At 39.1% G+C, this 115,160-nt stretch overlaps 1 protein-coding gene across 1 annotated transcript; it reads left to right on the forward strand.

Annotated features, from left to right (window-relative positions):
* Window positions 1-46,719: 46,719 nt before the first annotated feature.
* Sms (spermine synthase) lies at window positions 46,720-101,590 on the forward strand. Its single transcript, XM_077106756.1, has 11 exons — window positions 46,720-46,969; window positions 72,395-72,515; window positions 75,341-75,434; window positions 77,277-77,341; window positions 84,312-84,487; window positions 85,419-85,573; window positions 86,413-86,502; window positions 92,789-92,903; window positions 93,922-94,001; window positions 99,645-99,760; window positions 101,462-101,590. The coding sequence occupies exons 1-11, from the start codon at window positions 46,921-46,923 to the stop codon at window positions 101,499-101,501; spliced, it is 1,101 nt and encodes a 366-aa protein (XP_076962871.1). The 5' UTR covers window positions 46,720-46,920; the 3' UTR covers window positions 101,502-101,590.
* The last annotated feature ends 13,570 nt before the right edge of the window (window positions 101,591-115,160 follow it).

Genomic DNA, 115,160 nt, shown 5'->3' on the forward strand with positions numbered 1-115,160 from the left:
CTAAGTATCAGCACCAAAATGAAAGGAAAATGAGAAAGCAAGAGATGGGCGAGTGAGAAATGAAGGATGGAGACCAGGCAGAGATACACACAAAGGTTTATTTGTCAAAGGCCCCAAAATGTTCAGGTGTTCAGCTTTTGTGGGATAGGGGTTTGGAGTTGTAGCGGTGGCATTATGGGATAGGCTCAGGGGTGCTTGTGTCAGAGCTAGGGAAGTGGGGAATAGCATGGGATTGGCCTAGGTCGATGGCACATGGGCCATTCCAGAGTTAAGGGGTTGTGTCCTTTTGGGATTGGATTAGGATTATGCTTCCATAGGGGTAGGTCACTAATGGGGGTGGGGGGAGTTTGGGCAAGAGGAAGTACAGGAAAGCAATGCTTATAAGATGGTGGTTAACATTTAAGTTGGGTGCTCAGATGTTAAATCAAGACCCTATAAGATGAGGCTAGGGCTGGGGCTCAGTGTTAGAGTGCTTGCCTAGCATGCGTGAGGCACTGGGTTCGATCCTCAGCACCACATAAAAATAAACAAAGATAGTGTATCCACCTATAACTAAAAAATAAAGTAAAAAAAGACCCTATAAGAGCTTTATCAAATGTTTCAGAAATATTGCTTTTTCTATGAGTACCTACTTTTCCCTGTCCCTTCTAAGAATGCATTTGTTCTCCCAGAAGTGTCCTCTGCCCCTCCTCATTCCCTATTAAGATGGCATATAAGCCCCAAATTCTAACCACCTCCTTGAGTCACATTTTTTATGAACTCCCATCCCTACCTACATAATAAAAAACCGTTTTTTATATTACTACTCTATATTTTATCAGCTTAATTTGCAGGTCTCCAAGAACATAGGAACATAAGTTTTTCCTCCTTGACAATATAAAACAGGTATGATATTTGAAGTTTACTCTCAAATGATTCAAGGAGAGATAATAAAGCATATAGAGCAAAACATCAATAATTGTTAAAGCTGGGTCAATGATACAGAATTCTTTTTTTTTTTCAGAATTCTTTGTACTCTTGAAATTTTGCTTGAAATTCTTTCAAAATAAAATTATTTTTTAAAAGAACAAGTGTCTGCATTTATTAATCAATTCTCCTTTTTTACTTTCTATTTCATTCTATTTCCAATGTCAATACCTTTTTATTTCACAACTTTCCAAGGGTGCAAAGGGTAAGGTATTTGAAAGATAGCTGCTTTTGAGGTTTAGACAAATTTTGTATCTTCATTTCTTGCTCTTTAGAACAGGGATAATATCTTCTAACTTTTGCCATGTAAACTGAAATGGATGCACAGTAGCTCTCAAGAAGTACTATTATTACTCTTCCCAAACAAATTCAAGTTACATTTCCTTTATGAATCTGACCCTCATTGCTCCCATGATACCCACTTAATTTGTATCACACCACACATTGAGCTAAATTGCTTTATCATATATCTTTGAATTCTTTCAATAACCCTCCAAGTTATAACTTTCTCTACCTTACTGGTGAGGACATTTAATGAAGTTAAATGACATGGCTAAGGTCACACTGCTGATGTAAATACAGGATGTGAACTCAAGTTCTTTTAGCCCCTAGTCATATTCTTTATGTTATAATTCAATTTGATATTTCTCCTTCTCAAATGTTTTTGGGGGCTGGGGATGTGGCTGCTCAAGTGGTAGCGCGCTTGCCTGGCATGCATGTGGCCCAGGTTCAATCCTTAGCACTACATACAAACAAAGACCACATACAAACAAAGATGTTGTGTCAGCTGAAAAACTAAAAGAATAAATATTTAAAAAAAATGTTTTTGCGTTTTTTGTTTTATTATTTGTTTTGTTACTTTTGTTTTGTTATCTGGTTTTTTGTTTGTTATGTGTTATTTGTTATTACTTGCTATGTTGCTCAGGCTGGCCTCAAACTGGGCTCAATCAGTCCCCATGCCTCTGCCACATGAGTAGCTGGGACTACAGGCACACACCACTGTGCCTAGCTTCTTCTTCTTTTTTTTTTTTGTCTTGATTCTGGGGATTGAACCTAGAAGCACTTTACCACTGAACATCATACTTAGCCCCCCCCCCTTTTTTTTTTAGACAGAGTCTCACTAGGTTGCTGAGACTGGCCTCAAACTTGTGATTCTCCTATCTCAGCCTCCCCAGTCACTGAGATTACAGGCATGCACCACTGCACCCAGCTTATGCCCAGTTTAACGTTATTTATAAGTGTGGTAAAATACATATATAAGTTACCATTTTGAAGTGTACAGTACAGTAGCATTAAGTGCATTCACATTGTTGTGCAACCATCATCACCATCTATCTTCAGAACTCTTTCATATTGCAAAACTGAAACTCCATACCATTAAAAAGTAATTCCCCATTTTCCCCACTTCTCCCACTTCCTCAGCCCGTGGCAACCCCCTTCTACTTTGTTTCCCCGTGAAACTGACTATACTATATACCTCCTATAAGTGGGATCAAACAACATTTTCCCTTTAGTGATTGGCATATTTCACTTAACATAATGTTTTCAATGTTCATCTGTACTGTAATGTTAAAGTTTGTATCTGAAATGTCCCCCAAAAGCTTATGTGTAAAAACATGGTCCCCAACAATGGCACTATTGGATGGTAGTGTGACCTTTAAGAGGTGGGTCCTAGTTGGACAAGGTCAGGTCATTGGTGGTGTGCCCTTAAAGGCAATATGGATACTCTGGTCTCTTCCTCTCCCCGCCACCCTCTCTTTGTCTCCCAGGTGCCATGAGGTGTCCACCACATGTTCCCCACCATGATGTATTGCCTTGCCACAAGCTCAAAAGCAATGGAGCCAACTGATGTGGACTGAAGCCTCGGAAACTGTGAGCCAAAATAAACCTTTCCTCTTAATAAATTTATCTCTGAAACCATGAGCCAAAATAAACCTTTTATCCTTATAAGTTTATTTTGTGATGATGACAGAGAGCTGATAAGAAAATGTAGCAAATGTCTTAAGTTTTATAAACACATGTTCATGACACTCAGGTATAACCTCATGTGTCCTATTTACTTTCCTGATTTATAAACTCCTTGAAGGCTGAGATCTCATGCTTTCTCTTAGTATCTATACTCCACCACTGAGTTGCATCCCCAGCTCTCCAACCATTTTTTTTTTTTTTCTGTCTTGAGACAGGGTCTTCCTAAGTTGTCCAGGCTGGCCTTGAGTTTGTGATTCTCCTACATCAGCCTTCCCAATCACTGGGATTGCAAACATGCTATTACTCAGCTATAGTCTTTCTTTTTGTTTTGTTTTGTGGGTTTTTTTGTTTTGTTTTGTTTTGTTTGATTTTTTTTTATTCTAAGGATTGAACCCAGGGGTGCTTTACCATTGAGCTACATCCCCAGCCCTTCTTATTTTTTTTTTTAATTTTGAGACAGGGTCTCACTTAGTTGCTTAGGGTCTCACTAAATTGCTGAGGCTGACCTCACTTGCAGTCCTCCTGCTTCAGCCTCTGGAGTCACTGGGATTACAAGTATATGCGACTGTGCCAGGCTCTGGCTATAGGCTTTTAAATTAAGGAATAGTCTCAAAAATATGTATTGGCACTCACTTTCTGTTGCGTACCCCCAAAGACATTCCTGTCTCTCCTTCCCCTCCTGCAGAGTCTACTTCCTATGATAGCAGCTAAAAATGCCAGATCCTCTCTTTGCCACCTTGCAGGTAGAGCTAGCCATGTGACTCATCTAGTCAAATGAACTTTTCAGCAGCACTTTCCCAAGAAGTTTCTGGAAAGATTTTCCATCCTGACAAAAACAAGAGCTATTCAGGGAGGGCTTTCTTTCCCTGCTCTTCCTTCCTGTCATTTCATAGGCATTTTATTTCATGGGAACTATGGAAATAATATTGTGGCTATTAAGCAGTAGATAAGAGCTAATGTACTTAGGATGGTAACATGCAGGGATGAAAAAAGCCTGGGTCACTGTTTACACTGGCCTGGGACCATTACCCTCTAATGTCTTTTTTTTTAATATTTATTTCTTAGTTATCAGCGGACACAACATCTTTTGTTTGTATGTGGTGCTAAGGATTGAACCCGGGCCGCACGCATGCCAGGCGAGCACGCTACCGCTTGAGCCACATCCCCACCCTCTAATGTCTTTTTACATAAGGCAAACACAATTTCCCACTGGATTTGCCACTTTTAGTTGGATATTGTTACTCAGAGCTGAAGGCATCTTTTTTTAACTGCATCAGATTTTAAATATAGTGCAGGAAAAAAATATTTTGCACCAAGTATTTAACTAATTTTTCCTCAGATACTATAAGGGTGTGCTACTGAACATAAGCATATGAAAAAATCCTTGACATTATGAGAGTCTATCAGCTTAGATCCCCAAAAAATGTGGTCCTGGCAAGTCTCGGGAATTATAGAAAGACTTGTTCATATGCGTTGAGGAAAAACACACTACAAGAGTGAAAATATACAATCATTTTTGGCTAAATTTATTGGCACAATGATAAGAATACAATCTAGACATAATTGCTTTAAATTTGGGAGGCAAAGACAACACCACTGATCTTAATTGGTCAAAGGTTTTCTTAAGGATTCCTATTCAAATGAACACTTTATTCTGATTATTGGAAGTGTTAAATTTGGCTATTTGAGGGGTTGGGGTTGTGGCTCAGTGGTGGAATATTCACCTAGCATGTGCTAGGCCCTGGGTTTGATCCTTAGCACCACGTACAAATAAAGGTATTGTGTGCAACTACAACTAAAAAATAAATAAATATTTTTTTAAAAAAATTCTGCTATTTGAAATGCCATGTAAATTTTCCAGGTTAAAGGTAGAATTCATACACAAGTAGTTTTGAAATGGTTTCTATAATGCCTGAATAATAATCTGACTTTGTGTTTTACTTAATAAATCTGAAAAGGCTACTACTGATAAAATTTTGTTATTCACAATTATATAATGAATAAATTCCTTGTTTCTATCTAATATTTGGCAAGAAAACTATCTTCATTAGAATTTTAGATTCTTGCAGTTTATATAGAACCCACACATTCAATTTACAGATTTGGAATAATCTATACTTATCAAACACTGTCCATTTTTATTTTTCCATTTATTTGCTAAGACATCAGTTTCTCTCAAAATGTATTAAGGCAAATTTTAAAAGTGAAATTGGAGGTTGAGGATATAGCTTTGTCAGTGGTAGAGTGCTTGCTTAGCATGTGTGAGGCCCTGGGTTTAATCTCAGCACCACAAAAAGAAATTGATATTGATATGGTAATATCCATTAAAGGAAATTAGATTCCAAGCTTTCTATCCTGTCCATTTATTATTCATCAGGCTATAACAAGGGCTTATTCAATAGGATTAAATATACCATATGTACCACACCAGGAGTTCTCAAACAGGATCATATTGTTCCCTAAGGAATACTTGGCAGTGCCTGGACATACTTTGAGTTGTGTTGGGGCTCAGAAAATGATAACCCTAGAGTAAAAGGCTCAGATGCAAAGTTTCTCTATGACCTTCTCCTGCCCTCATTCTTCCCCAAAGCAAACATAGAAACTAGAAATCCTCTTCCCCACAGTGGCTTAGAAACCAGACCCCCTTTTCCCCATGCCAGCCATAAAACCTAAAATTATTACTCTAACTTTTCCCTTCTTTTCTGTGTAAGAGCTGGCCATAAAGAAATTCTCTGAACTACCTCATTTGATTGTAGGTTATATGGCCCCCCATTCCAGAAAGGGTCCAAACAGAAGGAATTCTACAAGTGAGGAACCAAGAATCTGAACAAACAGGACTTGATAGATTTTATTCCCTATCCTCCATAGTCTATTAACATTCTCTCATACTCTTTTTGTCCAATCATACTTTTATACCACTATTCCTGCATCGTGGAAACCTAAACATAAGAATGGATAGTTCGGGCTGGGGATGTGGCTCAAGCGGTAGTGCGCTCGCCTGGCATGTGTGCGGCCCAGGTTCGATCCTCAGCACCACATACAAACAAAGATGTTGTGTCCGCCGAAAACTGAAAAATAAATATTAAAAAAAAAATTAAAAAAAAAAAGAACGGATAGTTCACCCTGAATCATTGGTTCTTCAATCTGAAGGCACGGGTGTCATCAAATTATGATAAAATAAAATTGTTATGCTGTTCTCTTGTTAACTTATCTTATTATAGGAGTGATATCTGTGATTTTTTTATGATGAGCAGGAAAGCAGTCACCCCCTTTTCTATTTCTATAATTGTGATGACTTATGGTGGTAGTGCCACAGGCATTTATGGATAGAGATGTGGGATACTGTTAAACATCCTGCATTGCACAGGACAGCCATCCTCAGCAAAGATTGTTCTGACCCAAATGTCAATGGTGCCATGGTTGAGAAACTCTATTTTACACCAAGCTCCTTGATATTTAAAATACTTCAAAAGTTGGTTATTTGGGGCTGGGACTGTAGCTCAGTGGTAAAGTGCTTGCCTCTCAGGTGTGAGGCACTAGGTTTCATCCTCATCACCACATAAAAATTAAAAAAAAGATACTGTGTGTTCATCTACAACTAAATAAATATTTTTTAAAAGTTGGTTATTTATTCACTAAAATTCCTAAAGAGGAAAAAATAGATTATTGTTTTTTAAAAGTCATCTCAACAGTTGAAGTCAGGATATGCTATGATTCATATAAACTGCAAAATAGTAGGTTGAAATCTAGCTAATATGTACTGTTTGTTCTACATGAGACATTTCTTCTTTAATATTACAATATTTTCTTTCCCACATAGACCTTAGATGTGGATTTCTTTTCTAAGGTTCCTTCTTTCAAAAATCATTTTATATTTAGTCAGTTTGAGGTGAACTTGAACTTTATGAACATTGCAAGAGTCTTCCCTAAACTTGAACTATAGATGTGAGTTAAGTAGAAATTATATGGCTAGCTGGGAACAGTGACACAGGCCTGTAATCCCAGCGGCTCAGGAGACTGAGGCAGGAGGATTGTGAGTTCAAAGTCAGCCCCAGCAACTTAACGAGGCCCTAAGCAACTCAGTGAGATCCTGTCTCTAAATAAAATACAAAATAGAGCTGGGGATGTGGCTCAGTGGTTGAGTACCTCTGAATTCAATCCCTAGTACCAAAAAAAAAAAAAAAGAAAGAAAGAAAGAAAGAAATTAAATGGTAAAAGAAAGTCACTTAGGGCTGGGGATGTGGCTCAAGCACGCTCTCCTGGCATGCGTGAGGCCTGGGTTCGATCCTCAGTACCACATACAAACAATTGTGACCACCGAAAACTAAAAAAAATAAATATTAAAAAAAATTCTCTCTCTCTCTCTCTCTCTCTCTCTCTCTCTTTCTCTCTCTCTCTCTAAAAAAAGATATTAAAAATTATTTATGGAAAACACATAACATGTAGAAATATTTTCATTAAAAAAATAATAAGCCAGGTGTGGTGGCACATGCCTCTAATCCCAATAGCTCAGGAGGCTGAGGTAGTAGAATCACAAATTCAAAACCAGCCTCAGCAATTTAGCGAGGCACTTAGCAATTCATTGAGACACTCTCTCTAAAATATAAAAAGGGCAGGTGATGTACTTGGTGGTTAAACACCCCTAAATTCAATTCCCAATACCAATAATGATAATAAATAAAAAGGGCACATGCTAGGCAAGCACCCTACCACTGAGTTACACACCCCAACGCATGTTTGTGCCTTTTTATATTTCTATACTAAGCATGAATTGCCTGCAATAAAAAAGAAAATATCAAAATGGTAACAATGCCTTCAGAATAGAACTACAGAGCTTACTCTTTTCGCATTTAGTTTCCTGTATTTCATAATTGGGTTAAATCCCCAGTACTAAAAAAAGAAAAAAAAGAAGAGGATGTATGTGTATGTGTGTGTGTGTGTGTGTTTATATATGAATATATATGTGTTCAAACTCATATATATTCATATATATACATATATGGGTTTGAACAGATACTCTCCCCAAAGATGCCTGATCTGGTCTACTTGAAAAAAGATGAGCCATTAAAAGGAATCACCATTCAGTGTCCTCTTTAGAAGAAATATCTTGGGGTTCATCACTTTCCTTCTTTAAAATACCCATTTCAGCATAGATTAGGTTATGTTGTTGCAACAAACAAGTACAAACAACAGGATGTATTTCCACTCACAGTAGTGACCATTAAAAGTTTTACCTGGCAGCTTTGCCCACCATAGTAACTCAGAAATAGTTCATGGATCAGCTACCCTGTCACACTGTGCCAGCTACCTAACTAGGAGGAAAATGAGCTCTGGAAGGATGCACATCAGCAACAAAATGCTCTAGCCCAGAAGTTACATTTATGACACAATGGCCACAATTCATCACTTGCCCCTATCCAACAAGAAGGGGAACAGGAAGTGGGCAGAATAGGCTATATTTGGTGAATGATACCAAATAACACAGCTTAGAATAGAGTAAGTAAATATTGGAAGAACACAGTGGTCATATTCCTGGCACCTGCTACTTTAATCTGTGGCCAGATTTATCTTGTTAGATGTAAGAATTATATAAAGTGCATGGATGTGTCAGATGGGGAGATCAGAAGCCACAAGTAAAATAGGACATGTTTGTTATGAATTCAAAAATTAGCAATGCTTTTGTTGATTATTTATGGCAATAAGAGAATAGAGGAGCATGCAATGTATCTGTAATGTACACAAGTAGAAGTCTTTTCACGTGTACTCAGTATATACTCAACTGGGCAAAGAAAATGTTATTTTATTCCTGTCTACTCTGGTTCACCTTATAAACCCCTACTCTCTGGGTAGGAGAGGGAAGGGAGGGGACAAGACTGAGTCCAGTTTATTAACCTCAACTTGACCCCATAATTTAAAATGTCTTTGTAGGTAAATAATCTCTACTTGGGTGAATGAGTTAAGTGCTCTACCCAATAGGAATCCCACTCCTTCTGCTCCTCTCCAAGATAGGGTCTGCTATTCCAGAGAGAGGGTGTGACTTCCATGACATCCTAGTAGCTAAGAGCAGATAGATATTAATCCTCCCCTCCAAAAAAAGTAAGATCCAGACCTTCCCTCTTTTGGTCCTCTACCTTTTCAGCAACCTAGCTGCTATACTTCCTGCCCTAGGACTTCAACCTGGAAGGAGGACATTAGGACAATTGAGTCTTGTGATCTGGTCTCCAGAATTTACTCTCCCTTAAAACTTTACAACTGAGTCCAGAAGAGAGATAGGGATGCCTTTTCCTCTCCTTTTTACTGCTGGTGGGGGTGGGGGGGTCTTCAGTATTGCACACAAATCCTGCACACAAATCAGAGGAATCTTCATTACTTAGAAATGGCTTCTTCCAAAAAGCCTAGGTTTTAATGTACATTGTCTCACTAAAAAGAGGTCAAGAAAAATAACCTTTGAATTTCAAAGCTGGTGAACAGTACTCCCTGTTCTAGGCAGCAACTGTCTGTCCTTTCCTTCCTAGGACAATAAGCTGGATGACCCTGTCAGGAGGCTACCAGGAAATGAGATTTAAAGGGAGAAATCTAAATGAATTAGCTAACTTTTTGTAAATGTGTTAGCCATAGAGAAGACACTGAATAAACTAAAGCAATGAACAGGTGTCTTTTCAGATCTTGCTGTATCTTGTGAGATCCATCTCTTTGTAAAGACAAAGTATAGTTTTCAAAAATATGACCCAGGGGACTGGGAATATAGCTCAGTTGGTAGAGTGCTTGCCTTGCATGTACAAGGCCTTGGGTTCAGATCCCCAGCACCACAAGAGAGAAAGAGACAGACACACACACACACACACACACACACACACACAGAGAGAGAGAGAGAGAGAGAGAGAGAGAGAGAGAATATATGACCACATGAAGATACAGAATGAACATGTCATAGGCTTTATGCATTAATGAGGGAAACCGCAGTATGGTAAAATCTGGCACGAAGAATTCAAAAGACAAATTTATATGTTCAAAAAGAAAAGACATGCTGAAATATGTTTGATAAATTAGAGGCAAAACAGGGTAATAAAAACATAACCTTGGGGTATATCACTTTTGCAGAGATCATTTGCATCTCTAACTTCTAAGTAAACATGTCTGATCCTTAGTCAAGCAACAGTTCATTCCTTTAGAAAACAGCGTAATCCTTGGGTGGGCCTTGTAGATAAAGGCCTTTCAATATAGCATCACTCAGAACTTTAAAAGGATAAGCATTCATCCTTTTGCAATGTTTCCAAGTATTAGGTAATTTTTCTTAACATAGTCAAACATTGCATGTATCCCACCCACCTAAACAGATACAAATCCCTCCTGGTGAGAGCTGATGGAATAAAGAGCCACAAATGGAGTTAGAAAGAGACTACAGAAATAAAATATGGGAATTTAAAACAAGTCCAGGTTTCTGCCTTAGAGACAAGTAAATGCATATCTATAAAAGCCTAAAATTGTGCTGGGCACGATGGTGCATGCGTATAATCCCAGCAGCTCAGGAGGCTGAGGCAGGAGGATCACAAGTTCAAAGCCAGCCTCAGCAACGGTGAGGCCCTAAGCAACTCGGTGAGACCCTGTCTCTAAATAAAATACAAAAAAGGCTTGGGATGTGGCTTAGCACTTGAGTGCCCTGAGTTCAATCCCTGGAACCAAAATATATATATTCAAATTAATTTTTCTTGATAATCATCTAAATAGACCTAACTGAGCCTGAACAATTATATTACAAAAGCAGATTAATTTGGTCAAGTGAAACCATAATGTCATGTGATAATTATTTTTCAATCATCCACAGCCCATGAAATGGATGGTAGCTTATTAGGTTACTGAAGTTAGTAACAGTATTGTATTGATAAAACATATTCATAGTTGGCTTAATTTTAAGGAATTCAGCAGTTTACACTCTACAACTGATAGCAGTTTCCAAAATAGATCTGATTTTAAAAAATCTCCTAGCAGTTCATCTGAAATACCATAGATGATTTTTCCAAAAGTGTCCTCTTGGTTAGAGAGAAATAAAAGAAAAGAATATTATAATAGAACAAAGCCTGCTCTGAATAACAGGTTCCCCATGGAATTTCGTTTTCATAGCAGAAAGCAAGTTCATCTGATTAAAAAGCTCAAATTCTCTGAAACTTTCTGTGGAAGGCTATGGTGTGTAACATGAGCACATTTCCATAGTAAGGTTATTTGGTTGCAGAAAACACAAGAACTTACACAAAGCTTTCTCTTTGAAGCTTTAAAATCTAAGACACTGCATGTTGATACAGAAATAAGAAATCTAAGGTTTCTCACTGACTGCTCGGCTATGTGTTTTTTTTTTTTTTTTCTTTTTTTTCCCCCCTGCAAAAGAAGCAAAAACAAACATTTCAGAAAGCATTGTAACTCAGAAGCACCACTAAAGCTAAGAAATGTAAGTAACCATGTCACAGAAACACAGGAACATAGATTCTGTTGGCTAATCTAAACAGATAATTAATCATGTTCCTGACAGTGTGGAATGCAGATTTGCCTGCTGTTTGCAGAGCTTTAGCAAACAGGCAGAAAGCTTTCTGGAATATTGGAATGTGGAGTGGCTTGAGGAGCTGTAAGTCCATAACTCTAAACTCCGCGGAATTTCTTGGTCCAGTAAAATTTCAAAATAATGTTGAAAACCAGCATGGTATTAGCAACTTATTTTGATGAACAATAATATTGGGATCTAGGCATGGTACACATTCCTGTAATCACAGCTACTTTGGAGGCTGATGCAGGAGTATTGAAAGTTCAAGGCCAGCCTCAGGAACTTCACCAGACCTTGTCTAAAAAATTTAAAAAGGAATGGGAATGTAATTCAGAGGAAGAATTCTTGCCTAGCATGTACGAGGTCCTGAGTTCCATCCCCAGGACCTCAAAAATAATAACAATAATGTTGGGAAAATGCTATTACTAAATTGTCAATATATGACTTCACAGATTCTATTTTGGGGGGATACTTTATTATTGGATTCACCATAGAATTTGGGGTCAAGATAATTTTGGATAACTTCTTTCTCAAACTTTCATTAGTATCATTGAAAGTGCTTACGATAACCTATCAAAATGTATGTGACTCTTTAGATGGGTGAATGTGACGGGATGTTTTAGTCAGCTTTTTCACCACTGTGACTAAAAGACCTGACAAGAGCAGTTTTAGAGGAGGAAAAGTTCATTTGGGATTCATGGCTTCAGAGGTCTGGGTCCATAGACAGCCATATCCTTGCCTTCAGGGACCACAGCTGTAGCAGACTCTGAGTGCCTGGGCACCTGAGCATGGTGAAATGACTTCCCAGGCCTCCTGTGCAAGCAGGGTGCCCCACAGTTCTCTGCTCAAAGCCATTTTTATTTTTCTCCCTTGAGCCTGAGGTAGGTGTGGTCTTGCCAATTCCCAAGATGCCATGAAGTCATCTTTCTTATTATCTCTGGGGGAAAGTCTTTTGCATTTCTTTAGTGGCAATGATGTCTTTATCAACTACAACCTTAGCCCCAGTTTTATTCTCACCTTTCAAGTCAAAGTTTTGCAAATCTTTACTCTGTTTTCTGCTCCTGAATATCACAATAAACTTGGCTAAGAGCCACCAGCAATATTCATGCCACTGCCTGAATGCTTCCGCCACTTTAAAAAGTCCATCTCTTTTAAAATCAGCCTCACAGAAAGTCTCAAGGCACAGTCAAAATACAGACAACTTCTCAGCCAGAACATAACACATATGGCCAATTTCCAATAGTGTCCTCCTTTTTCTCTGAAACCTCTTGAGCCCTGTCTTTACCATCTACAGTTATGTCAGCATTCTGGTCTTCTGAGTTCCCACCAGAATCGCCTATTAAGCTCCACTTACAGCAATCTAAAGCTTTTCCAGCTTTCATCTTTAAACTTTCCAAAATTCCAAAAAGCTTCAAAAGCTTGTAAACCATATAGTCAGGTTAGTCACAGCAACAACCTCACTTCTCAGTACCAATTTCTGGTTTTTGGAGGGGCTCACAGTTTCAGAGATCTCAGTCCATAGACATTCAACTTCATTCCTGGGGACTCTGGGTGAGGCAGAACATCATGGCAGAAGAGTGTGGAGGAAAGTGGCTCAGGACATGGCCAGGAAGCAGACAGAGACTCCACTTGCCAGATACAAAATATATACCCCAAACCACACCCCCAATAACAACCTCCTCTTGCCATACCCTACCTGCTTTTAGTTACCACTTGTTAATCTCTAGTAGGGGATTAATTCACTAATTGGGTTAAGGCATTCATAACTCATTTCTCCTGTAAACCTTCTTGCATTGTCTCACAGGTGAGCTTTTGGGGTACACATTACATCCAAACTACAACATAGGGCCAGAGTTCAGTTGCAGATAGGAGCTTGGTTCCTGAGTACTTTTCTTTGACATGATCTAGTCTGATAGAGGATTTTTTTCAAATAGGATATTTAAACATTGACCAAATTCTAACTGGGGCATGTTTTCAGTTTCCTTTTGCCCTGACTGACCTAAATAAGAATAAAATCAAATAGCATTGTCTAAATGCCTATTACTAAAAATAATGGATTGTGGGACATTAGATCTAGACCTGTTGGAGAGGACTGCACACTACCCAGAGGTGCTAGACTTTGTTCTATAACCAGTAAATGGATTGTACTTTGAATTATATATCAAGGGGTGGGATCAGTGTATTCTGTATGTGGAAATAAGGGAGTGCATGAATATTTAGATGACCAGGGGTTTAGAAGTGTCAGAGTTTGCTAATTGCTCCCTATGTCCATTTCCCCATTCTACTTTTTTAGTAACAGAGTCTCCTGAATGTGAACTCATCACATGGCTTCCCAGCAAGATGCTACATTTCCCAGTAGCCCTGAAGGTAGGTGTGGTCCTCTAACCATGTTTGGGACCATGGGATGTGAGAAGAAATGATGTTTGTTCATCTCGACGAAGATAAAACGTTACCTTCAGTTATCTTTCCACTAGTTGGTAAATGACAATAATTGGAACAATCCCTTGGTCCCCATTATGGATGCTAAGGATGGCAAAGCTACACACCAGACTAGGTTCTTATATGTCCTCATGAAATATAACTGCCCTCCAGAGCCCAGACTGTCATATAAGTAAGAAACAAATCTTATATAAACTATTGTCCTTTGGGATTTCTTTGCTATAGCAATTTTGCCTATACCCTAACTATTACACAGATATGGAACAACAAAGATCAGTTAGAATGATGAGAATGAAAAGGAAGCAGTTGTTGCCTTAATAGGAAACTCAGGAGTCAGGATTTGGCATGCTTGGTAATGTGAAGCACTGTAGAAGGACCAAGTAGGTGACGTTGACATTGATGGTGATGAGGAAGGTGATAAAATGGCTTCAGATACTTCTTGTAATATTTATAATTCTATATTTCTGGATGTTCCTTATTGGCTTAGATGTTTCCGAGGGTTGGCTAGAATTTCTTTCTGGAGACCAAACAGACTCCTCAAAGTCAATATTTCAAGGCTTAGCATCTTCCCCCAAACCTTTCCTTCCTCCTGTAATCCCTATTCTGGGAAATGGCTGTACCCTTCATATGGGTGTTGGTAGAAACTAGAATCACCCTTGATTCCTCCCTTATTATCATGCAGTTTTTCCTAAAGATCACCTACTTCTTTGTTTCATCCTCTGACTCATCTCTAATCCCTTGATACATGTCTTTTATTTTTATTATTATTATTATTATTAGTAGTAGTAGTAGTAGTAGTAGTAGTAGTCATCCTTTTGTGGGGCGGGTAACCAGGGACTGAACTCAGGGGACCACTGAGTCACCTCCCCATCCCTATTTTGTAATTTATTTAGAAACAGAGTCTCACTGAGTTGCTTAGCACCTTGCTTTTGCTGAGGCTGGCTTTGAACTTGTGATTCTCCTGCCTCAGATTCCCAAACCACTGGGATTACAGGCATGCACCACTGTACCATGCTCAAACCTTTTTTTTTTTTTTTAGAATTTTTTTTAATATTTATTTTTTAGTTTTCGGCGGACACAACATCTTTGTTTGTATGTGGTGCTGAGGATCGAACCTGGGCCACACGCATGCCAGGTGAGCGCGCTACCACTTGAGCCACATCCCCAGCCCTCAAATCTTTTTGATTACAACCCACAACAAATTATTTCTTACTTAATATGTTACAGTATTATTATTATTATTATTATTATTATTATTATTATTATTATTATTATTATTTGCTGGGGATTGAACCCAGGGCCTTGTGCATGCAAGGCAAGCACTTTACCAACTGAGTTGTATCCCCAGCCCCAGTATTCTCCCTTCTAGCTGATCTCTCTGATATCAATCTCCTCCATGCCTCATGCTGCTCTCCAAGCCTTTTTTCCAAAACAAACAAAATCACATCACTTCCCTTGTTTATACATCTTTTCCAATTTCTTTTAAGTTAAGGATCCTAGAGTCATTATAAATCTGGCCCCCTTTGTACACCTATCAAACCTCTCAGTGCACGTGGTCCCTAGGCACAATGGGCCTTTATAGGCAGTGTCCCCTCTGCCTAGAACATCCTTGTCCTCTTCATTAATGGACTTCTACTCAGCCTATAAAAACTCAGCTTAGACCCGGGGAGATAGCTCAGTTGGTAGAGTACTTGCCTTGCATGCACAAGGCCATAGGTTTAATCCCCAGCACCAAACACACACACACACACACACACAAAAAAAAAAAAAAAAAAAAAAAAAAAAAAAAAACCAGCTTAAATATAACTCAAATGTATTAGCTTCCTAGAATCCTGTGTAGAATTTTACAAGTAAAGAGAGTTTGTAGATTTAAAGATCATCTAAATGTGTTTATAGATGAGGACAAGTCACATTAAACGACTATCCCAGGATCAGACAGCAGAACTAGAAGTAAGATATGGGTTTTCTGATTCAGTTTCTACTGCTATTTTTCCTTAAATTCATTAGAAAATAATTTTAATTAAAGCATATGTTGGAAAAGTTGAGTTTAAAGGTTTGGATGCTTTGGCTTGCCAACAAGTCTACGCTTCAAGTCAGATATGAAATGATCAAAACTGTCAGTGTGACTATATGCAGTGGTGAAGACCTGTAACTCCTGTGACTCAGGAGGCTGAAGCAGGAGGATTGCAAGTTCCAGGCCAGCTTTGGCAACTTAGTGAGAAACACCCCCACCCCCCCACCCCCACCCCACCCCCGCAAAAAAAAAAAAAAAAAAAAAATTAAGGGCTGGGGTTGTAGCTCAGTGGTAGAGCACCCTTGCATTCAATTTACCATACTGCAGAAAAAAAAATGTTAATGTGACCTTATCACAAGAGATAATTATCTAAGTTATGAGCCATTCTCTCAGAGACTGATAGTGATCTTGTGTATAGGGGCTGGGGAATATAGATCAGCAATAGAGCACATATCTAGCAAGCAGAAGGCCCTGGGTTCCATTCTCAGTACAAAAAAGAAAAAGGAGAAGGAGAAGGAAAGAAAAGTCCTGTTTATATGTCAGTGTGGGCATTGAAAAGCAGAAATCACCTAGTCCAAGGATTTTAAACTAATTTTTTTTTCGTTTTTGGTACCGGGGACTGAACCAGGGGTGCTTAACCACTTAGCTACATCCCCAGCCCATTATTTAAAATATTTTATTTAGAGACATAATGTCACTGAGTTGCTTAGGGCCCCGCTGAGTTGCCAAGGCTGGCTTTGAACTGGAGATCCTACTGCCTCAGCCTCCCAAACAGCTAAGATTACACAGGTGTGGGTGTGCCTGGAAACATTGTGTTTTAACTTGGACACTTTGTCTATCTAGTTTCTCAGAATAATGTTTTTGGATACACACAAATAAAAATTCATACATAGTAACACAAAGGTATCCAGGTGTGGTGCACACTCCTGTAATCCCAACTATTTCTAGGTACTAGGGAGGATGAGGCAGGAAGATCACGAGTTTGAGGCCAGCCTGGGCAAGTTAGCAAGACCCTGTTTCAAAATAAACTGTTTTTGGAAAATTGTTGGGAATATAGCTCAGGAGTGGAGTGTCTGCCTAGCATGTGTGAGGCCCTGAGTCTAATCTCTAGTAATTAAGGGGAAAAAGGATACATGAAAAACAAAAGATACATAGTAACACAAAGGAAGTCAATTATGTTGAAAATACAGTTATTGCCTGGCATAGTGATGCACACTTGTAATCCCAGCAACTCAGGAGATTGAAGTAGGAGGATTGAAAGTTCAAGGCCAGCTCGGGCAATTTAGTGAGACTCTCAGCAATTTAGCAAGACCATAAAATTGCTCTGTTAAAGATCAAAATGCCCAGACTTGAATTGAACTGATATAATATGGAGGTATGGAGCAGATGAAACTTTCGAATCTTTTTAAAAAATTATTATTATTATTATTATTATTATTATTATTATTATTATTATTTGGTACCAGGGATTGAACTCAGGGGCACTCAACCACTGAGCCACATCCCCAGCCCTATTTTGTATTTTATTTAGAGACAGGGTCTCACTGAGTTGAGATCCATCATATATATATAAAATTCAAACAAAAGATTCCCCAAACAGGCTTATCTTAATAAGTGATAGGGCCCACTGATATTTCTTGTTTGATTCTATTCCGTTCTATTAAAAAAATTTTGATCAGTGACTCACTATTCATGACAATGGATTGAATTGCAACCCACAGTTAACATTGAACTGGATGAACTTTAAGGACTCTCAAATTCTAAGATTTTGTGTTACATGAATGGGTTAAGTACAATGTTGGCAATGTTGGGGGGTTAATAGTTTCAAAAAAATTCTATTACTTTTATCTCTAAGTCTTCACTTTTGTGTGTGGGGGGGCACTGATAATTGAACTCAGGATCATGAGCATGCTAGGCACAGAGCTATACCCCGAATATCTCTCTTCTTTCTTTCTCTCTCTCTCTCTCTCTCTCTCCCTCTCTCACAATGTTTATTTAACAATTAAGGAGAAACAAAAAAACTTAAGAATAGTAATATATTGACTGAATATAATTTATCATATTTGACCTGAAATCTTGAAAAAGATACTCTAACTGCTAACCTGAGATAGATTTAGGTTGAGCTGGGTGCAGTGGCACACACCTGTAATCCCAGTGGCTGGGGAGGATCTCGAGTTCAAAGCCAGCCTCAGCGATGGAGAGGCACTAAGCAACTCAGTGAGGCTCTGTCTCTAAATAAAATAGAAAATAGGGCTGGGGATGTGGCTCAGTGGTTGAGTGCCTCTGAGTTCAATCCCTAGTATCAAAAAAAAAAAAAAAAAAAAAAAAGATTTAGGTTGGTACCCTTCAAGGGAACTTCCATCCAACCCAGAAATTACCTTCTAGTTTTGGTTACAGGCTCCGAAGGGTACTCTCCAACCTCAAGTTATGCTATATAAATAATACTAATGTCTTTCCCCCACAATTGAAAGCCCTCAAACCCATTTCACAATCTCAAAGTTCAAGACTGTAGACTATTGCCAGTAAAATTAATTGAGAGAAAGGGCAAGACACTGCCTGCTAATGATACCAACTTTTTCCCCTTCTTCAAGGTCTAATTACTAATAAGCAGCCATAAGGACTCATTTTCATCACTGCCATGCAATACACCCAATACTATTAAGTATGACTACTGTATACTAGTGGTAAGCATGCTTTCATTAAAGAGAAAGAAAAAAAATACATCTTGTGTGTTTTATCACACTGGGAAACATCATGATATAAGAATTATTTATAAAAATTCCTGAAACATGTCAAAACAAATAAAATTTACAGTATGTTTTCTTTTTTTTTGGGGGGGGGTATCAGGGATTGAACTCAGGGACACTTGACCACTGAGTCACATCCCCAGACTTATTTTTATTTTACTTAGAGACAGGATCTCACTGATGTGCTTAGCACCTCGCTCTTGCTGAGGCTGGCTTTGAATCACAATCCTTCTGTCTCAGCCTCCCAAGCTGCTGTGATTCAGATGTGTCCCCACTTTGCCTGGTTTACAGGATATTTTCTATAAGAAAAAAAAAATCCTAGAATCAGATTATTTGTTATCATTAAAAGTTATATCCACTGGCCCTAAGATTATCATGATCATCAGCCAGACATTAGGATCAAAGCTTACAGTCACATCCAAGACAGCAGTTGGCCAACTCCATGAATTCAAATGGCAATACCCTCTGGAGTTCAGGGGTCTGCTCTGATAAGTCAAACCAAAAACAAAGGACTCTGAGCAGCAATGGCACATTTACTCACCTGTCTGCAGAGTCCCAAATAGTGTAGGAATTTGAAGTATTTGTATTAAATGTCTTTTAATCTGGTGGGAGAGAAAAAACCTGAGAAGTGACCAGTTTTGGATCCTTAGATAACAGTATTTCTGAAGAATGTTAAAGAAAACAACTACCCTATTAAATTGGAACCAAACATTTATTCTTAAACTTTCAGTGCATCCACCAACTACTTATTCCCCTCTAGCATTTAGAATCCTGCATTCCAAGTATGTGTGTGTATGTGTGTGTGTTTGTGTGTGTGTCTTATATTTACACCCCAATCTCTCCTTCTATTTTGAAAAAAATCCTGAAATACAGAAAAGTTAAAAGAATAGTAGAATAAATGCCCTATACCATTAACCAAAATTGATAATTATTTAACCACATTTGCATTTGCTTCCTCCCTCTCTCTGTCTCTCTGTCTCTCTGTCTCTCTCTCTCTCTCTCTCTCTCCCCTCTTCATACACACACACACACAAACACACACACACACAGAGACAGACTTATTTTTATTTTTTCCAAGCCATTTGAAAATAAGTTGTAGGGGCTGGGGATGTGGCTCAAGCGGTAGCGCGCTAGCCTGGCATGCATGTGGCCCGGGTTCGATCCTCAGCACCACATACAAACAAAGATGTTGTGTACGCCAAAAACTAAAAAATAAATATTAAAAAAAAGAAAATAAGTTGTAGACATTATGATCCTGTACCTTGAAAGATCATACTTCAACCCATATTTCTTTAGAGAAAGAATTGTCTCCTACAAGTCACAATACTATTATCATATCCAAGAAATTCAGCATTAATGAAACAATATTATCTAATGTGTAGATCACATTCAAATTTTCCCAATTGACCCCAACTGTATTTTTATAGCTGTTTATCTATCCAATCAAGGACCATACAGTAAATTTGTTAGTTAATTCTCTCTAGTATCTTTTTTTAAATTTTGGGAATCAAAATTAAATAAAAATTCATACATAGTAACACAAAGGTATCCAGGTGTGGTGGTACACTCCAGTAATCCCATCTACTTCCAGGTACTAGGGAGGCTGAGGCAGGAAGATCACAAGTTTGAGGCCAGCCTGGGCAAGTTAGCAAGACCTTGTCTCAAAATCAATTGTTTTTGGAAAACACATGCTAGGCAACCACTTTACCACTGAACTATACCCCCGAGCCTCTTTAGTATCCTTTTTTTTTTTTTTTTTTTTTAAAGAGAGAGTGAGAGAGGGAGAGAGAGAGAAAAAGAATTTTTTTAATATTTATTTTTTAATTATCAGCGGACACAACATCCTTGTTTGTATGTGATGCTGAGGATCGAACCCGGGTCGCACGCACGCCAGGCAAGCACACTACCGCTTGAGCATCCCCAGCCCCCTTTTAGTATCCTTTAATCTTAGTATTTTATGACATTGAAAGTTTTAAGAATCTAGATCAGTTTCCCTCTGGAATTTCACCATTCTATACTTTGATGAATAGAATGAGATCCAAGTAATATGTGCTAGTTCTAAAGGGGTCCAATAGATTCTGATTCCTGCTCCTTGGAACCCTGAGCCACCATGAGAGTTCCAGGCCACCCCTGTGGAAAGAAAAGCTGTGTGAAGTCCACCCATGCACCTGCCATGAGAGTGATTGTGCTAATGTTGGATGTTCAGTCCAGTTGAGCCTTCAGCTGTCTCTGGCCCCAGCTGTCATTTGACTATGCCCCCCAAAAAAAATGCTTGGTGGAACCCAGTCAACTCACAGAACAACAAGGGATAAAATAACCTATTCTCTTTTTTTGTACCAGGGATTGAACTCAGAGGAACTCAACCACTAAGCCCCATCCCCAGCCCTATTTTTGTATTTTATTTAGAGTCAGAGTCTTACTGAGTTTCTTAGTACCTTGCCCTTGCTGAGGCTGGCTTTGAATTACCATCCTCTTGTCTCAGCCTCCCAAGCAGCTGGGATTATAGGTGTGCACCACCATGCCTAGAAGGGATAAAATAAGCTTTTAAAAAACTATTGACATAATTTTAGACTAATAGAAAAGATGCAAGAATAGTACAATGAATTTCCAGATATCCTGAATCCCCAAATGTTAATACTTGACTGCGTTTGCTTTATTACCATCTCTCAATCTCTGACCATCTATCATCTATCTGTATCTTTCTCTCTTATCAAACATGGTTAATTAACATTAATAAAATGCAGTAGTACAACCTGTATACCTGATTGAGATTTTACCAGTTGTCTCAATAATGTCATTTATAACAAAACAGAACAAAAAAGAAAGTCTCAAGATACATGTTGCCTTCAGGCATCATGTTTCTAAGTCTCCTTTCATCTGGAATAACTCTCTAGAGTTATTCTGGGGAGTTATTCTAGTCTAGAAAGTATTTCATGATATTTTTTGAAGAATGCAAGCCAGTTATTTTGTAGATTAGCCTCCACTCTCAGTTTGTCTGTTGTTCCTCATGATTAGGTTCATATTAGGCAGTTTGGGTAGGAATTCCACAGAAGTAATGCTGAGTTATTCTGTGTCTCCTATCAGGAAGCAGGTGCATACAATCAATTTGATACATAATTAACAATGTTGACTTTGTTCATTTGCTTAATGCTGTCTCTGCTGTCAATTTCCTTTCCCTTTATAATTGTTTTTTGTTTGTTTGTTTTTGGTGCTGGGGGAATTGAACCCAGGGCCTTGTGCATATAAGGCAAGCACTCTAACAGCTAAGCTATATTCCCAGCCCTTCCCTTTGTAATTAACAAATGTCTTTTAGAAAGATTTTTTTTTTTTTTTACTACTCAGACTTCCAACTACTGTTTTTAGCATCTGTGGATGATTCTTGCCTGAATCGATTATTTTTTTAAATTTATTTATTTGTTTGTTTTGGTACTGGAGATTGAACCCAAGGTCACTTTTTTTGTTGTTTATTTGTTTGTTTGTTTGTTTGGTTTTTGGTAGCAGGGATTGAACTCAGGGGCATTCAACAACTGAGCCACATCCTCAGCCCTTTTTTTTTTCTTTTGTATTTTTTTTAGAGACAGGGTCTCACTGAGTTGCTTAGCACCTCACTTTTGCTAAGATTGGCTTTGAACTCAAAATCCTCCTGCCTCAGCCTCCCAAGCTGCTGGAATTATAGGCATGCACTACTGTGCCCAGGCACCCAGTGGCACTTTAACACTGAGCTACATTGCCAGCCCTTTTTAATGTTTATTCTGAGATGGGGTCTCTTTCTTTCTTTCTTTCTTTCTTTCTTTCTTTCTTTCTTTCTTTCTTTCTTTCTTTCTTTCTTCCTTTCTTTCTTTCTTCTCCTCCTCCTCCTCCTCCTCCTCCTCCCTCCTCCTCCTCCTCTTCTTCTTCTTCTTCTTCTTCTTCTTCTTCTTCTTCTTCTTCTTCTTCTTTTTGTTGTTGTTAATATTTTTTTTTAGTTGTCAATGGACATTTATTTTTTATTTATTTACTTGTGGTGCTGCGATTCAAAGCCAGTACCTCACACATGCTAGGCAAGTGCTCAAGCCCATCAAGGGTCTTTTTCAATTGTCCAGACGGGCCTCAAACTTGCAGTCCTCCTGCCTCAGCTTCCTAAATCAGGATTACAGGCATGAACCACCATACCTGGCCTGTATCAATTATTATTTATGGTGGCCACCAAATGGTGGTTTTTCTATTTCCATTATTCTTCCTACATTTATTATTTGGCTTTTTACTATAAGGAAAGCCTTTCCCTTCTTATTTATTTATTTGTTTGTTCTTAATTGTGGACTCATGGATTCTTACTTTATTTAATAAATTATAACCCTTAATATTATTATTTTATGCTCAGATCATTTCAGAGTTAGCCAATGGGAGTTAATCAAAGTGGCTTCTGTGATCTTCTAACTTGTATCTATCATTTTCTGAGAACTCCCTTACAGTTTAGCACAACAAGATGCTCCAGACTCATATTTTCTTTGCCCCAGCCCTGAAATCAGTCATTTCTCTAAGGATACCTCCTTCCTTTTAGTGGACAATGTTCTTTAGAAACCAGGGTCTGGGTGCACATCTGTAATCCCTATGACTCGGGAGGCTGAGGCAGATGGATCACAAGTTTGTGAACAGCTTAGGCGTCTGGTCTGAATAGGAAGGAAGGGAGGGAGGGAGGAAGGAAGGAAGAAAGGAAGGAAAGAAACCAAGGTCTGGGTGTGTTCATTGCTAATAAGGTATCTTTGCTTCTATACCCTCTTAGCAGACAGAGCTGGTAAACAGATGTATATGTGTGTATACACACACATATTAAATATATTTGCACACTTACACATGTGTATATCAATTTCTGTATCTAGTTATCTCTCTACATATGTATTAAAACTCATGACTTCCAATACTGGGGTTATAGCTCAGTGGTAGAGCACTTGCTTCCCACATGTGTGGCCCTGGGTTCAATCCTCAGCACCACATAAAAAATAAATAAAATAAATAAAGATATTGTGTCCATCTTAAAAAAAATAAGTGCATGACTTCCTACTAATACAAACAATTCCAATCCAAGGTAGTGTTATTTGGTCTATCCTTCCCCTTTTCTGTAATTGTAACTGTTTTCTCCAACAATGAAAAACTTGAATCCCCTTATCCACAATATATTTACTTATTTGCTTAATCCTAGAATGCATAGCAAGTAGTTTCACAATTGACAACTCATGCCTACACAAAAAAATGAAGTTTTCTCACTAGAGTTCAATATTTGTTTAGTGTTGTTTTTCTCTTTGACCTACAGGCATGTAGTCCAAATTCCATGATTCAAAGTTACTTGGATTAAATCTCATTCTCCAATGTGATTACGTTATTTATTTGAAAAGTGGTTCAGCTCATTTGTGTTTGTTTGTATTCAATTTTAAGATTCCCCCATTATTATTTTAAGCTACAAAGTGATGGCTTATAATGCAGCAATGGATAACCCAGGTGCCACTGTGTCACAGAGGGAAGCTTATGATGTCCATTATTAGTGATGCAAGTTGGATCATTGGATAAGATCTTATCTACTAGACTTCTCCATTAAGTTAATAAGACATCGGTGGATGTCTCATCTTATTTTTTTGGTTTGGTGAGGTTTTTGGGTTTTTTTTTTGTTTTAAGATGAGGGTCTTTTTTTTTTTTTTTTTTTTTTTAGTTGTAGATGGACACACACTTTTATTTATTTATTTATTTATTTATTTTTATGTGGTGCTGAGGATCGAACCCAGGGCCTCACACATGCCAGGCAAGTGCTCTACTGCTGAGCCACAACCCCAGCCCAAGATGAGGGTCTTATATTGCCTAGGTTGGGTCTTGAATTCCTGGGCTTAAGTGATGGTCCTGCCTCAACCTCCTGAGTGGTTGGGACTACAGGTGCATGCCACTGCACCAAACTCATTTTTAATAACTCCTTCTACATCAACTTAAGACCACCATAACTACCAAGATTGAGGTACTCTACTTTAGAATTACATTTTTACCCTGTGGAAATGTCTGCCTCCATGCCATAGGAATACAGAAACAAGACAACCCTGTACTAACAGATAATTCAAAGAAAGGACTCCACAGTTCCACAGAAGTTAAAAATCCAGCTTTGATGAAAACAGTTGATTCTATTTGTAGGTCAACAGAGTCTGTACTTAAAACAGAACGCTACAAATTCTATGTAGGTTTGTAATTCTAATCCCAATTGCAAAGTTTGGAGAAAGAAAAAAATGAAAGAGCAGATTTTAAGTTTTTCACATGAAGTTAAGATTGGGTGCATGCTAAGAAAGTCTCTTTGGTAAGGACTCTGCTTCTCACCTGAGCAGTAATGCAATGCTTTCCTCCTTAGGATGAGCACCCTACATTATAAAACTAGTTGGGTCTATACTGCCTTCTTGGTTCTGTCTTTTAATTTCTGCTTTTTAATATATCATTTTACGATATTCAAGCAGTTAAATCATGGTCTTCTTATATTCCAAACTCACAGATGTTCATGGCTGTATCCACAGTGTCAAAATGGCACATATTAAGAGGCTGAATGGGAATTCCTATTCTTTCATTTATTCCTCACAAACTCATAGAATGTCTACTCCCTTTTAGATATGAGGAATTATCATAGGCATTGAGCAGACTAGTCAGTGTCATTAAATTGACTCAATTCAAATGATTTTTTTCCTGTGCACAGATGCAACATTGAAATGTGTTTATTTGAATATTTTATACATACATGATGATTTACAGTAAAGCCAATGTGAATCACAGTTGGTATCTAAATTGAAATACTTATGCATTGAATTATAATATAATTAAATATTTTTTGAATAAAATAAATATGAACTAATTATTAAATGCAAAATGAAGAATAATAATGATGCACAATTGAGTGGAGATATAGATACTACTACTACTATGCCAGAAAACACAGACTGGAAGAAAGTATGTTGTAATTTTCATGCAATTTCCTGTGGCAGAGCAAAACAAGAAAAGCTGTTTGTTATGTAAAAATTGCTTACAGATAATAAAGTAGACAATATTAACAGACATTTTCAGCAAACACAGAGTGAATTTGATAAGTCAAAAACTCAATAAAATCAGTAGCCTGAATTCAAGATTGAATAGCCAATAAAACTGTGTTAGAAAGGATAATAGACTTTGAGGGCTTTTCTTTTTTCTTTCTTTTTTTTTTTTTTTTTTTACACAGGAGCACTTAACCACTGAGCCACATTTCCAGCCCTAGCCCCTTGTCTTGCTGAGTTGCTCAGGGCCTCACTAACTTGCTGAAACTGGCTTTGAACTTGAAATCCTCATGCCTTAGCCTCCCCACCTGCTGGGACTGGGATTATAGGCATGTGCCACCACACCCAGCAACTCTGGTCTTGTAACTTTGGCCAGTTTCATAATGGCTCAGATTCATACTTTCTCTCTCTCTCCCCCCCCCATTATATTTATTGTTTGTTTGTTTGTTTGTCTTTATGGTACTGGGATCAAATCCTGGGGTCAAACTGAGCTACATACCCAGCCCTTTTTATGCTTTATTTTGAGACAGAACCTCACTAAGTTGCCCAGACTGGCCTCAAACTTGTGATCCTTCTATTTTAGCCTCCCAAGTAGCTGGGATTGCAAGTGTGCATCACCATGCCCAGGTATAAAAATTAAACTTCTTGCACAAAAAGGGAAAACCAGTTTTAGATGGAAATAGTAGAATAAATTATTTCAGTTATTGGAAATTTTGGAAAAATTTAAGGAAATACTAAAAGAATTTATTAAAAATGAAATATCTTCAATTTAACTACAAAATAATTCCCTATAAACATAAGACTAGTATCCAAAATCAACTGATTCGGGCTGGGGATGTGGCTCAAGCGGTAGCTCGCTCGCCTGGCATGCGTGCGGCCCAGGTTCTATCCTCAGCACCACATACAAACAAAGATGTTGTGTACGCCGAGACTAAAAAATAAATATTAAAAAATTCTCTCTCTCTCTCTCTCTCTCTCTCTCTCTCTCTCTCTCTCTCTCACTCTCTCTTTAAAAAAAATCAACTGATTCAAAATTTGAAAATTTACAAATACTTTTTCTTTAGCTTTGGATAATTAATGTGATATATGACTCTATGTAACAAATAATTAGAGTGTATTTCCATATTATAAAGAAATGTCAGCTTATGTAGCCTTTAAAAATATATGGCATGGGTGTTTTTAACCTTTTACATCCATCAATGAAGAATTTCAGTTAAATGTGATAAAAAAATATCACAATGAATGGTAATTCAGCTGTGTTGAGTCAAAATTCTAGTTGTCATAGCATTTTAAAACAAGAGAGTGATGTTTTTCTGGTGATTTCATATCATTGTATGATACATACCAAAAATATTTGAACTCAGTTCTTTGAAACAGACCATGAAAAATCTCATGCGTACTATTGTTAAAATTGTTTGGCATATATGTGCAAATGATGTGACTCATCACCAGTGTATGGAACTGTCAAAAGGAAACAATGAATTTAATCTTGTGTTCATTGCCAATGCTTGTTGATTGAGCCACAAAGAGTTTTACAAAGTTTTACTGTGCTGTTAACTCCAATTCAAGATTTTCTTGAAACACAACAAATGCTTGCCAAATACCAGAAATCAAAGGGGGGAAAAGGCAATGTGATTTATGTGTTTTCTCAAGGATGTCTCATTGTATATGAACAAGATACATTTGAAACTCTAGGGAAAGAAAAAGCTTGTCTGTGACTTAACTAGATAGATGTAAGGATTTATATTGAAATTGAAACTTTTATGATACAAATCAATACTAATGATTTGATATATTTTTCTAATATGGGTCAAATATATAGAAGTTTTGAATTAATATATAGCCTTATGTAAATTGGCTACAAAAACAATAAGAGCTGAAGAATGCCTCACTTATATAGATAAACTTATAACTGCTTCTCAAATCATATAATACCTCTTTGAATACAATATGAACAATTTACTTAACTTGGATAGACATGATTTTGACAATATCAGGTGTCAGAAAACCGTACTCCAAAGTGAAGGTCTCAAAAGTAATGTTAGGCTGGGCATGGTGGTACACACCTATAATCCCAGCAGCTTGAGAAGCTAAGGCAGGAGGATCACAAGTTCAAAGCCAGCCTCAGCAACAGCAAGGCACTAAGCAACTCAGTGAGACCCTGTCTCTAAATAAAATACAAAAAAGGGCTGAGGATGTGGCTCAGTGGTTGAGTGCCCCTGAGTTCAATCCCTAGTACCCCTTGAAAAAAGGAAGTAATGTTAGAAGCAAAATTTCTCTCTGCCCTCCTCCTTTTCTTTTCTCACCCCTTGTTCTCCCCAGAGGCAAGCTATAGAAATTAGAAATCCTCTTCCCCATGGTGGATCATAGAAACAGATTCCCTTTTCCCAATGCCAGCCATAAAATCTAAAAATATTACTCTAACTTTTCCCTGCTTTTCTGTATAAGAGCTGGCCATAATGAAATTCTCTGACCTACCTTTTTGATTGTAGGTCATATGACCCTCCATTCCAGAAAGGATCCTGCTTTATACCCAAAGGGAAGGAATGCTACAAGTGAGGGGCCTAGAAGAATCTGAACAAACAGGACTTGCTAGATTTTATGCCCCCTCACAATAGTCCATTATCATTTGCTCATACTGTTTTTGTCCAATCACAGTTCTACATTGCTATCCATGTTTCAAAGAACCTAAACATAAGAATGGATGGTTCACCATGGGTCCTTGGTTCTTCAATCTGAAGGCTCCAATGTCTTGTAATTTGTTACAAAATAAATTTATGTTTTTCTCTTGTTCACCTGTCTTTTGTTATAGTGATATCAGCCATGACCCTTCATGATGTGCAGGAAAGAGCTCACTCTCTTTTCTACCACACATAAGTGGCAACTTTTTGCTTTAAAGTAAAATCAATTCTTCCACAAAAAAATTAGTTTTGTCAATAAGAATGTTAAAGGAAATGATTTTTGCTACTGAATTCAGTTATTGAAAAACTTTTAGATATATTAAATATAATCGAGTATTCAAATCTGTCTTTTCTTTCACTAAAAATTTTATGAAAAATAAACATCTATGAAGCATTACCCATGAATATGTAGCATCCAAACATGTGCTTGGTGAAGACTGTATTTCAAAGGCATAGGTTAAATGGAAAAACTAAAATATCTCATTTATATTTTTTACATATTGAAAAGATAATATTTTGGATATACCAGGTAAAAATAACATGCATTATTAACATGAATCTCACCAGTTTATTTTTACTTCTTTTTGTACAATTGATCTTAGCCAAATGACCAAGAATCAATTTTACTTCTTTTTAAGCCTGACTACTGGCTGTATGTGGTAGCACATGCCTGTAATCCTAGTGAAGCAGGAAGATCACAAGTTCAAGGCCAGCCATAGCAACATCCTAAGTAACTTAGTGAGACCTTGTCTCAAAATAAAAAAATAAAAAGGGATGGGGATGGGGATGTGGTTGTGGTTTAGCAGTTAACCTCTGTTGGATTCAATCCCTGCTACTGTGGGGGTGGGGGTGGGGGGGAATACCTCCTAGAAAATTTTAAAGTATGTGTGGCTCTATTTGGATATCACTACTCTGGGATCAGTCAACAAAGATGTACTTAGTTGATAAATACTTCAGTACAACATTGAAAGTTCAGGGAGTTATCTTTTTATGACCTAGTAACTATTCTTATTTCTAAATTTTAGATTATTTTCTTGCCATTATTAGCTTATGAAAGATCATGCTATATCTGAGATTGCAGTAACTTAACGTTACAGTCCTGTATCTTTGGAGGAATAATAGGAGTTGAGTAAGGAATAGCAAACTAAAGCCACATCATGAAAATTCTTTAAGTCATATGTACTATTTGGTCTTCTTTTGTAGGTAATTCACAGCCAATAGAGAGTTCTAGAAAGGGGGTTGTTGAATAATTAGATTTTTGTTCTGGAAAGGTAACTATTGAAGTAAGCAGGTGGGCCATGAATTCCAGGGAGGCGGTTATTCCTATAAAGGATAGAAAAAATAAAGGCCTGGGGCTGGGATTGTGTCTCAGAGGTAGAGTGCTCACCTAGCATGTGTGAAGTTCGATTCTCTGGGTTCGATTCTCAGCATCACATAAAAATAAAAATATTGTGTCCACCTATAACTAAAAAATAAATATAAAAAAGAAGAAAAAAATAAAGGCCTTAATATAGATTTTGGAAAGAGGGGGTCGGGAAAATAATAAGATGGACTTAAGGAAGATTTGGTGATTAGTAGGTTGTGGGAAGTAAAGGGAAGGATAAAGAATGAAATCAAAGCATTTGATGTGATCAACTCCATGGGCAGTCTATTTTTATTCATTATTTATAAGCAAGTAAGTGTCTCAAATTTGAGATTACACAAGAAAAGTTGAGGCTAGGGATGTAGCTCAATACTAGAACACTTGCCTAGAATGCATAGGGCCTTGGATATGGCAAAAACAAACAAAAGCCTAGAAAGGTAAATAAGGATTACTGAGAGCTGGGCACAGTGGCACATGCCTGTAATCCCAGAGGCTTGGGAGGCTGAGACAGGAGGATCATGAGTTCAAAGCCAGCCTCAGCAACAGCCAGGCACTAAGCAACTCAGTGAGACCCTGTCTCTAAATAAAATACAAAATAGGGCTGGGGAGGTGGCCCAGTGGTGAGTGCCTCTGAGTTCAATCCCTAGTACAAAAAAATAAGGATTACTAAATGAAGTGAAAGCCCAGTCATTAATGAAAGCACACACACATGTACACATGAGCATGTGCTTATGTGTGTGTGTGTGTGTGTGTGTGTACCAATCAGCACCAGTGCCGATGTCCCCCCCCCTTATCCTGATCAAAGAATGGGCATGGCATACATATTCTGAGTGGCCCCAGGCTTTTACCACTTTTGCTACTGTGCCCCTTTACTCCTTTTGTTTCACATATGTACCCAGAATTCCTGGAGCTGAGGAAGTCAAGAAACTGAGATGGGGCAGTAGCTGCTTCATCCACAGAGAAGCTTAACTCCACCCAGGCTGGAGGCAAGCATTGAGGTCATGGTGGTATCACAGTTGTCAATAAGGTAAGTGACATGGAGGCCTAGTAGAGAATGACGGAGCTGAATGAGGCTTGAAACTCCCAAGAGAGAAGTATGATACGTTTTTTAAATTAAGTCTGTGAACGATGAACTGAAAGTATCAAAGGTTACTTTTTTTGGGTACCAGGAATTGAACTCAGGGGCACTCAACCACTGAGCCACATCCCCAACCCTATTTTGTATTTAGGGACAGGGTCTCCCTGAGTTGCTTAGTGCCTGGCTGTTGCTGAGGCTGGCTTTGAACTCACAGTCCTCCTGCCTCAGCCATCCTTCCTGTCTCAGCCTCTCGAACTGCTGGGATTAAAGGCATGCATCACTATGTGGGCTCAAAGGTTACATTTTTATTTCCCACAATTTTGCGCTTTAAAAGGAAGACTGTTTTCCCTAAATCAGTTTTGCTTGTACTAAGAGATTTCAATATGTTATTGGTTCTCCTGTGTCATGTACACTTTAGAGGATTCCTTTTTTTGTTTTTGCAATATTCTTACATTTTCTATACATTCACTATTTTTGATAACCTTTCATTTTATTACACATAGTTTCAAATGAATGCACAGAAGAGTTTCAAAAACAGTAATAGGAGTTCTTGTATTTTCTTTACCTAGATTCAACAATTGTTTATATTTCACTCCATTTGCTTGATCAGTCTCTCTCTAGATTTTTATTTACACATGCATATTATTTTCTCCCATACCATATGAGTGTATATTAGAGATATTATGCTCCTTTACCCAATATGCTTCAGTGTGTCATTCCTAAGAACAAGGACATTTTCTTATGTAACCACAGTATAATGATCAAAGTCAGGAAATTTGACATTGACACAATGCTATTATCTAATCCAGTCTTTGTTTCACTTTGGTCATTTGTCCCAATAATGTCTTATATGGCTCATTTTCTTTCATGGTCTAGGTAGGATCCAATTCAGAATCACACATTGTGGTTTAGTTGTCATCTCTTTTTAATCTCTTCATCTGGAACAGTTCCTTAATCTTTATTGACCTTGACATGTTTTGAAGACCGTTCATTTTTTGGAAGGTCGCCTAGATTACATTTATCTGATGTTTCATCATTATAAGATTCAAGTTGTATGTGTTTGGCAAGAAGAGCACAGAAAGAGTGTTGGGTTCTTCTCAGTAAATCATAGCAGGAAGCACATGATATTGATTTAGTCTAATTGGTGATCATACCATTGCTTTATTATAGCAAAAGAAAGTTCTTTTGACCTTAATTTTCTATTTGGCAGGCATCTTGCATTGTAGTAAAATATTCTTTTATGCACAAGCATGATAATCTGAATCTTCTAAATTATTTCTGAGATAGGGTCTCACTACTTTGCCCAGGCTGACTTCCAAGTCGCTGGAATTATAGGTACATGTTGTTATGCCTGGCTTGAAATTCTTTTAGACTAGTTGAAAAAAACAAACAACAATAACAACAACAAAAAACAAAACAAAACAAAACAAAAAAAACCAATGAGCATTAACCTAGTTTCTTTTTAAGGAAACAAGTTTAAAACAAAATACACTCATTTTTACTCATGGAATTTCAATGTCAACAGGAATATTTTGACTAAAAGAAAATCTATTTTCAAACAAAAATGAGACAATTACACATTTGTAAATAAGTTTAAAAATGTGAATTTACATTTTTAATGGACAAAGTTCTGGACACAATGAGAATAGTTTTAAAATGTTGATATCAATATACTTTAAAGTGCAAGATTTTTTGATTAACATTGTAATATGCCTGGCAATATACAATATAAATAAAGAGACATATGGCTTAGTAGAGAAGAATGAATTATCCTTTGTGGTGCAAATCCTAGCAGTAACTGCTGCATAAAGGTTTGGAATAGATCCTTAGAACCTGACAGAGGGGAATCTTGGGTCTGTTCTTGCCAAGGGGAAAAAGTGGAAAAGGGAGCCAAGGAAGGTTTTTAAATAAGGGTTGTGTCAACACTCATAAATTTCCTTTCTTTGAAGAAACTGCAATGGGATCCAGGAACAGGAAAAAGGAATATTTATCGTTTTGCCTTTGCAAACCAAAATATAATCTCTCTTTTCCTTCTGCCCCTTCCTTAGAATAACAATTGTTTGCATGTAAAATGAGTTTGTTTAAAATAAGTCATTCAGTGCTACTTTTTTTTTTTTGCACTTGTTTTCAGTTCTGAATACCAACATGTCAGACTAGAAATTCTACTGACTTTGAGACAAGACAGACCTATATACCTCACTCTGCTATGGAATGGAATGTGGCCTTGAGCAAGTCACTTAGTTTCATTGTCTATACATTAAAGTGAGGGGAATAAACCTTGCTGATTTGGGATATATATATAACAAAGTACTTTATAAATATATATTTATGACAATTTTGTGGCCCAGCTGGGGCATAGTGGTGCATGCCTATAATCCAAGCAGCTCTTAAGGCTGAGGCAGAGGCAGGAGGATCACAAGTTCAAAGCTACAAAGCTAGACTCAGCAACTTAGCCAGGCCTTAAGCAACTTAGTGAGACCTTGTCACTAAATAAAATATAAAAAAGGACTGGGGATGTGGCTCAGTGATTAAGCGCCCCTGGATTTAATCCCTGGTACAAAAGCAGCAACAATGACAACAAAAAACAAATTCTGTGGCCTGTTGTAGCCCTTTAATTATGAAAGTTAGACATAAAAACAATGTTACACAAAGTTTAGCTTAATGAAAAGAGCCCTGGCCTGGGAACTAGGATGCCACAGTTCTGGTCCTTGATCCTTTATTTAAAGTAACAAGCTCCTTACATTGGGCTTGTCCCTCAAACTTTGTTGACTGGAGTTTCATCACAGAAGGAGTGTTGGCAAGAAACATGTCAAGTTCTTGGGGAGCTAGCATGCTGTCACTAATACAAGGTGAAGTATTCTTTATAGGCTGAATCCTGGGCTGTGGGAACCCAGAGGTAATCAAGGGAGCAAACAAGTGGCTCTGCCTGTGCTAGCAGTTGGCACTTGAGCTGTACCTTGAATGTTTGGGAATGCAATTTTGCCACCAGATAAAATAGAAATTTGGGGCTGGGGATGTGGCTCAAGTGGTAGCGCGCTCGCCTGGCATGCGTGCGGCCCGGGTTCGATCCTCAGCACCACGTACAAACAAAGATGATGTGTCCGCCAAGTACTAAAAAATAAATATTAAAAAATTCTCTCTCTCTCTCTCTCTCTCTCTCTCTCACTCTTTCTTTAAAAAAAATAAATAAAATAGAAATGAAATAGGCTTTTGAGGCTAAAGAGAGAGATATGCTGAGTCTCAAAGGAAGCATCCATGAACCTCTGAAATGCAAAACAAACAAACAAACAAAAACCCATAAGCCATCAAAATGCAGAAAACTCCCAGGAACCTCTGCAACTCCTGAACAACCCAGCTTGCCCCTAGGCCTGTACTCTTGACCCATGCCCTTGCTTGCAAAAAGTAACATGAGGGTAATGCACAAGTGCAGAAAAAAACTGGCATGAAATTGCTTTACTTCACCCTGGCTCTATCTTCAGTCCAGCTACTAACTACTACCCTTATATAAATATTGGAGCCCCCAAACCAAGAGGGGGCTTCTTACTCTTGAGATAACCTACATTCTTCCGTAAGTGTACATCTGCTTCCTAAATAAACCTGCCTCTGTCTCTGATTGGCAAGTGCTGGAATTCTTTTTCAACACATATGCAAGAACTTACCAATCTTGAGTTAAGTTTCTCCTTCTCTCTGGGAATGCCTCGGACCCTTTGGAGATGCTGCTTCTCCTGTGATATTACAGTCTGGGTAAAAAAGCAGCATGCTTTAGAAATGTTTTACCTCTTCCATAGAAAAAGATAACTGATATGAGAGTTAACTTGTAACCCGCCATGTACTCACCATTTAGACTTAGGCAAAGGAAACTAAAAGTTGAACATCAGTCTTAGATCATGAATAATATTACCTAATATTTCCATGGGAATTTCTATGTATGTGTCAGGCGCTGTTCTAAATGCCATACTTCTATTAATTTATTTAATCGTCAGATGAAGAGATGCTGGCTCAGAAAGATGAGATCACTTGCTGAAGGTCACCATCAAGACGTGGAAGAATCAGGATTAGATGACAGACTGTATGACAAATGACCCTGATCCTAACTACACTGCTATACCGCCTCTCTGGAGACTGAGGTAGTAAGAAAAAATATATGTTTAATTATCATTAACAACAAAGAATTTAGTCACATCTTCAAGTACAGCTGTAGTGAATGCTGCATTCAGAGGAAATTTTAAAAAACATGATCTATTTGCTTTGGTAACAATTTTGATTACATCATTACTTGGGCATAAGTGTTCAGGTGACACATTGCAATGATTAAGCCTCCCTTCCCCCTAGTGTGCCATTCTTTGCTTGAAGTGAGAGGAAAGGGGGAAGTAGGGTGGATCGGGACATCATGAGGACTTAGTAGAGTCTCAAGTGGAGGCTATTTTAAGAAAGGCTGACTTTTTTTTTCCCTCTCTCTCTAAGTTATGTCCTCTCCTCAGGACTGAGTGGTGTATAGGTCTCAAAGGAGCTTCAGCCTGCAGTTTTCACCCTAAGCCAGGTTTTCTCATGCTGGGAGAAACTTCTGGGAGTGTACATACATAGCTGAAGGGCTGAGCTGTGGCCACAGGTTAAGAGCAGAAACTGATTCCTCATCCTTCTGTGTTCCCTATTTGATACCGGAGATAAAAATGAAGATTAAAACTGGCATTCAGGGTGTTGGCTTAAAATGTCTCAAGGAAAATCAACTTTATCATTTACTTTTCTTAATTCTCCAAAAATTCTACCAGTGGATTCCTTGGGGCTTCTAAGTGGGCTGTGGGACTGTCCAGAAGCCTTGGGGGCCAGGAATATGACTCAAATATGAATATGAGCCTGCTTCTGTTGGCGAATGTGAGTTGGCTTTTGTACGTATCTCCCTAAATGCTCAGATCCCAGAGAACCTGGTCTTTGCTTAGGGTTCTTTGGGATGTTGAACATGTCATTCTATTCCTCAGTTAATTTCAAATGACAGAGATATTGAGGGCCTGCTATGTGGGAGGCACTGTGCTAAGTACTGGGAACACAAGGGTGAAAAGTAAGTCTTGAAGGTGGTTGGCATCTTAATAATACCAACATTTCTTTTTTTATTAGCACATTTTAATTATGCAAAATAATGGATTTCATTGAGGCATATTCATACATGTATATAATATCCCACATTACCCTCAATTCATGGTATCTGCCTTCTATTACCATTTATTGAATACTTGTTACATGTCAGACATTGCCCACAGTACTTGTCATATATTTAGTCATTTAATCCTCACATCAACTCTATGCGGTATGTACTTTTATTAGCTCTATTTTACAGAGTGGGGAAGAAGGCACAGAGAGGTTGGTGAACCTGTCCACTATCACACAGCTAGCTAGATGTGGGGTAGAACTTCACCCCAGACCTTGTTAACTAGATGTAGGCAATAGCTGCAGAGAGAAAGGAGGGAGGACACTTCTTCCAAGGATATGCACCCTTATGAGGTTGCCCTCTGGTGGGAGGGAAGCAGACTCATACACTTGGGGGTTGAGGTATCATAAGTGGGGAGACTTTGGGATCACTGAAGCTGAGCAATTAGAGGTAGCACCATGAAGGTGTTGAAGAGCCTTACCCTGGAGTCACCTGCCTGGGTTTGTGTCCTGGCTCTACCACTTTCTAGCTACCTAATCTCTTTGTGCCTCAGTTAACCTACATTTCAAGTTTTTTGTTTTGTTTTGTTTTGGAGCTATGGATTGAACTCAAAGGCCTTATGCATGCTAAGCATGTGGTGTACCACTCCACTACATGCCCAGCCCCTTTATATAATCTAGAATTTGAAGCTGAAGAAGCTACCAAAAAAAAGTTTTAGGGGAAGCTCACCCCCCAGTCCCAGTGGCCCAAGGAAAATGTTTACCCCAAGATATTCTATAGACTGTACTCTTAAGAGGCCTTTCCTCTTGGGTCCTAAAATATTTAGAATTTTTTGACTTAAGATACTTTGTAGGGGCTGGGGGTATAGCTCAGTTGGTCTTGTCTCCCAAGCACAAGGCCCTGGGTTCAATCCCCAGCACCAAAAAAAAAAAAAAAAAAAAAAAAAAAAAAAAAAAAAAAGATACTTTGTAGCTAATGTAAAGGAAGAGTTGAAGTTAGAGGTGGTTTTGGAGCCCAAGGCAGAGAAAAACCTTTTTTTCTAGCCTCTGTAAGCACTTGTAAAGCAACTGACAGCACTGCCTCTGGGGTTCTAGGGCTGTTCCCCCTAAATGACTATAGGGTCTCCTGTCTTCTTATCTCTGAGAAAACCACAACCACAAGGCTAGTTTCTCAGCGGCATTCATTTTTGCTAACCCCTCATTTCAACTTCATCCCATCAGGCATTTACTGTTTGGAATTTGCTTCAGGTAATGAGACCCCCTCCCTGAAAATTTCTGTACAGTTTTACCTTACAAACATGGAGTAACTATGCTGCAGTTTCAATGTAGTTTGTCCCTGCCAAAACTCATGTGGAATCTTGGTCCCCAAGGTAACATTGTTAAGGGGTGGTGGGACCTTTAAGAGGTAGTTTCACCATGGGGACCCCACCCTCATGAAGGGATTAATGCAGTTCCTGTGAGAGTGGCCTGTTATAAAGCAAGTTCCGCTTCCTCAGTTTGCTATCTTGCTTCCTCTCTTGTCCTATGATCTGTGCTCTTGTGCCTGCTTGCTCTTCTGCATTTCAATTATGCATGGAATAGCATGTGGCCCTAACCATAAGCCAGCCAGATATGGCTGCATGACCTCAAATAGAACTAAAACCAAGAGAAAAACTAAAAAAAAAAAAAAAAAACAACTTGAGCTTCACCTGCTTTTAGTTGATCTTAAAAATCATAAATTTTAAGGTCAGATATTGAAGCAGCTGAGCAATATATTAGTCTCCCACTAGCTTTGCCGTAGATAATACCTCTGACATGTGGGTCATGATGATTACAGTTGCCTAGGTTACTTTTGAGGGATTTGAAGGCCACTTTTGTTAAAACCACTGACTTCATTTGGGCCTGCACAAGCATCCAAATGGGTGGTGACCTTTTGATATCAGAGGAGGGCGGAAAACTGTACCCTCAGAGGGCTGGGGATGTGGCTCAAGAGGTAGCGCGCTCGCCTGGCATGCGTGCGGCCCGGGTTCTACCAACTAAGCCCAGTCCCTGGACTTCTTGATGAATTCATTTTCTCACATAATGAATCAGCATTTATCTGACTCCCCAGACTAGTTCGTAGAAGCTCCCAGAAACAGTCCCCTTGCCCTTGCAGGTTATGCTATAATTAAAGGAAAGGCTACAGCAGATTCCCCTTTTGCTCTCACCCAGATATTAGAGTTATTTCCTTTGCCCACAGGCACCACATCTCAGTAAGCTGAGTTAGTAGCCTTCACCCAAGCTTTCTCATTAGCCAGGGATAAATCAGTCAATATTTTTACTGATTCCAAATACACATACAATATTACTCATCCTAACATCTTAATATTGAGGGAAAGGGGCCTTCTAACTCAGACAGAAATCCCAATTCTTAATGCTAGCTACATAAAAGATTTGCTTAAAGCTGCACTTTTGCCCCATAAGGTAGCAATCTTAAAGGGCATCAGTCTAATAAAAATTACATTTCCTCAGGGAACCAGGAAGCAGACAGTCTAGTCACCAACCCCAAACTGGTTTATATTCCATGCCTACAAAACTCTAGCTTCCCCCTGATGAAAGCAAGGCCCTCTTGTCTTATCTCCATAATTTATTCCATCCGAACACTAGTTCTCTCCAAGTATTCCTAAAGAATTCACTAAACCTGGCCCCCTCAGATTTACAATTTCCCCCACAAATTCTCAATCATGAACAACTCATCTCAAGGCTAACCCTAACTCTAATGTGAGACCATCTCCATTTCCCACACACCAAGCTAGAGGAGTCCTTCCAGACATGGGCTGGCAACTTGACTTCACACACATGCCACTAAGACCAAATATCTCCTGGTTTTGGTAGACACCTTTACTCATGGGTTGAAGCCTCTCTAACTAGCAACAAGCAGGCTTCCACGGTAGCAACATTACTTTTCTGGAAAATAATTCCACACTTTGGTTTACCTGCTCCCTCCAGTCAGATAATGGTCCTGAGTTTACTTCCTCCAGTGGCTAAAACTTTAAATATAAAATGGAACTTCTACATTCCCTATCATCCACAGTCCTCAGGAAAAGTTAAAGGACAAATATGACCCTGAAGGCAACCTTCAGCAAATTATGTATAGACACCAGGATTGGTTAAGCTCCTTCCTTTAGCTTTCCTTGGGATCTGAGCATTGCCCAAGGAGCCCTTAATTATCAGCCTCTTTGAACTTCTCTAGAGGTGACCCCTCATCCCACCCACCATTCAACCTCAGGCACCTAGCATTCCCCAAGATGTCCTGAAACCCTTCCTAGCTCGCCTCAGGGCTACCCTCTGGAAGTACACCCATACCCATCTTCTTTAGCCCCAATCTTCAGGGGCACCCCTTCCTATTATCATAGGAGATTTAGTTTACCTCTCCCCTTCTCAACCTGTATCCCCCTTACAAGAAAAGTGGATGAGCCCCTTCAAGGTCATTTTAACCACTCCAACTGCAGCCAACTTAGAAGGTCATGCCTCCAGAGTCCATCTAAACAATTTAAAACTCATTCCTGCTAATGCTTGGTATCACTCAGTTCCCACAGGCCCCACCCGCCTTCCTGTCATTCCTGAGGAAGCTGCTGAGCCTCACATGTGAAATTCCCTAATGTCTCTTTCCCAGGCTTCCTTTCAACTTTTCTTAACAGTCCTCAGAAAGGGATTAAATTTTTTATATTCACTCCCCCTTCATCTCTCTCCTTCTCAAGCATTAGACTTCATTTGGGATCTTTGGCTTCAAGGGACATTCACTGACTTAACCCCCACCCAAATCTCTTTCTTCTCTGTGTTTTCTGCATATTGTCATTTTGTGTGTGTGTGTGTGTGTGTGTGTGTGTTTTGCTGGAGATGGAACCCAGCCCTTGTGCATGCAAGGCAAGCACACTACCAACTGAGCTATATCTCCATCCCTTTGCATATTATCTTTAACTTCACAAACAGCAACATCAGACCAGAAACAGTGGAAACAAAGACAGCTGAATGAAGAAGTTTGGGGCATTTTAGCTGAAGTAATTTCTTCTCTGAACCCTTTTTAAAAAATATGTATTTATTTATTCTAATTTATTATACATGACACTAGGATGCATCTCAATTCATAGTACACATATAGAGCACAATTTGTCATGTCTCTGGTTGTACACAAGGTAGAGTCACACTGTTCTTCATACATATGCTTAGGGCAATGATGTCCACCATTTTTCTTTACCTCATGCCCCCTCTCTTCTCCTCCCTCCTCTTTCTCTGAACCCTTTTAAATATTTTTCTACATGTGTTACTGGATTACTAACTATAACTAGTTAATTTTATTTGTTTTTACTTTGCATAATTTGTCGAGCAGGGTGGAGAAGATTAAAACACCAGGAAACTATGATTCCATGGTTAATCATGCTTGCTGTGCTCTGAAGAACCTACACGCCTGGAATCATGGAGAGTATACCCTAAATCTGAGTAGGGCACATTGCCCTTACTAAGGACAATAGGGTTCCAACTGTATTATCTGCTGAAATTATTTTCTTAGTGATATCAAATCAACTAATCTTCGCCTTTCTTATAATCACCTGATTTCATCATGTAATGAAAGCTCCATCCTCACCCTGGAAGCCAATCCAATAACAAAGACAAGGTCTTAAGAAAAAAAAGGCTTATTTCTTCACTAGCAAAGGAGAAACACAGGAGACTCCTGTCCCAAAGGTTCTGATTCTGCCCATCCACAGAAGGGGGGGGGGCGGTTATAGAGGTGATTCAGAGAAAATGAGATTAGAGAGGAGAAATCAGGAAGGAGAGAAGTATAGGGAAAAGAAGATTAGGGAGGAGAAGTTTAGGGAAAGAAGATGAGGGAGAAGATTAGGGAGGAGAAGTTTAGGGAAAGAAAATGAGGGAGAAGATTAGGGAGGAGAAGTTTAGGGAAAGAAGATGAGGGAGAAGTTTAGGGAAAAGAAGATTAGGGAAGAGAAGTTTAGGGAAAAGAAGATTGGGAAAAAGAAAAACATGTAGTCACAGTATCAAGTGAACCCCTGTTACAACTGTACTTACACTAACCTTTCCTCTGCATATTATTAATTTTATATAGGAATGATTTTTTGGGGATACCAGGGATCAAACTCAGGGGCACTCGACCACTGAGGCACACCCCCAACCCTATTTTGTATTTTATTTAGAGACAGGGTCTCACTGAGTTGCTTAGCGCCCGGCTGTTGCAAAGGCTAGGATTGAACTCAGGATCCTCCTACCTCTGCCTTCTGAGCCTCTGGGATTACAGATGTGTGCCACCATGCCCGGTTTAAGAACAATTTCTTAATAAGTTTACCTGCCAGGCTCCAGCTGCCTCCCAGAACACATGGACAGATGCCATTCTCCTGTTCACCTTCTGATTTACTGAGACCACAAAGGGAAACTCCACTTGGATGACCTCAAGGTCCCCTCCCCTACACCTCTCCTTAATGGGGTCTCTGTGCTCTATTCCAGAACTCCAAAAGGAGTTCTCCCACTTCACCCCTTCTAAGCTCGAAGCAGCTAGATCCAGATCTGGTGCCCCAATTCCTTTATCCTTCCAATGTCTGAAATTAAAAGTTATAGAAAATAATAATCATACAAAACAACCCCCCCAAAAAAGTGGATAGACAGTGCAGCTCAGGAGGAGAGAGGGGGAAACTAGCCAAGCATTAACTTTCCAGTAAATCCTTTCCTGATAACAATGGGCCCTGAAGGAAGGAGATGAATACTCAAACTCTGGGAGACAATAAGCTCCAGAAAAAGAAATACCCATCCCTCACAATCTGGACTCCTGTTACTCCAGTAACTGAGTTTCAACCTTTCACAGAGGCCCTCCTGAAGTAAAAGTTTTAACCTACATAACTGGCCCTGTCTGAATAGCACACCCACAAGTTCCAATGATAGAACCACCCTAATTGTACCCTATAAAACCAAAATCCCCTCTGTAACTGGTAGCCATTTTTGCATTCAGAAAATGAGTCCCCAAGGTGCCCAAATCCGTGAAGAAAAATAAACAGCTTCCCTGAATCTGTGACCCATGCTTGCTTGCTTTCTTTTTATTTTTTTGTCGTGCTAGGGATTGAACCTTGAGCCCAGGGCCTTGTACATGCGAGGTAAGTACTGTACTAACTGAGCTATAACCCCAGCCCCAGGGCCCATATTTCTAAAACATGAACTTTCTGGGGGACGTTCCAAATCCAAACTATAACATACCCCTAACATCATATTCGCAGGGAGGAGGATTTGGGACTTGGATCTCCTGTCTCCATGCTTGGCTGCCTTATGAATGAACTCTTTCTCCAACAAAACTTGTTTGAGTGATTGGCTTACTGTGAGGAGCACAAGAGAGGCCTTATAGTTTGGTAACAGAAACTTGAGCCAAAACAAACCTTTTTGCTTTGCAAATTATCTAGCCCTTAGGTATTTAGTTACAACAACACAGAATGGAGCAAGATGGGCTGGCTACAAGTATTTTTTTTTAATTGAGTTAAAGTTCACAAAACAGAATTAGTGAAAAATTTAGAAGCATTTAACATATTTAGAATATTGTGCAACCATAAACTCTATTTAATAGTTTCTTTCTTTCTTTTTTTTAATGGTGCTGGGGATTGAACCCAGGACCTTATGCATTCAAGGCAGGCACTCTTCCAACTGAGCTATATCCCCAGTCCTATGTTTAGTTTCATGATATCTCAAAAGGAAAGTGATATTCATAATGCACTTACCTTCCCTTGCTCCCCATCACTTTCTATCTCTATGGCTTTACCTATTCTGAACATTTCATCTAAATGGAACCATATAATAGGTGGTCTTTTGTGTCTGGCTTCTTTTACTTAATGTAATGTTTTAGAGGTTCATTCATATTGTAGCATATATTGGGACTTCATTTGTTTTTATGGCTGAACAATATTCTATGATGTGACTGTGCCATTTTGTTTATCTGTTCATCTACTGATATCTACTGATGCACATTTGGGGTTGTTTACACCTTTTGGCTATTGTGAATAATGCTACTACTATAAATGTTCATATTTTTTGAACATCTATTTTCTTTCTTTCTTTTTTTTTCTTTTTTTGGTACTGTGGGTTGAACTCAGGGGTGCTTAACCACTGAGACACATCCCTAGCCCCTTTTTTATGTTTTATTTTGAGACAAGATCTGGCTAAATTGTTCAGGGCCTCTCTAAGTTGCTGAGGCTGGTTCTGAATTTGTGATCCTCCTGCATCAGTCTCCTAGGCACTGGGATTATGGGCATGAGCCACTGTACCTGGCTTGAACATCTATTTTTGATCACTTTGTGTCAATATACTCAAGAGTGGAATTATTGGATCACATGGTAATTTTGTCATTCCTTTTTTCCTCTTCTCTCTCTTTTTAAAAAATATTTATTTATTTTTAGTTGAACACAATACTTCACTCATTTATTTCTATGTGGTGCTGAGGAACGAACCCAGGGTCTCACACATGTGAGGCAAGTGCTCTACCACTGAGCCACAACCCCAGCCCCTCCTCTTCTCTCTCTCTCTCTCTTTTTTTTCCAGCACAATATTGGAAATTAAACCTGGGGCCTCAGGTTTGCTGGGGGAACTACATTCCTAGTCCATTCATATGGTAATCACATTTTACCTTGGGGCAAGACCAAACTGTTTTTCAATATTTATTTATATATTTTTTTTTAGTTTTTGGCAGACACAACATCTTTGTTTGTATGTGGTGCTGAGGATTGAACCCGGGCTGCACGCATGCCAGCGAGTGCGCTACCGCTTGAGCCACATCCCCAGCCCCGACCAAACTGTTTTTCATAGTTGGGGCGCCATTTTGTATTCCTGGCAGTGGTATAGAAGGATTATAATTTCTTGGGGCTGGGGATGTGGCTCAAGTGGTAGCGCGCTCACCGCCCAGCTTCGATCCTCAGCACCGCATACAAACAAAGATGTTGTGTCCACCGAAAACTACAAAATAAATATCCTTACGTTCTCGTCAATGTGGAGTGTTATCTACTATGGTATAAACTGCTTTCTGATTTGGCAGTGGCACTGTTGGATTTACATGGAGATCTCCTGGTTTTTTATTTATTTACTTTTGTAACAATTCCAATGCCCAGATTGTACCTGGGGCCAATTCCATGAGATGATAGGACTGGGACCCAAGCAACTGCAGTGTGTTTTAAAAGTCCCCCAGTGGTTCCAGTGTGCAGCTGAAATTGTGAGTTGTTTTGTAAAAAATCCAAGCCCTCCTTTCAGTTACACACTCCTTTTAATCAAAATTTTAAATACTGTAGTGTTTAAAGAGCTGGGTGAGTCCCACATCCATCTGGAAAAATGGCGGGGGAGTGATCCAGACTTTTGTGGGCCATTCTAACCCTAATAGCTAATGCCAAGTTTTTAAGAGGGGAAGTGATTTCATCACAGCTGCACTGGAGGCTGGGAGGTGGAATGTCTCCTAGGGTCCCAAGTGAAATGGTGAAAAAGCAAAAAAGAAAACAGTAAAACAAAAGGTTACTAGCTTTGATGGCGGGGCAGCTGCTAAGAGCTGCTAACCCTCCCCCATTCCCATCCCCTCCTTCACAAGGAAGGTTTGGGACAGAAGCATAATGGACAATCTCCTAGTGGTTCAGTGGATGTTTCTTGTAAGTAAAGCAGCTCCTCTACTGCTACCACCATCACCATCACCTCCTTTCTTTTTCTTAAAATTTTTTTTAGTTGTAATGGACACGATACCTTTTTTTGTTTGTTTGTTTGTTTATTTAATTTGTTTATGTGGTGCTGTGGATCGAACCCAGTGCCTCATGCATGCTAGTCAAAGCGCTCTGCCACTGAGCCACAACCCCAGCCCCATCACCTCCTTTTTAACAAAGGGCACTTTTTTGTTTTTTAACTTCTCCCCAGTTGGTAGTCACTGTGGCTAACAGCTCAGGGCAGTAAGGACACATTTGAAAACAAGTTTTAGGATAGGAGTAATGCCTGACACTAAGTAGCATTTTGCTAAGCAAGTTGCTTATGGTTTTTCACTCTAAGCTTTTTGGGGGGGGAGGGAGGGTGGCGGTTACCAGGGATTGAACTCCGGGGCACTTGGTCACTGAGCTACATCCCCAACTCTATTTTTAGAGACACAGTCTCACTGAGTTGCTTGGGGCCTCACTAAATTGCTGAGGGTGGCTTTGAACTCCTGATCCTCCTGCCTCAGCTTCTGAGCTGCTGGGATTACAGGCGTGCACCACCTTGCCAGGCCTGAATGGTTTTTAAAAACTCTACTTTTTTATGGCTGATTAGTTAATGGCAAAGCATCTCGGGATTTTTCATCTGTTTATTTTATACCTTGCAGGAAACAAAGTGAGGTATAGGTGATGGGCATAGGGTTTCAAGCCTGAGTTGAGGTAGCAGTTCCAGTCTGAGGGCTGCCTACACTGCCCCAACATGAGCTGATGAGCTGGACCAGCTACTTAATTTTCAGGCCCATTACAAAAGGAAAACACTGGGTTCCAGGTTCAAAAGTTCTTGAGAATTTCAAGATGGCTACAGCACATAATTAAACCAAGGGCAGGCTCCTTCTGAGAACTTGGCCCACCCTGATGCGGTGTGGGGAGAGGCACATCTGAGGCCTGTGGGGCCTACTGCCCCTGCAACATACAGAAGGGGGACAGCTACATTCCAATGACCTGACTCCAGAGGAATGGTAAGAATTGGAGAACATCCCAGAAAGAAATAGGAGTTGCAGGCTCACATAGAGATACTGAAGGGTGAGAAAGCCAAATATATTGCTAACAAAATTGAGGATTTGTGCTCCACAGAAGTAGAGCAGAGTAACATACAGTTGGCCATGGGTAGGAAAAAAATTAACATGGTTGCTGAAAAAGGATTCAGCTCTCATTAGAGAATGGTCTGTTGAAGAACACTCCTGAAGACATTGCCTGTTTGCTGTAGGACCCTGAAGGACTCAGCAAAACAGCCCTTAGGAACTGACTCCAGGACAGAGGAGTTTCAAATCCAGGTTCTTGGTGCTTTTGTGGAAGCATATGAGTTTAGTGATCTAAATTTTGTTTAGCTGTTCACAGCAATTCCCTGTGGTCCAGAAAGGCACCTGAGCCTGCTGGATGGTAGAGGCATATTTGCCCAGGGATATTTGTCAGTCATATCAAGGAGGGTTTTAGTCCACAGACAATTCTGTTCTCTGTGATCTCATTTTGTTGAGTACTAGCTGTAACCTCAATGTAAAAAAATAAGCCCACCACAGAAAGCCCATTGCCATGAATAGAGGCATTAGCAATGGAAAAGTCTTGCTGGAGAAGGAGCTCCCAAATCTGCAATTGCCCACCCCAAACTTAGCAACAATGTTATCTTGTTACTTTCTTCTCTTAGCTCCCCATTCTGACCTCAAATGTAAAGCAGACCTTGGATAAAAATAATGATAATAATAATCCTAGTGAGTTTAACTGTCGCGTTTTAAGAAAAAGGCAAGATGTACTTAAGACTTCAGAGGTGGATCCTAGCATTTTATTTTTTTTTTTGATTGGCTGAGAAATAAAAGGGGCCTTGGCTTGGAGGGAGGTATATGGGGAAGTGTATGGGGTGGGGTGGGCCCCCCCGGAAGTCGTGCTGCGCTGTTTAAACTTAAGGTGACCTAACGGATGGCGGGAGCGCCGGCCTGAGCCTTGGCGCAGGGCGCGGCCATTGGTGACGCACGCTGGGGAGCCAGGCGCCCACGTTTCCACCATTAGTGAGGCCTCACACCCCGCGCTGCAAGTTCGGGGCTGGAGGCGTCCCGGCTCCCTCCCTCCTGGAGGCGGGCCCGGCCCCGCCCCCGCGCTCGGGGTCGCTCCCAGCGGCCCCGCCCACCTCCTACTCCTGGCCTCCCCCGGCGCAGCTCACTCCCCGCCGCCCGCTGCCTGACACGCCGCGCGGCCCCCCAGTCTTCTGCGGCCGCCTCCCCCAGGCATGGCACAGGGCCTCCCCTCACTATGGCAGCAGCAAGGCACAGCACCCTGGACTTCATGCTCGGCGCCAAAGGTGAGGGCACCAGGCGCCACCTGCCCGGCCCTGGCGCTGCTGCTCCCGCCGCCCTCGCCACCCTTTGGGCTGGGGCTGGGGCTGGAGCTGGGGCTGGGGCCCCGGTCGGGGCCAGGCGGGGCGCGCGCGGCGGGCTGAACAATGCGGGCGGCCCGCGAGGCGCCGGCGTCTCCCAGGCTGCCGCGCCAGGCGCGCTGCGGGGCCTCGTGCACTGGCGACCGGGCAGAGGCCGCACTCTTGCTAGCGCCGCGCCCCTGTTTGCTCCGTGCTCTGTCCCGGCCGCAGTGCGGGGCCTGAAGGGGCCGCGTCGGGTGTCCGCCTGCCTTACCGCCCTTCCGGGCCCTGACCGTTCACCCGCTCCCTAAGAGGGCTCCTTTCCCCTGCGCTTCACCGGGAGATCCCTTTCAGGCTGCAGGGTGCTGTCTGATCCCCCCTGGGGCGGGGGTACTGGAGCGCGTTGGAGCCTTAGCGAGGCATGACCTGTACCGCAGGCCTGGGCTGGGGGCGTGCGCGGCGCGAGGCTGCCCGCGCCACCTTTTCCTGTGCTTGCCGGCGGGTAAATTTCCCTCTTGGGGGCGGGGGTTTCCCCTCTTGGGGTGCTCTGGCTGGAGAAGGACCGCAGCCACGCAGCGCTTGAAGGATTCTTAGCCGACTGCGTAGAAGACAGATCCCCCGGAAAGGGACAGGGGGGATGGGAAAAGGAAGCGGTTATTATTATTGGGGGTGGGGAGGGATGAGGTCCGGGCGCGGGAATTATAACTCCCCTAATCAGAGAGGCTCAGAAGGCAGCCGGCAATACCGGAGAGGGCTGGGAAAGTCGGAACTGTGTGCAGGAATTTTGAAGGGGAGGGGTGCTTTGCTGGCTTCTTTTCTTTGGGCTCCTCCAACATGGGGGTGGGGGCAGGAGGGATGGGACTGCCTGTTCTTTTTCTGGTGGCCTTTAAGCCTGTAACTGCTGCGGACTTGCATCTGCACTTTCCGTGTGCCCTCCTCGGAGTGTATCTCCGTACCTTGCGTTTTCACTAATTAAATGGAGCAACCTTTTCTGTTACTATTTCTTTTCTTTTTTTTTTTTTTTTAACACAGAACTTACTTTCTGAACTTCTGGGGATCCACTTTGCATTTTCTTCAAATCTAAAGGACCTCAGATGACACAAGATTTAATAAAACTGAGGATTCAGAGCAACACCTAGATTTGAGTCCTGCTTTTTCTGATTGGCTCTGCCTGTGAACTTGGGTTTATTTCTCAACCTTTCTAAGCCTCATCTTCCCTGTGTGTGTGGGTGGGGTGGGGGGTGTACAGAAGGGACCGTGCACAACTCATAGAACTCTCCTAGGGCTTTTATTGTTAAGGATCTAGCTGTAAACTAGAATTGTTAAGCAATACCAATAAGTGTGTTTGGGTGGTCAGAAGTGACTTGGAGAAAATAAAGCATCTTAATTCCCACATTTCTTAGGTGAGGACAGGGATGGGAGACTGCTGGGGAGAATCTGAAGATGAAATAGTGCTTGGGTGGTGGAGATGGAGGAGATATGAGATCGCTAAGGTTTTGCTGAGAATTACCCTGTCAGCTTTTGGGTTAAGTCATTAATGGAAGTTCTAGTATACTCAGTTGAGTGGTGAGGAGGAAGAAGCTTTATGGAGAAATGTGGTTGAAAGGATCACAGTCACCCACCAGTAAGGGCTGAGTCTGGGAAGTGTTCCTGATGTAAGCACCTTGGGAACACTCGCCTATATTTGTGTAGCATGGTTCCCCCCACACTGCTGGCTGTAAGGAGAGTGGTCTCAGTATGGCCTGTGGATTTTACATTTCCTCAGTCCTTGCTAGAGTCTTAAACCTCCTTCAGCTTAATCCAGGTATTGCTTCCTGAAATGCTGACACAACAGGCTACTTCTGTCTGTTGTGGTGTCCTGCAAGTGGGGAAAAGCCTTCCCATGACTGCAGGAAGAAAAAGGGAGAAAAAATTCAGTGCTTTGAGCTGACACTGGTTAGAGAGGGAGAGAAAACCATGGGTGCACAGTTTGGAGGGGAGGAGAGAAACTGGCAGGTTCTAAGTTGTTGAGGTGGTGTGGATGTGACATTTAAATGTAGTTGTGCAAAGAAAGTAAAATGATGGGTGATAAAAGGGTGTGTGTGTACACATGTAAAGCAGGATAGAAGGCTCTTACGACAGAAAGATCAAACATTAGCTATTAATATTTTAATTCCCAGTCTGTTGTTAATCAGAGATAAGAAAACTTTTATGGCAAAGTGAAGAACATTCTAGAATAAATAACTGTGTGTGGGGGGAATATATGTATATGCATCTATGTCAGATCTTGAGTTCTTACATAAATGTTCTGGGAGGAAATTGATTCTTACTGTATTTCTGCCCCAGTCACTTCATTTGGTGTGAAGCATTTCAGCCTTTCTGTCCAAATCTACATTTGGAAAATGAAGAGATCTGGCTAGATCAGGATCTTCTAAATTCTTTTCTCTTTCAATGAGGGGTACTTGGTGAGAAATCCACGTGTGAGGTCTCCATAAACATTTATTTTAATTGATGATAATGAGTCAAAAGGCATTACTCTTGGCATGTGAATATTGGATGTGACTCAAGGGTGAGTCAAATGTCTGTGGAGCCTGGATTCATGTTCTTTTTTTCCCATTTGTCAGTAATCCTTCCTAATGCTGTAGTTCCATGATGTGATTTTAGTGGAATTAAACTTGAACCACTTAGGTATGTTATTATGTTGCGATTCTGTATAGCTTAGTTAAGGATGCAAGCCAGTTAGTACCCAGCTACTCAGACCACCAAGAGAAATGGTAGGTAGGGCCCAGTGGTGGTGTTTAGTGTTCTGGCTGATGAGATAACTCAGAAAATTATTTTTGCTAAAAAGAACAAAATAAAAATAAAATTGAAAAAACCCCTCATATTTGATCATTTTATAAGTAAAGTATTGGATTATGAGGACTCTTGAGCCCAGAAAACATTTTGAGATTTTTTTCATCCTGAGGTTAACAAGAATAAACTCATTACCATGTCTCTATAGTTTAGGCATATCTAAGTTAGTAGAGGACACATGCTTTGTTCCTGGTCCTTTATACCCCATAGGGTGCTGGGTATACAGAAGTGAGTGAGGTGCCCTTTGGAGAGAAGTCTCTAGGTAGCTAGACAGCCCTGGAAAGTTTTCTAATTGTACTTTTATCCCCATTTCGTTCCCTGGGCTGGCCATATCTTCACAAAGACAGATGTCTGGGGTTTGTATCCTGGACACAGTTCTAATACATGATAGATGTTTGGTAAATTATGATTAAATGGATTAAATTTATTTTACAATAATGGTGGAATGATGATTCACATCCATCAGGGGACAGCCAGCACACATTTCCCTTTTAGAATTTTTTTGGGGGTATGGGGGACTGAACTCAGGCACATGACCACCGAGCCAGATCCCCAGCCCTTTTGGGTCTCAGTTGTTTAGCACCTCACCTCACTTTTGCTGAGGCTGGCTTTGAACTCCATCCTCCTGCCTCAGTCTCCCAAGCCACTGGGATTACAGGCATGCCCACTGTGCCTAGCTAAAATATAATTTTCAAAATACAAAATCTCCAAATGTGATATATAACATGCTGCTTTACTAACACAAAACAACAAGGTGTTATCAGCAGGGCTAATAATTTATATAATTTTGAAGTAGAACTGTACAAAATCAGCATTTTAGCTATACTGTATGTGATATGAAAAATCTGTCATTTAATTGGCAATAATGGCCAGGAATAGTTCATGTATAGTTTTTGGCCTCCAAGTGCAAGTGAAAAAAATGTTGAATTTTAGCTAGTGAAAATAAGAAAGTGAGCTGGGCGTGCTGGGGCACACCTGTAATTCCAGCAGCTCAGGATGCTGAGACAGGAGGATTTTAGGTTCAAAGCCAGCCTCTGCAAGAGTGAGGCGCTGGGCAACTCAGTGAGACCCTGTCTCTAAATAAAATACAGAATAGTTCTGGGAATGTGGCTCAGTGGTTGAGTGCCCCCCCCCAAAAAAAAAGATATGTATTTTTTCCCACCCAGATTTACACATTCCCATAATTGGATCTCCTGGTCCCTTGGGAGTCTTTGAACTCAGGTTTAGATCCCAGACCCAAATGAGAGAACTGGGACTGCCCTTTCATAGCCTGTGATCATATTGTAATTTTCTTACGTGGAGTAGGTTTCTACCCAGGTTAGCACTAAAAGCAGATATGTCTGATTCTCCTTCAAAGCATGTGTTTAGGAGTAAAACACACATTAATTGCCACTGGGACCAGGCTTTGCCCTAATTGTATTACACATGAATTTAGGTTAATTATCCCAACTGTACGGTAGGTCAATTTGTCCCCATTTTAAAGATGAACAGATAGTTCCATTGAGATTTTTCAACTTTTAAGTGATATGGAATTCAAGGCCATGACTACTTGATTACAAGGCCTTTGCCACTTATATAACTGGGAAGCCTCTTAGTTTAAAAACATTCACCTTCAATGGAGGTGTTCCATCAACCCCTACCCCCTGGGGGGACATTTGACTGTTTGAGGAGACATTTTTGGTTGGCTAAACTGAGGAGTAGCGATGGTATTCCACTCTAGTAGGTGAAAGCCAGGGATCCTGCTCAACATTTTAACAATGTCCAGTAGGTCCCCCCACAGCATTGACAGCCCAAAATGTTAATACTGCTCAGATGGTGTAACCCTGCTTTATGTTCTGATTAGGCATTTCAGTAATCTGGTTGACAAATCATCAAAATTAACCTGGTCCTTTTTGGAAGTCTCCAGTACACAGTAAGTTGTTAAGGAGGGAGGATGGCTCCTACTTCCTCCACAGGTATTAGGAACCCATGGCTTGGCCAGCACTTACTACCCAGCCCGGCCTGTGGCTTGAGGTCACCTGTCTACCCTGATTTCCTGAACCATTAGCTCATCCAGCAAGCTCCCCTTCTCTATATTTGGTGAGCTGCTTTCTGGTGGAAGCATACTTTCTTTGTGTGTTTTAAGTAGCTATAACTGTTTTAACTATAAAACCTAAACAATCCATTTTAATTGCATTTAGCTTTTTCTCTTGTTCAAGAGTAGAAAGAGCTTGCCCCCCCCAACCTTTTCATTATCCCCTTCCATTACACTTTATCCCCTATTGTCATAAATAATACGTGCACCTGCCTGTGGCTTTGACAGTGAAGTCTTGGGTGTGGGGAATGTAAGCTTGGGCCCTGTTGTAGATTGACTCTAATCACAATGTGGTGTGTGTGTGTGTGTGTGTGTGTGGGGGGGGGTGATGAGTTCCTGAAATTTGCATTTTTAAGCATCTTCCAGTAATTTTGATGTTGATTAAAGTATGAGGACCACTCTAGTAGGTTCCTCATTAAAAACACAAAAATTTATGCTAGAAACCTTTGGCACACCCACCTTACCCCAGCCACCAGTTAGCTTTTTCCTTAAGTCCTGTTGGTTCTACCTGTTGAATGCTCTCAAATTCATTACTCACTCATCTGATTCCTGACGTCAGTTTCTTGGCCACAGCCTCCCATTTGTCTGTGTTTTGAAGAGGGATTAGTCATCAGGGACTCAATAGGACCTGTCCCTTTTCTCATTTTAAAACCCTCCCAAGGGTCCCATTGCCCCTGGATAAAGACTAAATTCCACATCCACCCAGAAGATTCATTTCTACCTGATTATTCCTCCTCTCCCAACAGACACCCAAATTCCTTGCTCTGAGTCTTTTGCTCTGCTTCCAAGTGGCTGAAAGAATGGAATAACTTTAGTGCAAGAAATTTCTTTCTGTGCCATGCATGGATTTTCTCTCATATATTAATTATATTTGAAAATGTTTTATGGACGGCTTGGGTGAGATCCCTGGTTGGAGTCTGTCTTCCTTGGTGTGCACTTTTGTGTTATTGTGACTTTTTCTTTATTAAACTTTCCTTCTCTCAACTATGCAAAAGATCCTTAATTGTACTCATCATACTCCAAATGACTCCAAGCTGAATTATCTCCCAGTGCTGGGAATTCATTTTGTGAACTTGCCATTAAAAAATTGTATAAACCATAATGATTCTATTCATAGTATAGTTCCTATGTTATACCCATTTCTTTAAACCAATAGAGATAGCATATGGTAAAATTAGTTTTTAATTTATGTCAGGCAGCCTCTAGGGCTCATTGGGTAGTTTTCTCTTGTTTTAAGTGCTTTCGGAGGAATATTGACAGTTGACAAAAATGACTCCATTAGCAAGACTCTGGCAGTGCCCCTTCACCCCCTTACTATTGGGGCAGAGATGCTTTTTCAAGTAATCTGAGGTTCTGTCTGAGCCATTATGGAGACCATTTTCCAATTGAGTAACTGGTAGACGATTTGTCTTGTGCTTTTTTGAGGAGAGAAAGATGGTTTGCAGTGGAAGAGTTAACAGTTTGGAATCTTTTCATCCCCTTAGTACATAATTAAATCGACTGTATTTGAACTGACAGTCACAGGCCCAAGTCATCTTCTTATGAACTGAAGACTGAAGTGCTGTGGCCTTTATTTCATAGCTTTTTTTTTAATTACTGGGGATGGAACCCAGGGCCTTATGCATGCTAGGGTAGCTCTCTACCACTTCCCCTACTGAGTCACATCCCCAGCCTTATTTAATAGCTTTGAAAAGTTAGAGCTTTTGGTTTTGAACTTGCTATCTGGACGATTTGGAATTAATGTTCTTTAGAATTTAAATTGCAACCAAGGTTATATATATCTGGTCATACTAACCCTTTGCAGGTAAGGATTAGTTATAAAATTATTGGACTGTTGAGCTGGGCGCACTCCAATCCCAGTCACTCAGGAGGATAGGGCAGTAGGATCACAAGTTTGAGACCAGCCTTGGTAAGAAAAAAAAAATTACTGGATTGTGATTGGGTATCTGTTTAAAAAGTGTTCAATAAAGCTATTATTGAGTTTAGTTTTTGAAGTCAGTGCATATTCTAGGCATTTTAATCTACCATTTCACTGCAATTGTAACCCAAAGCCTTTGGTGTGCACTCCAACCACCATTTCTTTGTAGTTTAATTATAGGGTTCTGTTCTTTTGAAAAGTTGGGAAACCTCCTCAATTGAGTCTGCAAACCAAGTATGTAAACCATCACAAATGCTCTTTTAAATCCTTACAACCAGGCACTTTTGCAGACACCAGGAAAAACAACTCTGCAGCCCTGAGGTGTAATGGGCCTGGATTTCATTAAATTGATACTGTTATCTGTATTCAGGTGGGAGTCAGTGAGGTACTGACAATACTGTGACCAGGCAGCACAAGGTCTCACCTGGAGAGGAATGATACTTGCTGTTCCAGAAAATGAATTCACAGTGAAATTGGTAGGAAAAGAGGTTTCATTCAAAGCCAGGTTTGAAGGAAGATGGAAGAAACATAATTGTTTCAAAAAGTCTATCTCTGAAATCCCTGAAAATTGGCAGAGTGTTTAAAGGAGAAGAGGCAAGGAAGTGACAAAAAGGTAGGAAAATGTAGCTATGTAAATTTAGTTAGCATGCAGCTAGACAGGCTAAGTCGGCAATTTCCATCTCTGCTCCCATCTTCTTTAGTACCTGTCAGGGTGAGGGGTTGCAGCCCCTTTAGCTTCCTTGTTTCAACAGAAGTTGTTCTTAGGAAGTGGGGGTAGCGAATTCAGTCTGTTTTATATCCCCCCTGCTTATTTCATACCCTCAGTCTTGAGAGAATTGGGGCTTCTGTGTCACCTGCCTTGATAGTCCATTGTTGGATCAGTGTGTAGAACTTGAACATAAGAGGTCAGATGCTTATTCCTAAAGGAGGCAGATTTTGAATTTTTTTGGTCCTGGGGATTGAACTCAGGGACACTCAACCACTGAGCCACATCCCCAGCCCTATTTTATATAGAGACAGGGTCTCACTGAGTTGCTTAACCCCTCGCTGTTGCTGAGGCTGGCTTTGAACTCTTGATTCTTCTGCCTCAGCCTCCTGAGCCACTGGCATACAGGTGTCTGGGCTGAAATGTTTAACATTAGTTTGCCAGAACTTGCTTTTCATGACCTCCTAGCTGTTTATTTTTTGGTGGGTATTGACAAGTGACTCTACATGATTTTCCACTTTTGGTTTTGAGTGATTTTCTCTGAAGACTGTGTGGATCATTTGTCAAGCATCTTGGCTCCCATGTTGCAGGAGCTTTTCCCACTCCTCCCTCCCTCTTTCTTTCTTTTTCTTTTTGCAGTTCTGGGGATTGAACCCAGGGGTGCTCTACCACTGAGTTATATCCCTAACACTTTTCATTTTCAATTTTGAGCCAGGGTCTCAATTGCCCAGTCTGACCTTGAACTTGAGATCCTTCTGCCTTGGCCTCCCAAGTAGCTTGGATTGTAGATATTCACCATTATATACCCTGCTTGTTTATCCTCCCCCTCCAACTCCCACCTGTGGTGCGTGGTAGGCAAGCACTCTACCAACTAACCTATATCCCCAGCCCATGGTTCTTTTATCTGAATGTTTCTACATTGGAGAGGAAGTGACAAGACAGTCTTGAGTCAGCATCAGAAGATATCCCCCCCCACACACTTTTAGCCAATTTTAAGCAACAGAAATTTTTTTTTAAGATTAGCTCTTAGTCCAGAAAAATGCAAATCACTAATAAGAGCAAGGCAATCTAGTCTGTATAATAGATTTGAATAAACACAACCTCTTTAGTTTTATAATCTTTATCTTCCTTCCTCCCCCAAAAGCAAAGCTTCTGCACAACTCAATCCTGTCTGGTCTGAGTTTGAGTGCCTGTCACTCAGAGTCATTCTTATGTAAATTAAGGTTAATTACCATCCAGTAGAAAGCATCTTTAGAATTTAGGTACATTTTATAGAACTATAAAAACTTTGAACACAAGTTACAAGAATTAATATCACTTTTCAATTAGGAGCATACATATGTACTGAAGTGTACTTTGTAAACTAAGTCTTAACACAATGTAAATAGTTTGAGAAGACCTTTCTTTAAAATAGCCAGTCTTACACATATTAAAATCTTGGTCTTGAGATGCAGGACGAACAAAGCAAAAGTGCCTCTTGTTAACTACAGAGACATAGCTCACATTATATAAAAAAATGACTACAAGCAATATAGAAGGCATTATCATCACTTTTAGAGTTTGTAAATTAGGCAATTTAGTTACATCTACAGCAATCACAACATTATATTCTGGCTCAGATTTTTAAAAACTTTATTGTAAACTTTACTAAGAGTGGTTTAGTAGTTGCCAGACTTTTGGGTCCTACTTATGAATGCATTTTAATCTCATCAATATATACAATTATAAAGCACCAGTAAAAAAATGTGGGAAAAATGCATTTTACAAATTGTTTAAGGGCTGGGGTTGTAGCTCAGTGGTAGAGCACTTGGCTCATGTGTGAGGCACTGGGTTCAATCCTCAGCACCACAGAAAAATAATTCAAAGAATTGTGTCCATCTACAAGTAAAAATATTTTAAAAATTAAGTTTTTCTAGAATTTAAGCATTGCTAGGCATTTGACATCAGACAAACACAAAATTTTTTTTAACATTTTAAAAATGGAGTGAAGTACCTTGTTGACTGATAGTTATTTTTTGAAAGTACTGTTAGAGCAGGTGTGGTGGTGCACACCTGTAAACCCAGTAACTTGGGAGGCTAAGGCAGGAGCATCACAAGTTTGGCCAGATCCAGCAACTTGGTGAGATCCTGTCTCAAAATAAAAAATAAAAAAAGACTGGGGATATAGCTCAGTAGTAAAGTGCTCCTGGGCTCAGTCCCGAATAAATTGAAAGTACTGTTAGGATTTATAGTCAATTCACAAACTTCAATTTTTAGCTCATTTTACAATGAAGTCACTCCAGAAATCAGAAACATAAACTGTACCTAGGTCATTATCATTTTAAATCATGTATTTCCTTGGCTTATTTCAGGACTGGAACAAGGAAAGAACAGGCTCACCTGTGAATTTCCAAATCTATTAAATAATTACTATTTTAGATAAACCAAGAGTGGCATATATAGCTATAAGCATTACATACTTACTAAAAGAAAACAGAACTGTTTAGTTCTGGATTAAGGTTTCCTTGTAAAAACAAAACAATTTTAAGAGCTACATTTTTTATATTTTATTTGGAAATATAAAAATTATATTTTATTTTCATATTTTATTTGGAAACAGGGTCTCTCTAAGTTGCTTAGGGCCTCACTAAGTTGCTGAGGCTGGCTTTGAACTAGCAGTCCTCCTGCCTCAGCCTACTGAGCCACTGGGATTACAGATGTGTGCCATCACACCCATCTGACCACTGTATCTTAAATATCTGGAGACAAATATCCTAATTGCCAGAAAAATTAGCTGCTAGATTTTTAAAGACATTCTTCAGTTTAAATTGCTTATTACAGATTTGCTAAAGTCATATGAATAGAGGCATTTGGGCAAATTTTCTATAAGTCAGTTTGGTTCTATGCAAATAGAAAACATGCATATAAACATATAGGTGCATACAAGAAAATTTTAAAACTTAGATTTAAAATTTGCTAGTTTTAAAAGTCAGACTTTTGACCTGATATTGAAAGCACTCTGTTAAATCAAATTTGCATTTCCAACCTTGAGACCAGGTAGAAAATTTACATCTTAAAGACCATGGGCAGCAAAACTTGTAGAACAAGTTTCTTTTTCAGAGATGGGAAATAACCTCAGATAGAGAAAATGAAAAGCCTCAGACAAACAAAAACATATTTAATTTAAGGGCATAAAATTAAAAGTGAATTCACCAGAAAGAAAAAAAAAATCTTGAAGCCCAAAGAGATTGCAGATAAATTTTGTCCATTTTTTGTTTTGATAGAGGCCCATCTGATGACTGAAGCAAGGGCTATGCCCTAGAAATGTTTTCGGTCAGTAAAATGTGTCGCTTTTAGAATTTCTTCCACTGTTTCAATGGTGGGCTGGAGAAATCCATCTTACATGTCATGGAAAAAAAAACTCACACGCGGAGGGGCGAATGGGGTTAGATGTAGGTTGACCAAACCCTTACTTTTACCTTCTGGATGAACTTCTCACAGTTTCTTCCAACCCAGTAATGGGGCATGTTCTTCTGAAATGGAATTCCCCATGCTAGTAGATAAATATGATGATACAGCCATCAGAATATAGCCTGTTGAAGCCACTTGTCAAGTTAACAAACAATATAAAACAGTTGTACTAAGTTAGCATGCACTTTTAGGTTTTTAGGCCATGATGTAATCTTTTTTCCAAACAAAACTGAACAAATGAACAAAGAAACACTCATCAAACCAGTTGGAACATTTTTTTGTCCTCTGAATTTCATCTTATTGACCAGTTCCCAAAAAGCAAATGGCTTAGAACAGCTCACTCAAGCTCCAAGTAGCTTAAATTCCAAATACCTAAACAGCCCAGGCTGTTTATAGCTGATACTTCAAAATGATCCCTACTGAAAGTCCAAAAACCTCAATGGTAGAGATAAAAATCCTTGCTGTGCACCCTGATGGGGTCTACCAACAGTGGCCCAATCAGTCATCTCTATTAACCTCATTTTCCTCACCAATTAAGCAAATTTTAAGCAGCCAAAGTTACATCAGGAATGAAAAAGACATGTCTCCCCAGGATTTAATATCTCCAGGCAGCCATGGTGGGACCCTTCCTAGGTCGTTCCAAGTGCAAATTAGGCTAGTTGTGAGAGGTTTCAGCCCAAAGTTCTTTCCTCCTCAGAGATTGCTGCTGGCCTGAGCTCTCTTGCTCAAGGCAGGATTTTTCTGCTGTCTGGCTTGCCAAAACTGTTACCGGATAGTATAAAATCTCCCCAGGGGAAGAAAGGCGCTAGACCATGATGCTAGGCCATGACACTTGCTGTTTCAGAAATATTTGGAATCAAATTGGTGGGAAAAGAGATTTTATTCAAAGCCAGCTCTGAAGGAAGGTTAAAGAGATGTACTTGTTTTAAAAAAACTTCCATCTCTGGGCTGGGGATGTAGCTCAGTGGTTAAGTAACTCTGAGTTCAATCCCTGGTACCAAAACAAAATAGTCATCTCTGAACTTCCTGAAAATTAGTAGAACTTTTAAAGGAGAAGAGGCAGGGAAGGTACATAAGGGCAGGAAGATGTAGATAATGTAGATTTTCTTAGCCTGCACCTAGACAGGCCTGAGAGGGCAATCTTCATCTCTGCTCCCATCTTCTTTAGTGCCTGTCAAGAGTGGCCAGTTGTGGCCCTTTAGCTTCCTTCTCTCAGCAGAACTTCCTCTTAGGAAGTGGAGCTGGTGACAAATTCAGTCCGTTTCAGTACTGGTGATTAAATGCATTTATGTGTTAAATCAAACTCATAAGGGGTTGGTAAGAGCCAGTAGCATGTTCTAGATTCTGAGCTGACTTGAATCTTGACTTTGGGTAGTTTAATGTGCACCTAAATTCTTCTCTCTCCATGAAGGTGCTAATGATAACAAAAATCCCACACACGGCATTGTTGGGTGGGATGGCCAATAAAATGTTTGGAAGACTGTCAAATAATACATAAAATACTTAACACTAATTGCAATATTTAGGTCCTAGTACTTTGAAATTGTGCCAAAGTGGATAAAGATGCTCAGTTATAAAGAGGTGTGAATTTAACTTACCGAAAGATTTGGAAAGTTCTTCTGGCAAGAGAAGAGGTAGAAAATAATAGTTGGCCTGTTATTCGAAGACTTGTCTACTTTAGATAAAGCACTTTCCTAAGTAATTAAAGCAGAATTTTTAAAGGATATTTTGATTTTTTTAAAGGTATTGCTTAGGTGTTTGTATTACTTGTACATTTTCTCTAGAATGGAAATCTCTCCAGAAAGAGTCCCAGGCAATTTTTTAGGACATTATAATGTTTAGTATTGAAGTCTTTTAGAAACACTGCAGATAATAGTGGCCAAATAAGACTGGAATGAGCATTCCAGATTTCTCTCCTGACCTTAGGGCATAGAGATGAATATAGAATGTTTCTGAAACTTGGTTCAATGAAGAACCCTTTTTCTTGAAGTATTTTTAGGACTCGTGCCTTAAAACAGTAGTGGGGTTTAACATCGGAATAGTATAATACTGAAGTATAATGCTGAAGTTGTCCAGTTCTGGAATTTTAAGAAAGAGGGTCATGAGTCTTTCTGTGCATATGTTTGGTATTCCTAATTAGGGTTTTTATAGTCTAGGGCAGGTAGTCTTGGTGTTGGAGGAAGGAAAGACCATATACCATTACCTTAACTCTCTTTGGTACAAGACTCAAGAACATGATAGGGCTTTTTTAAAAAAAAGCATCTTGGGAATAGTAAGTTGTTAGTGGAGTTCCTTTGTTTAGAAGCATTGGGGCTTGGAGCCCAGCTGCTTGGATTTGAATCCTAACTTCATCACTTACCAGCTGTGACCTTGAGTTGTTAACTTCTCTGTGCCCTTACTGAGCTGGTTACACTTTGTTTACTGTGTTGAACAGCCACCATGAAAACAGACATACTTGCCTTGTTAACCATCTTAGGGGAAAATCATTCAGTCTTTATCATTGAGTATTATGCTAGCTATAGCATTTTTGTAGATGATCTTTATCAAGTTCCTATTTTTTTATTTTCTGTGTTCTTTGTTTTTGATTTTTTGTTTGTTTGTTTTTTGGCTAGAATGGGTGTTGAATTTTGCCAAATACATTTTCTGCTTCAATTAATGTGATGCATGTGATTTATTTTTTCCTTTTAGGTTTTTTTTTTTTTTTAATCCTGGAGATTGAACCTATGACCCCTCTACCACTGAACTACATCCCTAGCCCCTTTCATTTCCTTTTCTTTTGAGACAGGGTCTCACTAGGTTGCCTAGGCTGTCCTTGAATTTGCGATCCTCCTGCTTTAGCCTCCCGAGCTGCTGGGATTACAGGTGTGTGCTACAATGCCCTGCTGCAAGTTTCCTTTTTGGTACTGGCTTTGTCTGGTTTTTATATTAGGAAAATACTGGCTTCATAAAATTGGGAGGCCTTCTGCTATTTTCTATGGAAGAGACTGAAGAATGGCCGTTAATTCTTCTTAAAATGTTTGGTAGAATTATCCAGCAAAACCCTCTGAACCTCAAGATTTCTTTCTTTTATTTGAAGCTTTTAAGTCATATATTTAATTTCCTTAATAGTTTTAGGGCTGTTCAGATTGCCTATTTTTGTGTTGTTAAGAGGAATTGGCCCATTTAATAAATTGTCAAGTTTGAGTGTGTACAGTTGTTTGTGCCTGTTGGTGCCTATGGGTTTGTAATGATAACCAGTTATTCTTAATATTGTCAGTCTATGTCTTCTCTTTTTTTGTCAGTCTTGCTAATTTGCCATTTTATTGATCTTTTGAAAGAAACAGCCTTTTGCTTGATTTTATATATATATTTTCTTTCCTATAGCTTTTCTGTTTTTAATTTCATTGATTTCTGTTATTAATCCCTTCATTCCTTTTACTCTGGGTTTAGTTTTCTCTTTTTCTGGTTTCTTGAAATGGAAGCATACATTAGCCATTTGAGGTTAAAATGGATACTGGCATTCTCATTCTCTAGTGTGAGTTGTTTCCATTAATTGTCAATGTTACTTATGTATACTTCAAAAGCAGGAGTCCCAATTATAAGTTATCAGCTGTTGTGTTTTTTTTTTAACATTTAGTAAGTTGTTAACTTAAATCCAGGAAATATTTCTCAAATTATTCTAGTCTTAAATTCTAAGAAGTCACTTATGGAAATTTAGCTTAATATCTTTGTTGCTTAGGAAAAAGACCTTAGACACAGGGATCAGCAAACTGAAGCCCTTGGGCCAAATTCTGCTCAACTGGCCTATTCTTGTCTGACCTTCCAGCTAAGCATTTTTAAAGGGTTGTAAAACACAGGCACAAACACACAGAGAAGAACCTGTGGTAGTGACCTGCATGGCCAGCACAGCCTGAATATTTTCTTAAGTGGCTCTTTATGGAAAGTTGCCACCCACCTTTAGACCATGGAGACTCAGTGATGTTGGTTGTCTATTTCAAAGCCATCTGGAAAAGCTCCAAAGTACAGATTCCCAGGCCCCCCACACGGCCTTGTTTCTCATCTGGAATCCATCATAGCACATGAGCCTCTCCATGTTTGGGTAGTTTTGACAAGTGTCCTTAGCCTTTCTTTGTACTCTACTCCTGTGGCATTTATTTTTCTTGTGCCTTCTAGGTTCTGAGAAATCTCCTTGGAAGTCCATTCTGAAAAGGCCTCTTTGCTGGTAGTGCCACAGCAAAGCCATACGAAGGGAAGGTTGAGGTGCCACCTCAGGGACAGCTCTGATAGAAATGTGATTTTTGCTACCACAAAGTTCATAAAGTCCAAACTATGTAATATTTGCAAATTCTTTGTCATTGTTGATTCATAGTCTGGCACATGCACTCAGGCAGAAACCCTTGAATTGTTCATAGAAACACAAATAGTAGTAGATAGGACCTTCCCACTTAAAATTAGTGGGAAGAAAGCTGGATATTCATGATGTGCGAAGTGCTCAGAAAGCAGATTTTATCTTCCTGGGTAATAAAAGTGGCAATACCACACTTTCTACTTTGGGAATGAAATCCTGCTCTCCTTCTGGACAAAGCTGAAAGAAACGGTTACCATCTGTTTGTGGGCCAGCATGGAACAGGGCCTGCTGCTCTGCATGAAGGCAGGAAGGAAGGTGGCAGCTGGGGACCCTCTCCACACCTCACCCGATAATGTGGATGCCAGTGTTGAACTGAAGAGAAGGGCTGGCCTTCTTAAAAGCCTTTGGTCCTCTGACCTCAAGCACTGAAAGTCCCCCCCACCCCACTTCTTCCTGGTCTTCTTTATGGTGCTGTTGTGCTGAGGCTTGCTCACTTTTCTTTGATTTTTGCAGTACTGGTGATTGAACCCAGAAGCTTTCTGGCTGTGAGCTACACCCCTAGCCCTTTTTAAAAATTTTATTTTGAATCAGGGTGTACTCAGACTGGCCTTGAACTTGTGACTCTCCTGCCTCAGTCTCCTGCATAACTGGTATTACAGGCATGTGCCACCATACAAAGCCCCTCTCTTATTTCTTTAACTTCTCCTTCCTGTTGGTCATAGTGTTGCCTTCCTTCCTGGTTGCTTTGTGGGCCTGATCCCTTTTCTTGTCCTCTGCCTTGGAATTTATTCCTTCCTCTTCTCTGAAAACTTATTCCTTAAGTTGATGAAGCCCACATTGCATCCCTTGTTACTTTGTGTTGCTCAAATGAATCCTTCCTGGAGATGTCAAGTGGCCTAGTCATTTAGTATCTCATAAATGCACTAGTTTACCTTGCCAGCAAATGAAAGGCAGGCTTTAGTATAGTCTTGTGTTTCTGTGCCTTATTTTCTTAAATCTTGGTTAAATTCTCACATGGGTTAAGTCGAAAGGGTAAGGACAGGGGAGAGGTTGGGTCAATTGACAACTCCATCCAGCCAGCTGCCTTCCTTAGTGCTGGATGAAGTAGTTAAAGGTGAATCACAGCCTGGGGCTTGTTTCTCTACTTTTAAGACTTCTAGTCTTCTCAGGGAAATGGGCTTAATTGGTGTTCTGTTTCTAAACCAAAGGGGGTTTAGGATGGTGTGTCATAAATTACGTTTTTATAAGCCCTACTTTAATTTTGTAAGGAGATTGGCTAATGGAGGATCTAAATTGGTTGTTATTTTAAAGTAGAAAAAGAGAGGTTCTGCCCACTTTCCAATAGGTAGTAGGGGAGGGTAACAGGAGCTGCCCCCACATGTCCATGGGAAATGCCCCTGTAACTGCTTTCCCTTGTGGGATATGGAAGGCAGGGCAGTGAAATAATTAGCAACACATTCCCATTATGCTGTAACTTAGTGTAGTTTTAAGAAATAGTCATTGTGGCTGGTACACTAAACATTCCCATCTGGCATTCCTTAATGCATGTTTTCATGAAAAGAGCTTGGGTGTTATTTCTTTGTTGATGTTGCATGACTGTTACTCCAATTTCAGTAGGCCTTCTTTTTTTTTTTCTTCAGCTAATTTTTTCCTGTTTTGGTTGCTCTTTATAAACATCAGAAACCATGCTCTTAAAGGGGAAAAAAAAAAAACTCTCCAAATTGTTTATTCTGTTGTCCTGTTCTGCATCTGCAGCCATACCTCTCTGCTGTGAGTGAACAGAGAAGCTCAAGACACTGGTTGCAGGTGCTTTAGTGGCAGGAAAGCTGTGAAGGAGCTTGTCAGTGTTTATTTCTAGTGCCTGGGACACAGCAGCTACATGGATACTTGCCATACAGTGATAGGTGGGGTTGGCAAAGACAGCTATCCCTTGCAGTCCCTTTACTTGGTGTACATTGCATCTGAGCTTGTGCCTAAAAAGGGCTTGTGGTGGACGAAGGGGAGCAACCAAATTTCTGGGGCTTTCTTGTCTTGCCTTTGTTAACCTCTGAATGAGTAGAAATCTGAAGGCTCAGCTTGTTTGACTTTTTTTTTGGGGGGGAGGCACTTTACTGAGTTATGATTCACATGCCATGTAATTCCATTATTTCACATGTACAATTTGGTGTTTTTCAGTATGTTCAGAGTTGCATGACTGTCAATTTTATAGTATTTTTATTGCCTCAAAAAGAAACCCTATGCTCAGCCATCACCCCCATTCCTCTTGGCTTCCCTTATCCATTCATTCCTTCAAGCCTCTGGCAACTACCAATCTACTTTCTGTCTCTTAGATTTGCCTTTTCTGGCCATTTCATATAAATGGCATCTTACACTCTGTGGTCCTTTGTGCTTGGCTTCTTTCTCTTAGCATTATGTTTTCAAGGTCCATCCATGTTGAATGCAGCATGTATGTTTATGTTGTTCGTTTATGGCTGAATAACAGCCATGGTGAGGATAGACCACATTTTGCTTATCCATTTATAAGTTGATGGACATTTGGGTTGTTTCTGCTTTTTGGCTATTATGAGTCATGCTGCTCTGAACATTCATGTTGGCTTGGGTTCTGTGCAGTGAGATTAATCATCATGCAGCTGTTGTAAAAAGGACTGAATTTGAGAATATGAAACCAAGCTGTTGAAGTAAGGCACGCCCAGAAACCACATGCTTGACCTTCACTTTAATCCCTGGAAATTCATCAGGCTTCTGAATGTATGAGGAGTCTCCTTATGGTCAGACCCTTTTTTAAGGAAAAACAAAAATTCAGTCAAGTCTTTGTGTTTCTTATGACACTTAGAATCTTTTGAGTGAATTCAAAAGGTATTCTTAAACTGATCAGGGTGGTGTGCACCTATAGTCTCAGCCAATCAGCTACCCAGGAGGCTGAGACAGGAGGATTGCTCGAACCCCGGAATTCTGGGCCAGCCTGGGCAACATAACAAGACCGCATCTCAAAATATATTCTCAAACCTTGGCTGTACTGAGCTACCAGTTTGGGTGAGAAGGTGCCCACAAGGGATGCTATAGTCTTTTGTATTTTACAGGGGGATTATGCCAGTGATGTTGGTAGCTTTTTAACACACATTTCTTTTTAAACTGTAGATATAGTTTACATGGAATAAATTTTAGTATGCAGTTCTGAGTTTTGGATGATGCCTGCTATCACGTGACCACAACACCATCAAGATTAAAACATACAAATGGATTTTTTCTTTGGTAGTACTGGGGATAGAACACAGGGTTACTCTACTACTGAGCTGTGTCCCCAGCCTTCCCACCTTTTTTTTTTTGAGACAGGGTCTTGCTGAGTTGTCTAGGCTGGCCTTGAACTTGTGATCTTCCTGCCTCAGCCTCCTGGATTACAGGTGTGATCTTCCACACTTGTCTCCAAATGGATTTTTAAGACAGTTGTCTTAATGACTTCAGACTGAAAGGTCTCTGTTAAGAAAAAACAGAAAGCTGGTTTATGTATGAAGGAAAATGCCGTATAACCCAAGCCTGGCTCTTGGGTTCTCTGAGCCTGGGGTTTGGGGGAAAAGATGCTTGTTTTTTCTGCTTCCTCTTGAAGGGAGCTGCAGAGTGCCTCTAAGTGAAAGGACTTGGAGCTTTGGAAATACCACAGTGAGTCTGTGACATGCCCAGGTCTGAGGAGTGGCCAGTTCCTGTAGTTGCTTAAGAAGGTGGGTTGGAAATAGAGCTTCTGCCATGGACCTTATCACTTCCAGTGTGACATGGTGATAGAATAACAATCACCCCTTGGAGCTTAGATAGCTTGGGCTCCTTGTTGGGGAGAGACCTAGGTGGCAAAGAAGTTTAGGGAGGTGTCAATGATGAGGTGTGGAATTTCTAGCCTTCATAATTTAGAAACAAGTATGGTTGACCAGAATGGGAATTCATTCCCTAATATTTAGAAGCCAAGGTCTGCTTGAATAGGTGAGAATTGAAAAAAATGGGAATGAAAATTTTCTGTTTATCCCCCTTCTTTTGTTTGAGGAGATTGTTCAGGAAGATTCTGGCTGATGGAAGGGTAGACTGAATTCTCCATAGAGTCTGATAAGCTCTGGATTAAGGGTGGTGTCTGCACATGAAACTTGACATTGGATAGCCCTCAAAAAGTTCACATATTGCCTAGCGTGCCCATGACTGGAATTTTCCTACCTGAAAATTTTGAGATTGAAAAAGGTTAAAGCTACACTCCAAGGATACAAATGGAGAATTAAGTTTTTTTGTGGAAGTGTGAACATCTCTTATTTCCTTAGTGTAGCCTCTAATAGTAAAGGCAGACCAGGACTACAACTGAAGCTTCTTTTTCTGCTTTTTATCAAGGGTGGTGCATGGCCTCTTGAATTTCTAGTCAACATGCCTCCCTGAACTTCCTGGGCTAGTAAAGTTGAGTTACTATAGCTAATCTACTTATACATACAGGGGTGCTCACCATATGGATCAGCAGTTAAATAGTGGTGCAAGATTAGGAGTGGATTGTTGGAACTAACATTATTTCTGGGTTCTGTACAGGAATCCTACAAAGAGTTGTCTCCATTATATGGAAGTTAGGTCTGTGAGTTTGCGGGGAGCAGGGAGGTTTTGGTGGGAGATTTGGAAGACCTTTTGGGTTTTTTTTTTTGTACTGGGGATTGAACTGAGGGACACTTAACCACTGAGCCACATCCCCAGCACTTTTTTATATTAGAGACAGGGTCTCACTGAGTTGCTTAGTGCCATGCTAAATTCATGAGGTTGGCTTTGAACTCCTGCTTCAGTCTCGTGAGCCATTGGTATTACAGCCTTGCACTTCCATGCCCAGCCATTTTTGTATATCTTAAGTGGCTGGTGGTACAGGTGGAGTATCCGTTATCTGAATGTTTTTGAGAGAAGTGATTCAGATTTTGTAGTATTTTCTCACATATATGAAAATATATATACAGAGACAGACTTAGGGATGGGACCTGAATTTCAATGTAAAATTTATTTATGTTTCCCATATATCTTACTCACATAGCCTGAAGGTAATTTTTAGTGCAGCTGCATTTTGACTGACCCATCTCTTGGGGTGGGTCAGGTGTGGAATTTTCAGCTTATGGTATCATATTGTTGGTGCTCAGGAAGTTTCATATTTTTAAAGCATTTTGAATTTTGGATTTTTCAGGTTATGAAGGCTCATCCTGTAACCATTGAAGGGAGCAGAGAAGTCATGAGCCTGATTGTGATTTCAGACTTGTGATTGGAACAGAGCCTTGAGCAGGCAGCTGTGTAATATACAGATTTGGACTTCAGCCATCTGGGGCTGATACTCAAGAGTCAGAGGACAGAGGTACTCCAGGAGGGAACTATAAATAGATCCCCAGGATAAAATGAGGCAGGGAGATGAAACTTAGGCCTTCATACTTTTTTCCCTCCCTCCCTCTTTCTGTCATCCCTTCTCTTCTTTTGTTAGGGGTGTATTTAATTTGGACCAGTTGATCTATTCTAAGTTATTGTTGAACAAACAAAGCAGGCAGTGGTCTGGAAATGGGGACATTGCTTTGTTCAGTGGACAAAGGATACATTTTGCCCTGGGAGAGGTCACTGTGTTTCAGAGTACTTTGAAAATCTCGGAGTGATGCACTAGTTATAATACATCATTCTTGCCTGGCCATAGAAGCAAGATTTCTAAGAACTCTGTCAAACATTTTATTAGCCTAGTTCAGATTACCATGTCTACTTGAAAGTGGTATATTTATCTCTTTTATAGCATTTGGAGCTGCTTTTACATTTTCTTTTGATTCATAGACATTTATGACTTTTCTGTCCTGTGTTCCCAAATTTGGGTATACTCTGATCGTAGGCTCATTTTCATCATGTATAGAGTACCTACTAGTTCTCAAGGGATTGAATCGGCCCCCCTTCTGTCCTTAGACCAACTTGAGTATTGTTTTTTTTAATTTCCTTTGACAAGGGGGCATCACTGACATCTAGTGGGTATGGGTGAAGTTGTCCAAGTCTTAGGTCAGTCCTTTATATCATGTTGTCAGTTTCACCCCCAGTACTGAGGAACACAGATAGAACAAGTCTGATTGGTATGATCATGTTCCATGTTCCATACCAAACCTGAACAAAAGTTGAAGTTTTCAATAATTGCGAAGCACTTTCCGGGTTACTTCATGGGTTACCTTTGACTTTGATTAATAAAGAGTTCGGACTTTTTCAGAGCTTTTGTTGAACATTTTCTATAACTTTTTGGTGACTTGAGTCTATTTAGTATGGAGATGGTAGGGGGTTTCTTTCTTTCTTTTTTTTCTTCGTGTGGTAGGTATTGAACCCAAGGCTTCATACTTGCTAACCATGCACTCACTGTACCATGGAGGTACACTCCTAGCTTTTTTTTTTTTCTTTTTTTGTATAGGATGGTTTAGATTAGCTATTCTCAGTCATGGCTACATATTGGGATTTTCCAGGGAGCTTTGAAAAATACTGGTGTTGGGCTGGGGTTGTGGCTCAGTGGAAGAGTGCTTGCCTATCATGTACAAGGTACTGGGTTCAATCCTCAGCACCGCATAAATGTAACATAAGATATTGTGTCCACCTAAAACTTAAGAATAAATATTAAAAAAAATACTGGTGTGACTGGGTTTTATTCAGTTGTTCTAGTGTGTGATATTGAAATTTTAATCCCCCAGGTGGTTGTAATGCACAGGTAGGATTGAAAATTACTAGTCTAGATATTCTAGAAATTCTGCAAAGATAGAGTGATATGGATGTAGATGATGAATTGATCAAAATGAAATAACTTTTCATTTATGCACAAAACATTGAGTGCCTAGGATTAAAATGATTAAGCAAACCCACTCCGAGCCTAGTGGAACTCATACCTTTGGCTTTCAGTTTTCACTTTAAAGCCGTGCTGGAGAGTTGGTTCAGCCATAATACCTCTTTCTAGAGTCTTCCCCAAGGTCTGGGAACATCTGGTTGACAGGGCATGACCCAAGTTGGAAGGAAGTTGAATCTGAAATGAGGTAGACATTGAACAAAATGGCAAGTTCCCCATAGTGCCCTTCAGACACCTTCCTGGAGGACGCAACACTAAGACACCAATAGGGACCAGGCATCTTCAAAAATGCACTGGGTATGTGGTGAATGAAGAACTTTTTGTCAGAAATACATTGAGGTTTGACCAGTTTTTACTGAACTGAGAATGAGGAGTATAAGTGTAGAAACAAGTAACTCTTTAATTAGCTTTCTTTTGTACCACTTTGTCTTCAGTTTGAAACCTGGCTGGAAGACTTCCTTTAGCTCGCTCAATGGTCCCTTTCTAGTAATTGTGCCAGTGAGAAAAAGGGGATGGCTGCCATGCTGGGCTTGGCCAGCATTCAAGGCCTTTGCATGGATCAAAGGCATCCCCTTTCTCTGGCCTAAGGGATGGAATCCTCTCCCCAAGTCTACCCCTAGGACAGGCTCCTTGTCAACTTCATAGCCTGATAAGTCCTGTGCAGGGTGGTCTTGCCTGGATTTCCCCTTTCACCAGTAGGGGGATTTGTGTTCCGTTTGGTAATTCCTAATGTGCCAACACAACCCAGTCTTGAGGCCATTTACCAGGAGGGATGATTTGTTTTATACACTTCCAAAACAGAAAACATCTGGTTTAGCTGGGGAATGATCACATAATTACACAGTGGCTTTCACATTTAGGGTAATTCTACTGGGCTAGGTGTACTTTTTCTTGCTGCCCTATACTCAGCTCAGATACCCGTATGGTAGGTAGGTTGGCTTACCAGGCTTCAGTGACAATACAAACCAAAATGAACATGTTTATTTCATTTTATCAAGTTTGAAAGAGGTTTTTTAAAAAAAAATTTATTTTATTTTTTTAGGAAAGTGAAATTCAGTCTTAAATGCTGCATTCTGGAGATATAATTCAAACCTTCCCTTTTAATTTCCTGAAACCAATTTCAGAAGAGCTAAGTGAGCTAGATTATTTTCTGCCAAATGAGTTTCCCAAAGGCACAGTTTTGCTAGAAATGAATGAGAATTCAATGATTCATTGGACCACCACTCATGTGTAGATGCTTAAGTTGTGATGGGTAGGAGATATGAATTCTGTGCTGACAGTCTATCCCTGATGTGGGGCCTTTTTCCTGGAAGTGGCCTCAGTTCGTTTGTTTTGACTATTATACCATTTGCTCCTCTTTCTTCCTGTGTCTTCTCCTTTTCTGTCTCTCATAAAGACATTCGTCACCCACCATCCTGACACTATCTGGCCCTACCCCAGGCTGCTCCTCTCTATGGTTTCAGCTATGTTTTGGCTTTGGTACTACATTCTGAGAGGAGGAAACTCCTAGATCTCAGGGTGTGTAAAGTTCCTCTGCATTCTCTCTCCTTCCTGTCAAACAATTGCTGGTGCTGCACAGTCTCAGGGTTGTGAGCCGGTTACCCACTCCTGTTTTGGGGAGCTTGGGAGGCATATTCTGTCATCTAGTTTTGTTTTAAATGTTTGTGATTTTTGGTTTTGCTATCCTAATTGCTATCTTTGGCAATTCAGAAGATTTAATAATTATGGTTTCACTACGATTTTTGCTATTGTTTGTTGAACAAAGTTGAAAATACAGATTTTTGAGCTGGGTGTGGTGGTGCACTCCTGTAAACCCAGCTACTTGGGAGGCTGAGATGGGAGGAATGTGAATTTGAGGCCAGTCCAGGCAATATAGTGAGACCCTGTCTATATGTACTCTATATGTACAAACAATTTTTAGTACATATAGAGTTTGCTTAGAGCTGCTATAACAAAGTACTGTAAATTCAATGGCTTAAAACAACAGAAATTTTTTTCTTTCAGTTCTGGAGGCCAGAAATTGGAGATCAAGGTGTGGGGCAGGGCCATGCTTTTCCTGAAGGTCCTAGGGGAGAATCCTTTTTAGCATCTTCTAATTTCTTATGGCTTTTGGCTTTCCTGGACTGTAGCCTTTATCACTGCAATCTCTGCTTCCTCTTCATATCACCTGCCTTCCTTTTCCCCTGTGTCTTCTCTTCTGTCTCTTTTGGCACAGAGCTCTACTTTGGGGGACAGGGTGTGAAATGGGGCAGGGTTGGAGGGAGGGAATACCTACAACCCAGCAGTCTATACCATATAGAATTGTTCAGTGTTTACTGTTCAGAACTATATTAGTGAGCATAACAGTTTCATTTCTGTTTTTCAATTATATAAGCAACACCTGGGAAATAAAATTGGAAAATTTCAAGTCATTGATAATCCCTACCAACAGCAGATGGGCATCCTCTTTCTGGCTATGTTTCCTTATTAATTCATTTAACCTGAAGTGGGATCTCCTCTCTATATTTGATTTCTGGTTATGCTGAATATTTTGTTATGCTATCTCTAGTTAGGTTGAATATCTTTCTGTATCCTTGACAAAGTTCTTGGTGGTCATCTTTTGTGATCATCTTAGGTAACCAGGCATTCCGTGTAGCCTTTCCTCACAGGGTGGAGAAGATTTCTAGCTCTTAACACAGGGGTTAAGAGATGCTGACAGTTCTCTTTTCTTTCTTTTCACTATCTCTCTTTTTTGTGGTACTGAGATTTGAATCTAGGGCCTTACACACTGAACTATATCCTCAACCCTTTTTTTAACCTTTATTTTATTTTATTTATTTTTATGTGGTGCTGAGAATATAACCCAGTGCCTCATATCTGCTAGGCAAGTGCTCTACCACTGAGCAACCCCAGCCCCATACCCTTTTTATTATTTTGTTTTATTTTTTTGGTACTAAGGATTGAACCCAGAGGTGCTTAACCACTGAGCTACATTCCCAGCCCATTTTTAATTTTTCCTTTTGAGACAGGGTCTTGCCAAGTTGCTTAGGGCCTCACTGAATTACTGAGGCTGGCCTCCAACTTGCAATCCTTCTGCCTTGTATCCTGAGTAGCTGAGATTACAGGTGTGTGCTACCATACCTGACTGTTCAGATTTCTTGTCAGGTTCAGTCATCAAACCATGTATCATTAGCTTTTCTTCTGAATGTTTCGTTCTTACCATTTTCTTTTCTCTGTCTTACAGCTGATGGTGAGACCATTTTAAAAGGCCTCCAGTCCATTTTCCAGGAGCAGGGGATGGCAGAATCGGTGCACACCTGGCAGGATCATGGCTATTTAGCAACCTATACAAACAAAAATGGCAGGTGAGCAGCCTCAAGGGCTCTTATTTCAGATTGGAACTTTTAAGGAAGAATAAAGATAGGAACAAAGTGGGGGCTGGGGGTGGTATCCCTTGACATCTTGTAGAGGGACTAGAATTCATTGCTTCTCAACCCATGCCTGTATATCAGAATCTCCTGGGAGAGTCTTCACAAAATACCCCTGCCCAAGCATTTCCTGCAGAGATTGAGGCCACTGGGCCTGGACATATTTGTTTCTTTAAATCCCCAGTGATTCTTCTTTTTAAAAAATATTTTTAGGGCTGGGGATGTGGCTCAAGCGGTAGCGCGCTCGCCTGGCGTGCGTGCAGCCCGGGTTCGATCCTCAGCACCACATACAAACAAAGATGTTGTGTCCGCCGATAACTAAAAAATAAATATTAAAAATTCTCTCTCTCTCTCTGTCTCTCCCTCTCTCACTCTCTCTTTAAAAAAAATATTTTTAGTTGTAGATGGACATAGTACTTTTATTTATTTTTATGCAGTGCTAAGGATCAACCCAGTGCCTCACATGTACTAGGCAAATGCTCTACCATTGAGCCATAAACCCAGCCCATTTCCAGTGATTCTATACTGTGTTAGGACCAATAACCCCTAGCAGCATAAGCAGAGTGAAGTGGCAGGCAGTGATCTGGAGTTGGTTAAAACATATTCTTGGGTCCCCTCTGCAAAACTTTGTCTATAAGTTGCTTGACAGGAAGCTGAGATGATCCAAGAGTTCATATCTTTGGTGGTGGTATAGATTTTTAGATTTTATATACTGTATAGATTAGTAATAACCTATTTTTCCAATAGTACAAAGTACTGAAATTCTATATGATTTCCTTAATGCTCCACTTTCTCTCCCTTCTTTGTTTTTCTATTAAAGGAAAGTAACCACCTCCAGAGGTCCAGAAGAAAAATGGTCGTTGAGAGGAGAAAAAAACTATTTTTTGAGCCCTTCTGCTCTTTAGTTATTCTCTGTCTGTCTGGTCTACCTCTGGTTCATTAACTGGTGTTCTTTATCCTGATGCCTCTCAAAGACTAGCATGCCAAACCTAGACTTGCATTCTAACAATGTGGCCAGCCTCCCTATGTGTGTTTAGCAGATGCCTCAAATGTTTCTGAAATGAATATTTCTTCCTTAAGCGTGGTCCAAAGTCAACACCACCACCAATCCTTTCTCTATCCCTCATCCTTCTCCTCCATGCTTTGGTCCAGTTAATGGAGAGGCTCCCAGAAGAAAAGGGGCTCTGCAACTATCCTCCAGCTCCTGCAGACTTGCACTCAGCTCCTCCCAATTGCTGCCACCTCACACTGTTTTTACTGTGCTCATCCTTTGGAGACCATAGCAAGTCTCTGCTACTTTGGTGGGCACTTCCTCCACTCCCAGGTGAAAACTTCTCTCCTATCATGTCCTATAGACCTTTGTAGCCAAGTCCTCTTGCCATGGTTTTAAAATCTTCTACTATAGGCACAAATTTCAGTTGTGCAGAGGACTTAGAGTCCTTCCCAGAAGGAAGTTTTTATTTTTTATTTTTATTTTTTTTTATTGGTTGTTCAAAACATTACAAAGCTCTTGACATATCATATTTCATACATTAGATTCAAGTGGGTTATGAATCAGAAGGAAGTTTTTAAATGACAAGAGCTATTTTCATTTTTAGGAGTACCCAACTTTGGCTTTGGTACTGGATCCTACCTTCCAGCATTCTCTGTATTCATGCTGGAACCACCTATGTGGTTAAGGGACATATTTCTCTATCTTGATTCAACCCCCACTCCTCTGCTCCTTAGTGCTGTTGCAGCTGCTGGAAAGGAAAGATGATCAGCTCGCTTGTGGTGTCTGGGCCTGAACTTGATTTTGGGGCCATTTTAAGGACTGAAGGTGAAAATGAATTAGTTTTATTTATTTTTTAATCCAAGCCCACTGCCTGTATTCTCTGAACAGAATTTCTTTTAATTTAGCATTTTTCAAACATTTCTTAAACCACAACTTATAGTAAGAAGCAATTTATTTGATAACCTGGAAATGCACATCTGTGTATATTTCATACAAATATATGCATATAATCAAAAGTTTCATCAGACACATCTTACTGCATGTGTTATACTCAAATTTATTTCATTAATAAAGGACTGATCAGCTCCACTAAATCAGGTGTAAGAGAACTTTATTACCCCTGAATTGCATAAGGTTGCTTTCATATATTTTCAGATATTCTTTCTTAAACAACCATTTTTTTTTTCATCTTTTGTACTGGGTGGGGATTGAACCCAGGAGTGCTCTACCAGTGAGCTGCATTCCCAGCCTTTTTTACATTTTCTCTTGAGACAGTGCCTCACATAGTTGCTGAGTCTGCCCTTGAACTTGGAATCCTTTTTTCTTAGCCTCCCAAGTTAGGGGCAATCATAGGTGTGTGCCACCACACCCAGCTTCAACAACTCTTTAAAAATATAAATCATTCTAAGCCTGTAGTCAGGACAAGGAACTCTAAGGGTTTACTGGGAGAACCCCATTTGCCCTTCCCTTTACTTCCTTACTGTACAGCTGTACTCTATGGAATCACCCGGGGAACTACTGAATCACTTTTGGGGCCCAAGAACCAGTTTGGAAAGCCTTAGTATTTGGTGACATCCTCTAAATTTTCTACAAGTGCTTGATAGCTTGCTCTTCAAGGAGAGGCCCTGAAAAAGAAAGCCACAGAGTTAACTGTATAATTCAAGGAGAAAAAAAAAGAACAGTGGTCCTTTTTTCTAGTTGAGGTGGCCTCTTTTTTCCTTTGGTTTGCCATGATATGATTCCTAACATTTCTAACTTTCTTTTGTAGCTTTGCCAATTTGAGAATTTATCCACATGGACTGGTATTGCTGGACCTTCAGAGTTACGACAGTGATGCACAGGGCAAAGAAGAAATTGACAGTGTTGGTTTTTTACTTTTATTTATCTTAAAATTTTTTTTTCTAAAAATTTATTTAAGGATCATAATCCACTTAGCTTAATTTAATTAAACTCCCCTCCCTACAGAAAGTGGTTTTGGTAGAGAAAATAGTTGTTTCTTAGTTGGTTTCACTTCCTGAGTTGGTGAAGGCATTCCTGCACTGCCTGTCTGACAGGGTCACAGCATGGGGAATGCTGTGGCAAGGCCTCACCATCTGGAAACTTGAACCATTAGGAATGTTAAGTGTTTTGTTTATGATACTCATGATATGGATAACAGGGCATACGTAAATCAATAATAAGAGTATGTATTGCCTGAGATTGCAGGAAAATTCCCAGAATGAGACCAAGGATACAATGGAGGCATGCCATTAGGTACGTTTCAGTGTCTCTCAGGTTACAAACAATGGTGTTATTCCTCAAGCCTCAGCAACAAGAAATATTTATCCCATGGTTAACAATTTACACTAGCCACGCCCCCCAACCCCATCCTAAAGCCACAACCTGTACTACAGCATAGCTGCAGAAAAACAATTGCTGTGCCAATAGTATAAGGACCACCGTGTGTAGCTTATGGTATCCCCTTGAGGACAAGTGGCTAATAAAAATACATTCCTTAACCAATAGACCCTCCTTTGCTTTACGCAGAAACTTATGATGAAAATGGAAAACACATAGTTAATATAAATGACAAATGAGTTGAGGTGTAAAGCCTGCCCTTTAGTTGAAGATTACAAAGACATAAGAATTGGTGTGCTTTGACCAAGGATCAAGGAAGTTCTTTAAGAAGGCAGTTGAATAGCTCACATGAAAAAAAGAAAATTACTTTGGAAATTAAAAATAGAATAATGTAAAATTAACATAGATATATTTTAGAGGCACTTCAGAGTAGTAGGATTTTAAATAAACTAAAATCTACTCTGGGATTTTAGTTTAGAAGTAAGAAAGCTTACCAATAATCATAAGTGTGCTTTAAAGTTAAAGGTTAATGAAATAATTATAGGTATGCTTTAAAGTTAGAAGTGAATAATAGGTCAGGAGTCATGTAGTCTTGTTGCATTGCCTAGCACCTAGTGATTGAGGTGAAAATGTAAAGCTTAATCATGATGGTCTAAGGTTACAGAAAAATATTTGAACAATGTACCAATATCTTTGGTAATCAATGTGTGTCAGAAAAGATTGTAATTCTTATAAATTATGTAAATCAAAAAAGTTTCGGGCTTGCTTTGAAGCTATCCATTAACTACCTGAAAAAACACCTATAAAGCAGGTATAAAAATAAAGGTCCCTCCAGGGGCAAAGAGATGTCTTCTGGAGGTTGCTCGTGACTTGCAACCTGTCCTCTCAACTCTTCTTCTTTTGCCAATGTCACTCGTCCTTCTGGACCACCCTGGACCCTTACCTCTCCCCCCCGCCGGGGCTGGACCTCAGCACTGAGTATGAGTAATGATTTTACTTTCCACTGGAGAAATTATAGAATTTTTTTTTTTTTGTGGTGCTGGGGCCTTGTTGTGTGTTCTAGGTAAGCACTCTACCAAATGAGCTATGTCCCCAGCCTGAAAATATAGATCTTTTAACCAGGATTTTATACCTATAATATCCTTTAGTCTTCTCCTTCCCAGTTATTTTGTTGTTAACTAAGTTAAAGTCAGTGCCATGAGTTAGTTGGAGTGGAAGTATGGTATTGGGCCATAGCTAGAGGGGGCAGGTGTATATGCCAGTAGGACATATTTCTGTCAACCTGGCCTCAATCCTTTTCTCTGTCATTAAGTTGTTATCTACAGCTTATTCTGTATACCCATTGATTTCTTTGCTTTTAATTGTAGCTTTTGAACAAAGTAGAAGAAAGAATGAAAGAATTGAGTCAGGACAGTACTGGGCGAGTGAAGCGGTAAGTCCACTCTTCAATGTTCTTTCATATTTGCTTAAATCAAAATGGCATTGTTGTTCCCAGCAGTGTCTGCTAAAGATGTGGAAGAGACCAAAGTTAATGCTGGCTTTTGGTAGCACTATGAATTAAGCTTCTGGGCCCCCACACTAAAATAGGACAACATGTATATTTAATACACAGTAATGGTGGGTAGTTTTGGTATATATAGTGAAACTAAAATCTAGGAACTGTATAAAGCAGAAACTCAGGTAGAGCTGTCACCTAAGTCAAAGGGGGAGCTAGAACCTCCAAAAGAGAAAAGGGTATGTCTCTGCTCAGGGTTCTGGAGTCCAGAGTAGAATTAAACAGTTTTAAGACATTTCTGATAGGATAGAGTGATAAAAAAAAATTTACTGGAAGCTTTCAAGTTAGGAAACTTTCCAAGATACTAAGAATTGAGAGGCCATCCATCATCAGCTACCACAGGTAGGCTGTTGTCTAATAGTGATGAAGAAAAAGAAGCTTTTCCCGTCTAGTCAGTTAGCTAACAGATTTTTTTTTCCATGCTGGGGATCAAACTCAGGGCCTTTAGTATGCTAGGCAAATGTTGTACCATTGAACCACACGCTCAGCCCTGCATGTGGTGATTTAAAGTTAAATAAACAGTTCAGTTCCTCAGTTGTGTTAGCATCATGTCAATAGCAAGTGGCTACCACACTGGACAGCACAGATACAGAACATTTTCATCATTACAGAAATTTCTGTTGGCTATCTCTGAAGTGTCTGCCAGTGGTGCCTGATTTTGAAAAGCTTTTTGGCAGACATAGCAATTTTAACATTTGTTGGAAGGGATAGGGTCTGGTGAGTCATCTGAATTAAGTGCTTTGAATACTCAGCATCTGTTTCTCAGCAATTTGTTCTTGCCTTACCTTGGTGGTTCCTCCTCAGGCCACAAGTCATAGAAGACCTGTGCCTTTGCTCATTAAGTTAATTTCATAGATGTGGAGACAGACAAGGAGGGATTTTTGTCAAGGTCACTTCATCATTGATGGGAGCAACCAGAATACTGGTTTTGCTAGTTCATAGCAGTTTCCAGAAGAGGGAATCCTTATTGGCAAGGGCTAGGATGTTTAAGTACATAATGACTCACCCTTTTCTGTTTGATCAGCCCATAGGAAAGCTCCAGGGCAGATTCAAGATAACTAGGTAATTATTTAACTTCCAGTAGGTAGAAAGGGAAAAAGGAAACTAAGTGAAAAGAACAGACTGGGTGTGAAACTCGGCCACTTTTTAAAACATATTTGAATACTCAGTCTTTTTTGTTACCCAACCCAAGTTCAGTTTAGGGGCCCTTGGTTATGTCTTGTCCCCTTCTCCATTCTTTTTCTTTTTTTGATGGTGCTGGGGATGTAACCCAGCGCCTCATGCCTGCTAGGCATGTGTTACTGATCTACATCCCCAGATCAGGTTAACAAGTGTTTAGATCAATGAGTTTTATACATTCATAAGTCAATGAGCAGACAAGTCAGTTACTGGTCTCTTCAGCGACCAGGCCTGCTTGTTATATAATATTCTGAGGGATAGAGGATATGAGAAAGCAATGCCTAGGTCTGGACCAGATATCCCACTAGCCCAGCTGAACTTTCTCTTCTTTCATAGGGAGTGGCCCTGGGGGTCTTCTGAGCCTACAGTGTAGAGTGTCTACAACACCTTATACCTCCATTCCAGGTCATCTCCTTACTACTCCATTCAGGCTTCTTTTCACATACACAGACCAAAAAATCTTGTTACTGCTGATCTGTACCTTTCTGGAGGGAGTATTAGGGATGAGTTCCCCATAGTCTGCCTTCTGAGTCTCAGACTTGTCTTCCTTAGCACAGAGCCTTTCTGAAATAATAAATTAAGATTCTTCCTCTTCAATCTGATCCATAAACCAAGTCCTCGTCTTGCCCATATCTTCTAATACCATGAAAGCTCCATACTAGCTACCTTCCTTATCTAACCTCTGGAACTTGGGTCCACCAACCCATGTCTTTACCTTATGACATTTTCGAATGGGCACATCCAAAATCCAGCCCATGATCTTCTCTTTGAAACCTGTTTCTTGTGCTGACTTCCCCAACACCATTCTTTCAGACTTGGGCTGGGGATATAGCTCAGTTGGTAGAGTGCTTGCCTAGCATGCACAAAGCCCTGGGTTCAATCCTAGCACCACACACACACACACACACACACACACACACACACACACACAACAAAAAACAAACAAACAAACAAAAAACAAAAAAAAAACAGACTTTCAGGCAAAAATCATGGGATGAACCTTTACCCCTACTTTTCTTCACAGTTCTAGCTAATGCAGCTGGAAATCCTGTCACTTCTATTTTTCAGATTTGTCTGATATCTAATCACATATCCTCTCTGCTGCCACCCCTCTGTCTAGCCTCCACTTAGAGTTCACCCAGGGTCAAGAACAAATAATCTGAAGGCAGGTTACTTATGAATATAATAATTAATAGGTTTCTGAAAATCAACCCCCTCCATTTCTGATTCTGGGTATTTGTGGTCCAGAATGAGGCCAGATCCCCACCTGAGATCCTGATGAGTCAAAGTGACTTTTTCTTATTTTCCTTTCATTCAGGGAAACCTGATTATAGCCTGTGACTCAGTGGTGGCTATGATCCAATGGTATATCCCAGGCAGGTTCAGCCATTGCAACATCCATATTATATAATTCCTGCCTTTGCCACTAGGGGGCTTCTCATTGCTATATCCAGGAATACCTCAGAGAAGACAGAGGAGAGACAGTAGAATTCATGCCTGGTGGGATCACAGGCCTCTGAGTGCATGAGCCATAGACCAGAGTGTCCACTGGATCATCCTTCAGGTTGGAGAAACCCAGGGCCAGCTTGACCTCTTCCTCCTTAAGGGTCCTGGTTTTCATCAGTGCTGTTTGGGGTCTTCTGCAGATGGCCTTCCTCATCTTTTTCTTCTTTCTACCAGGCATTCATTTCTGTGAATAAAGGGAGGTTGTCATATTTTTAATGTATTTCTCATCTAAACTTTGCATCATTATGGGCTTTTTCCCCATAAGATCTAAACCAGTGGCTTCCCCCTCAGTATTCCTGTTTTTATTCCCTGTCCTCTTTCCCCTCCCAACTTTAACTACTAACACAGGGCAGAATAATCCTACAACTAATCGTCCTTCATGGCACCATCTAAGATTTCCATTATAGCAGAGCCTTCACTTTACCTCTGTTCCTGCAGACACAGTCAATCCTGGGTTTCCCCAATGCTGCCAACTTAGTAGTACCTACAGGCCTTTGCACATGCCACTTCTGCATAGGAACTCTCTGATAGTCCCCATGATAATGGCTGAAATGGTGATTCCTGCCCCCTATCCCACCCAGTACCTCTCTTCTAGACACAGGAGCCTTATCTGCAGTGAGCTATTTAGATTTCTCTGTCTGGCTTCAGTATTTGAAGGTGTGGGGGTTGTGCTAGGGGAGGGCCTGGGAACACATTACACATCTGAGTAGAGCTTATGGGCACAGCCTTTGCCAACTGAGCCAGGGAATATGAGAGCAGTGGATATGATCTGGATGGGGGCCAGAGCACTGGAGTCCGAAAAGCAGCCAAAAGGAGTCCCTTCCCCATTTCAGGTGAAGAATCCTGCTCCCTGGTTGACAGCTAGCTAGCTATAGGCAGTACTGAACTAGGCACAAACCCACTGAAAATGGACAGTGCCTATCCAGAAGCAGTCAAAAGAAGTCTCTTCCCCATTCTTAAAAACATATCCACACCCACACCACTTTCTGGACACTTCATCTTTTCCTTCTTGAACAGTTTTGCTTATCTGCATCCATTGAATTGAATCTGTTCTCATTATGTGGGAAAATGAGTCGGTCCACATCAAAATACACCCTGATCTTTATCAGGGTTACTTCTAGGAGTGAGCAAATAGAATACATTTCTGTGCTTCAGCATTCATGAGAAATCTGGTTCTTTTTTTTTTTTTGTATAGGAATTTTCTAAGTGTAACTGGAGCCAAGCTTTAGATCTTCAAATCAAAATGCAGATCCTGGGGCTGGGGATGTGGCTCAAGCGGTAGCGCGCTCGCCTGGCATGCGTGCGGCCTAGGTTCCATCCTCAACACCACATACAAACAAAGATGTTGTGTCCGCCGAAAACTAAAAAATAAATATTAAAAATTTTCTCTCTCTCTCTCTCTCTCTCTCCCTCTCTCTTTAAAAAAAAATGCAGATCCTGTTTTTGCTTGTCACAGTTTTTACATCTTCTTTTTATAAAATAAGGGTCAAAAGAGCAATAACTTGGGAATACCTTGTTGTAGACCCTTTGTTAATGGCCCAAAAGGACAAGGATTGTTTTACTTTTTGTCTGGGGAATGACATTGTTACAGATGAAATTATGAACAGACATCTCTGTAACATTATTTGAAATTGTTACTATTCCCCTTTGGCTAAAGAATTAAACCTGAATTTTTTTTTTTTTTTACTAAGGAGCCCCATAGGATTTATCTGAACATTTATTTCTATATTTTCAAATGAAAAGGAGCAAGAAAACAAGCTTACATGTTTCTTGTTTCTCCCCAGTGCTGGGGATTGAACCCAGGGCTTTCCACATGCTGAGCGAATCTTCTGTAACTGAGCTTCATTCCCAGCCATTTCATTTTTAAAATCTTGCAATTTACACAGCACACCTGAGGCCCAGGACATATTCCACCTGCTGTTCTGCCGTCGATTTTTTTATTTTCAGCAGTGAAGGTTGAAATGAGTTTTCTAGAGCTCCACAGCATCTTCTGGTAGCCCATTACAGGATGATGTGTTCTATGCTGGGTTGAGTACTCTCAGGGTAATGGCTTCCACATCCGGTTTGAGATCCTTGTTGCTTTTTTGCCTGGCTTTAAAAACCATTGTGTTGCAATGGAGAAGAGAGCTCTTCATCTTAACCCAAGGCACTGTTGACATAAATGAGGCTAGGCACTGTTTATTTTCAGTGGATTTGTGCCTAGTTCAATATTGCCTAGAGCTGGCTGGCTGTCAACCAGGGGGCAGGATTCTTCCCCTGAAAGCTGTGACTTTTTTTATCTTCATTCAGTGCCACCTCACAATATACCCTATCATCTATCTGGTGGAAGAAGCTTCCTCCAACTCCTCTTTGCTTGGTCTTGGGGGCCTGTCCTGATTAGGGTTTCATTTTTTTTTTTTAATCTTTTTTTAAGTATATGGGGATGAAGTGTGATACATGCAGTGACCATTTTCTCCTTCAGCTTTTTATTAGGAAAAATGTAAAGCATGTCAGAAAGTTTGTGAAAAACTAAACTCGTATGTATAATAGTTGTTGATATGTGGTTGTGGATGTATAAAGGTAAATGCTCCAAATCTGGATTTGTTTTTGTTCTTTTAAAGAAATACCTCTCTGGTCTGCCTAACATTTTGAAAGCTGGATTTGTTCACTGGAAAGATGAAGTGGTTAAATCTGGAGTTTTTAGGATTAAATGAGAGTTTATGGAAATTTTCTTTGTCAGCCTTAGTGCTCTTTATGATGTTAGTATTTTCTCAGAGAAAACCTTGTTAATTTGTAACAGGCTCAAACTGTTACTCTTGGAAGCCAATGATTGGGGAGTGGGAAGAGACTCAGCAGTAAGGCAGAGGTAGTTATGTTCTAGTGTTGTGGGTGTCTGTGGCTATACTTCATGCCATTTTACTATTGAACACTACTATGTTTGAGAACACAACTTGCATGCTCTTGTGTTGTATGTGCAATGTGTTCTCAGTTTCTTTGTGTTTGAGTTAGGTTTGCCAAGCCCCCTTTCCAGGTCCCTTTTCTCCTGTCATTTAGTGCCCTCTACTGGTATTTTCTAGTATATTCATCCTATGTAAACCACTGAGTATTTATAAAAGCATGGACCAAGAAACTCATCGTTTTGTAGCTTCTCCAATAATAATTATTTCAGGCAAGAATCTTCTAGATAACATAGCCACTGGTAAAGATATATTGGCAGATCAGGACAGTCACCCAGCTTCAGAGGCCCCACCACAGCCTGCTTAGTAATTTCTGTGGGTGAAAGGGACCTTTGCAAATGAGAGATCCAGCAAGCATTACTGTAACCAAATGCCCACCCACTTTGCACACCAGTGGTGGGACAGGAACACCTCTTGTGTTCTTTATGAGGTGCCTGTGTAATATGTCAACTTGACTGATCATGAAAAGACCAGGCAAACTCACGGAAGGGATTTTTCTTTAGAATACCTGATCTGAACTTTGTAGAGAAATCATAAAACATACCAGAATAGAAAAAGAATATTCTAAGTAAAATAAGGGTTAAGAAAATAAAAGAATAATAGAAAAATGCATTGTATAAACCTTTATTCAAAAGCAGAACTGCAATAAAGGACATAATTGGGACATTTAAGGAATCTTGAAGGTGAACTCTGTACTAGATAATGGTTGACACTGGTAACGGCCATATGGCTATGTAAAAGGTCTTAAGCAAAAGTATATGGGGAGGGGCTGGGGTTGTGGCTCAGCGGTAGCGTGCTTGCCTAGCATGTGAGGCACTGGGTTAGATTCTCAGCACTGCATAAAAATAAATAAAATAAAGGTCCATTGCCAACTAAAATAATATTTAAAAAAGTATATGGGGATGAAGTGTGCTACCTGCAGTGACCATTTTCTCCTTCAGCTATTTATTAGGAAAAATGTAAAGCATGTCAGAAAGTTTGTGAAAAACTTTAAGCTCATGTGTAATAGTTGTTGATACGTTGATCTTGTGTTGTATGTATAATGTGTTCTCAGTTTCTTTGTGTTTGAGGATGTATAAAAGTAAATGCCCAATCTCTGGATTTGTTTTTGTTCTTTTAAAGAATCCACCTGTGGCATGTGGCTTTCTGTTGTGCACTCTTCATCCCTTATCCCATTTTAAGGCTGCATTGAAGAAAGGCTCATTTCTGTTTCCTTTTTTTTCCAGATTACCTCCCATAGTTCGAGGAGGGGCCATTGACAGATATTGGCCTACTGCTGATGGACGCCTGGTTGAGTATGACATAGATGAAGTAGTATATGATGAAGATTCACCTTTTCAGAACATTAAAATTCTACACTCGAAGCAGTTTGGAAATATTCTTATCCTCAGCGGGGATGTTAGTAAGTATTCTGTCCCTGCCTTGATTAAGTGATAAGGTCATGGTATGTTGAATGGTTGTGTTTTCTTGACAAGTACCACAGATATGGATTTGTCCCCCAAGTTTGTCTCTAACACTGCTATCTTTTAAGACAAACATTTACAATCTATTAACCTGTAGATTGCCTGAATTTTCATGTAAATTTTGTCTTGACTTTTTTCTTGTGATGAATAGTTTGATTATATTGCAAAAGAAAGTGCAATTGCTTATTTTAAATACTTTGTTAGGGAAATATTCAAACCTTAAGTAGTGTTACTCACCATTTGAACATAAACAATTATGAACTCTTGGCTAGTCTTGTTTCACCTAAGCCCCAGTGTGTGCATTTTGTTCCTGTCATATTATTTTGAAATAGCTCCCAGACATCATATCATTTCATCCCTAAAGATGTCATTGCTTTAATTATTCAGCATATAAGCACATTCCCAAGGCTGGATTTTCTTTACACTGACTACTAACTGTTCATTTCTGTATGGTGTTAGATGAGACCTACTTGATGTTTGCATTTTTCTCTAACAAAGTATTTTTAAATAAGCAATTGCACTTTCTTTTGAAATATAATCCACGTACTCATCACAAGAAAAAAATAATGTCAACACATAGTTTACATGAAAATCCAGGCAATCTACAGGTTAATTAATATGTTGTGAATGTATATCTTAAAAGACAGTAGTGTCAGAGACAAAGGGTTGATTAAAAACTCCTCAATCTAAATAAATAAATAAGTAAGTAAGCAAGCAAGTAATTAAGTAAGTAAATAAATGCTACTGATAGTTTTCAAAGATTGAAAATTCTATATTACAGGCTAGATTCCAGCACTTTCTAGGATAGTGAGATCAGGTGGTTTGTGTATTTGTGTAGTCATCATTTGGCTCTTTGTTTCTTCTCTCTAGATCTGGCAGAGAGTGATCTGGCGTATACCAGGGCTATCATGGGCAGTGGCAAAGAAGATTACACTGGCAAAGATGTGCTGATTCTAGGAGGCGGAGATGGGGGTATATTATGTGAAATAGTCAAACTGAAACCAAAGATGGTCACTATGGTAGAGATATCCTTTGTCATATAAAAGAACAAGTTCACTGGGCTTCTTTTTTTCTTCCCTTTTTGTGTTTTAAGACTCAAGTTAATATTACCACAGACTAAAGGCAGACGTGTTAAATAGACTGCCTTCAACAAATGCTTCAGTTTAGTACTAGTAGCTTTTTATGTGGCTACCAACAAAGAAGCAGAGATAGCATAGTTGAGGATTAAAGAGGAAGTGGCTTTGGTACCCTGTCTGCTGTTTAGCAGTTACCAAAATGGCTTCCCTAAGCCATTTCATTTAAAAAAAAAAAAAAAGAAAAGAAAATTCAGGGGGCTGGGGATGTTGCTCAGTGGTAGAGTGCTTGCCTGGCATACATGAGGCCCTGGGCTTAATTCCCAGTGTTATGAACAAAAATTAAAGATAAAAGAAAAAAATTCATTTCTTTTTTAGTATTCCTAGTGTGAAAATAAAACCATTATGTCATCAACTTTCTTTAGCCTATGATACTCAAAGTCCTGTAAGACCTTTATGTTTGTCAGACTCTATGGTGCCCACCTATAATCCCAGTGTCTCAGGAGGCTAAGTCAGAAGGATTTCAAATTCAAGGCCAACCTCAGCAACTTAGTGAGGCCTTAAGCAACTCAGCTAGACTCTGTCTCAAAATGAAAAGGGCTGGGGATGTGGCTCAGTGGTAAAGTGCCCCTGGGTTCAATCCCCAGTACCAAACAAGACAAAACAAAACAAGTAAACAGTAATAACAACAACAAAAAACCCCTTCATTTTTGTCTTGACCTTCTTTAAAAATAGTGTTACTATTTCAGAATTCTTTGATACATTTAAATTCTCCTTAACCTGTTTCGGACATTGACCAAATGGTGATTGATGGATGTAAGAAATATATGCGAAAAACATGTGGTGACGTCTTAGACAATCTTAAAGGAGACTGCTATCAGGTAATTATGTTTTCCTGGTAATGTATTTTAGGACAACTGGTATGAATTATTGATTGGAATTGTATCTTAAAACAGCTTTTAGATAATTGGTTAAGAAGATAAATAGATTGTCTCTCTATGTGAGTGTCTCTCTATGTGAGTTCAGTGTACACTTACATTTAGGGTGGATATGTACAGATAAGGAGAAGTAAACCACCAATTCCAGGTTTGAATCAGTTTGAATTGAATCACATTACTTTTTTATTTTTGGTGCTGGGGATCACATTCAGGCACACACTTTACCACTGAGCAATACCCCCAACCTACATTAATTCTTGTAGAAAAGATGTCATGTACCTTTTTATGAATTGGCAATCATCACCTTCTGTTTTATCCTGAATCATTTCTTTGAGTTTTGATCTTTCAGTAGGAATTCAGGTATATTTAATTGGTAGGTATACATGATTAAAATGCATGAGATAGGAGCAATGTCTTGTTAATAAACAATTAATTTCTGTTCTAAATTCCACTATGCTTGTGATGTGTAGTATATATTTTGTATTGTATTTTGGAGATGCATATGTTTGGTACACATACCTACAGGTTTGTTGAAGCAAGGCATCTAAGAAAATACATGTTTTAACAGAATTTTTAATGTGTTTCTTAAGAAATTTTGATGAGTGCTTTAATTTAATATGTAAATCATTTAATACCTCCTTCCCTAATGTATGTGCATCTAAATTTGATTTCATGGTACATGCATGTTAGTCTTTTGAGAGGAATTTTGTGCACCTTAAAATTCAGTTGTGATTGTTTTATGGGAAATAGGGGAGAAAGACATAAATTCAGCTTCACTATATGAAAGCTTAAAGGTGGGGTGTGTGTGGTGATAATTCCAGTTACTTCAGAGGCTGAGGCAGGAGGATTGCAAGTTTAAGGCCAGTCTGGACAACCAAGCAAGACCCTGTCTCAAAATAATATTTTTAAAAAGGAGTGGGATTTAGCTGAGCTGTAGAGCACTTGCCTAACAAATGTGAAGCACTGGATTCAATCCTTACAGTTGGGGGAGGGTACATTAGGTTTTCAGAGTGTGTTTGCAGCTATTTAACATATTTAATCAAATTGTTTCATGAGTTTAAAGTTACCACTGTTTGCAAACAATGAACCAGACCCTCTGCCCATGGTATTTAACTTTTATACTTGTAACTGGAGGTACTATTTCAACTCCAGGATGACAATGAAGCTTAGAGAATTTAAAGGGAATTTCTTTAAGGTTATAGGAGCGTGGCATAGACTCCTATCTCCCTTCCTCCTTATGTGGCTTTCTTACCTGGATTAAGACCACAAGCAAAAACCCAAACAGTTGAGTTGTCGACTGGGGTTTTGTTTGTTTGTTGGTGCTCAGTAAATATGCGTTGATCAAATTATACTATATGAATATATCACAATCAATTCCACTTTTATGTATAACTATAATGTTAAATAGAAGGAAGATTAATATAGAAGTAGATTGGGGGAGGGAGGTGGGAAGAGAAGGATGTCTTAATGAGGATTGAAATGGGGCAAAATAAATTATGCAATTGTGAATATGTCAAAATGAGCACAATTATGTGAAACTATAATGTACTAATAAAAATATAAATTAAAAAAGAATAAGTGAATGAATATTGTTAAATTCACCTGTTAAAAGAACTCATAGTATCAAATCACATCTTGCTTTTAGTTAAGGCATCATTGGAGAGAGTTGGTTTTGGAGTGCATCCTCATCCTCCTCTTTTCTGGAACATCACCATTACCAGGGGGAGCCTGGAAAATTCTTCTGTGACTGACTGAGTTCTCTCTCTCTCTCTGAGCCACATCCCCAGCCCTGTTTTGTATTTTATTTAGAGACAGGGTCTCGCTGAGTTGCTAAATGCCTCACCATTGTGGAGGCTGTCTCAGCCTCCTGAGCTGCTGGGATTACTCTCAAAAGTTGATAGGCTTGGGGGCTGAGTGCATGGCCCCCTCTGTGGGGGAAGAAAGACCTACCTGACCACTTTCCCTCAGGGGCATGCAAGTCCCTTGTCCATTAAAGTGCTGCCATTGATGAGAAGCCAAGGCTTTGCAGCTATTTCACATTTGTTTAGAAAACAGAAAACATTCCAAAGCCCTCCTGGATTTATAACTGTGGAATAACTTTAATACTGAAGTACAGGTAGTATACCAAGAAAACTGAAGACTGATCATACATTTGCATGTACACACACACACACACACACACACACACACAAGGTTTCCAAGTAAAATGTACAAACTTATTTAAGAATTCTACATTGTGCCTAAGTAGGATTTCATTCAGATATGTAAAGACGTGAATTTTGAGAAATACAGTTAACTAATTCATTATATGAACAAAGAGTGATATATTAACAAATTACAAGAATTTGAGAATACTTAGGCAGTCATTTTTTTTTTAAATGTTTTTTGGTGGTGCTGGGGATTGAACCCAGGGCCTTGGGCATGTGAGGCAAATACTCTAACAACTGAGCTACTAAGCTATATCCCCAGCCCCCAGTCATTTTTTTTTAAAAAATATTTTTAGTTGTAGATGGATATAATACCTTTATTTTATTTATTTTTATGTGGTACTGAGGATTGAACCCAGTGCCTCATGTGTGCTAGGTGGAGCATTCTACCACTGAGTCACAACTGCAGTCCCCATTCTTTTTTTTTTGGTCGATGGACACATTACCTTTATTTATTTATTTTTATACATTAATTCATTTATGTGGTGCTGAGGATCAAACCGTGTGCCTCACATGTGCTAGGCAACTGCTCTACCACCGAGCCACAACTGCAGCCTAGCAATCATTCTTTATAAAAATAAAGTAAAATAAGTAAAATAAAATTGCACTAGAGGGAATCATCAAAACATAATAGAAAACTAATTATCAGAAACTTAATAGTAGGGGCTAGGATTGTGGTTCAGCGGTAAAGTGCTCGCCTAGCATGCGTGGGGCCCTGGGTTCAATCCTCAGCACCACATAAAAAAATAAATGAATGGAATAAAGGTATTGTGTCCAACTACAACTAAAAAAATAAATATTAAAAAAAGAGACAATAGTAAAATTATAGTAATATAAGTGGTAAAAGCTATTTCACCTGAAAACTAGGAACAAAAAGAGGATGCTTATTATTTGTCTTCATGGTTGTTTTTGAGGCAGGTAATATAGTCAGGTAGGAAGATGAACACTGTAAAAAATCTAGGAACCATAGAAAATCAGTTGGATTCATGAGAATTTGGTAAAGTGATAGATAGGGACAGATGAAAAATATTTTCCCTGCTGAAATGCTGAATAGTTTGAAAAAAAGGAGGAGTGAGTGAGCAGGAAATCCTATTCAAAGTACTAACCAACTGTTAAACACGTAGGAAAAACTGAACACGAATGGTGTTCTGAGAGTTATCTGAATTATGTTAAGTTCTTATTGAAAGATATCACATAAAGTCTGAATATGTGGAGGAGAGGCATGCTTATTTCCTTCACAGATAAGAGAAAAAAATACCTGTTTTTGTTTTTTTGTAGTTATAAGCAATTCCAAGGAGTAGATTTAGACTTAGACCTACTGATTTTAAAGTTCATTTTAAAAGATAAATAGATATCTAAGAATAGTCAAGAAGATTTTGGAAAATAATCATAGTGAAGGGAGACTTGTCCTATTGATTGCTAATTTTTTTTATATCTTTATTTAATTTATTTATATGTGGTGCTGAGGATCGAACCCAGAGCCTCCACATGCTAGGTGAGCGCTCTACCACTGAGTCAAACCCCAGCCCCTATTGATTGCTAATTTAAGTCACAGTATTCAAATAGGAAATATATCATAGGATTAGACATAGTTTAGAGGAATGAAACAGGAACTTGCATATTTAGGTGTGTATCCCTACACACAGTGTTAGTACATGATCTTTAGTGCATGACCTAAGATATTTGATAAGTTTCAGTTCACTTGGGAAAAGGAGGTTTAATTGATTTAATAAGCCATAGTGGGATAACCATCTGCATGAGAACAAAGTTAGCTAACCCTAGAAACCATGGAAAGAGGAATTTCAGATCAATAGATTTATGAAAATTTAGAATTGGGAAACATTTTAAGAAAAGACATTCAGAAACTGCGGATGCTGTTTTGTTGGCATTACCAAGCCAAAAGACAGACTAGAGTAGTACTAGTAACAAATATGTTAGGGTTTTGATCCCATGACTAATAAAAAGAGTCCTTACCACTTAAAATTTAAAAATGAAGTTAGCTAAATTTAAAAAGAATAAAGAATATGAACTGGTACTTTTTAGAAGAGGAGAAAGTCAAATGACTTTTCAAAGTACTTCAAGATGCTTACCCCTGTTGATGACCCAGGAAGTTTATTTGGAAACATTAGCAAGCAACTTGGCAAAATTTAGGACAGTACTCCATGCTAGGGAGGATGCAAGGAAATTGTGGCTTGCAGGCATTGTTGGTTGGAACATGAGTTGTTTCCAAAACTGAAAACTTAAAACACATGTGGCTGATTACCTTACTAACCCAGTGTTTGAGCACCCAGCTCATAGATGAAGGCATCAGGAGAAGGAAGTTTGTTATTTTCATAGAGGCCAAGGCTTGGTGATCACAAGAGTAGAACATTTTTAGTGAAATGGCATAATCTTAAAATTCATTATATAGAAATGCAATTATTATAATAAAGATATAAAAACAATGTTAGACAAAAATGTTCAAGTTGAGAATGATGTATGTGATTCAGGTTTTACAAAACAGAACACATTTGTGTTTAGGTGTGTGTGAGTATAAGAATATATATGACTGGGAAAATCATGACAAATGAGATTAATATGTAGATTATTAGATGCTGTTAGTACGTCACCTTTGCCTACTTGAACTATTCTGATGCATTGAGACAAGTCATAAAAACAATAGGACAGTAAAATTCTTTTAAAATTAGGACTGATCGAAAACTACAGGATGTCATCATAGGGAATTGTGGCACAATTTTGATTTCTGACTTGGTACATGCAATTTTTTTTTTTTTTTTTTTGTAATTAGGAAAACAACAGATGAGGAGAATAACTCCTGTCTTGTTCAGGGTTTTACTTAGACCCAGGTGTGTCCTCGGCATATAGCTTCAGTATTTCAAAGATGAGGCAAACCCAAAATTTATTAGTCCTCTCTTATTCTGGAGGAATATGATCCCATATCCCTAGTGGATGCTTGAAATTGTAGGTAGTACAGATTTCTATATATACCATGTCTATATATATACTTATGATGAGATTGAATTTATAAGCTATGTAGAGTAAGATTAATAATAGCTATTATTAATAAAGTAGAACAGCAGTAATAACATACTGTAACAAAATTCCAGCACCATTGGTTTTGTGCTTTGGGGCCATATTAAGCAAAATAAGGGTTACTTTAATACAAGCTCTGCGATATTATAATAGTCTGATAACTGAGGTGGCTACTAAGTGGCTATTAAATGACTAGTAGTAATATATACTCTGGACGAATGGATGATTTATGTCCTGCACAGGGTGATGTGAAATTTCATCATGAGAACATCACACAATTTAAAACTTTCAAATTGTTTATTTCTGGAATTTTCCATTTAATACATTCAGACTGAGGTTGGCCAAGGGTAATTAAAACCATGCCGAGTGAAACTACATATAAAGGGGAGTCTACTATATTTACTATACAGGATCTGTCTGAAAATTTCAGCCTTTAACTACTATTCTCCACTCTTGATGACTTTTCTATGGTGAAAGTTGATATTTATGAAATGACTTAATTATCTGTAGTACTCAATATTTCAGAAACCATAGGTTAATAGTTTAAGATGCAAAAATTAATAAGCCTTGAAGTCATTTAATGTTTAGTATAAATTACAAAAACTAGAAGAAAATTCAGATAGTATTAGGAGAGGGAGTCAGGATCAGAGTTAAAAATATGAACTTGGCTTTCAGATAGTTCTTGGGGTACTTTTTGTCTGTTTATTGGGTGGCTTTGGATGTAACCTTTCTTAAGTCACTTTCTCCATTGGTAAAATGGTGATGATAACAGGCCTTGTAGAATTGTTGTTTAGTTGAAATGAGAAGGCATATGAGGCATATACTGAACACTTATTTTTGCCATTACAAACATGGGTGAAGGTCTATTTTTGTGTGGCACGTGCTGTGGATCTAATCTCCAGCTTGCATTTTCCCCCTTCCTCTATAAGTGTTGTTTAATTATATCCACATGTATTGGCTCACTTGTATAATCCTATTATCTCTGGAAGGTTCTAATAGAAGACTGTATTCCAGTACTGAAGAGGTACGCCAAAGAAGGGAGAGAGTTTGATTATGTGATTAATGATTTGACAGCTGTTCCAATCTCCACATCTCCAGAAGAAGGTAGATTGTGTTTTGTTTTTAACCAAGATAACTATTAATGGAAATGTTTTCTCCTGGCACTTTGTGAAGGTGAAAGGATTTTAGAGATTGTCTAGTTCTTTCATTTTTTAAAAAAATGTCTTTTAGTTGTTTATGGACTTTTATTTTTTATTTATTTATATGTGGTGCTGAGAATCGAACCCAGTGCCTCATGCATGCTAGACTAGCGCGCTACCACTGAGCTAGGGCCCCAGCCCCTATTTCATTTTTTTAAAGGGAGTTAAACTGAGGGCCATGGTGGAAAGATGGCTGGATTCGGATTTGGCTTTAATTCCTGTTCTGCCTTTAAATGAATTAATTCAGTCATTTGAAACAAACATTAAGTGAAATGGCCCAAAATCACAATACGGAGACATTAAATTATTTGATATTTTATTTAAATAATGTGTTTTTACCTACAATGGAACAAACTGATAATCTTTCTAAGCAACACAAGAGACAATTCTCCTCAAACCACATGCCCCCAATTGCTGCTAGTTTGTGTTTTCTATTAATGTTTTTTTTTTTTTTCTGTAACCTTGATTTACTGGCTGAGTTTGCAGAATGGGGTCCCAATCTGATGTCCCTTGCATTTCTCTCCCAATGTTGCTACTTCCCCCTTTGAAGAAGTTTTAGATTTCAACAATTACCTTTGTGTGGAATTTTTTTCTTACTTGGGTGCATTGTGGAGGTTATTGGCAGTGGAACCCAGGGCTCTTGCAGGTTACATAAGCACTTTACCACTGATCAATAGTCTTGACGTCCTATGTCAAATCTTTTTTGGTGGTTTGAGAACAATGCTAAGTAGATACAAATTTGATTTTGACCTTGGAATTTATGTGTGTGTGCATGTAAGAATAACTATATGGCTGTTCCATTATTGTTCATGAACAAACCCTCTAATAGTGGGTCTCAAGCTCATGGATAGAGTGAATATTTGATGATAGATGTTTTTGATGCAAACCCGTACTTATAAAATTTAATTTTTTTTAACATTTAGATTCCACATGGGAGTTTCTCAGATTGATTCTTGACCTCTCAATGAAAGTATTGAAACAGGATGGGAAATATTTTACACAGGTAGGCTACTCAAGTTTTTTTTTTTTTTTTGTCCTTCTAAGACTCCGAATAAGAATTTTATATTTTGAAGGTTGATTGTGTATTATCAAAATTTATGTCTTTTAATGATAGAACAATGTCACTGGGTGATATTTTTTCAAGTAGTAAGTTTCTAAATTCTTGACCTGTCATCTCTTGAGAATTAATCAGTTCATAGCAACACTCAAGATTTATCCTTATTTGTCAACCCTAGTCTTTGGCTGTAGTATGAACTGTTGCCACCAGATGGAGACACAGATTGTGGTTCTTTTTTTCCCTCTCCCCTCATCCTGTAGGACAGTTTTGGTTGAAAAGCCCATTTAGCAACATACACTTAATAATAGCTTTGCCTGTAGTATGAGCTGCTGCCACCAGATGGAAGCAAACTGTGGTGTTTTTCTCATTCTCTAGTGAATTTTTAATTCTCAATGAACGTTTGAAGGTATATTTATTCATCTCTATAAATAAATAAAATACACACACACACACACACACACACACACACACACACACACACACACAGAACCTATTAAAATCCTTAATAAAATACTGAAAGTGACAGCAAAGACAACTAGTTGATAATTCAGTCTCTTGGTAAAAAAATTCCTTGAGCCAGAAGCTTAGGTAGTATTGCACTCTTGTCTCTGGCTTCTTCTGGGTTTACAGGAAAATATCCCCATTGCTCTGACTTTTGTTTATACTGACATAAGAGGTTTACTATTTAAATCATAAACACTATCATAAACAGTATTTCATATTCTACCATATATCCACAGTCCTAATCACATGACTCTGTATATGTAAACAACTTTACAAAGTAATAATATATTGTATTTAGATCTTGGGAACTCATTTCACTAAAAAATATGTACTTTATTTGTTAAGTAATATGTGCTTCTTTTTAATTAAAATTTTTAAATTGTTTAAAAGACATAAACCTATAAAAATTGTTATATTAATGAGGTACCAGGTGATGTTTCAGTACATGAATATAGATGGTATAATGTTTCAATCAGTAAGTATTTTTGTGTCCTCAAATATTTCTTATTTCTTTATGGTAAAGACCATTCTGAATCCTTTACTTCTAGCTTTTTAGAATGTGTAGTATATTTTTGTTATCCATAGTCACCATTCTATGCAGTAGCATACCAGAATTTCTTGCTCCAATCTTACTGTTAACTTTATACCCATTGATCAATGGCTTAAAAAAAAAGGTTAATATGGTTCACCATCGATAACAGATAGAGGTATATATTTTCCTGGGAAGGTTCCTACCTCCAGAGCCTACCCAACCCTGGTCTTTTTATGGGATCTGAGATGAATAATATAACTTTGAAACACCTCAACTCAGACTCTAGCCTATTCTGTTTTCTCCCACTTCCCACTGAGTGCAATGCCTACAGGCATGTAGTGATTCATCCTGTCTCTGCACTTGGTGAAAGAGTTGCAAAACTTTGAGGCCAGTATATAACTACTTATAAGTGGATAATTTATCTCCTGATATTTAGAAGTGATTTTTTAACACATTCTAAATTTGATTCTATTTAGAGTAAGGGTCTGCAAACTTTGGCCTTCTGCTGCTCTTGTAGTTTTCTTGGCACACAGTCATGCCCATTCATTACATAGTGTCTATGGCTGCTTCCGTGCTTCAATGGCAACAAGGAGTAGTTGTGGGGATGGCCTTATGGTCTGCATAGCCTAAAATATTTTCTGTCTGGCTATTTACAGAGGAAGTTTGCTGACCTCTGTTTTATAGGATATCTACAGTGAAAGCTGCCCAAAGACTTCTTATTATAAAAGCAACCCAGATTCAGTGAATTGGGCATTTTTGTGAGTGGAATTTCTTAAGCAGGGCATATTTATACCATTTTTTCTTTCATGGTTCTGCAAATAGAATGCTCATGCAGGTTTAAGTTAAAGAAAGATGTTTAACTAAAAACAGACCCCCCCCCCCAAAAAAAAAACAAGCCAGGTGGCATGGCATACATCAGTAATGGCTGAGGCAAGAGGATTGCAAATTTAAGGCCTGTGATCATAGCAACTTGGGAGGCTGAGGCAGGAGGATCACAAGTCTGAGGCACCTTAGTGAACTCCTGTCTCAAAATGGCAAAAAGAAAATTTTTTTATGGAGATTGAGGAAAAAATGTGGATCCCCACAGTCAGTTTATAATAGATAACAGGTGGTATTGGAAAGGAAATGTGACTGTTTTCTTCATCCTGAACATTTGACTGGTAGACTGACTCCTATAGAGAACTGGTATCTTAGTATGGGAAACTAATAGAAATGCTTAATTAGAATACCAGTCCAGTCATAAATATTTATTATCCAGGCTTTGATAACTTGCCTTGGCCAATTGACTTATTTCAAAAATCACAGGTATTATGTGCTCAGGGGTTTGCTGTTTTGCAAGAATTTTCCAGAAGATATATTACAATATGTTTTCTGCCTCTATGTTCATTATAGTTGGAAATACAAAGTGATCTCGTTTTGTGATATCCATTTTGTGATATTCATTTTGGGGAACATGGAGTAAATCCAGTAGTGAAATGTACCATATCCTGAGATTCATATGGAATGAAGTGTGCAGGCCTTTCAGGAAGCTGAAGACTAGTCAAGAAGCAGGGTAGCCTAATTGAGGATATATTGATATACTTACCAGTGAAGGCTTTTGTTTGTTTATTTGTTTTGGTGCTGGGAATGGAACCCAGGGCTTCATGCCTCACGCACGTTAGGTAAGCCTATACCCTCAGCCCTTGATTTTTCTTTAAACTACAGAGTGATATGCTTGGGCAATACCCTTAATTTATTGCTATGCTTACTCTGCTTGCTGAAGTGTGCAGCTTAGAACTGGAGTGAAGGTTAAGGATGGGATAAAAGTGCTGTATAGGTTGTATAGTGATTCACAAAAGCTAAATGTTCCTGCCCAGAATGGCTTGTATCACATTGAAAGTTTGTGATGTCACCTTACTGCTTGAAGGCAGCCTTAGTAGCATGCCATGAAGCTGGGGAATGTATTGTGGGAATTGAGCTGGTCCAGGTGTGACTGTCAGAAGTAATATTGGAGAGGAATTGTTCTCATGGGATTAGGAGGAAGGTTCTGGGATTTGAACACATGCCTTCTTTCCCCAACCCTATTTTTAAAATGATAGGCTATTTGATGCATAAAAAATAAGTGTAAAATTATGCTGTGAAATAATAGCAGACACCTGACCACTCTACCCAACTTGAACTGGGCATTACCAGTACTCTTTATGCAAACTGTATTCCTGCCTAATACTTGCTGCTTTTGGAAGTAATCCATCCTTAGTATCATTTAAAAAAATTTCTTATATTTTCTTTATAGATGGTTCACATACTTGTGATTTCTTATATAACTTAGTTTTGCTTGCTTTTGAACCTGATTTTAAAAGGCATGTCAAGGATGTGTTCTTCAGTTTTCTTTTTATACATTACAGAAATAATATATACTAGGGCTGGGAATATGGCTCAAGCGGTAGTGCGCTCTCCTGGTATGCACAGAGCGCTGGGTTCGATCCTCAACACCACATAAAAGTAAAATAAAGATATTGTGTCCACATAAAACTAAAAAAACAAATGTTAAAAAAAGAAATAATATATTAATTAACTTACCTTTAAAAGGTACAAACAATACAGAAATCTATAAAATAAAAAAATAAATTGTCATACGTAACATGGGACAAGCAGCCGAAGCTGTTGAGTTGAAGTTTAACCCCTAGTTATGTTCCTACCTATTGTCCCATCTCTTTCTCTCATCCTTAAGGGGCATTTGTTTTTTTGCTATTTTTGGTTTCCATTCTGCATGCCCTATGTGTCTTAAAAATAAAAGAAAAAAGTGTTCTATTTAAGTAGACAGCAAAGTAAAATGTGTATCATGTTATTTTGGGGGGTAGGTTTCTATTTGTGGAGAGTTTCTTTTTCTTCTTAAAAATTGCTTCTTGGCAGTGTTGGGAAAGAACAAATTGAAGCTTTCCCATTTCCTTTCCACATTCTCTATAAGGAGGTCCTCCCATGTGTCCTCTCTAAAGCGAGAGTGTGGTGTCAGTTTTAAGATGGAAAAGAAAACCCTTCAGCTGTGCACCTTGGTGGCATTTCCATTCTATAGCAGCTTCCCCAGTGGTGATGTGTTCTAAAAACAACTGGTAGCATTTTCTATTTATGAGTCGTAAATTACACGTGTGGTGTTTATACGCTCTCATGGTGAACTTGATGTTGAAACCAAATTATATGCTGGTGAAGGACACTTTGGCCAAATCCCACTGCATGACCCTAGATGATGTGTTATTAAACAGGCTGGCACTGAATGGCAACGTCATGCTGAGCGAATGTGCTAAGTTAAAACCACCAAGGCCAGCTCTTGGAATAGTTCTAACTTGTCCACGGCTGACTGGCTGGCTGGCTGGTTGGTTTGAAATGCCATTCTCAGAAATTCTCATATTATGGGTGCCTTTGTTTGTATATTATTTTGCCTTACATCGTACTTGGCTATTTTGAGGCAAATCAATAGTATAATTCTTGTGAAGAAGAAATGAAGTTAATATACAGAATCAGTGGTATTCTGAATGTTAAGAACTTCAATGGTTAAAAAATTGTAGGTGATATTAAGTATACCCATTTTGTTTTCTAAATCCAAAGTGAAAATCACTGGGTGGAGGGTGGTAGTGATTGTGCTGTAATGATGATAAACCATATCCCAGAAGCAGTGAATCAAAATCTGCATTTTAACAGAATCCCCTTTGGTTTATATGCACATTAAAGATTGCAAAGTACTGCTCTTGAGGTAGGCAGATTTAATCACTGATTCTCTTTACCCTTTTTCCTTTGTGAACATAGGATGGCTACTGCAGCCCCAAATATCACCTCCAGGTTATAGACTGGAAGAGAGTTGAAGGGGCAGATCACTCCCTCTATTCTTGATTGTTTAGAATCAAAAGTTTTCCTAGCAGACTTCCACTGTATCTCATTGACCATCCCTAGCTGCTAGGGAGACTGAAAAAGTGGTGACCAAAAAAGGGAGAAAAGTTATGACAATGAAGAAAGTTTTTGATAAAGAGTGCAATCAAGGGGGCAGATATCCTTAGCATATATCCTGAATAAACTTTTGTTGTCATATGCCTTATGGTAAATCACAGATTTGGGGAAAGAAGCGTGAACTGTGAATGTAGTTCCTTGTCAACATTTTGGATTCTTAGTGTTGTAGTTTAAACCATTTGGAAAGCAAGAACACTGTCTTTTTTAATACTTCATTTTCTACACAATGGTGACCATTATTGAAAAAATTTACTTTGAATGAGTTATTTGTATGAATCTTTGCTAAATTGCATGGTGCAGATACAGTGAACTGTGTCACTAATGAGAAATTGGTCTCACTGCTTTCTATTACTTCATACTCTAATAATTTGAAATAGCTTGGTAAATGAAGTAGAAGGAGAATGAGCTAATAAGTCTATAAATAGAATCCTGTGCAATTTGTGAAAGTACAGAGGCCTTATCTCATTTTTAAAGATGAACTTTTATCTCAGGCTAGAATTCTTCTCTTTTATTAGAGACATTCTAATGTCTAGGACTCAAGAATCCCATTGTTTGCTTTTCTTTCTTTGATTTAGGGGAACTGTGTTAATTTGACTGAAGCCTTGTCACTCTATGAAGAACAGCTCGGGCGCCTCTATTGTCCTGTGGAATTCTCAAAGGAGATCGTCTGTGTTCCTTCATACTTGGAATTGTATCCTTTGATTGTGACATTGTGTTGTCAGATCAGAACCCCCAAATCAATCCTGGGCTAGTTTAATATTTTAAATCCTAGTAATAAACAGATAGATCTGTGGTATATAAACTAAGCTGAGAGCTTTAAAAAAACTGATTTCTGGGTTATTCTTTTAGAGACTCTTGGGTGTGGCTTTCCACAGTTTGCCAGGTGCTTATCAAGTACCACTGGTCCAAAAAAGAGGTTCTCAAAGGTGGTCCCAGACCTGCCAGGTCACTTGGGAACTTGTTATATATACAGATTATCATACCCCACCCTGACCAGGTGCCCCATCAGAAGTGCTGGAGCTGGGGCCAGTGAGCTGTTTCACCAGTCCTCCAGGGAACTTGTGTGCACTCATAATGCTCTAGTGTAAAATGCTGCCCCACCTGTGGCAGATAAAAATCCTAGAGACACTCACTTTACTCATATTAAAATCATCAGTCTTTAATGTTAGTTTCTACACTTGCTGCTAATTGCAGTAGAAATCGAGAGCTGAAATAATGCTGGGAGTGCAGAATTAATGCTGGTGTTCTCCATGAGTTCCACTTAAGTTAGTCCCAATCACAAAGGAAAGAACATGGAGAGAAACCAAAATTAGAGCATTATTGTTGGAAATTTGCACTGTATTTCCTTCTTCTAAAAAGTAGGCAGACTATGGCTGAACCTAGGTTCCTGTGACAGCAGTTTTTTTAATATGATTAAAAAATTAAGTGATTAAGGATTCACTCTTTTTAAAATTCTTTTTATTTATACATGACAGTAGAGTCCACTTTGATATAATTATACAAGCATGGACTATATGTTATTCTAATTAGGACCCCATTCTGTAGAGGTACACGATGGTGGGATTCACTATGGTGTATTCATATATGTACATAGGAAAATTATGTCATTCATTCAGGGATTCCCGCTGTCAGCCTGTGGTAAGGCTGGAAGTGACAGAACCTGGCAGAGCACAGGCAGCCTGCTGAGGCCAGATGCTGGGCAAGAGGCAAGAATTCCCTAAGTCCTCCATGAGAGGAGGGGGATCCTCTCATTTATGAGGCAGCCATGTCCTTGCATGGCCTGTAGAAAGATTCAGTGTCTCCTACCATTCAGCTTGATTCAGGGTTTCCCTTCAGGAACATTTTTCATTCATTCTTTTTAGTTGTACATAACATTAGGATTCATTTTTTACATAATTATAAGGGTATGGAATATAATTTGCTACAGGAGCATTTTTGTTCATTCAGGTGAGTGTTCACATGCTTAAGACGTTTGAGATGTCAGTTGGTAACATTTGGGGAAAGGTTTCAGTCCTATGGTTCCCCTTCTTCCCTCTTTCTACCCTTTTTCCCCTCTCCCCCTGCTCACTCTCTCTCTGCTTTCCTCACTTCCTCACTTATTCCTCCTTTCCTTCTCATACCAATCCCCCAAACCTTTTGTGAGACCTGGTAAGCAGTAGTGATACCCAGGAGCATCTGTGCATTTCTTTAGTCTTTTGTCTACTTAGTGCTCCCTTCAGAAATCTCACACTTTAGAGTGGCCTTGTTCAAAGGCTTTCATTCTCATTATCACAATGCTCTAAGCCATGAAGTGTTTTCATCCATCTTCCAGTTTGTAGGCCAACACACAAATGTTAAGTGATGCCTGTTCCTCCTTGAATTACCTGCTTGCATTCCTTGACTCTCCGTCCAGGTGGGTATTTTACACTGTTTGGAAGAAAGCTAAACCTTGAAGATGAATATCCCCTAATCATGTGTGCTGCAAACAGCTTTCCTGACCTCTGAATGCTGTACATGACATTAAAAAGAGTCGGGCAATTGATTGTGAACTCCTTAAAGTTTCTCTTCTTTTAATTATTATTTTTAATTTAAAAAAGCAAATGGAAAATGTATATTTTGATGAGCTAGGGTGTTATTTTTGGAAAGTCAGCTGAAGGGCAATTAGATAGTACAGCAAAGACTGCGAAGTGCACTGACCCCTTAGAATGTGATTTTTGTTACTTTTTAGTTCTGTGTGGGTTTTTTTTTTCTTTTTGTTTTGGTTTTGGTAGACCTAAATTTGGATGTTTGGAGGAATGAACATCATTTTTTTTGTTCTGGAGGGAAGTTCTTGGTTTGATTTCTTTCCCCCAAAATGGATTTAGATATCAAAATTTGGTGCTTATAAGAGAGTTAAAAAATGAATAGCAATGCTTCAATTAAAATAACAAAGGAGACATTTCATGTGTTGTTTTGTTTTGTTTTGTTTTTCCAGCCCAGTCCCCTCTTCCTCCCTCTGGCTTAGAACAAAGGTATCTCCTGGACTGTTTTTACTTCTGTTATAGCACTTGGTACCATTTATCTCTTTATAATGGGATAGCCTTGGGGCCTTTCTTGAACAGTAATAATGATTTCATTTAGCACTGTGGTAAATGATACACAGCCCATTACATTCACCACTTCCTTCTTATAAAGTTGACCTTAGGATAGCAAGAAATTTTGCTTGACTGTAAAGTTGAAAGTCAAAAGCCTGTTTCTATCCCCACTCTTACTGGTATATTAAGTATAGAAATGAGATTATTTAGGATAGCTGCTATGAAACTTTGAGAAGATTCTTAGATGCACAGCTACATGATAGAGTTTATGGAGAGGCCTGTGGCAAAAAGAATGACTTAAAACTACTAAGAAAGTGCACATAACTTAGAGCTTGCTTTTGTATTCTGGGTAACAGTCCAATATCAAAGGGGAATTTATAGTGACTTGGATTATTAGATGGCACTTGGTAATCCTTTTCTTTTATAAAGATTTATACTACTCAGTGGAATCATTTCATTTACAGTGAATTTATAGTAAGCAAAACATTAAAAATGAAATATCCAGTTGATATAATTAGTGTCACCATAGAACATTCTCCTCAAGGTATGACTAAATGGTATAGTATATTAAAAATGTTCTTTTTTTATTGGATTGATGAGGAACAATAAGGTAGAATAAAAGGAGTTAGAGAGTCACATTGAAACTTGATAAGCTGAACACATACTTTTCTTGTACACATATAGGTTAAAAATGGAACTGGTGGACGTCTTCCTGTGCCTTTAAATTCCTCTATAGTGCTATGCAAAGGCTCTGTATGTTGGGTAGGATTTTAAAATGATGCTACTGCTACTGTTAGAATACTGTTTGAGGTCAATAGAATGGAGGTGTTTTTTCTTTCCATTTTAGAAAAGAAACCAAATGTATCTGCTGTTTGATATGATATGATTAGTGTGTGCATTACCTTGTACCTGAGGACTAACTTGATTCCAAGGCAGCAGATCCACTAATAAGTCTGGTGATACAGGTCCTGTTAAGAACTGAGACAGGTAGAAATTAAGTGGATCAGGTTGTGCCAGATCATGGGAAGATGCATTTGGGAGAAAATAAGGGAAGTGGTATGAGGGGGAAGAAAGAAATGGAAAGATAGATATTTTTATCTTTGGTGATAATATTGAATTCTGATCCAACCCATTTCTTTGTGTTGGAGAAAGGATGATGTCTGATTATTTTGAACGTCTTTGTTGCTATTTTAAAACAAGCATGCAAACTGAATAATGACAACTAAATTCACCTTGGCTTTTGCTGCCTTTTAAGGAAATCTTAAATGTTCTAACACTGTTATCTTATTTTAATGGCTGCAGTGTTATATAGTGTTAAGGTCTCCTTTAGAATATACTGTTGTATCCTGTAGCTGCTTTTTTAATGAAAGACAAGACTAACATGGCTATAGTTTAAATTCTATTCAACACATCACCAGATATCAAGTATTGATTTATTTAAAAAATGAAATGCTGCTTTCTCTTGGAAATGTGATTGAATATTTATAAAACTTGATTAATGATCATCCAATTGGGCTGGTAGAAGGCTGGTTTAAAGGTGTTTTTATTGCGCTGAAGCACTGTTGATGTCAAAATAAAATGTTCTGTTCCTTTCTGTGCAGTTTGAGTAAGTCACGTCCTTGCTTGCATTAACTGTTGCTGACACAAGAGTTTGCATTTCTCTCTACCAACTGTCAATAAATTAATCAGTTGCATTTTGTTCCCTTGACTCTTTAAAGAGGGCAGGGAGTTGTGTGTGGGGGTGTTGTGTCCTATGTCATTGGCCTTTGTTTGAGGCATCAGAGCATTGCTACCCAAAGTCTGGTCCATCAACCAACTCTTTGATTTCTAAGTGCTTTATTTCAGCTGATCTTCTTTTCCTTATGGTAAGACTTTCTCAGAGAGGGCAACACTAGTGTACTGATTTTCATAGTGGCACAAGTTCCTTTTTGTGGTGTTGGAAATTGAACCTGGGACCTTGTATATACTAGGCAAGTGCTCTACCACTGGGCTACATCCCCAGCCTTTTTTATTTTGTATTTTTAGACAGGGTCTCACTAAGTTGCCCAGGTTGGTCTGGAACTTGGCATCCTTCTACTTCAACCTCCCAAGCAGATAGGATTATAGAGGGATACCACCATGACTGGCATGTTACCATATATTCTTGAAACAACATTTTAAGTGTGCACTGTTTCAGAGGCTGGTTGGGCTGTATTATTTGATAGGTGTGTATCAGATAGGAACTGTTATGTGACCTTGAAGAAACACTTGACCCCCTTCAATCACCCTGTCGCCCACCCTATTGCTAAGTGTCTTTGTACCAAATAATCTCTAACATCGTTGTGCCTTTGATTAATGAACCAATTCATTTATGTTGTCTTGCCCAGTCATTGAGTAGGCTAGCAGTCCAAGTGTGGAATGTGCCTGAGGGTCCCATGGTAGTCACAATTTAAATCTAGGTTGTAGCATTCTCAGTTTCTAACATGGAAGCTTCCATCAAGGGTTCTTAACCTTTTTTTGTACCTTGGGCTCCTTCTGGAGCTGCCTGGCAAAACCTGAGAGTTCCTTCTTAGAAACATGTTTTAAAATATATTAAATAGGATTACAAGAAAATGAGTTATTAGTTTTAAAAAACTTATGGCTTAATATTTGGGCTGCTTTATTAACTTGTTACATAGTTGAATTGAGTGGTGGGTCAAGTTCCATAATTTTGAAATTGTAATAAGCATAAATATTTATAAAATCCGTAGGAACTAAAATGTGATAAGGCATCTGATTCTTCTTGTTGACAAAGTCATGGTTATTACCTGTGTTCATGCTTAAGATAAATGCTAAATTTCAGTGAGAGGTTAACGAAGAGAAAGATAAAAATGTTGTCCCCTCTAAGTTTTTGGATGTACAGAATTCTGTCTATACCCCAGGTTAAGAACCCTTGACCTTTATGCTTCCACTGTTTGATTGGATTTGGGTGGTGAGGAAAGTAGTTGAGTCCCTTCTCCCCTCTGTCAGAACCTCAAATTAATTCTGGCAGGTCAGTTCTCCTCAGCCAGAACCATTTAAAATCTCAATTACCTGGTGCAGTCATTCCACTGATTTCTGTTTTACTCATTATTTCAAAAATGAGAAATAGAACATGAGCAAGAAATATCCCAGTGCTTTTGGAAAGCTGGGATGTGATTTCCCTGGGAAATCAGATGATTAATGTGACTAGACAGGTATACTTATCTCTTGTATCTGGGGTTCCCCGGGATGCTCAGGCTGGCTCATTAATGTAGACAGTTTTCCTGTGCAACAACCAACCATGTGATCATTTCAGTAAGCAATTCCTTCATGATGAAGCATTAGGGAATAGGCTCTTCTCTGCAACTTTGTAACAGAATAAATGAATCAGTGTCCCTCCTGGGTAAAGAGGCAGGTTGAGCAAGCCTGTTTTGAAAGAAGACCTCCAGTATCCAAGAGAGGGAGATTTGGGTGGTCTCTTCACCCCATTTCCCCAACATGGAATATCCACCATAGTAAAGACATGCAAGGGGCAGGTCTCTGCAGACATTGACTTTGACCCTAGAGTCAACCTTATTAGAGATCATTTCTAGTTCTACCTATTAGGAAATCTTTGTGTCTTGACTTTGTTCTAAAATCATTTTATATTGCATTGGCTGTACCTTTCACACTCAGTGTTTCAGTTTTTCTCCAGTCTTATTGTATAATCTTCACCCCATATCTCTTTATGTCTGTTGAAGTGTTTCATGCCTGCAGAGATGGTGCATCTTGGTAGAAAGGAAGAGACATTTGGATTTTGGTTCAGAGGTGAAATGATTGGATTGTGAGAACTGTAACCTCATTAGTGGAACAGTCCATTTGATGGATAATAATTTGAATGGACTGCTGGGTGGTAACTATAGGCAGGTGGGGCATGCCTAGAGGAAGAAGGTTATTTGGGGTATGCCTTTGGGGGTTATGTTTTGTCCCTGGCTACCCAGGCTCGTGTTCTGCTTCCTGGCTTCCAAGAATTGAGAAGCTTTCCTCTGTCATACCTTTCTTCATGATATTCTGCCCCATCTTGTTCCCAGAGCAATGGAGTTAACCAACAATGGACTGAACCTCTGAAACAGCCCCAAATAAGCATTTTCTCCTCTAAGTTGTTGTTGTCAGGTATTTTGGTCATAATGACAAGAAACTGACTACACACCAGGTGACCAGAATCAACATATCCAAGGGACAAGTGGATATCCTGTGCCTCCAAATGTGATAGTTTGAGAAGGATCTGTCACCTCTTATGCAGTGTTTAGCTAAGAATGCATTACCTGAACCCAGCCATGAGGAACCTTAGACACCAGATGAGAAACAGTCTATTAAGGAAAAGTCCCAGTGCGCTCTTCAAAGATATGTGTGTTGCTGGGGATTAAACCAAAAAGAATGTGAAAAATTCTCAGATTAAAGGAGACTAAAGAGGCATGACAAGTGTCACACCTGATCCTAAACTAAGTCCTATATTGGAGGGGAGAATGCTGTAAAGGACACTTTCATGAGACTATTGTCAACTGGCAAATTAGAATACAGACAGTAGTCTCAATATACTACAGGTGTTGTGGGTCTGGGTTGTGGCTCAGTGGTAAAGCGCTTACCTAGCATGTGTGAGGCACTGGGTTTGATTCTTAGCACCACATATAAATATCAACAACTAAAAAAGTATTAATATATATCTATATCTCTATATAATATAGGTATTGTATCTCTTGAATTTACTGAAGTTTTTGTTGCAACCAAGTTGTTTTCAAATAAAATATTAAACATTTGAAAAAAAAAAAACCCTAGCAGGGGGTGGTACTCTTGGCACAGATATTTGGTTTCCCATCTGCTTGAGAGAAATGCTTGTGAGAATTTTGGGCACAACCAAAAACCTAGCAGAAATAAGGCTCAAGGGACCTGTGTGACACCCAAGAAAAGCATGACTGCTGCTTTAAGATCTACCATAAGAGACATATTCCTGAAGCTGCAGAAGTTCTAGTGGCTAAATTGTGTCTTTGAGGCTTTCCAACTGTCTGCTACACAAAAAAGAAACCATAGCTGTAGGAGCTTCCAATAGAGATCATGAAGGCCAGAGAAGTAGGGCTCTGCCCATGACATCTGCTGTAGGAGAAATAAAAAAAGGAGACCCAGCAAGAGTAAGAGGATGGTGTGACAATTCATCTTCCAGCCACTCTCAGGCTCTTGTGGATCCTGCTGGCTTAGGGACAAAAGGCCCTGAGGAAAGAACTTGCTTCATATGCTCCACTGTCTTTGCTGTTAGATGATTGTGCCTGAGCTTGATCTGCTGCTAAGACATTACCAAGCATGAAGTCTTTTATTTTCTTTCTTTCCTTGATGTATGTGGCAGACAAGATGGATGGAGAGAGGCTGGGGTTGTTGCTCAGAGGTAGAGTGCTTGCCTAGCATGCGTGAGGCACTGGGTTCGATTCTCAGCACTGCATATAAATAAAATAAAGATATTGTGTCCACCTACAACTAAAAAAATGAACGTTAAAAAAAAGATGGATGGAGAATGAGAGGGAAGTCTGAGGACTTGATTTAAGGCCAGGAGCCCCATATTGTTCTAATATTTCAAATTTGAAGATAGGATCCCATTAAAAGGCTATTCAATTAGTTTTATGAGAAAAGTGGTTGAGGGCTTTTTCAGGTTCTGCTTAAAGAAAAGTTTTTCTGCCATCTAGGTACAGGAAGAGAAAAATTAGAGCAGTGCTTTCCTAACTTGAGCGCATACGAGAACTAATTGAAGAACACATTAAAAGAAGTTGGATTCAGTAAGTCTGGGGCAGGACCCAGCAGTCTGCATTTTTCATCTAATCTGTGGACATTGATGTGGCTGGTCTATGGACTATACTTTGAGTATCAGTCAGTGGAAAATCGGATGGGTTGCATTGCAAAAAAATACAGAAAGCCAAGGCATGAAGAATTGCGGATTTTCCCCCCTTTTTAAAATTTAGTTTTTTATTTATACATAACATTAAGATTCATTCTGACATGACTATAAAAACGTGGAATATAATTTGCTCTAATTCAGTTCCCTGTACTTCCTCTTTCTCTCCCTCCTCCCTCCCTGTTCCCTTCCCTCTACTCTACTAGTCTTTCTGCTATTTACTTATAGTTTTTTTTTTTTTAATTAGTGCCTTGTGAATATACATAAAGGTGAAACTCATGTATGTATATAGGGAAGTTAGGTCAGATTCATTCCACTGTACTTCCCTTATCCTGTCCCTCCTCCCTCCCCCTCAATCCTCTTCCTTTACTCCGCTGATCTTTATTCTGGCAAATGCCATAATTTTATTCTTCTTTATGGCTGAGTAACACTCCGTTGTGTATATATACCATGTTTTCTTGATCCATTCATCTATTGATGGGCACCTGAGATGCTTCCATAACTTGGCTATTGTGAATTGTGCTGCTGTAAACATTGATGTGACTATATCCCTATAGTATGCTAATTTTAGATCTTTGGATGTATACTAAGGTGTGGGATAGCTGGGTCAAATGGTGGTTCCATTCCTACTTTTCTGAGGAATTTCCATACTACTTTCCAGACTAATTTGCTGTCCCATCAACAATATATGAATGTACCTTTTCCCCTGCACATACTCACCAATATTTATTATTATTTCTATCTTCTTTTTTTAATATATATATTTTTTTAGTTTTAGGTGGACACAATATCTTTATTTTACATTTATATGGTGCTGAGGATCGAGCCCAGTGCCTCAAGCATGCTAGGCGAGTGCTCTACCACTGAGCCACAACCCCAGCCCATATTATTTGTATTCTTGATGTTTGCCATTCTGACTGGAGTGAAATGAAATCGCAATGTAGTTTTGTTTTGCATCTCTCAGACAGCTAGAGTTATTGAACATTTTTTCATATATTTACTGGCCATTTGTATTTTTTCTCCTGAAAAGTTTCTGTTTAGTTCTTTTGCCCATTTGTTATTTAGGGTTTTTCTTTTTTTTGGTGTTAAGTTTTTGAGTTCTTTATCTATCTGAGCAGCAGGTGGCAAAGGTTTTCTTCCATTCTGTAGGCTCTCTCTTCACATTCTGAATTGTTTATTTTGCTGTGCAAAATGTTTTTTAATTTGATACCGTCCCGTTTATTAATTTTTATGCTTTAGGAGTCTTTTTAAAGATGTGAGTGCCTGTGCCAATATGTTGAAGTGTTGGGCCTACATTTTCTTCTAATAGGTGCAGGGTTTCTGGTCTAATTCTTAGGTCTTTGATCCATTTTGAGTTGACTTTTGTGCAGGGTGAGAGATAGTGGTCAAGTTACATTCTTCTACATATGGATATCCAGTTTTCCCAGCACCATTTGTTAAAAAGGGTATCTTTTCTGGAACAAATGTTTTTGGCACCTTTGTCTGGTATCAGATAACTATACTTATGTGAGTTTGTCTCTGTCTTCTATTCCATGGGTCTTCATGTCTGTTTTGGTGTTGGCACCATGCTGTTTTTGTTACTATAGTTCTGTAGTATAGTTTAAGATCTGGTATTGTGATGCCTCCTGCTTCATTCTTCTTGCTCAGGATTGCTTTGTCTATTCTGGCTCTCTTATTTTTCCAAATGAATTTTAGAACTCCTTTTTGCAGTTCTGTGAAGAATGTCATTGGTATTTTGATGGGGATTGCACTGAATATGTATGTTACTTTTGATGATATCACCATTTTGACAATATTAATTCTGCCTATGCAAGAGCATGGGAGGTCTTTCCATCTTCTGAGGTCTTCAGTTTCTTTCTTTAGTGTTCTTTAGTTTTTATTGCAGAAGCACTGAATGGGATTAGGTTTTGCTGTGTCTTCTAAATGGTATTTTATTGGGCAGCATTTTCACTTCTCCATTAGATTAGTTCCCAAGTGTGTTTTTTTTTTTTTTTTTTTGAGATTATTGTGAATGGGATAGTTTGCCTAATTCTTTTTTTTATTCTCATTTGTTATATATGACAGCAGAATGCATTACAACTCATATTATTATGCCTAATTCTTTTTCAACAGATTCATTGTGAGTATAGGAAAGTATTTGATTTATGTATGTTGACAGAGATAATTTGAACTCTTCTTATTTGTATCCCCTTACTTTCCTTGCCTTGCCCAATTTTTCTGGCAGAGTTTGCAGGACTAAGTTGAATAGGAGTGATAAGAGAGAGTGGACACCCTTGTCTTGCTCCTACTTATAGAGGAAATGCTTTTTAAGTTTTTCTCCATTCAATATGATATTGGCCTTGTGTTTGTAATATATAATCTTTACAATGTTGAGGTAAGTTCCTTCTATCCCTAGTTTCTCTATAGTGTTTTAAACAAGAATGGGTATTGAATTTTGTTAAATGCTTTTTCTGCATCTATTGAGATAATCATGTGATTTTTGTCCTTAATTCTATTTATGTGTTTTAACTATAAGTGGCTTCAAAAGCAATAAATATTGCCATAATAGTTGCTAAAATGAGTTCCTGTTTGTTTTCCAATGGTTGGAAATGTTCTTATGGATATTTAAAAGGAAGGGCTCGGGTGCATTTGCATGGTAGAGCACTTACCTAGAGCATCAGAGGCCCTGGGTTCAATCTCCAGCACAACCTAAAAAAACCAAAACTCTTAATCTGGGACTGATATCCATAGCAGTAGTGACAGATAAGAGGTCCATTAGTGAAGACTGAAGCAATGAGCAGTGCAGACATTTTCAAGTCTCTGTGATTCTGAAAGGATGCAGACCCTGTTCAGTGCACACTGAGGGCTCTAAACACAGGATAAGGGATTATACTCTTTACTCAACTAAACATGCAATTTACTGAAGCCTGGGTTGTGCTTTGATTTCATGGGCTTAGGTAAGTTTGTTTATTTCTATGGAGAGTAAAAACTGGAACAAATTTTAGTTGGTGCTTGGATCTTTTGCAGGTTTATTGAAAATGCAAAGAATAATAAGAGGAAAGATTAGAGGTTATACAATTCCATTCTGATGTACTAGAACAGCTTTCAGCAGCACTTATGCTGCAGCCTCTGTGTAGGGGGTCAGATATATTCAGGGCAGTGTGTCAAGGAAAGAACATGTGAGCAACATCTTTAGGAGAAAAAAAGTAGCATAAAACATCAGCCTGATGTTTTATGCAGTCCTTAGGGCGGACCCTAATATGATGTGGCTGATGTCCTTATAAAAAGGGAAATTTTGAGGGCTGGGGATGTGGCTCAAGTGATAGCTGGGTTCAGTTCTCAGCACCACATAAAATAAAGATGTTGTGTCCACCTAAAATTAAAAATAAATATTAAAGGGAAATTTTGAACAGAAAGATATATATCAAGGGAAGATGATATGAAGACACATACAAGGAGAGTGCCATCAACAAGCCAAGGAATGCCTGAGGCTACCAAAAGCTGGGAGAAAGGCAGAACTGATTTTCCCTTATAGACCTCAGAAGGAAACAACCTGGCCGTCACTGATTTTGGATTTCTACCCCCCAGAACTGAGAAAATAAATTTCTGTTGTTTAAGCCACATGGTTTATGGTACTTTGTTGCAGCATACACAGAGGGCTAATACAGATGGTCTTCACAATAATTAGGCAGGCTGCTATGGTTTGGATAGGTCCACATGTTAAAGGCTTGGTCCTCAGCATGGTACCATTGGGAAGTGCTGTGGATCTTTGAGAGGTGGGGCTTCATGAAAGGTCCTGAAGTAATTGGGTATATGCCCTTGAAAGGGATTGTAGGACCTCACCTATCCTCTTGCTCTCTGCTTCCTGGTTCATGATGTAAGTGATTTCTTTTGCCATTTGCTTCTGCTGTGATGTGCCATCCTCACCAGAGATCCAAAGCAATGGGGCTGCCCAATCTTGGACCGGAAACTCTACAACTATGATTCAAAATAAACCTTTTTCTTAGAAGTTAATTGTCTTGAGTATTTTGTTATAGTAATGTGAAGCTATTACACAGCTGATGGGAGAGTGTTTATATATCAACCATTAGTGCAATAATACTGCATAACAAGCAAACTTGACATTTCAACAGCATATAGCAACAAGTATTGATTTGTCTCTCACCCATCTGTGGGATAGGCTGTGGTTCAACTGATCTGGTTTGGGCTCTGCTCTAAGCTCTGTGTTGTGCTTGGTATGTTCCACATGTTTCTCATCCACCTTAACCAGGGACTACCTGAATCAGGTTCGCCTAGTAAAAGGCAGATATGCAACAGGGCAAGCATATGATGTAAGCACAGGCCAAGCCTAGGTACTGTGTCTGTCTCCTTGTCCAAAGCACATTGCATGGCTAAGCCCAAGGCTTAGAAACAGGAACTCTCCACCAATCAAGAGGCCATGGCAAGGAGATAGATGATAGTGGAATGAAGAATTGGGAAAATGAATTCAATCTATCACATTCTACTTCAGAATTTATTTTTTTATTATTTTTTTTTAAACGATCAGTGTAACTATTTTTTTAAACCCATAGTTCTTTTTTTAAAAAATATTTATTTATTTATTTTTTAGTTATCGGCAGACACAACATCTTTGTTGGTATGTGGTGCTGAGGATCGAACCCGGGCCGCACGCATGCCAGACGAGCACGCTACCACTTGAGCCACATCCCCAGCCCCTCTACTTCAGAATTTGAAATCCAGGGATTTTTTTCTTAAAATTTTCTCAATTCAAAAGTAATGGTATTTAAGAAAATAAGGATAATTTCTCAGAAGTAGCAGCAATCTAGCTTGAGTCTGACAAATGTATCAAAGACGGAATTTTATAGCCCTGTGTCTAATTAAGCAAAATATTCAACAGATGTTCACTTACTAGCAAAAGATGTAAAAATCTTTGAAGATGTATACAACCAGAAATATGAAAAATTGTGCTCTATATGTGTAATAAGAATCGTAATGCATTCTGCTGTCATATATAAATAAAAATAAATAGATAAATAAAAATTTTTGAAGAAAATAACCCAAAACACTAACAGGTACCTCATATGTAAAATAGTACTGTGAAGTACACAGGCATCCTATGTCCACTTGAGATACCAAAATTTGTGGTTTTCTTGAATGAGAATTATTTTGGCAATTACTCCCTTGATAATTGGGGAGCCTGACACATGACAAAGTTGTAATCCATTCTGCCTAGAAGTCAAGAGTTACAAGACAGTGTTGTTCCCTCTCAACACCTTGCCTTTAGTAGTGAGATCAAGACTGGCTCAAGGAATCCTAAATTTCCAGCATAAAGGTAGTGCTTCACATATACTTAGCAGTGCTGTAGAGTACTCATCACAGGCCACACCAATTCCTCCAAAGACTGTTTCTGGGATGCAGGATATAAAAGTGGTTTTGAGCAGAGGTTCTCCATTCAGACCATTGAATTGACCTCAGGTCCTGGCTTTCCTACTGCCTGACTCCAATACCTTGGCCCTCTATGCATATGTTAGATGAAATAACAGGCCCTCCATCTGGATTGTTGGGATCAAATCAAAGAATGCATGTTTAGATTGGTTCCTGGTACAGAGTAAGTGTCAAATGTCATATTTTTATTATTTATCAGCATGTATCAGATTTCAAACATTTAGTTAACATGAAATCAGAATTCATACCAGTACAGCCAAACTGCCTACTGTGTTGTGCTACTGCTGCCTTTAAAAGAAATCAGGTAGTAGAATCTGAAAAATACGTTTAGCATTGTCCTTTTCAATATTTGTACTCACTAACCTGTTACTTTGATTTGCCCAAATATTCCATTTTTTCCTTTGATTTTTTCTACATCTATAAGTTATCTATCTGGCTATGTTCAGTGATAATTAAATGAGTGCAGTTAAGATGTTAGATATTCTTGATTTATCTGGGAAGGACTCGTTTAAGGGAAGGGTGAATGATGTTCAATTTGCATGTTACAGTTGGTCAAGGTTAGATATTTTTGTTAAAAAAGCTCTGTAAGCTTTTTAACAACAACAACAACAACAACAAAAAGATGGCAGGGACCATGCCCTATTGAGTTTCACATCTCCAGGGTTTGGTAGAGGGATACTTAATAGGAAAGAGAAAATGAAAATATAAATGATCAAAGAGATGATATGAAATGTAAATCACAAAGAAGATGACATCTGGTGGTTTGGCTCTGGAAGATCCAATAACATTCAGAGGACTTAGGCGATTCAACCTAATGGTAAGAACAGTGAGTAATGTATGTTTCAACTGGGCACTGACATGGAGAAAGAAATGAACAACTAAAGGATGATCGGCTTTCTCTTTCATGGAACAAATGCATTTAATCAAGCTTAAACATGCAGTCCTTTGAATTTGGAAGATTAATGTCAACATCCTCACAAGAGTCAGAATGCTACAAAAATGTTACTATATAAAAAAGCAATGAGAAGTTAGAAAACATTCATTTTACTGTGGATTTTTGTTATGTACCAAAGAATTCATTTGGAACGTCCTACCAGGCACTGAAATCACCACGTGTGAAGGGTTAAAAACACAAATCATCTGAAATGACAAAGGTAAATGGCAAAATTCATCAGAGAGGTGACCTAGAAATGAATCCTTTTCCTATGTGCTACTTCTCATTGCTTGGCTCCTGGCCTTGAAATTTGCAATTCCTTTAAGAAGGCACCTTATCATAGACTTTGAAAACAGAAATAAAAATCCAGTTCTTCCTGTATCTTCCTGCGTGTCTGCTTCTCCAGGCTTCAAATTTATTAGATGGTGTCAAATTGCTTCCCAAAGTGTTATACCAATTTCTACAGTTATGATCAGGTTATGAGAATTGAAGTTGCTCCATTGCCAATACTTGGCTTTGTTAGACTTTAACATTTTTGCTAGTCTGAGGCATGAAATGGTCATTTCTTATAGTTTAGGTTTTCAATAACCTGAGAACTAATAAGTTGGGCACATTTTTTTAAAAGTTAATTGGCCAGAGAGTATATCTCTTTGGAAATGTATCTGTTTTGTCCATTTGACTATTGTACTTTTATTTTCTTACTGATATGTTATTATTACAGTCTTCAGGATAATTCTATGTAGCTTACAGTATTACATGTATCTAATCCCAGTTAATTTGTTAA

Source organism: Callospermophilus lateralis, chromosome X (assembly GCF_048772815.1).
Source record: "Callospermophilus lateralis isolate mCalLat2 chromosome X, mCalLat2.hap1, whole genome shotgun sequence".
Classification (NCBI taxonomy): Eukaryota; Metazoa; Chordata; class Mammalia; order Rodentia; family Sciuridae; genus Callospermophilus; species Callospermophilus lateralis.

Coding starts and splice junctions, on each gene's coding strand:
- Sms (XM_077106756.1), top strand. CDS start 46,921: ATGGCAGCAGCAAGGCACAGCACCCTGGACTTCATGCTCGGCGCCAAA. Junction 85,574..86,412: donor AGATGGTCACTATGGTAGAG/ATATCCTTTGTC, acceptor CCTGTTTCGGAC/ATTGACCAAATGGTGATTGA. Junction 92,904..93,921: donor CTCCACATCTCCAGAAGAAG/GTAGATTGTGTT, acceptor TTTAACATTTAG/ATTCCACATGGGAGTTTCTC.